The 144,179-nt window shown below is 43.8% G+C and overlaps 1 protein-coding gene and 2 long non-coding RNA genes across 3 annotated transcripts; 1 reads left to right on the top strand and 2 right to left on the bottom strand.

The window, feature by feature from the left end:
* Positions 1-49,292: 49,292 nt before the first annotated feature.
* On the bottom strand, positions 49,293-74,995 carry LOC309862759. The gene is made up of 3 exons (XR_014310697.1): positions 74,794-74,995; positions 55,179-55,294; positions 49,293-49,357 (listed from the first exon to the last, which is right to left on the bottom strand). It is a non-coding gene; the product is annotated as an uncharacterized lncRNA (long non-coding RNA).
* A 5,502-nt stretch (positions 74,996-80,497) lies between these two features.
* LOC309863401 lies at positions 80,498-102,165 on the bottom strand. The gene is made up of 2 exons (XR_014311017.1): positions 101,881-102,165; positions 80,498-80,644 (listed from the first exon to the last, which is right to left on the bottom strand). It is a non-coding gene; the product is annotated as an uncharacterized lncRNA (long non-coding RNA).
* A 130-nt stretch (positions 102,166-102,295) lies between these two features.
* On the top strand, positions 102,296-135,886 carry USP38 (ubiquitin specific peptidase 38). Its single transcript, XM_082728206.1, has 10 exons — positions 102,296-103,659; positions 105,207-105,342; positions 111,785-111,914; positions 113,514-113,615; positions 117,266-117,424; positions 120,098-120,291; positions 123,005-123,098; positions 125,808-125,914; positions 127,325-128,687; positions 134,189-135,886. The coding sequence occupies exons 1-10, from the start codon at positions 102,978-102,980 to the stop codon at positions 134,348-134,350; spliced, it is 3,129 nt and encodes a 1,042-aa protein (XP_082584332.1). The 5' UTR covers positions 102,296-102,977; the 3' UTR covers positions 134,351-135,886.
* The last annotated feature ends 8,293 nt before the right edge of the window (positions 135,887-144,179 follow it).

The raw sequence follows: 144,179 nt of genomic DNA, 5'->3' as shown, positions 1-144,179 counted from the left end.
GAGGAGGTTGTGGGGCCCTCCAATCTGTAGCCATAGCTCAGAAACATAGGTGCCCTCTCTGCTCAGCCACTGGCTGACCACTAAGTTAATAGCACAGGGATTAACTGGGGACAAACAGCAAAGAACACAGACTTGAAAAAGTTAGTTCAGAAAAGTCACTAAGCCAACAGGAGCTACCACAATTAGCAGCGATAATGAAGCCTAGGGTGGGGAAGTCTGATATTCAGGATGCTTCCTTTTTAATATTCATCATCACATCCTGGACTTGTCAGTGGGGCCAAGTGCCCTGGCTGGGGGTCAGGTAACTTCCTACAGGTTCCCCTAGCCATGCACAGCCCTGTGCTGCTTCCCAGCAGAGGGTGGTTTTAACCAAGGTCTGGAAGATGGGATGGATTTTTCTGACTCCACCTGACACCACCCCCTGCCCAGGGCTGCAAGTGAGGAAACTCCTTCAACTCCTCTTAAGGTCCCTGGCTGGGTCTGGGAATTGACAAAGACAGATGAACAGGAGAAAACTGGCCAAGTGTATTGATTTTTTTGGTGGGAACCTCACAAGAACATGCAGACCATCAGAGGCAATTGGAGCAGACAGTTCTATGTTTTAGGCAAAGAAGCAATAAATATGTGAGGAATTGAGAGACACAGGGATTTGAGCTAGGGCAGGTAATTGGTAAAAAATGTAACTAGGAAGATGAAGGTTAGTTTAGCCAGGTTTGTTCCTATAGCCTTTGTGGCCCTAAATTCCTTGACTCTGGTGATCAGCATGCCCTCCCTGCAGTCTGGGGAGAGAAAGTGCCACATGGGAGTACTCTGACCTGCTTCAGGGAAGAAGGGCTGATGGCTGGGGATCAGAGGGAACTTCCTGCTTCTGCTTTATGGAAAACTTTCAGTTTCTATATTTAATTTGCCAGGGTGCCAAATTGGCAGTAGTGTGTCCTAACCCTCACTGGCCTGGTGCTGTACTCCGTCTCCTCCTAGTATCCAGGACATTCAATGCACTTCTGTGGAGACCTCACAGCCTTGGGGCAGCCCCTTGCCCAGGGAGGCACCTGCCTCCAAGGGAGGATTGCCTATGACTTCCCACACAGGTGCCCTGTTGCTAAGGGTGGCCACCTCTCCTTGAGGATATTGGGTGAGAGTGTGCAGATCTTACCTGGAGAAACTGACTTCATTTCCTGCAAATGTCCACCCAGTAGTGGGATCATACAGGAGTTCTATTTTTAGTATTTGGGGGAAACTCCAGACTTTTCCCAGCACGGCTATGCCAACCAAGGTCAATTCTGGATGATTTTACCTATAAACCAGAGATTTTTCAAGAACCTCTCCAGCAGAGAACATAGGGGGAACATTTTTAAGGCCTTGCAAAGTATACTAACCATAGGAACAAACCAGTAACTCAGAAACTATTGAAATGAAGAACTGGTTCTCTTCCTTCCATGTCTGGCTAGTGTGCTGGTCTGTAGCTCGACCCTACCTTAGGCAACTGGAAGGTTGACCTCCCAGGTCAGCTGCCACTGAGATGGCTACTGTTTCCAGAAATTCTTTGGGGGTGTGGCAAGGTTTCCCCACCTGTGCACAGATCAAGTTGGTGAGCTCTGACTGTGGAGCCATGGGTCCTCCTGGTATAGTCCCTGACCCATCTCCCAGTAGAGCCATCCCACTAAGGGCTTAGGGAGAGCTGCCCCTAGGCAAAACCACCCAAGATTCCCACTGTCCCTACCTGACCTTCAGATGCTCCTCAGTTACTACTGTGCCCCTAGTGTCTCCCTGGAGCCCTGACCTAGCTGTTTTCTGACAGCTTGTCCAGCAGTATGCTCACTTTCTGGGAGGAGGGTTTACTGCAATCCACAGTGTGTCCTGCTGCCCCACCTGGATCGCTTTTTGAAGGCACATCATCTGGGCCATCTGAAGACCCAAGACTGTGGGTCTGTGGTCTGGTGGGATTCTGAGCAGAGCTGGTGGGTTGGGAGGGCTGCGAGGCACAGTGGCAGGTTTCCAGAAAGCTCTCTGGGGTCCCTGGCATTCTACCATTTTTGAATCAAAGCCCTGAGATCTTTAAAATGCCGGCAATGTTACAGCGTGGGCCAGAAAATCACATGTCTCTGTGCGTCCACCACCACCTCAACTATTGGCCATTTCTTGCACTTGAGCTGAGTACAAAGGATTGGGAGTAGGAGTTTGAAGGGAGGTCCTGGGCCAGACTTTGTGTTTGGGGACACAGGCCATCCAGACAAGCTTGTGCTGAGCCTCATGAGGGGGCCTGTGTGGAACCCCCAGCTGCAGACACTGATGTTTGCTGATGCCCCCTCAGTCCGCACCAGTGCACCTGCTCCTGGGGGAATGCCTGCACCCTCCTCTCTACCTGAGGGCTCTCTCCTGTACCAGCCACGCCCCTCCCCTGCCAGGCACTGCCAGCCTGCAGTCTGGGAGGGTGGACACCTGGAAGACCTCCAGTCCTGGGGACAGACCCATTGTGGGTGGGATGTGGTCTCCCAGCAGGCCTGAGCACCAGGCCCCCCTTTGCCAGAGTCCTTCTCTGGGAGCTCTCGCATCTCTGACACACTCTCCCCACATGCCTATCCTCTCCCCTGGACTTGTATGCATTTGCTCTCTGTCCCTGTGGAACCCTGTGACTTGGAGCCTGGTTTGAAGCAGAGTCAGGTGAAACGTTCCTCTGCCTTTGGGTTGTAAGTGACGCGTTTGCCCTCTGTGGTGTGTCATCCAGCCTTCTGCATTTCTCTGGTTTCTGTGTGGGCCACGGGAGGAACCAGCTGTGTCCTGTCTCTGGGGTCAGGCTGTGGTGTCCCAGCAGGAACATGGGTCTTGACCCCGAGATCGTGCCCATAATTCCTAAAGGGGCCTCTATGATTACGTCTCATCTGTAACCCATTGGGGGTTTTAATATAGAGTAGGAGAAATTCTATGTCACATAAACACAGAAAAAATTGAGTCCCCTTTGAAAATAGGTGGCCAGACACAAAGGCACATATTGTGTGATTCCACATACAGAAACATCCAGAACAGGTAAAGAACAGAGAGAGAAAGAGCTTAGGTGTTGTGAGAGGCCATGCTGGAGAAGAAATGGGCTGGGAGGGCTTTGGGTTCAGGGTCTCCTTTGGGGAAGGAGATATCCTGAGCAATGTTCTGTGATATGGTGGCACAGCGTTGGGAATGTACTTAACGCTCATGACGTGTTCAAGTGAAAACAAGCAATTTTATTTGAAAACAAATAATAAGCAATATGCAGAACATGGAAAGATAAAATAACAGTTAATATGCACCAGAGAGAAAGAATATACAGGTAGAGTTCAGCCCAGGGCCTCCCAGAGAAGCTACAGCCAGGAAGGAACCCTCACCGGGACATCTCCCCAACTATAGTCCAGCTGCTGGGTGCTCTGAGCCCAGTCCTTGCTCCTGGCCCCACACCAGCCTCTGGGGTCTCCTGCCTGTGGGACCTAGCACCAACCCAGCCCCAGACACCCACATACACCCAGCCCCAGCCTTCTCACCCTTGAGCTTGGCCTCCATGGGCTCCAGATCCTGGATAACAGTCCAGTGTGGTACCACCACAGACAGTGGCCTGGGCAGTGTCAGAGGTCTTCCCAGGCAGTCCCCAGTCCCTGCTCCTGGAGAGCCCCCTTGGGTCACTCCCTATGTCAGGGAGATGGAGCAGATGTCTGCCAGCCTCCTCCCTGTTTCATCATCCCTGGTGTTCCGCAAAGACAGCGACTGGTAGCCGGCCCAGATGCATCTCAGCCCTGCCGGGCCATCCTCACTGTCCTCCTGCCCAGTCCCCCTGTTTCTTCCAGATCAGACACAGACATGTACGTGCACAGCCCCACGCCTGGGACAGGTACCCATACATGCAGGACACAGGATAAACCCTGGGGAGAAGCTTGCAGCCCCCCACACCCCGTCCCACATACCCAGCCTTGACCTGGGATGTGAATATGACCTGCCCACTGGGCATCTGACCCCTCGTCAATCTGCTCTTGAGTGGGGTAGGTACACCTCACATGAGCCTTCTTTGCAAATACACACACACACACACACACACACACACACACACACACATATGCACACATGTATGGGAAGGAGACTTGGCTGCACATGTTGTATCAGAGCCTGTGAAGCTGGGGGCTGGCTCTGGGCTTCATGGTGTCACCTCTCTGTACTTCTGGCCAAATGGCCAGAGATGTCAGGGAGCCCTAATGTGACATCTCCAGAGAGGGAAAGTGTTTGCGGGGTGTGCTTTCCTCTACCTGCAGCCTCCAGACTTTGGGATGCAACACACAAACATGTTCTTCTTTCGAGGATCTCCAATGAAATGAGCTGGGCAGGAGGCTGTCTCTGGAATGTGGGTGCTTGGTTACCTGGGTTCCAAATTCTGTTGGGCTCTGTTGTCAGGGAAGTGAGGTCACCACATCTTGAGGACCCCTTGCCCAACTTCCTCCTAACACCAGAGCCCCCTGAGGGCCCCTTGCCCCCAGCTGCTCAATTCTCACCCTCTACCCCATGACCTGTCCCTACAGTGATACTCACACAGCCTAGCCACAGCCCCTGCGAGGCCTGGGTGCAGACGGTGTCCCCGCTGTGAGGACATAGAGATCAGTTCAGACCAGACTCCTGCTCATGCCCAGGACTATGACCCTGGACAGACCCTCTGCCCCTCAGGGTCTCCCGAGGCTCCCCATCTGCATAGTGGGGACTTCTGGCTTCTACTTCTAGGGGTACCATCAGCGGTAGGACCTCTACATATGTTCCTGCTATCAAAAGAGGCTGGGACACACACGTGGCCATGCAAGGATGAGTGGGGGGCTGGGCATAGAACACGGCTCAGCCTGGGTCTGCGCTGGGGTCCAGGCAAAGCTACCCTCCTCCTTCCTGTCTCCCAGCTCCCAGTGGGAAGTTTGCAGTGAACTGATTCCGACCTTGTCCTCTTGCAACACACACACTTCCAGGGCCTCCCATTAGGCTTAGGCCCAGGTCCAGGTCCCTTGTCTGCGTCCATGTGCTAGGCAGTCCCCACATAACTGGCATTCCTAAATCCTAGTCACACATTCCTGTGGAATTCTCCAGGGTGGATGGCCTGTGTGACTGCACTCTAAGGAATAGAATGGAGCAAAATGATGGGATGTTGCTTCCAACTTGATTAAAGAAGGTCTGTGACTTCTCCTGGTTCCCTCTCTTGTGTTCATTTTCTCTCTGTCTTCTCTGTGTGTCTCTCTGTCTCTCCCAGGAGCAGGATCTGGGGCTCTGGGGCTGATGTGAGAAACCTCAGAAGCCTGCCTTCCCCCTGTTTCCCTCTCCTGTCCTGGTGCTTGGTTCCATCCTAAGGCCTCCTCACTCTGACCAGAGCATTGACTCTGGAACCTCTTCCAAATGGGGACCCTGAGGCTGCAACAAAGAGGGTCCTGACCTTGGTCCTCAGACCAGTGGCCCAGTGCTCTGCCATGTTCTGCAAAACCAGGTCCTCAGCCCCTTAAGTCCCCAGGCTATTCTCTGCTCAGAAGGACCTCTAGGGAGTACAAAGCATTTTCCCAGGACTTGGAGCACAGTGGGTCAGGGATGAAGATCCAAGGCCAGCAGACTTTTCTATAAGCCTGTGGGACCCTAGGGATATACCCCATCTCTATGGCCCAATTGACAGGAGAGTAAACTGAGGCCTTTTGTGCTGTAGCCCCATCTGGACTTGGGGTGGTATCTCTTCCTACTTCCAGTAGCCCAGGATGGTGATGGACACCAGGCCCCAGACCCTGTCCTCTCCCAGTGCCCTGGTAACACCCCTGAGCCCCTTGGGAACTCCCTACCACCAGCCTGGTCTGTCTCCCATCCCCATGCTATGGATCTGGGTTCTTGCCAGGGGTCCTGATGCCCCTGCTCCATGGCCCAGCTGTCTCTGACCTCTTCCTTCTTTCTGCCTTGTCACCCACCTCGCTCCCAGGGTGTCCGTCCCTTCTGACCCCACGCTGGGCAGTCAGAGTGGTGTGTATATGTGTATGCAGGCACACATGCCTCTACTTGTCTGGGGATGCCCAAGGTCATGTCCCCACATGGGACTGGGTGGGTAGCTATCCTTGAGGATCTGAGGAGCTCTCACCCCCAAAGCGAACCTCATGGGAGGGCTGGAGCTGGTCTAAGACTGGAGAGCAGCTCCGCTCCTTTGACTCTGTACCCCTCATTTGTCATGGGCCAGTCCCTGCCTCTCTTGACCCCAGGTTTCCAACTGTCCCTGAGGGTTGGACATGGAAATGCTTGAACTTGGTCACTCCTCCAAGGGTAGGTGGAGTGCAGGTGCACCGGGCACACAGGCCTCGCTCCTGAGAGGGCCAGGTGTACACAGGGGACATGTACACAGCACCTGAACCATGACTCAGTCCCACGGTGGACATGCACAAGACCCATGGCTCTACACCTGACCAGTCCCCCATATTTCCTCACTACCACCGAGACCTCACTCTCTGCCTCTGTGCAGTGTGGTGATGCTGAATGATCGCTCCCATGGCAGGAGCATGTAGGGTGCTGGTGATTGACCTAGGCTGGGCACAGAGCCTGGACTTCAGAGTGCAGTTGGGGATGGTGAGTGGTGTCACCAGTGAGCGTCCCTTCTCCCAAAAGCAATCCAAATCCTTCTATGCAGTGCCAGGTATCTGGGAGACCACACTCCTGACATCAGGTCCCTGTGTGTGGCTCTTCCTCAGCTGTGGGACAAGGTGGGGACCCCAGGACATGGGGCCAGCTCCTCCCTCTGAGGGCACGAGAACAAGGAAGACTTTCCCTGGGGGTCCCCCAAGGCCACATTAGAGGGGAAGTGGCTGCCCAACAAACAGGACATTGAAATTCTGCTTCTGTTAGAACAAGAGCATTGGGGGTTGATTTTTTTACTTGCTGGGCCAACAAGACTCATGCTCTCCATGACTTCTCCTCGAATGAAGAGCTCTCAGCATCCTGGGTGTCCTGGACCTGGCCCATCCTCCCAAAGACAGGATCATTTCAGGTCATGATCCTGGGCCAGGATGGGAGACAGTCCTTCATGGATCCCAACTCTGGGGCTGAGAGGACCTTTCTCAGGCACAGCAATGCCCACTGAATGTAGGGACTTCAGAAAGAACACACACCTGGCCCAGGTCCTGGCCCAGGATGGTGGCTGCCTTCCCCAGCTCTGGAGGAAGAGGGATATCTTCTGCTTCTCTGGGTGGGGGCCCTGTGACCCATGAGCAGGCCCTGAAAGCATTCTAGTCTGCCTCTGGAAGTGCATCAGCACTGAGTGGGCCAATCATTGTCCACACATGAGCATAGACAACATGCTAAGGAAGCGCCCGAAGTGATCCTGTGCAAATGTCCTGTGGTTGGCAGGGACGGCCCCCCTTTCCCTACAGAGGAATCCTCCTGGAGTCTCTGTCCTCAGAGCTTCCTTCTTGCTGGTTTCAGGACAAAGGGAGAGACTGTGATGTGGCTTAGAATGCTCCACTGCCAAGCAGAGAGAGTCAATTATCATATGGTTTCACTTATTTGTGGAGCATAACAAATTGCATGGAGGACAAGGGGAGTAAAAGAGGAGAAGGGAGTTGGGGGAAATTGGAAGGGGAGGTGAACCATGAGAGACTATGGACTCTGAAAAACAATCTGAGGGGTTTGAAGGGGCAGGGGGTGGGAGGTGTGCCAGGTGGTGGGTATTAGGGCACAGATTGCATGGAACACTGGGTGTGGTGCAAAAACAATAAATACAGTTATGCTGAAAATAAATTAAAAAAAAAAAAAAAGAGTGCTCCACCGCAGCCTCCCTCTTTTTGCACACATCATTGTTCCCCAAGAAGCAGGGGCTGCTGCTCCCTCATGCCCCATGCAAGGCTGGTTTAAGTTACTCATTCCCTCCAAGGCCCAGCCACTCTGGCTCTGTCACAGGCACAGTGGCCATGGCTGCCTGGCTGGGCCAGGAGTCTCAGGAGAGCTCTCTTTACCCAGGGCCAGGTTTCATAGTCCTGGCCAGAGAAAGAAGTCCCATCTGTCCTCTGCTAGAGAAGGTGAATTCCTGGGCCAGGTGGCCCCTCAGGTGCCTGAGGACATGGGGGTCTCCTGAAGAAAAGGGTGATGGTCACCCCTGACTGAGAAAGTGAGCAGCAGCCATCCCAAGATGCAGGTGCACCCATCACCTAGCAGTGGTTGTACTCAGACTCACCCCAGGAAACTCTGGCATGATTTTTCATAGATGTATTTCCAGGATTGTTCAGAACAGTGGTGGTGGAGAGAGCAGGGAATGCACCAATACTAATGCCAAAGGAGATGGATGGTGGCTCAGTCAGTTAAACCACTGACTCTTGATTTTGGCTCAGGATGTGATCTCATGGTTTGGGATCGAGTCCCATGAAGGGTCTGTGTTCAGTGCATGTGGGTTCATGATTCTCTCTTCCACCTCCTGCCTTTCCCACCACTCTAGTGCCTCTCTCTCTCTCTCTCAAATAAATTAATGCAATCTTTATAAAAATGGAATATACAAAATGTACTTTTAAAAAATTGAAAATATCCTAAAATTGATTTTGCCATTTTAAACATTTTTCAGTATAAAGTCCAGTAGTGTTAAGTATATTTATAATGCTGTGAAACATATCTTGAGAATATTTCAACATGCAAATCTGAAATTCTGTTCCTATTATTATGTGTCTTTCATGTAGAAAGCATATTTATTTATTTATTTATGTTCAGTTAGCCATATATAGTACACTAGTTTTTGATGTAGTGTTCAATGATTCATTAGTTGTGTGTAACACCTACTACTCATCACAACATGTGCCCTCCTTAATGCCCATCACCCTCTGTAACCCTCAGTTTGCTTCCCAGAGACCAGAGTCTTTCATGGTTTGTCTCCCTCTCTGATTTCTTTCCATTCATTTTTCCCTCCCTTCCCCTATGGTCTTCTACACTATTCCTTAGATTCCACATATGAGTAAAACCATATGGTAATTGTCCTTTTCTGCCTGACTTATTTCATTCAGCGTAATCCCTTCCAGTTCCATCCATGTCGATGCAAATGGTAGGTGTTCATCTTTTCTGATGGCTGAGAAAATATTTCATTATATATATAAACCACAGCTTCTTTATCCATTCATGTGTTGAAGGTTACTTTGGCTCCTTTTACAGTTTGGCTATTATGGACATTGCTGCTATGAATATTGGGATGCAGGTGCCTCTTCTTTTCACTATGTCTGTATCTTTAGGATAAATACCCAGTAGTGAAATTGCTGGGTGGTAGGGTAGTTCTATTTTTAAGATTTTGAGGAACCTCTGTTTTCCGGAGTGGCTATGCAAGCTTGCTTTCCCACCAATAGTGTAGGAGGGTTCCCCTTTCTCCACAGCCTCGCCAGCATCTGTTATCTCCTGACTTGTTAATTTTGGCCATTCTAACTGGTGTAAGGTGGTCTCTCATTGTGGTTTTGATTTCTATTTCCCTGATGGCAAGTAATGTTGAACATGTTGCCATGTGTCTGTTAGCCATTTGCATGTCTTTGGAGAAATGTATGTTCATGTCTTCTGCCCATTTCTTGATTGGGTTATTTCATTTTTGGGTGTTGAGTTTGAGAAGATCTTTATAGATCTTGGATACCAGCCCTTTATATGACATGTCATTTTCAATCATCCCCCATTCCATGGGTTGCCTCTTTGTTTTGTTGACTCTTTGCTTTGATATGCAGAAGTATTTTATCCTGAAGAAGTCCCAATAGTTCATTTTTGCTTTTCTTCCCTTGCCTTTGGTGATGTGTCTAGGAAGAAGTTGCTGTGATTGGTGTCAACGAGGTGACTGCCTATGTTCTCCTCTAGGATTTTGATGGATTCCTGTCTCACACTGAGGTCTTCCATCAATTTTGAGTTTATCTTTATGTGTGATGTGAGAGATGGGTTGAGTTTCAATCTTCTGGATGTGGCTGCCCAATTTTCCCAGCACCATTAATTGGAGAGCTTGTCTTTTTTCCATTGGGTATTATTTATTCCTGCTGTGTCAAAGATGAGTTGACCATAGAGTTGAGGGTCAATTTTTGGAGTTTCTATTCTGTTCTATTGATCTATGTGTCTGTTTTTGTGTGAATACCATGCTGTCACAGCTTTGTAATATAGCTTGAAGTCAGGCATTGTGATGCCCCCAGGTTTGGTGTTCTTTTTCAACATTTCCTGGCTGTGTGGGGTCTTTTCTGGTTCCATACAAGTTTTAGGATTGTTTGTTCCAGCTCTATGAAAAATGCCGATGGTATTTTAATAGGGATGGTGTTGGAAGTGTAAATTGCTCTGGGCAGCATAGACATTTTAACCATGTTTATTATTCTGATCCATGAATTTGGAATGGTTTTCCACCTTTTTGTGTCTTACTCCATTTCTTTCATAAGCATTCTATAGTTTCTAGAGTATAGATCCTTTGCCTCTTTGATTAGGTTTATTCCAAGGCATCTTACAGTTTTTGGTGCTATTGTAAATGGAATCAATTCCCTGATTTCTCTTTCTACAGTTACACTGTTGGTGTATAGAAGAGCAACAGATTTCTGTGCATTGATTTTGTATCCTGACGCATTACTGAATTGCTGTATGAGTTCTAGTAATTTGGGAGTGGAGTCTTTTGGGTTTTCCACATAAAGTATCATTTCATCTGTGAAAAGAGAGTTTGACTTCTTTGCTAATTTGAATGCCTTTTATTTCTTTTTTGTAGTCTGATTGCTGAGGTAAGGGTTTCTAGTACTATGTTGGACAATAGTGGTGACAGTGGGCATCCTATTGTGTTCCTGATCTTAAGAAAAATGCCTCCAACTTCTCCCCATTGAGAATGGTATTTGCTGTAGGCTTTTCATAGATGGTTTTTATGAAACTGAGGAATGTCCCCTCTATCCCTACACTCCGAAGAGTTTTAATCAGGAAAGGGTGTTGTATTTTTGTCAAATGCTTTTTCTCCATTAATTGAGAGGATCCCATGGTTCTTGTCTTTTCTTTTATTAATGTGCTCTATCATGTTGATTGATTTGCGAACGTTGAACCACACTTGCATCCCAGGAATGAATTCCAGCTAGTCATGATAGATAATCCTTTTAATGTACTGTTGGATTCTATTGGCTAGGATCTTGTTGAGTATTTTTCCATCCATGTTCCTCAGGGGTATTGGTCTGTAATTCTCCTTTCTGAGAGGGTCTTTGCCTGGTTTTGGGATCAAGGTAATGCTGGCCTCATAGGAGGAGTTTGGAAGTTTTCTTTCTATTTTTTTGAAACAGCTTCAGAAGAATGGGTATTACTTCTTCTTTGAATGACAGCCTTGCTGGATAATGCACTCTTGGTTGCATGTTCTTCTCATTTAGTATCCTGAATATGTCTTGCCAGCCCTTTCTGGCTTGCCAGGTCTACGTGGACAGGTCTGACATTATTCTGGTGTTCCTCCCTCCATACATAAGAAATCTCTTCCTCAGGGGTGCTTTCTGCATTGCTTTTTTGGTTCTAAGATTTGCAAGTTTTCCATTTTTAATTTTAATAGTTTATTTATAGATTTTTAAATATTTTCTATGTACACCCTCATATTATCTGTGAATAGTCACAATTATTCCCTCGATTATTATTCTTTTTGTTTCTCTTGCCTTATAACATTTGGTAGATTCTCCAATGCAATGTTGACTAGATTAACATTGTTTGAAGATTTTAATATACTTTTATCAATATCTGATAGAAAAAGCAGATGAAACATTGGTAACAAATGTTACCTAATTGACATATATGAAACATTACATATTAAGTACAGAATACATTATTTTCAAGTGGTCCTAGGATATTTACCCAAGTAGACAAAATGTTGGGCCATGAAGAAAGTCTACACATTTTAAAGCCTGAAATTAACTAGATTATATTCTTAGTTCACAGGGGATTTAAGCCATAGTCATGATGAAAGGAAAACCAGGAAATCCCCCAATATTTGAAAATTAAATGTACCTTTGCTACATATCCTAAGGGTTAGAGAGGGAATCACGAGGGAAATTCTTAACCTTTCCTACATCAGAGCTCACAGACAATGGCACTCTACCTGTAAAGAGCAGTGTAATTAGCTAATAGGAGTTGAGCCTTAAGTCAGAGCTCTGCCTACTGCAGCCACATCTGGCAACCTTGGCCTGTGGTTCCCCCAGAACTGTCATGTCTGGTGGCCCTAAGAGGGACAACATGGGCATATGAAAAGGGAAGCTCCCCACTCCTAGTGGTGTTGGTTACCCCCACCCAAGCTGCCCTTTCTAGTGGCCCTGAGCTAATGGGGACAACATGGCCTTGTGGAAATGGGAAGCTCTCCACTCCTATGACCGTGCTATTGTATTGTCCTCACCAGTCCAATAGCATGTTTTCTGAATGAAATAGGATACAATAGCAGGTCCCAGGCCTTCCTTAAGAGTTGAAAATCATCTTGGGAGTCATCTATTAGAAATACAGATTCAACATGTGTTCTTTCTTCTGGAAAAGAAATAGAGCAAATAGAAATCATGGCTTCCTAGCACCTGCTCTAGAGAGCCATCACACTGGCTCTTTGTGGAGTTCTTCTCCCTCTTAAACTTCCAAACTATGATGTAGATATTATTAGTCACATTTTCTAGATGGCTAGACAGGAGCTCAGAGATGATTCAAGTCACAGAGGATTTGAGTGTCAGAGACCTAACTGGGATCCCCAAACTGACTCCAAATCCCTTGTTATTCCATTCATGGTACTATTTCCCTCCTATCTCTGGTCTTCTGGATCTGGAAACATCTCAAGTCTTGGGATTTTCTTGTGTGGTCAACTGGAATAAATTCAGCTGGTCTTTTTACCTCTGCCCACCATGATCATTAAGTGTGGAGGACCTCTGAGGAGGATACACAAAGATCTCTAGGAATAGAGACAGTATAATATTTTTCTGATATTAAACTTACTGAAAGAGCTATCTTTTTAAAATTGGTTGAGGCTCTGGTATGTTCAGAGTGTGCTGTAACACAAGTCTGAAATAGTATTTATAAACACTCAGCTCTGCCTCTTCTACAAAGTAAGACAATGCTTGTAAACAGCTCTAAACTTTTCCCTTACCCACGATAATTTACTTTGCAACCATCGTGATGTTTATGTGGTATGATTATGACTTACATTAGTCAAAAATCTGCTGGAAAAGAACTAAGACATTGTATCCAAGCTCTAGGGGGACTTCATGTTTAAATTAGTGTTGTGACGAGCTACTCTTTTTTATTCTGTAGTCCAAGGGAATGGTACCAGACATCTCTAAGATGTTGGGAGGTTCTAAAATTCTGACTTTAAATTATCTGTATGCTTCAGAGATTTGGGCAGAAGAAAGGGAGGAGCCCAGCTTCTGTGAACACTCTGTTACCTGTATTGACCATGGAACAGGTAATCTTCTGCAGGCATCATTTTGATTTCTTGGTAGCATTGTTAAAGGTGCTTTTGTCTCAAGTTCCTCTCTTTAGTAGCAATTAGAATGATAATGGAAATGTTTGTCTTTTACCATCCATGGGCCTGGATCCTAGGCTCCCAGGGAAACTATCCTTTAACATTTCACCAAGCTCAAAATGACTGGACAAAACCTCAGAGCATGGGCCCTATTTCTGCCCCAAGCACATGTTATACATCTGCTTGGAGAAGAAAAACATAAACAAAGCATGCCATTGCAAACATAAAGGTATGAAAAACAAAAGAACCTCTCCTGCTCCTGTAAGATTAAAGTCATATTGACTTGCACATACTGAAAACATAAGAAAAAGTCTGTAACTTTCTGGAATGTTCTTCCTCATGATAATATGTAACTCTGTATGTAAAACAATACAGAACAAGTATAGAAACCTGCCCCCAAATATGCCTCCCCCAGAGCAGTCCCTTCCTTGTGAAGATTGGGTCTCCCAGGGAGCTGTCTTGACTTGAGTTTGAATAAAACTCTCTTCCTATCTCTGTAAAATGTTTAAAAGAGTTTATTCCTTTAGTGTCAACAATAACAGTATGTTTTCTTTTCTTTTTTTCTTTTTCACTGTTTATTTTGATTTATACTTAAATTCTAATTAGTTAACATCTAGTGTAATACTCATTTCAGGGGTAGAATTTAGTGATTTTTCATTTCCCTATACCTGCCCATGCTCATTGTCCCAAGTGCCCACCCATCACCTATTTAGACCAGCCCCCACCTAGCCCCCTTCATCTGCCCATTTTTCTCTATTGTTGAGTGTCTCATGGTTTGCTTTGCTCTCTCTTCCCTGCTCACCCGTTTTCTTTCTCCGTTGCGCGTCTGTGTGAAGTCAGAAGTTATTTGTCTTTCTCTGAATGACTTATTTCATTAGCACGGCAGTCTAGCTCCATATAAATATTCATGTCTCTATCTGTCCCAACTCCTTTATCCGTTCCTCCATGGATGGACAGTTGTGCTCTTTTGATAGTTTGGCTATTGTTGATAAGCCTGCTATAAACATGGCTGTGCATACGCCCTCTTGAGTCTGTACTTTTGAATCCATTGACTAAGTACCTAGAGGTGAAATTGCTGAGGTGTAGGGTAGTTTCCTTTTTAATTGTTTGAGACATTTCCACACCGTTTTCCAGGGTGGCTGCACCAGTTTGCCTTCCCACCAATGGTGTAAGTGCGTTCCGCTCCTCCACATCCTCAACAACACCTGTTGTTTCCTGTGTTGCTAATTTTAGCCATTCTGAATGGAGGGAGGTGATATTCCCTTGTACTTTGATGTGTATTTCCCTGATGATGAGTGATATTGAACATCCTTTCATGGGTCCCTTGGCCATTTGGATGTCTTCTTTGGCAAGAGGTCTATTCATGCTATTTGGCCCATTTTTTTGAACTGGATGACTTTTTTTTTTTTTTTTTTAATGTGTCCGTTTCATAAGTTCCTTTTCTATTTTGGATCTTACCCTTTACTAGATAGGTCATTTGCACATATTGTCTCCTATCTGAAAGTTGCTTTTTAGTTTTGTTGCTTGTTTCCTTCAATATGCAGAAGCTTTTCCTGGTGATGAAGCCCAGGTTCTTTGTTTGTAATCTGTTTTTCCTTACCTCAGGAGACATACTTGTTAAGATTTTCACACAGCAAAAGTCAAAGAAGTTACCGCCTATGTAATTCTCTAAGATTTAATATTCGTGTAGTGTTGAGTGATTTATCAGTTGCATATAGCACCCAGCCCTCATTCCATCAAGCGCCCTCCTTAATGCCCATTACACAATGATTCCATCTCCCCAACCACCTCCCTTCTAGCAACCTTCTGTTGTTTCCTTGAGTTTCCTTTTTAAGTAAAAAATGAATGTTCCTTGTTCACCCCTCCAACAGCACAGAAGGGCAGTTGTTCTTGTTTTTCCTGGAGCTTCCCTGCAGAACCAAGCATATGTGTATATTTTCCAGCACAAATAAGCTCATCCTAGAAGGATGCTTGGGAGGTTTAAGAAGCACTATCCACTCCATAGGTGAGACCAGAAGGTGACACTCCTTCCGCTTAGATCATTACTTATTGGGTCTTAAAATTGCCTTGGAAATGTGGGAAATCATTGCATTTCCTTTTTTTAAAAGATTTCACTTATTATTTGACAGAGAGAGACACAGTAAGACAGGGAACACAAGAAAGGGGAGTGTGAGAGAGAGAAGCAGGCATCCTGCTGAGCAGGGAGCCAGATTCCGGGCTTGATCTGAGTACTCTGGGATCATGACCTGAGCTGAAGGCAAACACTTAACAACCGAGCTACCTTCCTAAAGCCTTAGCCTGGGAAGGTCTGAGAGCAGCTCACTTTTCCAGGAGCCAGGAACAAACAGCTCCACAGGCAGAGATGGTGCAGAGAGTGAAAGGGCAGGCATCTGAGGGTGGTCTACAGCCAGGTGGTCCCCAGAAGGGGCCAGTTGTCTAAGGGATGGGGGCCCTGCCCAAGACCCGCCCATGCTTGACCCCTGGAGCCAGGTGTTCAAACGAGGAGGCCCCATCTCTGGGAGTATGCGTAAAAGCAGGGGGGTTCATTGTAAGGGCGGGATCCCTGGTACAGGCAGTAGTAGCATCAGATGGGCTCAGGGCACCAGTGTCCTCAACTGATCAGCATGTGGGGGTGGAGCTAAGTCATCTGTGGGTGGACCCAGAGCTGCCTTAGGATGCAGAGGGGTGGCAGGTAAAGGGGCGCTGGGAGAGTTCCTGAGCAGGAGTCCTGGCTCAGTGAGTGTGGGCTGTGCGTTGGGGTGGGGGTCCTGAGAGTAGGGTCTTTGAAGAGCACATGAAGCAAGTTCATCGTGGGGATTCAGATGGGTTTTCTTTTTCCTTTGAAAGTCTCTTCTGCCCGATGTCCATCAACTGGCTATATCCCCCAGACCCCTGAACTCCAGGACGCCTGCTCACCCAAGCTTTTGTGGGAGGGGTCACAGACATTTCAGGGTTTTCAGTGTTCCCCAAGAAGAGTGCATGTAAAGAGAGCACCCAACTTCAGCAGGGTGCCTCCTGTCGCCTGGTGCAGTGCAAGTAATGGACCTTGAGCAGCACCCCAAGTTCAGCAGGGTGTCCCCTCTTCTCTACCTCCCACAGGTGTGGCACTAACAGGCTCCAGAACAGTTCTCCAGCCTTAGCATTTTGTACCCTGTCCATGGGGGTGGTGGTAATGGGCTATCAGGGTTGTGCATGAGGGTCCTCCAGGTTCCTGCCACCCCCCTGCACAGGTGTGGAACTAACAAGCCCCAGAGCCAACCCCCAGCTTCAGCATTGTGCATCATGTTCCCTGGGGATGGTGGTAATGGGCTGTCGGGATCCTGCAGGAACATCCTCCAGGTGGGGGCCTGGAAGCTGGAGGAAACCAGACCCCACTCAAGTTGCATGAGGAACAGGTGAGTTGAGGTGCTTATTTGGAAGGATAATTTCACTTTTCCAAAAAAAATAATAAAGTCATTGGTCTGCTTTAGAATGTAGATTTACTTCTTAAGTTGTAGATTACTACTTAAGAAACAAGAATGTGTTTCCAAAAAGAAGAGAAGAGAAGAGAAGAGAAGAGAAGAGAGGAGAAGAGAAGAGAGGAGAAGAGAAGAGAGGAGAAGAGAAGAAAAACAAGTATGTGTTTTCCCTTCTCCCAGGAATAGGAAGCAGGTGTGCCAGCCTTAGGTCAGACGTGCCTTCTTATCCCCACCTGACAACACTTCTCAGGTCTGGCTCCACGAGACCCAAAGTTTTTTTTTTTTTTTTTTTAAAGATTTTATTTATTTATTTGACAGAGAGAAATCACAAGTAGATGGAGAGGCAGGCAGAGAGATAGAGAGAGGGAAGCAGGCTCCCTGCTGAGCAGAGAGCCCGATACGGGACTCGATCCCAGGACCCTGAGACCATGACCCGAGCCGAAGGCAGCGGCTTAACCCACTGAGCCACCAAGGTGCCCTGAGACCCAAAGTTTTGAACAACAACAGAATTGGATCCTTCATCTACCAACGTTTATTCCCTTGGGCCTAGGGGGTGTTTGAACGGCCATCATCTGGCGTTAGGTGGCTTTTTGTGGCTGGATAGAGACTTGGATGATGTCTTGTCATTTGTCAAAGGTGATGTTTCATAACTGATTAGTGTTTTCATCAAAAGAGTTCCAATTAATGTAGAGGGAAAATTCAAAATGATTCAAAGTAGGCTTTTACCATTTAAAAGGAAAGCTTGACTTACTAGTTTGACTCAACGTATCATCTGGATTTTTTTTTTTAAAGATTTTAAAGATTTATTTGTCAGAGAGAGAGCGAGCGAAAGCAAGCACAGGCAGACAGAGTGGAAGGCAGAGTCAGAGGGAGAAGCAGGCTCCCTGTGGAGCAAGGAGCCCGATGTGGGACTCGATCCCAGGACGCTGGGATCATGACCTGAGCCGAAGGCAGCTGCTTAACCAACTGAGCCACCCAGGCGTCCCTCATCTGGATATTTTGATGTGCTGTGTTTTCTCTGTAGTTTCTCTGGTGGTAAAGTCAGGAGAGTCTTTGGGAATTCTCCTGGACAGAGGCACGCTGGTGGCATCAAGGGGCTTGATGGACTCCAGGATCCCTGGGGTGAATTCTGGAAATGCTTGCCTGACGCTGGGTGAGTCAGCTTATCCCACAGTTTGTTTCTCCTCATGAAGTTGCTGGAAGATAATATCTATGGAAAGGCTTTTTTTTTTTTTTTTTAAGATTTTATTTATTTATTTGACAGAGAGAGATCACAAGTAGGCAGAGAGGCAGGCAGAGAGAGAGAGAAGGAAGCAGGTTCCCTGCTGAGCAGAGAGCCCGATGCGGGACTCGATCCCAGGATCCTGAGATCATGACCCGAGCTGAAGGCAGCGGCTTAACCCACTGAGCCACCCAGGCGCCCCCTATGGAAAGGCTTTTTACACAGAAACTTTCAGCCTAATGAAGAGCAACTAACAATGAGGTGATTTGGGCTATATTATTCTGTAAATAATAGTTTCATAACCCCTGTCATAGACCATGCTATTTACTGCACAAGGAGTCCTCAGAAGGCTACGGTGAAAGACTCAGACCTCAGGGCACATTCATTTTCCGTTGATACATGACTTACAGTTTGCCCAGGTAGGAAGGTAAATGGAGAGAAATACAACACATTTATGAAAGCCTTGGGCCAGTGTCATTTTGAAAAGAGGGAGGAATTTGGAGCTTTGCAGCAGACAAGAGAGTTCCAGGTTTGGGTAGCGCTGACAGGGGTCCGGGAAGAGAGCAGAGTGCGTTCTGCAGGAGGGTCTGGACAGGGCTGGCTCAGGGGTGGCCTTGTGTCCCCCGTGTGACAGGTCAAGGCTGTGAGCAGGTTCCTGGCTGAGGACAGGTGAGGTCCAGGTGTAGAGATGGCAGAGCACCTTCTTCTGTGCCACCAGCCTCTGCCAACACGCACGAGCTCTTCGTCTGTCCCTGTCACTCCAGTTTAGACCGCTCCACGTTGCCAGGCTGAGACGTTGGTTTGGGCTTCTTTCTTTGACTGTGTGAAGTTTCAAAACCTCGATGATGGAAATGATGGGTCATCAGAATATCTGTTCCTCTTGGATTTCCTGCTCTCCTTTATGTCACCGCAGTGAATCATATCTGCCAGTGGAAGGGGCAATCTGTGCATTTTTATTTGCTGTTTTAATTTAAAAAATGGGAAACAAATCTCCCGAAATATTACAAGAATTCTTTGCAGGTGTTCATGTATTTCTCTTCTGTGAACCATATTCTAATATTAGAAAATATTTTAATTTTTATTTTTTTAAAATATTTTATTTATTTATTTGACAGACAGAGATCATAAGTAGTCAGAGGGGCAGGCAGAGAGAGAAGAGGAAGCAGGCTCCCCGCTGAGCAGAGAGCCTGATGCGGGGCTTGATCTCAGGACACTGGGACCATGACCCGAGCCAAAGGCAGAGGTTTTAACCTGTTGAGCCACCCAGGCACCCCAGAAAATATTTTTTAAAGTGAAACACAGCCATGGAGCTCTAACAGGACACAGTGGCCCTTGTGAGGAGGACAAATGGAGTCAGAGTGTAGGTTGTTGAGTAGCTCAGGGAGTTACTTGTTGTGTTCCCAGAGGAAATCTCCCCTCCCTGGGTGGGGAGGCTGCTCACCTGGTGGCCCATCCTGGGCTCTGAAACCTGACCCAGTGAGTCCCTTGTGACTAGAACTGGGGAATTTATGAAGAAAACAGAATGAGCCTTGGAGGGCGCCTGCATAACTTGCGCTCAGACAACTCCATGGAGCAAAGGAACCCATCACCTGTGAGGTGTGTCAGGATCCCTGAGGGTGTGGGCTTTGCTTCCTGGGAAGGGGTTGTGTCTTCATCCTTATCTGCCCCAGAGCTGTGTTGTCTGGTTATGAAGAGCCAGACCTTCATGTGACCACATCATTATTATTCTTATTATTTTGAACAGACAATGTAGACATTGACTTCCAGATCCAAATATATATATGAGGACTGAACTTGTGACACCTCTTATTAGTATGGACAGTGTAGGATGAGAAAGAACATGGAATTCATTTGGATAGAAGTGTGCTGTGCACACGCAGTGTTCTATTCTATCCTTTCCCTTACCTCTCTGAAGGGAAAATAGAGTGGAGACTGGAGTTTGGTTTCCAATTTTAAGGAATGGGAGACAAGAGATTTGGAAGAGCAGTGTTCATGCCGACATGGCACTCTGTGCCCAGTGAGTGAGGGTTTGAAGCTTGGACTTGGAAGCATTGGTGTTCAGGGAGGATGTGGTCTGAGTTTCCCGCACACAGAGTTGCTCAGCTGGTCTGTCTAAATGGACCCGTTTCTGCCTTTTGAAGGGCAGCTTGAGGTGGCTTGAAACCCTAGGGCACTGGAGGAATGATCTGGAAGGGACACCTGGGTGGGCTAGTGTAGACAAACCCAGGGAATTCCAGAGCTAACAATGAACACGCTTCTGAGGCTGGAGTTGGCTTCTTTGTGAGTAACACTGAGCTGGGGAGGAAAGCAGTCTCTAGGTCTTAGGAGTCACCGTGTCAGCTGAGTCAGATCATAGTCGGGAGATTGTGAGTGATGGCGGTTGGCCTTCCCTCTTGATGCACAGGCCAGCTTACTCCAGGGACAGGGCCCTGCTCCCCAGCCAGCCCTCCTGCTGAAGATGTGATAGGAAACTTGCTTCCTGTTGGGTTCTCAGGCCCTTGCCTCAGCAGGGGGCTTGGTGGGAAGCAGCCCACAGGCAGTATTCTGGATTCTTGCCCAGTATGCCCCTTGCTTCCTTGAGTGAGGCACCGCAGTTGTCCTCTCCTGGCATCTGTGAATTCAGCAGGCAGAACTTCTTTCAGAGCCACACCCCTGAGAATTCCTCCACTTTCCTGTGTTGTGCAGAAGAGACCAGTTTTCATTTGGAACTGAAATCTCAGGTACTGCCATTAGGTTCCAAGGCCACACGGCACACCAGTCTCCTTGAACCTATTGCTCCACATGGGATCTGATGTGCGAGGCTGAGACCAAATCAGGGTGGCCTGCTGCTGCTGCTCTGCAGTTTCCTTCCTGAAAACTGTGCAGCAAAGCTGGTTTATGATGCTGTCCAGGAAAGAGGGACAGGTGTACCATTCTGCCCCAGCACAGGAGGATGCTGGACATCATTCACAGGTAGCTGGTGCAGGAAGGAGAGATGTCTGTTTCCCAGGACCTTGGCCAGAGGGAGATTTGGACCCTGGGATGATTCTCTGTTCCGCTTTCTCAGATGAGCACATCAGGCAAGGGGAGGACATATGTGTGTTCACCTGGAATCGAGGAAGGTGTCTAGTTTCAGGTTTTATGTGCAAGTGGATTCCTCTTATGGCTCAGTTTCCTGGTGGTCTTCAGGGTGCCATAGGGGCACCCATTTTCTCGGGCATCCTGGCTATGCAAGAGCTATGGTCATCTTTTCCGCTGGGCTCTGGACTAGGAAATCGGAGGGAGGCAGTTGTGAAACCACTCGAGTAGGCCTCCATTTCCCCCTTGCCAAGATGGCCTGGTGACTGTGATAACTGCTCTGGAAATAGAAAGCAGGAGACAGGGCTGGGGTGCTGAAGGGGAGGTGGTGGTGGTGCTTGCTATTCACATAGGGGCAAGGTGGGACTTCACTAGGAAGGTGATACTTGAGTCAAGTTTGAAAGAAAGTGAGTGATATTACACCAAGAGCTTCTAAGTGGAAGGGAAAACATATGCAAAGGCCCTGGGGCAAGAGCATACCAGGCATGTCCAGGAGCAGCAACAAGACCCTGTGGCCACAGGAGACAGCTTAGGATATGACCTCAGGGAGGTGACAGTAGGGTGATAGAAAGCCACTGCAGGGCTATGACCCTATGGGACCCTTTTTCACTGGGTCATCCTGGCTACAGTGTTGAGAACAGATGACACAGGGTTGAAGATGACCAAGGGAGGTCAGTAATGAAGCTTTTCCAGGAACTCAGGCAAAAGTTGGGCTCCAGTGTGGACCAGAAAGGTGGCCTTAGAAGGAGGGGTTAGTGCTATTCTTGATACTTATTGAAGATGAAGCTCAGAGGGTTTGCTTATGGTTTCGATATTGGGAATGGGAGAAAGGAGAAACTGAGGTAACTCCCAGCTCTTGTGGGTTGTCCTGAGTGAGGTAAAGGAGGAAGTTACTGGAGGTAGGAGATAGTCCATGTTCCACCTGCTGAGGAAGGTGCCTTTCACAGTAAACCTGCTCTTGAATTCTGAACTTCTACCATCTCAGCAACTTCAAGTACAAATGTCCCACTTTTCTCAAAGTTCGTGGTAAGACACATGGCTTTTTGGAAAGACCTTCATTATTACCCAGCTCCAGTAGCAGGAAGAAACCCAAAGAGAAATTCCCTCTTATGAAAAGAGTCAAAAAGTTGGCATCGTGTTCAGCATCTGTTTTGTGGGGAACCACTACAGAGGCGGTGTGCACCCCAACCAGCTCCATCCTGGGCAGGGATCTCCACGTCCAGCTACTGGCACTTTGAATTGTGTCTGTGAGCATCTGCTGTGCTTTATCTCCAGTTATTTCGGACATCCGTGATGATGCTGTGTCCTGAGTCATAAGAAGAGCGAAGAGAAGGAATTTTAGGTGTTTGATCAAGCTTACTGATTTTTTCTGTAGAGATGAATGGTCATTCCTTTTTCTGTTTACACTATTTTTGCTGTGAAAGGTTTCCTAGGAACACTGTACTTTCAAGTAGTCAGGGAGCCTGCTCCCCATCCTGCAGGGTTAGCTTTCATTTCCATGCCGCACAGAACGTTCCATGACTTGCAGATTTTATTACTCAAACATGGCACCTTTGACTACCTTCACCCATTTCCCCACTTCCACAAATCTGACAGCCACCAATCTATTCTCAGTATTTATGTATTCAGTACTTTCTGGATTCCATGTGGAATGTCCATGAGAGCCTCTGGTGTTTGTCTTTCTATGTCTGAGTGACTTATCATAATGCTCTCAAGGTCAATGTTTCCATGTCTGGTTATTGTGAATAATGTTGTTGTGAACATGGCAGTGCATTTCTCTTTTGGAGGGAGTGTTTTTGTGTTCTCCAAATAAATACTCAATAGAGTGGTTACTGGGTCATGTGGTAGTTGTATTCTTTTTTTCCAGAACCTCCACAGCAGTTGTCATAGTGCCTGCACCCATTTCCATTCCTACCAGCAGCGCACAGGGTCCCCTTGCGTACACACCCTTGACCGCGCCTGGTGTCTGTCTCTGGGACCCTTGCTATTCCCACAGGTGTGAGGTTATAGCTGATGGCAGTTTTGACTTCTGTTTCCCTGACAACAATTAGTGCTGTTGAACAACTTTCTCTGTGTCTGTTGGGCACCTGTATGCCATCTTTGGAAAGTACCTATTTATATTCTCCACAGTTTTTATTCTGTTTTTGTTTGGATTTGAAGGAGTGTTTTGTGTATTTTGGATATTAGCCTCTTCTCACACATATGATGTGAAGATATTTTTTCTCATTGGGGAGCTTGCCTTTAAAGGGTTGGATGGTTTCTTTTGTCATGCAGAAATTTCAGTTTGATGTCCTTCCACTTGTTTATTTTTGCTTTTGTTGCCTTTGCCTTTGGTGTCTGATGTATGAAACTCTTCACCAAAACCAGTATCAAGAAACTGACTACCTGGTTCATGGATTCAGTTCTTATGTTCAAGTCATTCATCCACTCATGATTTATATGTGCAGTGTAAGAAAGTGATCCAGTCACATTACTCTGCATTTGGTGTCCAGTTTTCCTAGTACCATTCACTGAAGAGACAGTCCTTTCCCCATTTTATATTTTCTGCTGCTGTTTCATAAGTTAAGCCTAAACATGTCTGGGTTAGCTTCTGAGGTTTTTACTTTCCTTTCCTTTCATTTCCTCTTTTTTCTCTTTTCTCTTCTCTTTTCTTTCCTTCCTTCCTTCCTTCTATTCTTTTCTTGTTTCCTTCTTTCTGATCTTACTGTTTAATTGTTGGGAAAATATTTTTCCTGTCAGAATACATGCAGTGTGGACTTCATTGGCGATGTCTTCATACTCTTTGTTAGGATTTTTATCTGACATCTGTGTTTTTGTAAATGGGTAGTTGGATCTATGGCTTTCAACGGGTTGAACATTTGGGCAGAACTACGTAAGTAGTATTCTATTCTTTCGTCAGACACCAGATTGTGTCTTGTTGTCTTCTTTTGTGATATTCTCAGTTGTGATGATGGATATTTATGTTTCCTTTTCCGTGGTAGGCTTATTAAAGTGAATCTAATTTTTCTTAAAGTGTGGATTCTATATCATATTTATTTTATAATATATATTTATATAAAACAGCATGTTTTAAAAATGCATTTATTGAAAGCAAATTTTGGAACAGGACATAAATATTATTAATCCCCATTCAGAGTCAATATTACTATCAGAGCTAAGTTTAAATATAACTTTAATATACAAATGAATTAACTTTGTCAAAAGTACTACGATTATGTTTCTGAGGTTTCTATTGTGTTCCATTGACCTGTGTGTCTGTTTTTATGGCAGTACCATACTGTTTTGATGACAGCAGCTTTGTAATCTAGCTTGAAATTGGAGTGTGGTGACTTCAGGTCCTTAGTCGCTTGTTTGTTTGCTTGCTTGCTTATAAGTGAGATTTTTTATTTATTTATGTATCTTTATTTAGTGCACATTTGTATTCTAAATATTTTTCTTGCACTTCTTTTTTATTATGATAATATAATGTGTCATTTGTCTCAAGGGCACAGGTTTGTAATCCTTCCAATTTACACAACACACAGTGCTCACCACAGCACACACCCTCCCCATGCCCATCACAAGCCACCCCATTCCCCCATGACCCTCCCCTTCAGAAACCTTCAGTTTGTTTCCTGAGTTTAAGTGTCTCTTATGCTTTGTCTCCCTCTTGGTTTCATCTTGCTTCCTTTTCTCCTCTCTTCCTCTATGATCCCCTGTCTTATTTCTTAAATTCCATATATAATCCAAGGATAATTGTCATTATCCTTCCCTGATTGATTTATTTCACTTAGCATAATACCCTCTCAAAGTTCCATCCATGTCATTGCAAATGACAAGATTTCATTTTTTGATGCCTGCATCATATTCAATTCATTGTCCTATCCATTCATCTGTCAATGAACATCTGGGCTCTTTGTATACTTTGGCTCATGTGGGTCTTGCTGCTGTAGACATTGGGGTGCAGATGCTCCTTCAGATCACTCTGTTTGTATCTTTGGGGTAAATACCAGTAGCACAGTTGCAGGGTGGTAGGGTAGTTCTATTTTCAGCTTCTTGAGGAACCTCCACACTGTTATCCAGGGTGGCTTCACCAGCTTGCTTTCCCACCAACAGTATAAATGGGTTCCCCTTTCTCCACATCCTCACCAACACCTGTCATTTCCTGACTTGTTCATTTTAGCCATTCTGACTGGTGTATGGTGGCATCTCATTAACATTTTGATTTGTATTTCCCTAATGTCAAGGAATGTTGTGCACTTTTTTATGTGTCTGTTGGCCATTTGGACGTCTTCTTTGGAGAAATGTCTGTTCATGTCTTTGGCCTATGTCTTGATTGAATTATTTGTTCTGTGGGTGTGGAGTTTGGTAAGTTCTTCCTAGATTTTGGACATACTAGCTCCTTATCTTATATGTCACTTAAAAATATCTTCTCTCATTCTGTTGGTTTTCTTTTGGTTTTGTTGACTGTTTCCTTTGCTATGTAGAAACTTTCTATCTTGATGAAATCCCAACAGTTCATTTTTGCTTTTGTTTTCCTCACCTTTGGAGAAGTGTCCAACAAGAAATTGTTCTGGCTGAAGTCAGAGAGGTTGCTGCCTCTGTTCTCCTCAAGGATTTGGATGAATTCCTGTCTCACATTGAGTTCATTCACCCATTTTGAGTCTATTTGTTGTGTATGGCTTAAGGAATTGATCCAGTTTCATTATTCTCTATGTGACAGTCCCGTGTTCCCAGCACCATTTTTTGAGGAGACTTCTCCTCCCCGCGCCATTGGATATTCTTTCTTGATTTGAGGAAGATTAGTTAACCCTAGAGTTGAGAGTCCATTTCTGGTTTTTCTGTTCTGTTCTATTGATTTATGGGACTGCTTTTGTGCCAGTACCATACTGCCTTGATGATGACAGCTTAGTAATAGAGCTTGAAGTCTGCACTTGGGTTGACACCAGCTTTGGTTTATCTTTTTCAACATACCTTTGGCTATTCAGGGTATTGCCTGTTTCCATACAAATTTGGGGATTATTTATTCCAGTTCTGCAGAAAATGTGGATGGGATGTTGATAGGGATTGCATTGAATCTCTGGATTGTTCTAGATAACACAGACATTTTCACAATATTTGTTCCTCCAGTCCATGGGCATGGAATGTTTTCCCATTTTTTTGTCTTCCTCCATTTCTTTCATGACTATGGTATAGTTTTCTGAGGACAGATCCTTTACCTCTTTGGTTAGATGGATTCCTAAGTATCATATGGTTTTGGGTGCAATTATACATGGGATGAACTCCTTTTTCTGTTTCTTCTGTTGCATTGTTCCTGTAGACAAATGCAACTGATTTCTGTGCATTGATTTTATATCCTGCCACTATATGGAAATCCTGGATGAGTTCTAGCAATTTTGGGGTAAAGTCTTTTGGGTTTTCTACAGAAAGTATCCTATTGTCTGCAAAAGGTGAGAGTTTGACTTCTTCTTTGTGGGTTTGGATGCCTTTTATTTCTTTTTTGTTGTATGATGGCTGAAACTAGAGATTATATACTATGCTGAAAAATATTGATGCAAATAGGCATCCCTGTCACATTCCTGACCTGAAGGGAAAAGCTCTCAGTTTTTCCCCATTGATAGTGATACTCACTGAGGGTTTCCCACAGATGGCCTTTATGATGTGGAAGTGTATACTCTATTCTTCCACAGTGAAGAGTTTTGATCAAGGAAGGAGGCTCTAATTTGTCAAATGCTTTTTCTGCATCTACTGAGAGGATCCTATGGTTCATGTCCTTTCTTCTATTAAGGTCATGGATTCCATGGATTGATATGCAGTTGTTGAATCACCATTGCAGCCCAGGAATAAATTTGATTTGGTCTTGGTGAATCATCATTTTAATGTACTGTTGGGTCCTATTGGCTAGTATTTTGAGAATTTTTTCATCCATATTCATTAGGGATAGCTGTCCATAATTCTCCCTTTGTGTGGAGTCATTGTCTGGTTTTGGGATCAAGGTTATGGTGGCTTAATCCAAAGGATTTGGAAGTTTTACTTCCAGTTCTATTTTTCAGAAAGGTTTCAGAAGAAGAGGGCTTGGGTGCCAGGCCTCAGGTACAGAAGTCAGGGAATCCAAACTACTGTTAGGGGGTAGGGCCTAGGGATACTGTGACCTGATCTGCTACCACGGGCAAGCTTCCATGGGAATAAGATGAGGGGGTGTGTCAAAATGAGTGTTAGGCTAAGTGTTTGTGAGCAGGGCATCTGCTGCATGTGGGGATGGCCTCAGAGGGGCATTCAGGTTTCTCCTGATCTTTGGGTCATGCACAGCTCCAAATGGCTCGGTTTTCTTCTGAGGTCAGACAGAATGCTGTGGTGTGGCTCAGGGATCCTGAATATGGAGAAGTTGGGGGCCAGATCTCTAGGACAGAAGCCCGAAAACTCAACATGGGGTTAGGATTAGGGCCTAGGGGCATGGTAGGCCTGATCTCCTGGCACTGAGGTGAGCTTCTCAAGGAGATGAGTTTGGGGCAGAGGTCAGACTAACTCAGACTGTGGGTATGTATCCAAGAAGGGCCTCCAAAGGTAGGGGTACCCTCAGGGGGTCATGCAGGTATCTTCCATCTAAGGGTATTGTGCAGCTCCAAATGGCATGGTTTCCTTCTGAGGGGCAGACAGAGTCCACTGGTGTGGCTCTGATTACCCCAATCTGGAGGGCTTGGGTGCCAGGACTCTGAGAAAGGAAGTCTGAAAACCCAAGCTAGGGTTAAGGTTAGGGCCTAGGGCATGGCAGGCCAGATATGCAGATGCTGAGGTGAGATCCCTGGGGTCTGAGTTTAGGGCGGGTGTCAGGCTGTGGCTCAGGTACAAGTTTGTGTGCATGGGGGCCGTCAAATATGGGGGTGACCTCAGGGGGCCATGCAGGTTTCTCCCAATCTGGGGGTTTTGCACAGCTCCAAATAGGTTTCCTTCTGGGGTGCCGAAGGAGTCCTGTTTCATGGCTCAGTCGTCCCCAATATTGAGGTTTCAAGACAAGACCTCAGGGATAGATGCCTGAAACTCCAACCTTGGGTTAAAATTAGGGTGTAAGGGGATGGCAGGCCAGATCTGCCTGTGCTGAGGCCAGCTCCCTGGAGTGCTGAGTTCACATGGGGTTGTCAGGCTGCATAAGCTTGTGGGTTTGGGTCCAGGGGTGCCAATGGTGGTGGCAGCCTTAAGGGCCATGCAGGTTTTTCCAGCTCGGAAGGTTATGCACAATTCCAGATAGCAAGGTTTCCTTCAGGAGTTCAGGGGGATTTCTGTTTTGTGGCTCACGGGTCTCCCATATGGAGGGAAATGGCTCAGTTCCCTCCTGGGAGGCCAGGAGGAGTCCTGTGGTGTGGCTCCAAGGTCCCCAATCTGGAGGTTTTGGGTCAGGACTCTGGGGACATAACTCTGAAAATCCAAGCAAGGTTTGGGTTTGAGCCCAGGGCATGGAGGCCCAATGTGAAGATGCTGAGGCAAGCTCCCCAGGTTCTGATCTTAGGGTGGGTGTCACACTGTGTTTTGGGCTCGAGTTTGTGTCCATGGTTGCCCCAAATGTAGTGGTGACATGAGGGTGCCATGCAGGTTTCTCCCACTTTGAGGGGTTTGCTCAGCTCCAAATAGCAAGATTTCCTTCTAGAGAGGAGGAGGAGTCCAGATCTATGGCTCAGGGGTCCCCCATATGGAGGGAATCAAGACTATACCTCTGGGGACAGATGTCTGAAAACACTAATACAGTTAGATTTAGGGCCTAGGGCATGGCATGCCCAATCATGGGTGCTAAGGACAGATCCCCAGGGGACCAAGTAGATAGGAGGTTGTCAGGCTGAATGTCAAGGTGCAGGTATGTGTCCAGGGGGCGCCTATGGTGTTGACCGCCTTAATGGGTCATGCAGGTTTTTCCAGGTCTGAGCCGATAAATATCAAGGTTTTCTTCTGAGGGGTAGGAGGAGTTCAGTTTTATGCCTTTGCAGTCCCCAGTATGGAGGGATTCGAGGCCAGGCCTCTAGGGATGGATGCCAGAACACCCAGCCCAGGGATAGGATTAGGACTTAGGGGCATGGCAGCCCAGATCTGCCTGTACTGAGGCCAACTCCCTAGGGTGCTGAGTTGACCTGTGGTTGTCAGTTTCAGCCTGCGGGTTTGTGTCTAGGGGAAGCCAACTGTGGTGGCAGTCTTAAGGGCCATGCAGGTTTTTCCAGCTCTCGAGGTTTTGTGCAACTCCAAATAGCAAGGTTTCCTTTTGGGTTGCAGGAGGATTTCTTTTTGTGGCTCAGGGGTCCCCCATATGGAGGGAATCAAGACCAGTCCTCTTAGGAGGGATGCCTGAAAACCCAACCAAGGGTTAAGGTTAGGACCTAGGGGCATGGCAGGCCGGATCTTTGGCTCTGGCATGAGCTCCCAGGGTGTGGGGGGCGACTGAGTTGAAGGTAGGACTCAGGATGAGTTCCAGGCTATGGGATTGTGCCTAGGCCGGCCTTGAAAAGTTAGGGAGTCTTTGGTGGCCCCGTAGGTTTCTCCTACTCTGATGATTTTGCACAACTCCAAATGGCACAGTTTCCTTCTGGGAGATGGGAGAAGTCCTGTGGTGTGCCTCCAGGGTCCCCAAGCTGGAGTTTTTGTAGGCCAGGACTATGGGTTAGATGTCTGAAAACACAAGCTAGAGTTAGGGTTTAGGCTTAGGACATGGAGGCCCGATGTGCAGACTCAGAGGTGAGCTCCCCAGGGTCTGAATTTAGAGTGGGTGTCAGGCTGCTTCTCAGGTTTGAGTTTGTGTTCATGGGGGCCCCAAATGTGGCGGTGACCTGAGGAGGCCATGCAGGTTTCTCCTTTGAGGAGTCTGCACAGCTTCAAATAGCAAGGTTTCCTTCTGGAGGGGAGGAGGAGTCCAGTTTTGTGGCTCAGGGGTACCCAATATGGAGGGGTTCAAGACCAGGCCTCTGGGGTTGGATGCCTGAAAACCTAACCAAGGGTTAGGTTTTTGGGGCATGAGAGGCCAGATCTGCCTGTGCTGAGGCAAGCTCCCTGGGGTGTTGAGTTGACATGGGGTTGTCAGGTAGTGTCAGCCTGTGGGTTTGTGTCCAGGGGGCACCAATGGTGGTGGTGGCCTTAAGGGTCATGCAGGTTTTTCCACTTCTGGGGGTTTTATACAGTTCCAAATAGCAAAGTTTCCTTCAGGGGTACAGGGAAGATTTTTGTTCTGTGGCTCAGGGGTTCCCTATATGTAGGGAATCAAGAGCAGGTGTCTGGGACATATGCCTGAATACCCAAACAACCGTTAGGGTTAGGACCTAGGGGCATGGCAGGCCTGATCTTTTGGTTTTAGCACAAGCTACCAGGTGTGGGAGGCAGCTGAGTTGAGGGCGGGACTCAGGCTGAGTTTCAGGCTGCACGATTGTATCCAGGGTGGCCTGGAAAACTGGGGGAGGCCTCAGGGACCATGCAGGTTTATCCTACTCTGAGGGTTTTGAGAAGCTCGGTTTCCTTCTGGGGGACAGGTGGAGTCCTGTGGTGTGGGTCTGGGGTCTCTAATCTGCAGTTCTTGGAGGCCAGGACTTTGGGGACAAAAGTCTGAAAACCCAAGCTAGGGTTAGGGCTTGGGCCTAGGACATGGAGACCCGATGTACAGATGCTGAGGCGAGCTCCCTGGGGTCTGAATTTAGCTCGGATGTCAGGCTGTCTCAGGCTCGAGTTTGTGTCCATGGGGGCTCCAAATGTGGCCGTGACCTGAGGGGGCTATGCAGGTTTCTTCTGCTCTGGGGGATTTGTGAACCTCCAGATAGCAAGGTTTTCTTCTGGAGGGGAAGAGGAGTCTGGTTTTGTGGCTCAGGGGTCTCTAATATGGAGGGATTCAAAACCAGGCCTCTGTGGATGGATGTCTGAAAACCCAACCTAGTGTTAGGGTTAGGGCCTAGGGGCATGCCAGGCCCAATCTTCCAGCGCCATGGCTGGCACCACAGGGGCTGAGTAGCGGGTGGCATGGGCCTTGCCTGCGCCTGGCTCATAGAGGGCTTTCTCACAGGGTCAGGGCCTTGACCACTCGGGGCCCTGGGCTAGGCCCTGCAGCGGCCCTGCGGACCGGCGCCACCTGAAGTGATTTTGCCAGGTGTTTTCCAGTCGATTCTCATTAGCTTTCTCCCCAAATTGATAATGATTGGGGCAGAAGGCTCATGATAATTGGCTGGCATTGGACAGCAATGCAGGCTGTGCTGGCGCCCGTGGTCTAGAGTGGTTTTTCTCTAGGTGAGTTTCACGGCCATCTGGGAATACAGATCAGACCCATGCAGCTCCCAGGAGGGCCCCCGTTCAGGGGAGCATTCTGGGGGTAGAGTCGAGGGAGGCGTTCTGGCTGGGTGTCAGTCTCTGTGTTTGCCGCCCAGTGGGGCGCCAAAGGTGGGGGTGGCCTCAGGGAGAGCATGCAAGTTGATCTCGCTTTGAGGGTTTTGCGCAGCTCCGAATGGCACAGTTTCCTCCTGGGTGGCAGGCAATTTCATGGGGGTGTGGCTCAGGGTCCCCAATTTGAGGGCTTGAGGGACAGGCCCTTGGGTACAGAAGCCTGAAAATCCAACCAACGGTTTGGGCCAGGGCCTAGGGGCATGGCAGGCCCGATCTACCAGCACCAGGGCGAGCACCCCAGGAGTCTGAGTAGCAGAAGGCATTGATCTCGCCTGCACCTGACCCATACAGGGCTTTCTCAAAGGGTTCAGGATGTGACCACTCGGGACCCCAGGCCAGGCCCAGGCGGTGGCCCTGCAGACATGCGCCACAAGAAGCGAGTTTGCTGGTGTTTTTCCAGCCAATTCTCACGGGCTTTCTGGCCAAATTGATATCAATTTGGGCAGAAAGCCCGTGAGAATTGGCCAGCATTGGGCGGCGAGTCAGGCTGCACTAGCGCCCACTGTCTAGAGCATTTTCTCGATAGGCGCGTGTCATGGCCATGTGGGAACCCAGGTTGGGCCCAGGCAGCTCCCGTGAGGGACCCTACACAGGGGAGCTTTCCAAGGGCAGAGCTGAGGGAGGGGCTCTGGCTGGGCATCAGCCTCCGTGTTTGGGGCACCAATGGTGGGGGTGGCCTCATGGGGGCATGCAGGTTTCTCCTGTCCTGAGGGTTTTTCTCAGCTCTGAATGGCACAGTATCCTCGTGGGTTACAGGCGGAGTCATGGGGTGTGGCTTAGGGGTCCCCAATTTGAGGGTATGAGGGACAGACCACTGGGGACAGAAGACTGAAAACCCAATCAAGCATTAGGGTGAGGGACGAGGGCATGGCACACCCGAGCAGTTGGTGCTGTGGTGGGCACCCCAGAGTCCTGAGTAGTGGGTGGCATTGGCCTCACATGAGCCTAGCTTGTAGAGATTGTTCTTGCAAGTTTCAGGCCATGACCACTTGGGACCCCAGGCCAGGCCCAGGTGGCAGCCTTGCAGACAAGGCTGAGTTGAGAGCCTGTGACCAGCGGAGTGGCAGAATCTGGCTTTACGGACAGGGGGGCTGCTGATTATTGGGGTAGTTTTAGGGAGGCATGCAGGTTTCTCCCCCTCTCAGGGCTCGGCACAGCTCGGTTTCCTACTGTGTGGCTTTGGAGTCCTGGGGTGTGGCTCAGGGGTCCTTAATCTGGGGGGCTTGAGAGTCAAGCCCCTCAGAATGGAAGCCTGAAAACCCAAACTAGGATTAGGGTTAGGGCCTAAGTGCATTACAGGCCCGATCTGCTGGTGCTGAGGCAGACTCCCCTCAGGGCTGAGTTGAGCGCATACGTCCGGTGTCATGGCAAAATCCAGCTTTATGCAGGGGGCCTGCTGAAGGTGGGGGTGGCTTTAGGGGAGCATGCAGGTTTCTCTCCCTCTGAGTGTTCAGTGCAGCTCCAAATGGCATGGGTTCCTACTGTGTGACTGGCAGAGTCCTGGAGTGTAGCTTAGGGGTCCTTAATCTAAGGGGCTGGGTGACCAGGCCATTTGGAATGGAAGCCTAAAAACACAAACAATGGTTAGGGTTAGGATCTAGGGGCATGGCAAGCCCAATCTGCCAGAGCTGAGGTGGGGTCCCCTCAAGTCTGAGTTGAGGGCATGTGTCTGGTGGTGCAGCAGAATCTGGCTTTATGGACAGGGGTGCCATCTATGGTGGGAGTGACTTTATGGGGGCATGCAGGTTTCTTCCCCTCTGAGAGTTTGGCGTAGCACCAGATAGCATGGTTTCCAACTGTGTGGCTGGCGGAGTCCTGGAGTGTGGCCCAGGGGTCCTTATTCTGGGGGACCTGGGAGCCAGGCCTCTCAGAATGGAAGCCTGAAAACACAAACTAGGGTTAGGGCCTAGCTGCGTTACTGGCCAGATATGCAGGCACTGACACGGGCTCCCCTCAGGCCTGAGTTGAGGGCATGCATCCGGTGGTGAGGCAGAATCTGGCTTTATCGCCAGGGGGGTCCACCGTGGTGGTTTTAGGGTGGAATGCAGTTTCTACCCCCCTGAGGGTTCAGAACAGCTCCAAATGGCACAGTTTCCTACCCAATAGCTGATGGAATCCTGGAGTTGCTCAGAGGTCCTTAATCTGGGGGGCTTAGGAGCTAGGCCCCTTGGAATGGAAGCCTGAAACCCAAACCTGGGTTAGGGTTAGGGCCTAGGGGCCTGGCATGCCCAATCTGTCCATGCTGAGGTGGGCTCCCCTCAGGGTTGAGTTGAGGACCTACATCCGGTTTGTGGCAGAATCCAGCTTTATGGACAGGTTGGCTGCTGATGTGGGGGTGGTTTTTGGGGGCATGCAGGTTTCTCCCCCTCTGGGGGTTTGGCACAGCTCCAAATGGCCCAGGTTTGTGGTGCATTATGGGCAGAGTCCTGGGGTGTAGCTTAAGGGTACTTATTCCAGGGGGCTTGATGGTCAGGCCCCTCAGAATGGAAGCCTGAAAACACAAACTAGGGTTCGGGTTAGGGCCTAGGGGCATGGCATGACCAATCTGCGGGCACAGAGGCGGGCTCCCCTCCGGGCCGAGTTGAGGGCATGTGTGAGGCAGCGCGGCGGAATCCGGCTTTATGGACAGGGCAGCCCCCAATAGTTGGGGTGGCTTTAGGGGGCATGCAGGTTTCTCTCCCTCTGAGGGTTCAGCGCAGCTCCAAGTGGCACGATTTCATACTCAGCGACAAGCAGAGTGCCGGCATGAGTCTCAGGGGTCCGCAATCTGGCAGGCTTTTGAGCCGACCTTCTGGGCACGGAAGCCTGTACACCCCACCTAGTGTTAGGGTCAGGGCCTAGGGGCCTGGCTGGCCCAATCTGCCAGCACTGAAATGGGCTCCCCTCAGGGCTGAGCTGAGGGCATTCGTCCGGCACCATGGCAGAAGCAGGTTTTATGACTGGGGCGCCACTTATTAGTGGGGTAGTTTTAGGGGGCATGTAGTTTTCTCCTGCTCCGAGAGTTAGACACAGCTCTAAATGACACCGTTTCCTATCGCCTGGCTGGCAGAGTCCTGGAGTGTTGCTCAGGGGTCCTTTATCCTGGGGGTTTGGTAGCCAGGACCCTCAGAATGGAAGCCTGAAAACCCAAAGTAGAGTTCGGTTAGGGCATGGCATGACTGATGTGCCGGCACTGAGGCAAGCTCCCTGAGGGGTGAGTTGAGGGCATGTGTTGGACAGAGTGGCAGACTCCACCTTTTTGGCTAAAGGGCCACAGATTGTGGCCGCAGATTGTGGGAGTGGTTTTAGGGGAGCATATAGGTTTCTCCCCATCTGAGGGTTTGGCACAATTCCAAATGGCACAGTTTCCTACAGCGTGGCTGGAGGAGTCCTTGAGTGTTGCTCAGAGGTCCTTTATCTGAGAGGCTTGGTAGACAGGCCCCTCAGAATGAAAGCCTGAAAACACAGACTAGGGTTAGGGTTAGGGCCTGGGGCCATGGACGACCAATTTGTTGGCACTGAGGCAGGCTCCACTTAGGGGTGAGTTGAGGACATTGGCCCAGCGGCACGACAGAATCCAGCTTTATGGTCAGATGGGTCACTGTGGGAGTGGCTTTAGGGGAGCAGTCAGGTTTCTCCCCTTTGAGGGTTTGTGCAGCTCCAAACTGCAGGGTTTCTTCAAGCGTGACAGGCTTGAAGGACCCCAGGCAGGGTCCTGGGTTGTCTGTCAGCAGTCCTTAATCTGAGGGGCTTGGTGACCAGGCCTCTTGGGATAGAAACCTGAACCCAAAATAGGGTTAGGATTAGGGTTTAGGGGCTTGGCAGGCCCAATCTGCCGGTGCGGATGCGGGCTCCCTGGTGGGCTGAGTTGAGGGTGGGTGTCAGGAGGTGCATTGGAGTCTGGGTTTGGGTCTGGGAGGGTGCAGATGCTGGGTACGTTCCCTGGCAACAGAAGCCTGAAAACCCAGCTGAGGGTTAGGGCCAGGGCCTAGGGTCATGGCAGGCCCAGGCCCCATCTTCCAGTGCCAGTGTGGGCACCCCTCGGGGCAGAGTACTGGGTGTCATTGGCCTCATGTGCAACTGGCTCATAGATGGCTTTCTCAAAGGATTTGGTCCTCGACCACTCAAGACCCCGGCCAGGCCCAGGCTGTGGCCCTGCAGACATGTGCTGCAGGAAGCGACTTCGCTGGGGGTTTTCTGGCCAATTCTCAACGAACTTTCTGCCCAAATCAATATCGATTTGGGCAGAAAGTTCGTTGAGAATTGGCCAGCATTGGGCGGTGATTCAGACCACGCTGGCACCCACAGTCTAGAACCCTTTCTCGCTAGGTGTGTGTGGCAGTCATCCAGGAACAATGGCAGGGCCCATGAGGCTCCCCTGAGGACTCCCACACAGGGGAGCTTTGGGGGGGCAGAGTTAAGGGAGTGGGTACAGCTGGGCGTCAGTTCCGTGTTTGTGATCAGGTGAGATGTTGAATGTGGTGGATGGCCTCAGGGGTGGCATGCAGGTTTCTCCCCCTCTGAGGGTTTTGCACAGCTCTAAATGGCATGGTTTCCTCCTGGATGGCTGGTGGAGTCATGGGGTATGGCTCAGGGGTCCCCAATTTGAGGGCTTGAGGGATAGGCCCCTGGGGATGGAAGACTGAATACCCAACTGAGCGTGTGGGCCAGAGCCTAGGGGCATGGCAGGCCTGATCCACCAGTGCCGGGGCCGACACACCAGGGGACTGAGGGGCGAGAGGCATTGTTGTCCCATGCACCTGGCTGTTAGAGGTCATTCTCACAGGGTTCGGGCCTCGACCAATGGGGACACCAGGCTAGGGTCAGGCAGTGGCCCTGCGGAATTGCGGTGCTGGAAACGAGTTTGCCGGATTTTTTTCCAGTCAATTCTCAAGAGTTTTCTGTCGTAATTGATATCAATTTGGGAAGAAAGCTCCTGAGAATTGGCTGGTGTTGGGCAGTGATTCGGGCTGCGCTGGCATCTGTGGTCTAGAGCGCTTTCTCGCTAGGTGCCTGTCATGGCCATCTGGGAACATGGGCTGGGCCCAGGCAGCTCCCACTAGGGACCATGCACAGGAGAGCTTTCCAGGGTCAGAGTTGAGGGAGGGGTTCCAGCTGAGCATCAGCCTTCGGGTTTGCCGCCCAGTGGGGGCTGAATATAGGGGGTGGCCTTAGGTGGGCATGGAGGTTAATCCTGCTCTGAGGGAGTTGTGCAGCTCCAAAGAGAATGGGTTTACCTTGTGGTGGGCTGAGTCCTAGGATGTAGCTCAGGGGTCCTTAATCCAGGGGTCTTGGTGAGCAGGCCCCTCAGAATAGAAGCCTGAATACACAAACTAGGGTTAGGGTTAGAGCCTAGGGGTAGGACATGATCGATCTGCTGACACTGAGGCGGGCCCCCCTCAGGGCTGAGTTGAGGGCATTTGTCCAGTACCCCGGCAGAATCCGGCTTTATGGCCAGGGGGTACGCCGATGTTTCAAGTGGCTTTAGAGGAACTTGCAGATTTCTCCCCCTCTGAGGGTTTGGTGCAGCTCCAAATAGCATAGGTTCCTACCTCACGGTGGGCGGAGTACTGGGTGTCGATCACGGTTCCTTAATACATGGGGCTTGGTTGCCAGGACCCCCAGAATGGAAGCCTGAAAACTCAAAGTAGGGTTAGGGTTAGTTCCAAGGGCCATGGCAGGCCCAATCTGCCAGCACTGAGGTGGGCTACCCTCAGGGCTGAGTTGAAGGCATACATCCGGCGCCACGGAGAATGCGGCTTTATGGCCAGGGAGCTGCTGATGGGGTGGCTTTACGGGGGCATACGGGTGTCTCCCCTCTGAGGGTTTGGCGCAGCTCCATACCACAAGGTGTCCTCCTGTGTGGCAGGCAGAGTCATTGGTTGTAACTCAGGGGTCCTTAATCCAAGGGGCTTGGGGGTCAGACTTCTTGGGATGGAAGCCTAAAAACCCAAGCTAGGGTTAGGGTTAGGGGCCTCCCTAGGGCCCTAATGGGCCTCCCATTACAGGCCCAATCTGCTAGCGCTGAGGTGTGTTCCCCTCAGGGCTGAGTTGAGGGCATGCTTCCAGTGTCATAGACAAGATGGGAGTGGCTATGGGGGGGCATGCAGGTTTCTCCCCCTCTAAGGGATTGGCGCAACTACAAATGGCATGGTTTCTTACCGCATGGCTGGCGGAGTCCTGGAGTGTCACGCAGGGGTCTTAATCCTGGGGGCTTGGGAACCGGGTCCCTCAGAATCATAGCCTGAAAACCCAAACTAGGGTTATGGTTAGGGCTTAGGGGCATTACAGGCCCAATCTACCGGCACTAAAGAGAGCTCCCCTCAGGGCTGAGTTGAGGGCATATGTACAGTGACACGGCAGAATCTGGTTTTATGGCCCACTTGGCCACTGATTGTGGGGTTGGCCTTAGGGGGACACACAGTTTTCTCCCGCTCTGAGGTTTTGGCACAGCTCCAAACTGCAAGGTTTCCTCCTGAGTGGAGGGCAGAGTCCTTTATCCGGGGGGTTTGGAGGCCAGGCCTCTTGGGATGGAAGTCTGAAAACCCAAACTAGGGTTAGGGTTAGGGCCTAGGGCCATTACAGGCCTGATCTGCGAGCACTGATGCAGGCTCCCCTCAGGGATGAGTTGAGGGCATGCATCTGGCACCGCGGCAGAATTCAGCTTTGTGGCCGGGGAGTTGCTGTTGCTTGGGGTGGTTTTGGGGGACCATGCAGGTTTCTCCCCTTTTGAGGACGTGGTGCTGCTCCGAATGGCACAGTTTCCAGCGGTGTGGCTAGTGGAGTCCTGGTGTTGCTCAGTGGTCCTGTATGCAGGGGGCTTGGTAGTCAGGACCCTCAGAATGGAAGCCTGAAAACCAAAACTAGTGTTGGGGTTAGGACCTAGGGGCATTACACACCCGATCTGCAGGTGCTGACACGGGCTCTCCTTAGGGGTGAATTGTGGGTATTCATTAGGCACTGTGGCAGATCTGGCTTTATGGCCAGGTGGGCTGCCGATGGTGGGGGTGATTTTAAGGGGGCATGCACTTTTCTTCCCCTCTGAGAGTTCCATAAGCTCTAAACTACAAGGTTTCCTCCTGCATGGTGAGCGGAGTCCTGGGTGTCATTCAGGGGTCCTTAATCTAGGTGGCTGCTGTGCCAGGCCTCTTGGGATGGAATCCTGAAAACCCAAACTAGAATTAAGTTTAGGGCCTAGGGTCAGAGTCTGGGTTTGATCCAAGGGGGCGTAGATGCTGGGAGTATGTAGGTTTCTCCTGCTCTGAGCTTCCTGTGCAGCTCCAAATGGCACCATTTTGCCCTACAAGGCTGGCGAAGTGCTACCGTGAGTCTCAGGTATCCCCAATCTGGCAGACTTGGGTCTAGGCCTCTGGGTACAGAAGCTTGTACTCCTCACCTTGTGTTAGGGTTAAGGCCTAGGGGCATGGCAGACCTGATCTGCCAGCACTGAGGCAGGCTCCCCACAGGGTGAGTTGAGGGCATGTATCCCACACCACGGAGAATCCAGCTTTATGGCCAAGGTTCCTGCTGAGGGTGGGGGTGTCCTTGGGGAGCATGCAGCTTTCTTCTCTTCTGAGGGTTTTGCGCAGGTCCAATTGGCACGATTTCCTCCTGGGTGGTAGCCAGATTCCTGTGTGTCCCCAGTCTGAGGACTTAGGGCCCAGGTCTCTGGGGATGGAAGCCTGAAAAGCCAACTCACATGTAGGGTTAGGGCCTAGCGATAACAGGCCCAATCTACCAGTGCTGAGGTGTGACCCTCAGGAGTCTGAGTCGAGGATGGGGGTCAAGTGGCACGTAAGGCTCTGGGTTTTCTTGTCATGCAGGCCATTCGAGGTGAAGCTGACCTCAGGAATGCATGCAGTTTCTCCTGGTCTGAGGGTTCTGGGTGGCTCTGAACAGCATGGTTTCCCCCTGGATGGCAGGGGGAGTCCTTGGGTGTGACTCAGGGGTTCCCAATCTGGAGGGCTTGTTGGCCAGGTCTCTGGGCACAGAAGCCTAAAATAAAATGTAGGGTTTGGGTTAGGACTTAGGGGTATCCAGGCCCGATCTACTGGCGCTGAGGTGGGAACCCCGGGGGCTGAGTCAAGCATGGGAGTCAAGAAGCACACCAGGCTGTGAGTTTGTGGCCAGGGTGCTGTCAAAGTTGGGGGTATCCTCAGGGAGGCATGTAGGTTTGTTCCATTCTGAGGGTTCTACGTAGCTTCGAGTGGCACGGTTTCCTCCTGGGTGGCAGACAGACTTCTGGGTTGTGGGCCAGAGGTCCCCAATCTGGAGGTACAGTGTTAGTGTGGTTTTAGACCTGTGGAGGGGTTGTGAGCTGCATTAGGAGTCTGTGGAACACCCGGCAGTGCCGATTCACGCCACTGGAGGGAGTGGTGAGCTGTGGTGCGAGAGACCCTGGATGGCATGGTAATGCTGCTTGCCACCACTGGAGGCAGTGGCGAGCTGCAGTGGGAAACACACCAGAGGAGCAGTCCGTGCAGCCTGTGGCTCTGAGGGCAGTGGTGAGGAGCTGGGTGAGAGACCCTGAAAGGTGAGGCACTGCTTCTTGTTTTTACAGGAGGGAGTGGTGAGCTGTAGAGTCTCTGTTTCCCCAGGCACAAGAGTGGTGGTAACAACCCCTGGAGCTGGGCCCCCACTCAGCGTTGGGCCCCGTTGCCCCAGGTTTGGTGGTAATGTGCTGTCAGGATGGTTCAGGAGGGTCCTCTCGGTGGGGGTCTGGAGCCGGAGGGAAACCAAACCTGACTCATGGTGCATTTGGAACTGAGGAGTTGAGTGTTTGTTTGGAAGAGTATATTTGCTTCTCCAAAAAGGACAAGGGCATTGGTCGGTGTTAGAACGAAGTTAATTACCACTGAAGAAACAAGCATGGGTCTCTCCTTCTCCCAGGAATTGGAGCAGGTGTGAGGATTTAGGTGGGAGGAGCCTGCTGATCCCCACCTGCCAAGCCTTCTTCACTCTGGCTCCATGAGGCCTGAAGTTTGGAAATCAGGGTCTGAGTCAGTCAAGTAGCTTGTCCCAGGACGTCAGCGTTCAGAGAAAACAGCAGGCCCATTGGGCAGAATATCACATCCATGCCAGGATGGAAGGTAAAACTTCTCTTTCTCCCCAAACCTCCTGGGATTTTCTCTTGTCTCCAGTGGACCCACGAAGTCACACTGAAGCAGCTGTCAGTAGTCTAGAGTGGGTGTCAGAGTTCCTGAGTTTCTCTGCAGGAAGAACCTGGCAGGGGATTTCATTCTCTCTCTGCCAAAGGTGGGGGTGGGGGAGCCTAAGGGTGGGCATACAGGTTCATCCTGCTCTGAGTGTTTTACACAGTTCTGAGTGGCACAGTTTCCCCCCAGGTGGGAGGTGGAGTCATGCGGTATGTCTCAGGGGTTCCCAATCTGGAGGACTTGAAGGACAGGCCTCTGGGGATGGAAACCTAAAATCCAAACCCAGAGTACAGGCCAGGGCCCAGATGCATGGCAGGCCCCATCTTTCAGCGCCAGAATGGGCACCCCTGGGGCAGAGTACCATGTGTCATTAGCCTTATGTGCAACTGGCTCATAGAGGGCTTTCTCAAAGGGTTTTGTCCTCAACCACTCTGGACCCTGGGCAGTCCCAGGCTGTGGCCCTGCAGACATGTGCCGCAGGAAGTGATTTCGCTGGGGGATTTCCAGCCAGTTCTCACAAGCTTTCTGCCCAAATCGATATCATTTGGGGAAGAAAGCTCATGAGAATTGGCTGGCACCCACAGTCTAGAGCGCTTTCTCATCTGGTGCATTTCACAGCCATCCAGGTACCTGGGCCAGGCCCGATGCAGCTCCCCCAAGGGCCCCCACACAGGGAAGCTTAACCCTAGGGGGTTAAGTAGCAGAGTTAAGGGAAAGGTACAGCTGGGCATCAGCCTCCGTGTGTGTGCCCGGTGTAGCGCCAAATGTGCAGGATGACCTCTGGGGGGACACGCAGTTTAATCCCACTTTGAGGGTTTTTCGCAGCTTAGGATGGCACGGTTTCCTCCTGGATGGCAGGAGGCATGGGGTATGGCTCAGAGATTCCCAATTTGAGGGCTCGAGGGATAGGCCTCTGGGGACCAAAGACTGAAAACCCAACCGAGGGTTAGGGTCAGGGCCCAGGGTCATGGCAGACCCCATCAGCCAGTGCCCTGGCAGGCACCCCAGGGGACTGAGTAGTAGGTGGCATTGTCTTCATGTGTGCCTGGCTTGTTGGGGGCTTTCTTATAGGGTTTGGGATTCGACCACTAGGGACCCCGAACCAGGCCCAGGCGGCGGCCCTACAGACATGCACCACAAGAAAAGAGTTTGCTGGAGTATTCCGGCTAATACTCATGAGCTTTCTGCCCAAATCAATACTGATTTCACCAGAAAGCTCGTGGGAATCGCCCAGTGTTGGGCGCTGACTTGGGCTGCGCTGGCACCCGTGATCTAGAGCACTTTCTTGCTAGGTACATGTCGCAGCTATCCGGGAACACTGGCCTCACAGCTTCCCCATGGGCCCCCACATAAGAGTGCTTTCTGGGGGCAGAGGTGAGGGAGGGATTCCGGCTGGGCATCAGCCTACATGTTGCGGCCTGGTGGGGCATTAGGTGGGGTGTGGCCTCATGGGGTCATTCAGTTTAATACCGCTCTGAGGGTTTTGCACAACTCTGAGCAGCATGGTTTCTTCCTGGGTGCCAGACGGAGTCAAAGGGTGTGGCCCAGGGGTCCCCAATCTGGAGGACTTGAGGGACAGGTCCCTGGGCACAGAAGACTGAAAACACAACCGGGGGTTAGGGCAAGGGCCTAGGGGCATGGCAGGCCCGATCCACCAGCGCCGCCGGGTCGGTCACCCTAGGGGGTTAAGTAGCAGTAGACATTGGCTTTACGTGCGCCTGGCTCATAGAGGGCTTTCTGGCAGTGTACGGGCTGCGACCACTTGGGACCCCAGGCTCAGCCCAGGTGGCGTCCCTGCAGACATATGCAGCAGGATGCGACATCGCTGGGATTTTTTTCCGGCCAATTCTCACGAGCTTTCTGCCCCAAACGATATCGATTTGGGCAGAAAGCTCATGAGAATTGGCCAGCTTTGGGCGGTGATTCGAGCTGTGCTGGCATCCATAGTCTAGAGCGTTTTCACACTATGTGCATGTGGTGGCCATCTGGGAACATGGGACGGGCCCATGCAGCTCTCGGGAGGGCCCCTGTGCAGGGGAGCTTTCCTGGGGCATTGCTGAGGGAAGGGTTCTGAGTGTCAGTCTCCATGTTTGCAGCCCATTGGGGTGCCAAACGTGGGGTGGCCTCAGGGGTGGCTTTAGGGGAGCATGCAGGTTTCTCCCCCTCTGAGGGTTCAGCTCAGCTCCAAGTGGAATGGTTTCCTACTGCGTGGCTGGCAGAGTTTTAGAGTGCCACTCAGGGGTCCTTAATCCAGGTGTCGTTGAAGCCAGGTCCCTCAGGATGGAAACCTGAAACTGAAACTAGCATTATGGTTAGGGTCTAGGGGCATTACAGGCCCGATCTGCTGGTGCTGAGTTGGGCTCCCCTCAGGGCTGAGTTGAGGGCATAGGTACAGCGTCACGGCAGAATCTGGCTTTGTGGACAGGGGGCCACCCATGATGGGGGTGGTTTTAGGGGGACATCCAGGTTTCTCCTCCTCTGAGGGTTCGGCACAGCTCCAAACAGAATGGGTTCCTACTGTGTGATGGGTGGAGTTCTGGGGTGTAACTTAAGGGTCCTTAATCTGGGGGGCTTGGTGGCCAGGCCCCTCGGAATGGAAGCATGAAACAAAAACTAGGGTTAGGGTTAGGGTCTAGGGGCATGGCGCAATTGATCTGGCACCATAGAGGCGGACTCCCTTCAGGGCTGAGTTGAGGGCATGTGTCCAGCGGTGCAGTGGAATCTAGCTTCATGGACGGGGAGCTGCCATTGGTTGAGGTGGCTTTAGGGGAGCATGCAGGTTTCTCCCCCTCTGAGGGTTTGGCGCAGCTCCAAACTTCAAGGTTTCCTCCCATGTGCTGGTCAGAGTCCTGGGGTGTCACTACAGGGTCCTTAATCTAGGGGCTTAGCGGCCAGGACTCTTGGGATGGAAGCCTGAAAACCCAAACTGACATTAAGTTTAGGGCCTAGGGGTATGGCAGGCCCAATTTCACGGTGCTGAGGTGGGCTCCCCAGTGGGCTGAGTTGAGGACGGGTATTAGGCTGTGTGTCAGAGACCTGGTTTGGGTCCAGTGGGTTTGCAGATGCTGAGGGCAGCCTTGGGGAACATGCAGGTTTCTCCCCATCTGAGGGTTCTGCTCATATTCAAATGGCACAATTTCACTCTAGGTGGCCCACGAAGTGCCAGCATGAGTCTTAGGAGTCCCCAGTCTGGCAGGCTTCTTAGCCAAACTTCTTGCATGGAAGCCAGGACACCCCACCTAGTGTTAGGGTTAGGGCTTAGTAGCATGGCAAGCTTGATCTGCCGGTGCTGAGGCAGGCTCCCCTAATGGCTGAGTTGAGGGCATTTGTCCAGCACCGTGGCAGTATCCTGCTTTATGGCCAAGAGGGTCGCCGATGGTGGGAGTGGCTCTACAGGGGCATGCAAGTTTCTTCCCCTCTGAGAGCTTGGTGCAGCTCCAAGTGGCATGGTTTCCTTCTGAGTGGCTAGCAGAGTCCTGGAGTGTCACTCAGGGGTCCTTTATCTGGGGGGCTTGGTAGACAGGTCCCTTGGAATGGAAGCCTGAAAACAAAAACTAGGGTTAGGTTTAGGGCCTACGGGCATTACAAGGTCGATCTGCCAGCCCTGAGGTGGGTTTCCCTCAGGGCTGAGTTGAGGGCAGACATCAGGCGGCACGTGAAAGTCCGGGTTTGGGTCAGGAGGTGCGCAGATGCTGAGGGTGGCCTCTGGGGGTATGTGGGTTTCTCCCGCTTTGAGGTTTCTGCGCAGCTCCAAATGGCACCAATTTGCCCTTGGCGGCTGGCGGAGTGCCAGGGTGAGTCTCAGGCGGGATTGGGAGCCAGCCCTCTGGGCATGGAAGCCTGTACACCACACTTAGGGTTAGGGTTAGGGCCTAGGGGCATGGCAGGCCTGATCTGCTAGCACTGAGGTGGGCTCCCCTCAGGGCTGAGTTGAGGGCATACACACAGTGGAACAGCAGGATCCGACTTTATGGACAGGGGCTCCGCCAAGGTGGGAGTGGCTATGGGGGGCATGTGGTTTTCTGCCCCTCTGAGGGTTCTGCGCAGCTCCAGACAGCACGGGTTACTATTGCGTGGTGGGAGGAGTCCTGGGGTGTAGCTCAGGGGTTCTTAAACTGGGGGGTTTAGTGGTCAGGCCTCTCAGAATGGAAGCCCCAAACTGTGGTTCACAATAGGGCCTATGGGAATGGCACGACTGATCTGCCGGAAGTGAGGTGGGCTCCCATTGGGCCTGAGTTGAGTGCAGGTGTCTGGAGGCGTGACAGTGTCCAGCTTTTTCGTCAAGGGGGCCCCTATGGTGGGGGTAGCCTTAGGGGGACATGCAGTTTTCTCCTCTTCTGAGGGTTCAGTGCAGCTCCAAATGGCACGGTTTCCTACCTGGTGACTGGCAGAATCCTGGAGTGTCACTTAGGGGTCTTTAATCCAGGTGGCTTGGGATCAGATCCTTCGGAATTGAAGCCTGTAAACCCAAATTCGGCTTAGGGTCAGGGCCTAGGTCCATGAGAATCCTGACCTAGGGGCACTGAGATAGACTCCCCTCAGGGCTGAATTGAGGCTATGCATCTGGCGCCATGACAGAATCTGACTTTATGACGAGGGTGGCTGCCGACCATGGGTGGGCTTTAGGGGGGCATGCAGGTTTCTCCCTGTCTTAGGAATTGGCACAGCTCTAAATGGCATGGGTTCCTAACGCATGGCTGGTGGAGTCCTGGAGTGTGGCTCAGGGGTCCTTAATCCGGGGGGCTTGGTAGAAAGACCCCTAGGAATAGAAGCCTGAAAACCCAAATTAGGGTTAAAGTTAGGGCCTAGGGGCATTATAGGCCGAATCTGCAGTTGCTGAGGTGGACTCCCCTCAGGACTGAGTTATGGGCATTCATCCAGCGCCACGGCAGAATCTGGCTTTATGGCCAGGTGGGCTGCTGATGGTCAGGGTGGCTTTAGGAGGGCATGCTGGTTTCTCTGCCTCTGAGGGTTCAGCAACCTCCAAACCACAAGGGTTCCTCCAGCATAGTGGGAGGAGTCCTGAGGTGTTGTTCAGGGGTCCTTAATTCGGGGGAGTTGGGAGCCAGGCCTCTTGGGATGGAAGCCTGAAAACCCAAACTAGGGTTAGGGCTAGGGCCTAGGGGCAGGCAGGCCCAATCTGCCGATGCTGAGGTGGGCTCCTCGGTGGGCTGAGTTGAGGGTGGACATCAGGCAACACATCCGAGTCCGATTTTTGGTCCTGGGTTGACACAGATGCTGAGGGTGGCCTCATTGGGCATGCAGGTTTCTCCCACAGTTCCCAAAGGCACAGTTTCTTCTTGGGCACAGGCAGAGTCCTGCAGTATGGCTCAAGGGCCCCCAATCTGGAGGACTGGCGGGCCAGGCCTCTGGGGATGGAAGCCCGAGAACCCAACCCAGTGTTAGGGTTTGGGAGTAGGGGCATGGCAGGCTGCATCTGCCGGTGCTGAGGCGGGCTCCCTGGGATCTGAGTAGAGGGCAGTTTTATCCAGCATATGGAGGCAACTGGGACCGAGCGTGCACCCGCTCTTTAGAGTGCCTTCCTCTAAAGTTTCAGAGGCACTTCCTTCTAAAGTGCCTGCCTCTATAGTTTCACCCCTTTGGGTGAAACTATGTGGGACCTTGGGCCAAGCCCAGACGGCTCCCCTGAGGGCCCCTGCCACAGGAAGCAAGTTTGCTGGGGCTTCCCAGCCAATTTCATGAGCTTTCTCGTGGGCAGAAAGCTCATGCCCAAATTGATGTCAATTTGGGCAGAAAGCTCGTGAAATTGGCTGGCATTGGGCGGCCATTTGGGCTGTGCGCCGGCCACGTGCATAGTGCTTTCTCATTAAGTGTGTGTTAGGTCTGTGTCCCCAGCAGAGGCATGCTCACTAGGGCGGAGTTGTGTTAGGGTGTGAGCCTGAGCCTCAGGCTCCGGTTTTTTTTGGCAGAAGGGTTGTCAAAGATGAGGGTGGCCTGAGGTGGGCATGCAGGCTTCTCCCATTCTCAGTGTCCCCCACAGCTCCCAACGGCATGGTTTCCTCCTTGTGACAGGTGGAGTCCTTCTGATATGGCTCAGAGGTCCCCAATCTGGAGGGCCGGAGGGTCAGGTCTCTGGAGACAGAAGCCTGAGGAACCAACTCAAGATTAGGATTCAGGCCTGGGGCATAGCTGGCCCCACCTACTGGCACTGAGGTGGGATTGCCGGAGGCTGAGTGGAGGGCAGCGGTCAGATGGGGCATCAGGCTCCGGGTTTCGGGCCAGGGGGCCTGCCAAAGGCAGCAGTGTCCTCAGGGTGTCCTCAGGGGGCATGCAGTTTCTCCCCTTCTGAGGGTTCTGTGCACCTCCAAAGGGTGGGAGGCGGACTCATGGGGTGTGGCTCAGTGGTTCTGAATCTGGAGGAATTGGTGGGAAGGCCCCTAGGAATGGAAGCCTGACCGAACCTAGAGTTCAGGATAGGGCCTAGGGACATGTCAGGCCTGATCTGCCAGTGCTGAGACTGGCACCCCAGAGGGCTGAGTAGAGGGAGGTTTTTGGCCAACTGTGTGCCTGGCTTTTAGAGTGCTTTCTCGAAGGGTTCAGGCTGCAACCACTCATGACCTCTGGCCATGCCCGGTCTGCTCCCCTGAAGGCCCGTGAGGCCAGAAGGGAGTTCACTGGGTGTTTCTGGCTAATTCTCATGAGCTTTCTGCCCAAATCGATTTAGGCAAAAAGCTCTTAGGAATTGGCTGGCGTTGGGCAGCGATTTGGGCCATGCTCTGGCCCCGTACTGAGAGCGAGTTCTTGCTACGTGCCTGTGTGCCTGTTGTGATTGTAGTGCAAGACCGCAATCAGGGTCCTCGGGGCTCCCAGAGGCCCCCTGCAGAGGCGAGCATCCAGGGGGCAGAGTTGAGTTTGGGTGTGGGTCTGAGCCTCGAGCTCTGGCTGTCTTTGGCAGAAGGGGGCACCGAAGATGAGGATGGCCTTTCTGCCCATCAATTTGGGCAGAAAGCTCATGAGAATTGGCTGGCTTTGGGTGGCAATTCCAGGTGTGCGCCGGCCCCGTGCTGAGAGCGCTTTCTCGTTAGGTGCGTGCTGTGGCCATGTGAGAGAGCGAGCCAGTCCCTCGAAGCTCCCGGAGGACCCCACAGAAATGAGTTCCCCAGGGCAGAGTTGAGTTAGGGTGTGAGCCTGAGCCTCAGGTTCGGGCTTTTAATGGCAGAAGGGGGCGGCGAAGGTGAGGGCGGCCTGAGGTGGGCATGCAGGTGTCTCCCACTGTTTCCCGCACCTCACAACTGCTCAGTTTTTTCCTGGGCAGCAGGCGGAGTCCTGTAGTATGGCTAGGGGGTCCCCAATCTGGAGGGCTTGAGGGCCAGGTCTCTGAGGATGGAAGCCAGAGAACCCAACCCAGGGATAGGGCTTGGGCCTAGGAGCATGGCAGGCCCCAACTCCCAGTGCTGAGGCGGGCTCCCTGGGGGCTGAGAAGAGGACAGGTTTGGTTGGCATTTGGAGGCAACCGGGACCATGCACGCACCCGCCCTTTAGAGCGCTTTCCTGCAGGCTTCGGGTGACACCATGTGGGACTTGGGGCTGGGAAGAGGCAGCTCTCACAAAGTCCCCAGCCACTGGGAGGGAGTTTGCCAGGGCTCTCCGGCCAATTCTCAGGAGGTTTCCGCCCAAATTGACATCTATTTGGGTGGAAAGCTCGTGAGAATTGGCCAGTGTTGGGTGGCACTTCAGGCTGTGCTTGGGCCCCATGTTGAGAAAGCTTTCTCACAACGTGCGTGTTGTGGCCCTGTGAGACCGTAAGCCAGGCCCATGAGGCTCCCGGAGGCCCTCCACAGAGGCGGGTTCCCCTCAGGGCTGAGTTGGGGGCATGCATCCGGCAGAATGGCAGAATCCGGCTTAAAGGACAAGGGGGTTGCCAGTGGTTGGGTTGGCTTAGGGGGGCATGCAGGTGTCTCCCCCCCTAAGGGTTTGGTACAGCTCCAAATGGCATGGTTTCTACCAAGTGGCTGGCAGAATGCTGGAGTAGTAGCTCGAGGGACCTTAATCCGGGGGGCTTGGGAGCCAGCCCCTCAGAACGGAAGCCTGGAAACCCAACTTAGGCTTAGGGTTAGGGACTAGGGGCATGGCAGGATGGATATGCTGGTACTGAATCGGCCTCCCCTCATGGGTCAGTTGAGGACCTGCATCCAGCGGCCTGGTAGAATCCGGCTTCATGGCTTGGGGGACCGCCAGTGGTGGGTATGGCTTTAGGGGGGCATGCAGGTGTCTCCCACTCTGAGGTTTCTGCGCAGCTGACAATGGCAGCATTTTGCCCTAGGAGGCTGGCGGAGTGCTGGCGCGAGTCTCAGGCATCCCCAATCTGGCGGGATTTGGAGCCAGCCCTCTGAGCACGTAACTTTGTACAATCCACCTAGGGTTAAGGCCTAGGGGCATAGCAGGCCTGATCTGCTGGTGGTGAGGCAGGCTCCCCTCAGGCATGAGTTGAGGGCATACATCAGGTGGCATGGCAGAATCTGGCTTTATCCCCAGGGGGCTGCCAATGGTGGGGGTGGCTTTGAGGGCCATGCAGGTTACTCCCTCTCTGAGGTTTTGGCACACCTCCAAATGGTACAGAGTCTTACCATGTGGCTGGCAGAGTCCTGGGGTGTCGCTCAGGGGTCGTTTATCTGGGGGGCTTGGGAGCCAATACCCTTGGAATGGAAGCCTGAAAAACCAAACTATGGTTAGGGTTAGGTCCTGAAGGCATTATAGGCCCGATCTGCCGGCACTGAGGTGGGCTCCCCTCAGGGCTGAGTTGAGGGCATGCGTCCGGTGTCATGGTAGAATCCGACTTTATGGATGGGGTGCTGCCAATTGTTGGGGTGGCGTTAGAGGGGGCATGAGGTTTTTCCCCCTCTGAGGGTTCGGCGCAGCTCCAAATAGCACGGGTTCCTACTGCGTGATGGACAGAGTCCTGGAGTGTGACTCAGGGGTCCTTAATCTAGGGAGCTTGGTGAGCCAGACCCCTCAGAATGGAAGCCTGATAACCCAAACTAGGGTTAGGGTTAGGGTTAGGGCCTAGGGGCATTGCAGACCCAATCTGCTGGCACTGACGTGGGCTTCCCTCATGGCTGAGTTGAGGCCATGCATCCAGCACTGCGGTAGAATCTGTCTTTATAGCTAGGTGGGCCACTGATTGTGGGGGTAGCCTTAGGGAACATGCAGGTCTCTCCTCTCTTCTGAGGCTTTGGCGCAGCTCCAAACCACAAGATTTCCTCCCGCATGGCAGGTGGAGTCCTAGGGTGTCCCTCAGTGGTCCTTAATCTGGGGGGCTAGGGGACCATGGCTCTTGAGATGGAAGCCTGAAAAACCTAACTAGGATTAGTGTTATGGTCTAGGGGCATGGCAGGCCCAATCCACCAGCATTGGGGCAGGCACCCCAGAGGGGTGAGAAGCAGGAGGCATTGGTGTTGTGTGTGCCTGCCTCATGGAGCCCTTTCTCCGAGGGTTCAGGCCGCAGCCATTCGGGACCCATTGCCAGTCCCAAGTGGCAGATCTGCTGGTCCACCCTGCTGGAAGTGAGTTCACCAGGGGTTTTCCAGCCAATGCACATGAGATTTCTGAGCCCAAATCCATACTGATTTAGCAGAAAGCTCATGAGAATTGGCCGGCATTGGGCTGCGATTTGGGCTGCACTGGTGCCCGCGGTCTAGAGTGCTTCTCACTAGGGGTGTGTTGTGGCTTGGCCCTAACCCCCAGTAGGGTTTCAGGCTTCTGTCCCCAGGGATCTGTTCCTGGAGTCCTCTACATTGCGGACCCGTGAGCCACACCCCAGGACTCCACCTGCCACCCAGGGAAACCGTGCCATTTGGAGCTGCACAAAACCCTCAGTGCAGAAACCTGCATGCACACCCTGAGGCCACCATCACCTTCCATGCCCAACCGGGCTGCAAACACAGAGGCTGATGCTCAGCCGGACCCCCTCTCTCAACTCTGCCCCCAGAAAGATCCCCTGCACAGGGGCCCTCACTGGAGCCACCTGGGCCCGGCCTGTGTTCCCTGATAGCCGTGACATGCACCTAGCCAAAAAGCACTCTAGACTGCAGGCGCCAGCGCAGCCCGAATTGCCACCCAATGCCAGGCAATTCTCATGAGCTTTCTGCTGAAATTGATATCGATTTGAACAGAAAGTTTGTGAGAATTGGCCAAAAAACACCGGGCAGACTCACTTCCGCCGGAGCAGGCTGGCAGTTCCACTGCCTGGGCCTGGCCCATGGTCCCGAGTGGTTGCGGCCTGAACCCTGCAAAAAAGTCTTTAATGAGCCAGGCACACGTGAGGCCAATACCCCCCACTACTCAGCATCCTGGGGTGCCCACCCCAGTGCTGGTGGATTGGGCCTGCTATGCCCTAGGCCCTCGCCCTAACATTCAGTTGGGTTTTTAGCCTTCCATTTCCAGAGGCCTGTCTCCTGAGCCCTGCAGATTGGAGATCCTGGAGCCATACCCCAGGAGTCCACCAGCCACCCAGGATTAAACCATGCCATTTGGAGCTGCACAGAACCCTCAGACTGAGACAAACCCACATGCCTCCCTGAGGCCTTTGCCAGCTCTGGCGGCCACCCCTGGCCACAAAACCCAGAGCCTGACCTGCTGCCTCACCCATGTCCTCAACTCAGCCTCCTGGGGATCCTGCATCAGCGCCAACATATCAGGCCTGCCATGCACCTAGACTAACACTAACCTAATGTTGGCTCTACAGACTTCCGTTCCCCAGAAACCAGGCCCCCAAGCCCTCCAGATTGAAGACCCTTGAGCCACATCCCAGGATTATGCCTGCCACTCAGGAGGGAACAATGCCATTCAGAGCACACAAAACCCTCAGAGCGGGAGAAACCTCCATGCCCCCCACCCCCCAAGGCCATGACCCCTTTCAGTGACCCATTGTGCTGCAAACAAGGAGTCTAATGCTAAGCCAGACCCCCTTCCTCAACTCCACCCCTGGAAAGCTGCTCTGCATGGGTGCCCTTAAGAGATCTGTGTGGGCCCGGCCTGTGTTCCCGGATGGCCGCGACACGCATCTAGCAATAAAGCGCTCTAGACCGCAGGTGACAGGGCAGCCTGAATCGCCGCCCAATGCTAGCCAATTATCACAAGGTTTCTGCCCAAACTGATATTGGTTTGGGCAGAAAGCTCATACAAATTGGTGGGCAAACACCTGGAGAACTCACCACTGGTGGCGCGGGCCCGCAGGTCTGCTGCCTGGACCTTGCCCAAGATCCCAAGTGGTCGCCTCCTGAACCCTGGGAGAAAGCCCTCTATGAACCAGGCACACATGAGGTCAATGCCTTCCACTACCCAGCCCCCTGGGGTGCCTGCCCCGGCACTGGCAGATCAGGTCTGACACGCCCCTACGCCCTATGCCCTAACCCTAGGTGGGTTGTACCGGCTTCCGTGCCCAGAGGGCTGGCCCCCAAGCCCTCCAGACTGGGGACACCTGAGACTCACACCAGCATTCTGCTAGCCTCCAAAGGTGAAATGCTGCCATTTGGAGCTGCGTAGAAACCTCAGAGAAACCAGCATGCCCCACCCCCTGAGATCACCCCCCAGGTTCTGTGGACCCCCCCGGACACAAACCAGGAATCCGACGTGCCGCTTGATGCCCGCCCTCAACTCAACCCACCAGGAAGCCCGCCTTAGTACCAGCAGATTGGGCCTGCCATGCCCCTAGGCCCTAACCCTAACCCTAATTTGGGTTTTGAGGCTTCCATTCCAAGAGGCTTGTCCCACAAGCACCCAGGATTAAGGACACCTGAGGGACATCTCAGAACTCCGCCTGCCATGTGGGGGGAAACTTTGTCATTTGGAGCTGAGCCAAACCCTCAGAGGGGGAGAAACCTGCATGTCTCCCTAAATCCACCCCGCACATTGGCACCCCCTCGGCCATAAAGCCAGATTCTGTCACACTGCCAGACACATGCCCTCAATTCATCCCTGAGGGGAACTTGCCTAAGCGCTGGCAGATAGTGCCTGTCATGCCCCTAGGCCCTACCACTAACCCTAGTTTGGGTTTTCGGGCTTCCATTCCAAGTGGCCTAGCCCCCAAGCCCTCCAGATTAAGGGTCCCTGAATGATGCCCTAGAACTCAGCCTGCCACATGGAAGGAAACCATGCCATTTGGAACTGTGCTAAACCCTCAGAAGGGGAGAAGCTTGCATGCCCCCTAAAAGCCACCCCCACCATCAGTAACCCCCCAGCCATAAAGCCGAATTCTGTCGGGCCTGCCCAATTCATGCCCTCAACTCAGCCCTGAGGGAGCATGCCTCAGTACCGACATCTCGAGCCTGCAACACCCCTAGGCCCTAACCATAACCCTAGGTAGTGTGTGCAGGCTTCTGTGCCCGGAGGCCTGGACTCAAATCCGCTAGATTGGGGATGTCTGAGACTCATGCCGGCACTCCACTGGCTGTCTAGGGCAAAATGGTGCCATTTGGAGCTGCATAGAAACCTCTGAGCGGGACAAACCTTCATGCTCCCCGAGGACACCCCCAGCTTCTATGGCCCCCCTAGACACAAACCAGGAATTCAAAATGCCGCCTGACACCCACCCCCAACTCAGCCCACCTGGGATCCTGCCTCAGCACTGGCAGATTGGGCCTGTCATGCCCCTAGGCCCTACCACTAATCCTACTTTGGATTTTGAGGCTTCCATCCCAAGAGGCCTGTCCCCCAAGCGCCCAGGATTAAGGACCCCTGAATGATACCCCAGAACTCCACCCACCACCTGGCAGGGGGGAACCATGCCCTTTGGAGCTGCGCCGTGCCCTCAGAGGGGGAGAAACCTGCATGCCACCCTAAAGCCACCCTCCACATCGACACCACCGGCCATAAAACTGGATTCTGTCACACCGCCAGAGGCATGCACTCAATTCATCCCTGAGGGGAACCAGCCTCAGTGCTGGCAGATCCTGCCTGTCATGCCCCTAGGCCCTAACCCTAACCCTAACTATAGTTTCTCTTTTCAGGCTTCCATCACAAGAGGCCTGGCCCCAAACTCCCCAGATTAAGGACCCCTGAGTGGCACCCCAGGAATCCATCCACCATGCGGGGTGAAACCGTGCCATTTGAGTCCTCAGATCCCTCAGAAAGGGAGAAACCTGCATGCTCCCCTAGAGCCACCCCCACCATTGGCAGCACCTCACCCATAAAGCTGGTTTCTACTGTGTCACTGGAAGCATTCCCTCAAATCAGCCCTGAGCAGAGCCTACCTTAGCACTGGCAGATTTGGTGTGCCATACCCCTAGGCCCTAACCCTACCCTAGATTGGGTTTTCAGGCTTCCATTCTGGGGGGTCTGACCCCAAGGCCCCTGGATTAAGGACTCCTGAGCGATACCCAAGGACTCTGCCTGCCACACAGGAGGAAACCATGCCATTTGGAGCTGCGCAGAACCCTCAGAGAGGGAGAAACCTGCATGCCACCCTGAGGCCCCACTGGACACAAACTCAGAGTCTGACATGCTACCTGAATCCTGTACTCATGTCAGCCCACAAGGAAGCCCGCTTCAGCACCGGCAGATCGAGCCTGCCATACCCCAATGCCTTAACCCTAACTCTACTTTCTCTTTCCAGCCTTCCATCCCAAGAGACCTGACCCCCAACTCCCCAGACTGAGGACTGTGAGAGACACACCAGGAATCTGTCCACCATGTGGGAGGAAACCATGCCATTTGGAGCTCTGTAGATCCCTCAGAGAAGAAGAAACCTGCATGCCCCCTCGCCACAAACCCCAATTCTATTGCACCACTGGATGCCTTCCCTCAGCCCCGAGGGGAGCCCTGCTTCAGTGCCGGCAGATGGGGCCTGCCATGCCCCAAGGCCATAACCCTAAGTTGCATTTTCAGGCTTCCTTCCCCAGGGGCCTATCCACCAAGACCTCTAGATTGGGAACCCTGGAGCCACATCATTGGAGTCCGCCTGCCACCCAGAAACCAGTCCCTTCGGAGACGCCCAGAACCCTCAGAGCCAGAGAAATCTACATGCCTCCCTGAGGACTCCTCCACATTCTCCAGCACCCCAGCTATAAACCTGGGGCCTGATGTGCTGCCTGAACCCCGTCCTCAAGTCAGGCCCTCAGGGAACCCACCTCAGCACCAACAGTCTGGGCCTGCCATGCCCCAATCTCAGCTCTCCTCAGGAACTCTGTCAGCTCGAAGCACGCTTGGAAATCCTCTGTCTGCCACAAAGCTCTGGGATCCCACCTCTTTCTTCGTGATTGACACTGGCCCAAGGCATTCATGAGAAAGAGAGAGGCTCCCTCCTGAATACTTAACACCTCCTTTCCTCTTCTGCGGTATTTCTCTCCACTTACATTTGTACCTGGGCAAACTGTAAGGAACATATCAACGGAACGTGTACATGCTCTGAGATATGAATCTTTCATGACAGCTTTCTGAGGGCTCCTTAGGCAATCACAAACTAGTGTATCCTACCACAGTGTGTGAAAATGATCATCTACAGAACAGGAGAATGAAAATCACTCCATTTTTACCTCATTCGTCATGAACTAGAACATGGTCTTCTTTCCTTCAGTTGACTTCGATTCCAATTCGTTTCCATGCAGTGTTAATTCCTTTGTTTCCGGGGTAGGTTTTCGTGATTCTTCACCTGCATAGAATACCCAGAACTCATCACAACAAGTGCCCTGCCTAACAGCCATCACCCATTGAACGCTTCCCCCACACCCCTCCCCTCTACCAACCCCCAGTTTGTGCCCTAAGGTTGCGTCTGTTTCCTCACTGACCTCTCTTTCTCCTCTATGTTCATCTGTTTTCTTTCTGAATTTCCACAGCAGCCAAGTCATAAGCTATTGGTCTTTTCTTACTGATTTTGCTTAACTAAATCTGCTCTAGACCCATCCACATCCTTGCAGATGGTTATTAGAGTTCATTCTTTTTGAAGCTGGCTCCTATTCCATTAAGAAGATGTGGGAGATTATATAAATATATAATCACTCATCAGTGAATGGACATTGGGACTCCCTCCATAGTTTCTCTATGGTTGATAATGCTGCTTGCACCCCATTGAATGTGCATTTTTGTGCCCTTTGGGGAAATACCTAAGAGGTAAATGGCTGGATTCTAGGGTTGTTCAGTTTTTAGTTTTTGGAGGAACCACCATACTCTTTTCCAGAGTGGCTGCCCACATGCCCACCGACAGTGCTGGAGGGTTCTGCTTTAAGCAGAACATTGCCTGCCAGCAATTTCCTAAGGAGGAAATGGAAAACCTGTGGGATAACCTGACTCAAACCCAGAGTCAGGCAGGCAGTTCCAGAAATTCACCCCAGGGTTCCTGACACCAAGTCCCTTGAAGCCACCAGAATGCCTCTATCCAGGGGAATTCCCAAAGACCGTCCTTCTGACTTCCTCACCCACAAAACTGCAGAGAAAATATGGCATGACCAACTATATAGATGGTCCACTGAGTGAAACTAGAAAGTCAGGCTTCCCTTTTAACATCCAAGGCTCCTTAGAATCATTTTGAATTTTCCCTCTGCTCTCGTTGGAACTCCTTGTATGAAAACATGAATCCATTAGGATACATCACCTTTGACAAAGGAGAAGACATCATCCAAGTCTCTATCTGACCACAGACAGCCACCTAACTCTAGGTGCTGGCCATCCCACCACAGCCTAGGCCCAGTGGAATAAACACTGTTAGTTGAAGGAACACATTCTATGCTTGAAACACACACCAAGGAAAGAGAAGTTTTACCTCCATCCTGGCATGGATGTGACCTTGCGCCCAATGGGCCTGCTGTTTTCTCTGAGCACTAACGTCCTGGGACAAGCAGCATGACTGACTCAGACCCTGATTTCCAAACCTCAGGCCTCATGGAGCCAGGGTGAAGAAGGCTTGGCAGGTGGGGATCAGCAGGCTCCTCCCACCCAAATCCTCACACCTGCTGCAATTCCTGGGAGAAGGAGAGACACATGCTTGTTTCTTCAGTGGTAATTCACTTCGTTCTAATGCCAACCAATGCCCTTGTCCTTTTTGAAGAAGCAAATATACTCTTCCAAACAAACACTCAACTCCTCGGTTCCAAATGCAAAAAGACTTGGGTTTGGTTTCCCTCCAGCCCCAGGCCCCCACCGGGAAGACCCTCCCGAACCATCCTGACAGCACATTACCACCAAACCTGGGGAAATGGGGCGAGATACTGAGTAGTGGCCCAGCTCCAGGGATTGTTACCACCACTCTTGAGCCTGGAGAAACACACTCTACAGCTCACTGCTCCCTCCTGTAAAAACAAGCTGCAGTGCCTCACCTTTCAGGGTCTCTCACGAGCACCTCACCCCTGCCCTCAGAGCCAGCAGGCTGCGCTGACTCCTCTTCTGGTGTGTTTCCCACTGGAAAACACCATGCCATTCTGGATGTCTCACACCACAGCTCACCACTCCCTCCAGTGGCTTGAACCGGTAAGGCATGGCCCTCCAAAGACTCCTAAAGCAGCTCACAGCGCCTCCACAGGTCTAAAGCCACACTGGCACTGTCCCTCCAGATTGGGAACCTCTGAGCCACACCCCAGGACTCTGCCTGCCATCCGGGGGAAACCATGCCATTCAGAGTTGCATGAAACCATCAGAGCAGGAGAAACCGTCAAGTCTCCCCTGAGGCCATCCCACCTCCGGGCCCCCATGCGGGGCTGACGCTCCATTGGATCCCCTCCCTCAACTCTGCCCCCAGAAAGCTCCCCCGCATGGGGCCATAGCAGAGGAGCCGCATGGGCCTGGTGTGTGTTCCTGGATGGTCGCAACACATACTTAGAGAGAAAGCACTCTAGAATGCATGCGCCAGCATGACCCAAATCGCTGCTCAACGCCGGTCAATTCTCACGAGCTTTCTTCCCAAATCTATATCATTTGGAAAACCCCCACCAAACTCATTTCCCGTGACACGAGTCCTGGGGCCTCAGCCTGGGCATAGCCCGAGGTCCTGAATGGTCACGGCCCAAACTCTGCGAGAAAGCCCTCTATGAGACAGGTGCATCTAAAGCCAATGCCTCCTGCTACTCAGGCCCCTGGGGTGACCGCCCCGGTGCTGGCGGATCAGGCCTGCCTTACCCCTAGGCCCTGGCTCTAAGCCTCGGTTATATTTTCTGGCTTCCATCCCCAGGAGTCTGTCCCTGGAGCCCTCCAGATTGGGGGCCCCTGAGCCCCCCAGGACTCCACCTGCCACCCAGGAGGAAACCTTGCCATTCAGAGTTGGGCAAAACTCTCTGAGTCAGAGAAACCTGCATGTCCCCCTTGAGGCCACCCCCACCTTCAGTGCCCCAACTGGCCGCAAACAAAGAGGCTGATGCTCAGCTGGACCCCCTCCCTCATCTCTGCCCTCGGAAAGCTCCCCTGCATGGGGACACTCTCGGAATCCATGTGGACCCTGTCCATGTTCCCGGATGGCCTTGTCACGCACCTAGCAAGAAAGCGATCTAGACCATGGACAACAGCATGGCCTGAATTGGTGTCCAACGCCAGCCAATTCTCACCAGCTTTCTACTCAAATTGATATTGATTTTTACAGAAAGCTGGTAAGAATTGGCCAGAAAACCCCCAGTGAACTTGATTCTGGTGACGCCAGCCCGCAGGGCCACCACCTCAGCCTGGCCCTCAGTCCCAGGTGTTCACGGCCCGAACCCTGTGAGAAAGCCTTTCTGAGCCAGGCGCCCATGAGGAGAATAACTCCCACTACTCAGCTCCCTGGCTTGGCCGCCCCGGCACTGAGGGATCAGGTTTACCATGCCAGTAGGCCCTAGCCCTCACCCTCAGTTGGGTTTTAAGTCTTCCATCCCTATGGGCCTGTCCTGGAGCCCTCCAGATTGGCGACCCCTGACATACACCCCAAGACTCCTCCTGCCACATGGTAGGAAACCATGCCAGTTGGAGCTTCGTTGAACTGTCAGAGAGGGAAAAACCTACATTCCCCCCTAAAGGCACTCACACCATCGGCGGCCCCCTGGCCATAAAGCTGGAGTCTGCCGCGTCACTGAACACATGCTCACAACTCAGCCCTAAGGGGAGCCCACCTCAGTGCCAGCAGATCGGGCGTGCTATGCCCCTAGGACCTAACCCTAAGCCTAGTTTGGGTTTTCAGGCTTCCATTCCAAAAGGCCTGACCCCCAAGCCCCCGGATCAAGGACCCCCGAGCTATACTCCAGGACACTGTCTGCCACATGGGAGGAAACTGTGCTGTTTAGAGCTGTGCTGAACCCTCAGAGGGGGAGAAATATGCATACCCCCTAAAGCCACCCCCAACATCGGCATCCCCCTTGACCATAAAGCCAGATTCCACTGTGGCGCTGGATGTACGCCCTCAACTCGGCCCTGAGCGGAGCCTGCCTCAGCATGGACAGATCAGGCCTGACATGCCCCTAGGCCCTAACCTTACCCCTAGTTTGGGTTTTCAGGCTTCCACCCCAAGAGGCCTGGTCCACAAGACCCTTGGATTAAGGACCTCTGAGTGACACCCCAGGACTCCACCCACCCCACGGAAGGAAACCATGGCATTTGGAGCTGCACCAAACCCACAGAGGGGGAGAAACCTGCATGCCCCCCTAAAGCCACCTCCACCAACGGCGGCCCACCGGCAGTAAAGTCTGATTCTGCGGAGCCAACAGAAGAGTGCCCTCAAGTCAGCCCTGAGGACAGCCCACCTCAGATCTCCCACAGCAGTGGCAGATCAGGTCTGCAATGCCCCTAGGCCCTAACCCTAACCCTACTTTGGGTTTTTAGACTTCCATTCCGAGGGTCCTGGCTCCCAAGTCCTCCAGATTAAGGACCCGTGAGTGACACTCCAGGACTCCACCAGCCACACTGTAGGAAACCATGCCATTTGGAGCTGCACAAAAACCTCAGAGTGGGTGAAATCTGCATGCCCCCCCCAAGGCCATCCTCTGCAACTGCGCCACCCCAGACACAAATCCAGACTCCAAAATGCCCCCTGATGCCTTCCCTCAGCTCAACCCACCAGGGATCCCACTTCAGCACCAGCAAATTGGGCCTGCCATACCCCTAGTCCCTAACACTAAACTTAACCCTAGATTGGGTTTTTAGGCTTCCATCCCAAGAGACCTGGCCCTAAACCCCTGGATTAAGGACCTCTGAGTGACACCTCAGGACTCTGCCCACCATGTGGGAGGAAACTGGCATTTTGCACTGTGCAGAACCCTCAGAGGGAGAGAAGCCAGTATATGTGTGCCTGACTCCTCGAGGGCTTTCTCACAGGGATCGAGCCATGACAACTCAGGACCCTGGGCCTGCAGTGCCACCAGCAGAAATGAGTTCGCTTGGGGTTTTCCCGTCAGTTCTCATGAGCCCAAATTGAAATCGATTTGGGCAGAAGTCTTGTAAGAATTGCCCAGTGTTGGGTGGCCATTTGGGCGCGCTGGCAGCCGTGGTCTAGAGTGCTTTCTTGCTAGGTGTGCGTTACGGCCATCTGGGAACATAGGCCGGGGCCCACGCGGCTCCCTCGAGGGCCTCCTCACAGGAGAGCTTTCCAGGGACAGAGTTGAGGGTGGAGGTCTGGCTGAGCATCAGCCTCCATGTTTACAGGCTGGTGGGGCGCCGAATGTGGAGGTGGCCTTGAGGGGGGCATGCAGGTTTCTTCTACTCTGAGGGTTCTGCGCAGCTCCGAATGGCATGGTTTCCTCCTGGGTGGCCGGAGTAGTCCAGGGGTAAGGCTCAGGTGTCCCCAATCTGGAGGGCTTGGGGGCCAGGTCTCTGGGGACAGAAGCCTGAAGAGCCAACCTAAGGTTAGGGTTAGGGCCTAACGACATTGCAGTCCCAATCTGCTAGCACTGAGGCAGGATCCCCAGGTATCTTAAGTTGATGACTGGGTTATGGGGTTCTTCAGGCTCTGGGTTGTTGGCCAGGAGGCTGCCATATTTGGGGGTGGCCTCAGGGAGGCATGCAGTTTTCTCCTGTTCTGAGGGTTCTGTTCAGCTCCAAAGGGCACGGTGTCCTACTGGGTGGCAGTTGGAGTTCTGCCTTGTGGCTCAGGAGTCCCCAGTTGGGAAGGCTTAGTGGCCAGTCCTCTGGGGATGGAAGCCTGAAAATCCAACCTAAGGTTATGATTATGGCCTATGGGTATGGGTGCCACCATCTGCTGGCACTGAGGCCGGCTACCTGGGGCCTGAGTTGAGAGCAGTGGTCAGGCTGTCCATAAGTCCCTGGGTTTGTGGTAGGGGGGCCACCAAATGAGTGTCCTCAGGGGTGCATTCAGGTTTCTCCCACTCTGAGGGATCTGCACAGCTCCAAACAATGTGGTATCCTCTGGGCTGAAAGTTGGAGTTCTGGTTTTGGCTCTGCCATCACCAATCAGGAGGGCTTGGGGCCAGGCCTCTCTGGACCGAAGCCTGAAAACCCAGGCCTAGGGTTAGGGTTAGGGTCTAGGGTCAAGGGAGGCCCCCCATCAGCCAGCGCTGATGTAGGATCCCAGCCACCCAGGAGGACACTGTGCTGTAAGGAGCTGTGCAGAAACCTCTGAGAGGGAGAATCCTGCATGCACCCCTGAGGTCACCCGCACACTTGGCAGCCACCCTGACCACATACCCATGGTCTTATGCACAGCCTCACCACTGCCCTCAACTCAGCCCACAGGGCTGGCAAAATCCTGTGTGTGACTCAGTGGTCCCCTTGGGTTCTGGCCTTGGGGCAGAGGCCTGAAAGCCCCACCTATGTTTAGGTAGGTACATGGCAGGCCTGATCTGCCAGCGATGAGGCATGCTCCCCTGGGCCTGAGTTGGGGGTGGCATTCAGGCAGTGTATAAGCCCCTGGTTTTGTGGCTGGGGTCGCCGAATGTTATTATGGCTTCAAGGGGCAATGCAGATTTCTCCCACTCTGAGGGTTCTGAGAAGCTCCAAATGGCACTGTGTTACCCTGGATGGCTGATAGCGTCCTGGAGTTTGTCTCAGTCATCCCCAGTTGAGAGGGCTTAGGGCCCAGGCCTCTGGAGACAGAAGCATGAAAACCCAACCTAGGATTCGGGTTAGTCCTAGGAGCATGGCAGGCCCGATCCTCCTGCCCTGAGGTGGACTCCCTGGAGGGCTGAGTTGAGTGCAGGGGTCAGGTGGTGCATAAGCCCCTGGGTTTGTGTCTGGGGGGTCATGAAATGTTGGTATGGCCTCAGGGGCGCATGCTGGTTTGTCCCGCTCTGAGGGTTCTGTGCAGCTCCAAAGGGCACTGTGTCCTCCTGAGTGGCAGGCAGAGTCCTGGCCTGTAGCTCAGTGACCTTTGATCAGGAGGGCTTCAGGGCCAGGCCTCTCTGGACCGAAGCCTGAAAACCCATGCTAGGGTTAGGGTTAGGGCCTAGGGGCACAACTGACCCAATCTACCTGGGGGCTGAGGTGGGCTCCATGGTGGGTTGAGTTGAGGGTGCTTGTCAGGCGGTGTGTCAGCCTCTGTTTTAGTGGCCAGGAGTCCACCAAATGTGGCTTCAGGGATGCATGCAGGTTTCCCCTGCTCTGAGGTTTCTGCAGAGCTCCAAGCAGCTCGGTTTTCTTCTGGGTGGCAAGCGAACTCTTGGGATGTGGCTCCAGGGTCCCTAGACTGGAGGGCTTGGGGACCAGGCGTCCACTGGGGACAGAAGCCTGAAAACCCAACCTAGGGTTAGGTTAAGAGCCAAGGGGCATTGCAGGTTCAATCTGCTGGGGCTGATGCTGGCTCCCCAGGGAACTGAGTTGAGGACAAGGGTCAGGAAGCAGGTGAGCCCCTGGGTTTGTGGCCAAGTTTTCTATGGCCTCAGGGCGGTATGCAGATTTCTCCCACTCCAAGGTTTCTGCGCAGCTCCAAACAGCCTGGTGTTCTCCTGGGTGGCTGGCAGACTCCCGGTGTGTGGCTCATGGGTCCCCAATCGGGGGGGCTTGGGAGCCAGTCCTCTGAGGATTAAAGCCTGAAAACCCAAACTAGGGTTAGTTTAGGGCCTTGGAGCATGGGAGGCCCCATTAGCCCGGGGGCCTGAATTGAAGGCAGCTTTCACGCTGTGCATAAGCCCTTGGGTTTGTGGCCAAGGAGGCCACCAAAAGTGGGGTTGGACTCAGGGGGGGCATTCAGGTTTCTCCCACTTTGAGGGTTCTGTGCAGCTCAAAACACCATGGTGTCCTCCTGGGTGGCAATCGGAGTCTAGAAATGTGGCTCAAGTATCCAATCGGGAGGGTGTGGGGTCCAGGCCTCTGGGGATGGAAGCCTGAAAACCCACCCTAGGATTAGTGTTAGGGTCTACAGGAATGGGAGGCATCATCAGCCAGCACTGAGGCAGGATTCCTGGGGGGCTGAGTTGAAGGCAGCAGTCAGGCTGTGTGGCTGGGGTGGGAAGGCTGAAGGTGGGTGTGGCCATAAGGGAGCATGCAGGTTTCTCCAGCTCTGAGAATTCTGCTCAGCTCCAAAGGGCATGGTGTCCTACTGCATAGTAGTCATAGTCCTGGCATGTGGCTCAGGAGTCCCCAGTTGGGAGGGCTGGGGGCCAGACCTCTGAGATGGAAGCCTAAAAACTCAACCTAGATTAAGGTTAGGGCCTAGGGGCATGGCAGGCCTGACCTGCCAGCACTGACTCATGCTCCCCGGGGGGACTGAGTGGAGGGCAGTGGTCAGGCAATGCGTAAGCTCCTGGGTTTGTGGCTGGGCGGTGCCGCAGAAGGTGGGGATGGCCTCAGGGGTACACGCAGGCTTTTCCCCACTCTGAGGGTTCTGCGCAACTCCAAATAGCATGGTGTCCTGGGTGGTCGGCAGAGTCCTGGTGTGTGCCTCAGTGGTCCCCAATACAGAGGGCTTGGGGGCTAGGCCTCTTAACAGAAGTATGAAAACACAACTTTGGGTTATAGTTAGCAGGCAGAGTCCTGGTGTGTATCAGAGAGGACCCCAATCTGGAATCTTCAGGACCAGGACTCTGGGGATGAAAGCCTGAAAACCCAACCTAGGGTTTGAGTTAGGACCTATGGGCATGGTAGGCTCGATGCCAGTGCAAATGCATGCTCCACTGGAGGCTGAGTTGAGGGCATGGGACAGGGGTCCATCACACTCCGAGTTTGCAGCCACATGGCCCTCTAAAGGTGGTTGTGGCCTCAGGGGGCATGTTGGTTTCTCCCACTCTGAGGTTCTGCACAACTCCAAACAGCATGATTTCCTCCTGGGTGGCAGGCGGAGTCCTGATGTTTGTGTCTCAGAAGTCCCCAACTGGGAGGGCTTTGGGACCAGGCCTCTGGGGGATAGAAGCCCAATAACCCAACCTAGAGTTAGGGTTAGGGCCTAGGGACATTGCAGGCCAGATCTGCTGGTGTTGAGGTGGGCTTCCGGGGGCCTGAGTTGAGGGTGGGGGTCAGGTGGGTCATCAGTCTCTGGGTTTGTGGCCAGAAGTGGGGGGTGCTGAAACTGGGGGTGGCCTCAGGGAGGCATGCAGCTTTCTCCTGCTTTGAGGGTTCTGGGCATCTCCAAATGGCATGGTTTCCTCCTGGGTGTCAGGTAGAATCCTCTGGTGCTTCTCAGGGTTCCCTAATCTAGAGAACTTCCGGGCCAGGCTTATGCGGATGGAAGCCTAAACCCAACCTAGGGTTAGGGTTAGCGCCTTGGGGCATGACAGGCCCAATCTGCTGGCCCTGAGGCAGTCTCCCTGATTGACTGAGTTGAGGGCATGGGTCAGGCAGCATGTCAGACTCAAACGTTTTTGGCCAGGAGGGCCTCGGAATTTGAGGCTGGTATTAGGGAGTTACGCAGGATTTTCCTGCTTTCAGGGCTCAGCGCAGCTCCAGATGGTCTGGTTTTATCTTCAGTGGTAGGCAGAGTCCTGGTGTGTGTCTCAGGATTCCCCAATCTGGAGGGTTTGGGGGCCACTCTCTAGGGTGGAAGCCTGATATCGTACCTAACCTGGGGTTAGGGTTAGGGCCTCAGGGCATGGCAGGCCCAATCTGCATACGCTGAGGTGGGCTCCCCAGGGAGCTGAGTTGAAGGCTGTGGTCTGTTGGCTTGTCGGACTCCGGGTCTTTTGCTGGGGAGCTGCTGAATTTTGGTGAGGTCTCATGGGGGCATGTAGGTTTCTCCCGCCCTATGGGTTCTGCACAGCTCCAAATGGCTGGCAGGCGGACGCATGAGGTGTGGCTGAGAGGTCCTCAATCCAGAGGGTTTGGTGGCCAGGATTCTGGGGACAGAAGCCTGAAAACCAAACCTAGGATTATGTTTAGGGCCTAGAGGCATGGCAGGTCCAATCTGCCAGCACTGAGGTCGGCTTCCCAGGGGCCTGAGAAGTGGGAGGTGTTGGCCATGCTTGTGTCTGGCGTTTAGAGTGCTTTCTCGAAGTGTTTGGACAGAAACCATTTGGGAGCACAAGCCAGGCCAAGGCAGCTCCCCTCAAGGCCTAAGGCATCAGAAGACAGTTCGCTGGGGTCTTCCAGCCAATGCTCATGAGCTCTCTGCCCAAATTGATACTGATTTGGGCAGAAAGCTCGTGAGCATTAACTAGTGTTGTGGGGTGATTCAGCCCACGCTTGAGCTCAGTGTTTGGAGCTCTTTATCTGTAGGCATGAGTTGCGACTATCTGGGAACACAGGCTGGGCCCACGCAGCTTCCCTGAAAGCTCCCTCTGAGGTGAGCATTCTGGGGCAGAGTTGAGGGAGGGGGAGAGGCTGAGCATCAGGCTCCGGGTTTGTGAGCCGGGGGGGGGGGGGGCTGGGGAGGGATGCTGAAAGTGTTTGGCATTGGTTGGCCTTGCAGATTGCTCCCATTCTGAGGGTTTTGCATGATTTCCTCTTGGGTGGCTGACAGACTCCTGTAGTGTGGCTCAGGGGTCCCCAATATGGAGGGCTTAGGGGTCAGGTCTCAGGGTTTGGAAGCCTGAAAAACTGAACACAGAGTTAGGGTTAATGCCTAGTGGCGTGGCAGGTCTGCTGCCATTGAGGCAGGATCCCTAGAGGACTGAAGAGGGCTGGAGTCAGACAGGGCATCAGGCTCCAGGTCTGTGGCTGGGGAGGGCGCCCATGGAAGGGGGTGGCCTCAGGGGTACATGCAGGTTTTTCCCACTCAGGTTTCTGCGCAGCTCCAAACAGCATGGATTCCTCTGAGTGGCAGGCAGCCTCATGGGGTGTGGCTCAGGGGTCCCCAATCAGGAGGGCTTGGGGGCCAGGCCTCTGGTTACAGAAGCCTGAAAACCCAACCTAGGGTTAGGGTTAGTGTCTAGGGTCATGGAAGGCTGGATCTGCCAGGGCTGAGGTGGGCTCCCCAGGGAGCTGAGTAGAGGGCAGGGGTTGCCAGCGCTCTGCGGTAGTTCAGGCTTGAGAGATCTGAGTTGAAAGTTCCTGAGAACTCAGACAATTCCCATGTGAATTCTACCCAAATTGATAGATTTGGATAGAATTCTCTTGAAAACTGGGTAAAAACCTTGTGAGAAATCATTTCAAATATTGTGAGAATTCAGAGACATCACATGACCTCAGTACAAATCCTGAGAGATTTAGACCAAATCTCATGAGAACTTATTCTAAAGCTCTAGAGTTCTTAGTCCAAATCTTCTGAGTTCTAGAGTAATTCTCACAAGAATTCTATCCAAATCTCTGGATTTGGGTAGAATTGTAATGATAATTGTGTAGAAACCTCATGAGAATTTATTTCAAATATTGTGAGAACTCAGAGATATCACATGACTTCATCTAAATCCTGATGTATCTAGTCCGTGTATCATGAGAACCTATCCCACAGCTCAAGAGATCGCAGTCTAAATTGATTTGAGCAGAAAGCTTGGGAGAATTGGCCAGAAACATCCAGCAATCTCGCTTCTGATGGTGTAGGCAGTCAGGGGTGCTGTCTGGGCACGGCCCGTGGTCCCACATGGTTGCAAACCTCACAAAAAAGCTCTCAAACCTCACATGCACATGTGGCCAGAATAGCCACAGAATGCCAGCCAATTCTCACGAGCTTTCTGACCGAATCAATATTGATTCAGGCAGAAAGCTCGTGAGAATTGGCTAGAAATATCTGGCAAAATTGCTTCTGGCAGCAAGGGCCCTCAGTTGAGATGCCTTGGTCCAGCCCATGCTCCCGCAGGGTCGTGGCCTGTACCTTGCAAGAATGCGCTCTAAACATCACATACCCATGTGCCCCAAATCGCTGCAGAATGCCAGCAACCTTAGCCATCTACTCTGTCCCCTGGGGAGCCCATAACAGTGCTGGCAGCTTGGGCCTGCCATGCCCCTAGTACCTAACCCTAACCCTCGGTTGGTGTTCAGGCTTCTGTCCCCAGAGGCCTGGTCCCCCAACCCTCCAGATTGAGGACCAATGAGCCACACCCCAGGAGTCCGTCTGCCACCCAGGAGGAATCCCTGCCATTTGGACCTGTGCAGAACCCTCAGAGCAGGAGAAACCTGCATGCTCCCCTTGAGACCACCCCCTACAATCAGCAGCCCCCCGGCCACAAGCCTGGAGACTGACATGCCATCTGATGCCCAGCCTCAATTCAACCCCTAGCTAGCCAACCTCAGCGCCAGCAGATCGGGCCTGCCATATCCCAGTCCCTAAACATAACCCTAGGGTGGGTTTCTAGGCTTCCATTCCCAGAGGCCTGGCCCCCAACACCTCCATATTGGAGACCCCTGAGCCACACCCCAGGACTCCACCTGCCACCCAGGAGGAAACCGTGCCATTCGGAGCTGCGCAAAACCCTCAGAGCGGGAGAAACCTGCTTGCTCCCTGAGGCCACCCCATATTCGGTGCCCCCCCAAAAAACCCAGTGCCTGACACACCGCATGACCCCTATCTTCAACTCAGCCCCCCAGGGAGTCCCCTCAGTGCTGGCAGATAAGGCCAGACATGCCCCCAGGCTTTGACCCTAATCCTAGGTTGGTTTTTCAGGCTTTTAACTTGGCCTACAAGCTCTCAGGTTGGGGACCCCTGTGCCACACCCCAGGACTCCGCCTGCCACCCAGGAGGAAACCTTCCATTTGCAGATGTGCAAAACCCTCAGAGTGAGAGAAACCTGCATGCTTCCCTGAGACCACCCCCACATTCAGCGCCCCTCTGGGCTACAAACCCAGAGCCTGACACACCACCTGAACCCACCCTCTGCTCAGCCCTCTGGGTAGCCTGCCTGAGCAATGACAGGTTGGGCCTTCCCTGCCCCCAGGCCCTAACCCTAGGTTGGGTTTTCAGGCTTTTATTCCTAGAGGTCTGGACCCCAAGCCCTCCAGATTAGGGACCTTGGAGCCACATCCCAGGATTCCACATGCTCCTCAGGAAGAAACCATGCCATTTGGAGCTGTGCAGAACCCTCAAAATGGGAGACGCCTTCATGCCCCTCTGAGGCCACCCCCACCTTCAGCACCGCCCTCCCCCAGTCCACAAATCTGGAACCTGATGCTCAGCCTGACCCCTGCCCTCAACTTGGGCAGATTGGGCCTGCCTTGCCCCTCTGCCATAAAGCTAATCCTAGGTTGGGTTTTCAGGCTTCTGTCCCCAGAAGCCTGGCACCCAAGGCCTTCAGATTGAGGATCCCTGAGCCACACCACAGGACTCTGCCTGCCTCCAAGAAGGAAACCATGCCATTTGGAACTCCACAAGGGATTCAGACCTGGAGACATCTGCAGGACCACCTGGGGCCTCACCCACTTCCTGAAGCCCCCTGGACATAATCCCTGAGCCTGAAACTCAGCCTGACCCACGTCCTCAACTCAGCCCCTGTGGTGCTCCTTTCAGCACTTGCAAAATGGGCCTGCCATGCTAGCAGGCCTTAACGCTAACCGTATGTTTGGTTTTCTGGCTTCAGATCCCTGAATCGTGACCCCCAAGCCCTTCAGACTGGGGACACCTGAACCATTCCTCAAGACTACACCTTCTTCCCAGAAATAAACCATCCCATTTGGAATTCTTCAAAGGATTCAGAGCAGGAGACATCTGCATGTCCACTGTGGCCACCCCCACCTTCAGTGGCCCCATGGAAACCTGGATCCTGATGCTCAGTCTAACCCACACCATTGACTCTGCACTCTCAGGAGCTCACCTCAGTGGCAGTGGATCAGGTACCAATGTTCCTAGGCCCTACCCTATAACCCTAGTTTGGGCTTCCTGGCTTCTGTGCCCAAGGCCTGGCACCCAAAAAATAGACCTGGAAGGGAAACTTTCAAACCCTTTGAATGAGACCAGTGTAACCTTGATCTCCAAAACAGATGAAGACCCCATCCAGAAGGAGAATTACAGACCATTATCCTTAATGAATATGGTTGCAAAAATTCTCGCCAACATTCTAGCCAATAGGACCCAACAGTCCATTAAAACGATGATACACCACAATCAAATCAACTTTATTCCTGGACTGCAAGAGTGGTTCGATAACCACAAATCAATCCATTGAATATGCTACCTTAATAGAAGAAAGTACAATAACCATAGGATTGTCTCAATAGATGCAGAAAAAGCATCTGATAAATGAAAGCATCCTTTCTAGATCAAAATTCTTCACTATGGAGGGATAGAGGGTATATACCTCCACATTATAAAGGCCATCCAGGAGAAACTGACAGAGACTATCATTCCCAATGGGGAAATCTAAGAGTTTTTCCCTTCAGGTCAGGAACATGACAGGGATGTCCATTCTCATCACTATTGTTCAACCTAGTACTAGAATTCCTAGCCTCAGCCATTACACAACAACTACAAAAAGGCATCTGAATCAGCAAAGAAGTCAAACTCTCACTCTTTGCAGACACTAGAATACTTTCTGTGGAAAATCCAGAAGACCACCCCAAAATTGCTAGAACTCATCCAGGAATTCCGTAAAGTGGCAGGATAAAAAAAAATCAATGCCTAGAAACCAGTTGCATTTGTCTACAGCAAAATGTGACAGGTGAAAGAGAAATTATGGAGTCCATCCCATGTATAATGGCACCCAAAACTATCTAACCATCTAACCAAAGAGGCAAGGGCTCTGTCCTCAGAAAACTATATAGCAGTCATGAAAGAAATGGAGGAAGACACGAGGAAATGGAAAAACGTTCCATGCTCATGGGTTAAAAGAACAAATATTGTGAAAATGTCTATGTTACCTAGAACAATCCACAGATTCAATGCAATACCTATCAAAATGCTATCCACATTTTTCATATAACTGGAATAAATAATCCCCAAATTTGTATGGAAGCAGAAAAGAGCCCAAATAGCCAAACGGAAGTTGAAAAAGAAAACCAAAGCTTGTAGCAACCCAATTGCAGACTTCAAGCCCTATGACAAAGCTGTAGTCATCAAGACAGTATGGTACTTCCATAAAGACAGATCCATAGATCAATCAAACAGAATAGAAAAACCAGAAAGTGATCCTCAATTCTAGTGTCAACGAATTTTCCTTGAAACAGGAAAGAATATCAGATGGGTAACAAAAGTCTCTCTAACCAATGGTGCTGGGAACATGGGACAGCCAAATGCAGAAGAATAAAACTGGACCATTTCCTTATACCATACACAAAAAATAGACTCCAGATGGTTGAAAGACCTCAGTGGGAAATAGGAATTCATCCAAATCCTTGAGGAGAACAGAGGAAGCAACTTCTCTGACTCAGCCAGAGCAACTTTTTGCTAGGGATGTCTCCAAAAGTGAGGGAAACAAAGGCAAAAATGAGGTATTGTGATTTCATCAAGATGGAAAGCTTTTGCACAGCAAAGGAAACAGTCAACAAAACCAAAAGATGATGAACAGAATGAGAAAAGATATTTTCAAATGACATATCAGATAAAGGGCTAGTATCCAAAATCTAGAAAGAACTTACCAAACTCAAGACCCAAGGAACAAATAATCCAATCAAGAGATAGACCAAAGACATGAACAGACATTTCTCCAAAGAAGACATCTAAATGGCCAACAGACACATAAAAAAGTGCTCAACATCCCTCGACATTAGGAAACTACAAATCAAAACCATAATGAGATACCACCTTACACCAGTCAGAACGGCTAAAACAAACAAGTCAGGAAATGACAGGTGTTGGTGAGGATGTGGAGAAAAAGGAACCCTTTTATACTGTTGGTGGGAAAGCAAGCTGGTGAAGCCACCCTGGAAAACAGTGTGGAGGTTCCTCAAGAAGCTGAAAATAGAGCTATCCTACAACGCTGCCATTGCACTACTAGGTAATTAACCCAAAGATACAAATGGAGTTATCTGAAGGGGTACCTGCACCCCAATGTCTATAGCAGCAATGTCCATAAGAGCTAAAGTATTCAAAGAGTCCAGATGTCCATCGACAGATGAATGGATAGGACAATGAATTGAATATGACACAGCCATCAAAAAATGAAATCTTGACATTTACAATGACATGGATAGGATGGGAGGGTATTATGTTAAGCAAAATAAGTCATTCAGAGAAGGTAATTATCACTGTCCTTCTATGACTTATTTCATGGATGATATATGGAATTTAAGAAACAAGACAGAGGATCATAGTGGAAGAGAGAAGAAAAAGAAGCAAGATGAAACCAGAGAGAGAGACAAAGCATAAGAGACACTTAAACCCAGGAAACAAACAGGGTTTCTAAAGGGAATGGGGATTGGGGAATTGGTGTGGCTGGGTGAGGGGCATGGGGAAGGTATGTGTTGTGGTGAGCACTGTGTGTTGTGTAAAGCGGAAGGATCACAAACCTGTACCCCTGAAAGAAATAACATATTATATGATCATAATAAAAAAAGAAGTGAAAGAAAAAAATTTAGAATGCAAATATAAACTAAATAAACATAAATAAATAAATAATCTCACTGATAAGCAAGCAAGCAAACAAGCAACTAAGCAATGTATAATCACCATACTCCAATTTCAAGCTAGATTACAAAGCTGCTGTCATCAAAACACCATGGTACTGCCATAAAAACAGACACACAGGTCAATGGAACACAATGGAAAGCTCAGAAACTGATAATCATCGTACTCTTGGCAAAGTTTATTCATTCCTCCATTAAAGAAAGGTATACTTAAACTTAGCTCTGATAGAATTATTAACTCTGAGTGGGAATTAATAATATTAATGTCCTGTTCCAACTGTTGCTTCCAATAAATGCATTTCTTTAAACATGCTGTTTTGGATAAGTATATATTATAAAATAAGGATGATTTAGAATCCAAAACTTTAAGAAAAATTAAATTCACTTTAATAAATCTACCATGGAAAAGGAAATATAGATACCCATCATCACAACTGAGAACATCACAAAAGAAGACAATCAGACACAATCTGATGTGTCTGATGGAAGAATAGAATACTACTTACATAGTTCTGCCCAAATGTTCAACCTGTTGAAAGCTATAGATCCAGCTACTCATTTACAAAAACATGGTTGTTAGAGAAAAGTCCTAACAAAGAGTATGAAGACATCATCAATGAAGTCCACACTGCATGTATTCTGACAGGAAAAATATTTTCCCAACAAATAAATGGTAAGAGAAAGAAAGAAGAAAGGAAGGGAGAAAGATGGAAGGAAGGAAGGAAGGAGAGAGAGAGAGAGAGAGAGAGAGAGAGAGAGAGAAAGGGGGAAAAAAGAAAAAAGGGGGAAAAATAAAAGAAAAGAAAGGAGAAACCTCAGAAACTACTCCACACATGTATGGTCTTAACTTATGACACAGCAGCAGAAAATATACAATGGGGAAAGGACTGACTCTTCAGTGAACAATACTGGAAAAACTGAACACTAAATGCTGAAGAATGTGATTGGATCACTTTCTCACATGGCACATATACATTATGAATGGATGAATGACTTGAATATAAGAACTGGATCCATAAGCCTCCAAGAAGAAAACACAGGTAGTAAGTTTCTTGATACTGGTTTTGGTGAAGAGTCTTTTACATCAGACACCAAAAGCAAAGGCAACAAAAGCAAAAATAAACAAGTGGAAGAACATCAAACTGAAATTTCTGCATGAGAAAAGAAACCATCCAACCCTTAAAACCCAACCTCCCCAATGAGAAAAAATATCTTCATATCATATGTGTGAGAAAAGGCTAATATCCAAAATACACAAAACACTCCTTCAAATCCAAACAAAAACTGAATAAAAACTGGGGGAAATATGTAAATAGATACTTTCCAAAGATGACATACAGGGGGCCCACAGACACAGAAAAAGTTGTTCAGCATTATTAATTATCATCAAGGAAACAAGTCAAAACTGCCATTGGTTATCACCTAACCATGGTTGGAACAGCAATCATCCCAGAGACAGGCACCAGGTGTGGTCAAGGGTGTGTAGACAGGGGACCCTGTACACTGTTGGTGGGAATGAAAATTGGTACAGCCACTGTGACAAACGTTATGGAGGTTCCAGAAAAAAATGAATACAGCTACCATATGACCCAGTAAGTACTCTACTGAGTATTTCTTTGGAGAACACAAAAACATTCCCTCCAAAAGAGATGTAGTCCCATGTTCACAGCAGCATTATTCACAATAATCAGATATGGAAACATAGACCTTGGGAGCCTTACACTAAGTAACTCAGATACAGAAACACAAATACCAGGGGCTCTCATGGACATCCCACATGGAAAAAAAAATACTGAATTCATAGATAATGAGAACAGATTGGGGGTTGCCAGATTCAGGGATGGTAGGGGGAAACGTGAAGATAGTCAAAGGTGCCATGTTTAAGTGATAAAGTCTGTGCAAGTAATGGAATTTTCTGTGCAGCATGGAGATGAAAGCTAACCCTTCGGGAGAGGGTACAGGCTCCCCCACTACTTGAAAGTACAGTATTCCTAGAAACCTTTCACAGCAGAAATGAAAAGGAATGACCATTTCTTTCTACAGAAAAATGAGTGAGCATGCTCAGGCACCAAAAGTTCCTTCTCTATGGCTCTTCTTGGGCCTCAGGACACAACACCCTAATGGATCCAAAATAAATAGAGACAAAGCACAGCAGATGCTCACAGACACAATTCAAAGTGCTGGTGGCTGAACACAGAGAGCAGTGCCCAGGAAGAAGCTGGCTGAGGTGCACACCACCTCTGTAGTAGTTCCCCACAAAACAGATGCTGAATGCAATGCCCACTTTTTAACTTTTATCATAAGAAGGAAATCCTCTCCAGGTTTCTTCCTGTACTAGATCCAGGTAATAACACAAATATTTCCAAAAAGCCAAGTGTCTTGAAATGAACTTTGAGAAAAGTGGGGAAGACTTGTACTTGAAAGTTGCTGAGGGGGTAGAAGTTCAGAGTTCTCCCAGACACAAACAAGAGCAGGTCCACTGTGAAAGGCACCTTCCTCAGCAGGTGGAAGAAACCTCTTTCACATCACTCAGGACAACCTACAAGATCTAGGAGTTACCTCAATTCCTCCTACCTCAATTCCCAAATCAAACCCATCTGCAAATCCTGTGAGCTCTGACTTCACTACGTACCCAGAATAGCACTAACCCTTCCTTCCAAGGCCACCTTTCTGGTCCACACTGGAGCCCATCTCTTGCCTGAGTTCCCAGAAAAGCTTCATCACTGACCTCCCTTGCCTACCCTCAACCTTGTGTCATCTGTTCTCAACACTGTAGCCAGGATGGCCCAGTGAAAAAGGGTTCCATGGGGTCATGGCCCTCCAATTGCTTTTTGTCACCCTGCTGTCACTTCCCTGAGGTCATATCCTAAGCTATCTCCTGTGGACACAGGGCCTTCTTGCTGCTCCTGGACATACCTGCCTGCCCCAGGGCCTTCACATGTGCTTTCCCTTCCACTTAGAAGCTCTTGGTGTAATATCACTCACTTTCTTTTGAACTTGACTCAAGTATCACCTTCCTAGTGAAGTCCCACCTTGCCCCTATGTGACTAGCAAGCACCACCACCACCTCCCCTTCAGCACCCCAGCCCTGTCTTCTGTTTTCTGTTTCCATAGCAGTTATCACAGTCACAAAGGCATCTTGGCAAGGGGGAAATGGAGGCTTATTCAGGTGCTTTTACCACTGACTCCCTCCGATTTCCTAGTCCAGAGCCCAGGGGAAAAGGTGACCAGAGCTCTTGCACAGTCAGGATGCCTGAGGCAATGGTCCCACCTATGGCACCCTGAAGACCATCAGGAAACTGAGCCATAAGAGGAATTCACTTACACATGAGACCTGAAACCAGACACCTTCCTTGATTCCAGGTGAGCACACACATTTCCTCCCCTTACCTAATGTGCTCATTTGAGAAAGCTGAGCAGAGAAGCATCCCAGGATCCAAATGTCCCTCTGGCCAAGGTCCTGGGAAACAGACGTCTCTCCTACATGCAGCAGCCACCTGTGATTGACACCCAGTATTCTCCTATGGTGGGGCAGAATGGTGCACCTGTCCCCCTTTCTTGGGATGTCATCACAAACCAGGCTTTGCGGCACACTCTTCAGGAAGGAACCTGCAGCAGCAGCAGCTGCAGGCCGCCCAAGTTAGGTCTCAGTATCACATCAGGCCCCATGTGGAACTGGAGCTTCAAGGAGACTAGTGTGCCATATAGCCTTGGAACCAAATGGCAGGAGCTGAGATTTCAGTTCCAAATGAAAACTGGCCTCTTCCTCACAGCACAGAAAAGTGGAGGCTTTCTCAGGGGTGTGGCTCTGGAAGAAGTGTGTCTGCTGGCTGAATTCACAGACACCAGGCAGAGGACACCTGCAGTGCTTCGTCTGAGGAAACAAGAGCACACTGGTTAAGAATCCAGAATGCTGCCCGTGGGCTGCTTCCCACCAAGCCCCCTGCTGAGACGAGGACTTGAGAACCAAACAGGAAACAAGTTTCATATCACATCTGCAGCAGGAGGGCTGGCTAGGGAGCAGAGCCCTGTCCCTGGACAAGCTGGCCTGTGCATCAAGAATGAAGGACCACCACCATGGCCTCACAATCTCCTTGCTCTCTGATCTGACTGCCCTGCCAGGCTCATACCGACTGACATGGTTGACTCCTAAGACTCCAGACACTGCTTTCCACCCCAGCTCACTGCTACTCACAGAGAAGCCAACTCCAGCCTCAGAAATGTATTCATTATTAGCTCTGGAATTCCCTGGGTTTGTCTACACTGGCCAACAAAGGTGTCCCATCGAGATCATTCCACAAGTGCAGTAGGGTTCCAAGCCACTTTCAAGCTGCCCTTCAAAAGGCAGGAACTGGTTCGATTAGACAGACCAGCTGAGTGACTCTGTGTGCAGGAAGCTTGGACAACATCCTCCCTGAATACCAATGCTTCCAAGTCCAAGCTTCAAACCTTCACTGGGCATGGAGCACCACATCAGCATGAATACTGCTCTTTCAAATCTCTTGCCTCCCATTCCTTAAAATCAGAAACTCCAGTCGCCGTTCAATTTTCCCCTCAGAGATCCTCTGCCATGTTCTCCCTGCAGGAAAACCAAAGAACTCTTGCACCCACTCTCTAGATTGCTGACAGCTGCTTCAGTTTGACTTTGTGGCTTCACTGGAGATAAGAGAAAATGACGTTTGGGGTTAAAGAGAAGTTTTACCTCCTGTCCTGACATGGATGTGACATTGTGCCCAATGTACACACTGCTCTCTGAATACTGTTTTTCCACTGCCTCCAGTGGTGGCAGGCAGCATTGCCATGCCTTCCAGTGACTCTTACACTGCAGCTCACCACTATCTCCAGTGACGTGAACCTGCACTGCCGGGCCTTCCAGCATCTCTCAATGCACTTCACAACTGCCTCCACTGGTCTCAAGCCAAACTGGCATGTCTTCCAACGTCCCTCAGACTGCAACTCAGCACTGTCTCCAGTGGAGCACTGCCTCGCCTTCCCACACCTTGCACTGTGTCTGTTCACTGTATCCATTGTCGGCAAGCTCCAGCAGCACGTGTTCCAGCATCCTGCCTACAGCAATTCAGCATTGCTTCCCTTGGTGGCAAGCTGAACTGCCTCAACTTTCAGCATCTGTTGCACTGGAGCTCAGCACTGCCTCCAGTGGTGGAAAGATGAATGAGGAGAGAGCTGCTTGATGGCAATGGCAGTGCAGATGTCTGTCACTGGAGGCAGTGCTGAGCTTCATTAGGAAAGCTTCTAAGAGATAGGCCGGTGCAGATTGCAGGCACTGGAGGCAGTGATGAGCCACACTGGGAGACCCTGGAAGAAATGGGAATGTCGGTTTCTGCCTGAGTCGGCTGTAGTGAGAGGGATGCCAAAAGGATTTGCAGTGCTGATGACTGCCACTGAAGGCAGTGGTGAGCTACACCATGAGAGGAGCAAGAAGACTTGACATTGCAGCTTACGTCCACTGGAGGAAGTGGTGAGTTCCATTGTGAGAGGCCGGAAAATGCTGCAATGCCCTTCCACACTACTGGACGCAATGGAGAGTTGCAGTGTGAAACGCTGGAGGGAGGGGCAGCATCGGTTCCCGTCACTGAAGGCAGAGATCAGTTGCAGGGTCAGACACCAGAGGCTTGCAGTGATTCTTACAGACACTAGAGGTAGTGTTGGGATGCAGTGTGGGTCCAGTGATAATGAGGCTATGCAGCTTGACGCCACTGTAGTCAGTGGTGTGTTGCAGTTTGTGACTCTGGATGGAGTGGCAGTGTCAGCTCCCACCATGGGAGGTATGAGATCTCAGTCCAAATCTCATGACAACTCAAGCCCTACTCCATAGATTTTTACCCAAATATTGTGAGAACTTATTCCAAATATGAGATGAGAACTTATTCCAAAGCTCGGGAGATGTTGTTTGAAATCTTGTTCCAAATCAATAGATTTGGGTAGAATTCTCTTTAGAATTGGGTAGAAATCTCGTGAGAACCCTTTTCAAATATCCTGAGAACTCAAATATCCTGAGAACATCAGTGATCTCAGTCCAAATCCTGGAAGACCTAATCCAAAACTGGTGAGAACGTATTCTAAAGCTTGAGAAATCTCAGTCCAAATCTCCTGGGAACTCAGAGAATTCTCACGAGAATTCCAATCTATGGATTTCGGTAGAATTCTTACGAAAATTGAGGAGACACCTGGTGACAAGTCTTTTCATATATCATGAGAACTCAGAGACATCACATGACTTTAGTCCAACTCCTGGGAGATCTAGTCCACAGGTTGTGAGAACCTATTCCAAAGTTCGAGAGATCTCTGTCCAAATCAATTTGGGCAGAAAGCTCCTGAGAATTGGCCATAAACCCCCAGTGAACTCACTTCTGGTGGCAGGGCCCTTCAGGGAGCTGTGTGGGCCTGGCCCATGGTTTTGAGCACTAGCGGCAGGAGCCTCGCCAGAACATGCCCCCAAACCCACGTACATGTGGCCCAAATCTCCACACAACACACAATGCCAATATCTGGAGCTTTCTGACCACCAATCCATAGGATTGTTGCAAGGACTAAATGAATTAATAATGTTATTTTGAAAATTAGTGAATATGTAAAATTTAGTTATTATTAACCTTTAAGTTAAAATGGTACCATCTTTTATATATATATTTATTTATATTATTTATATTTATATATATTTATATTTTGTAATATATAATATATAATATACTATTATAATATTATATTATATATAATATTAATATTATTATATTATATAATATATATCATATCATATATTGTATATTATATATAATAATTATAATATATAATATTAAATATATTATATATTTATTTCATATTATATTACATTTATATATTTATTAAATATATTATATATTTTTATATTATGTGGGAATAGCTTATATATATGCACACACACATACAGCATTATATATATATATATATATATATACACATATATATACGGCATTTATATAAACACATACCTATAAGTAATATATATATGCGTACACACACACACACACACACACATATATATATATACATGGCATTTATATAAGCACATACCTATAAGCAACCCCCACATAATCAGATCTTTCAGGTATCTGGTGATTAAGTCCCAATGAGTGGTGTCCCAAGTGCATTCTTTTTCCCTTTTGATCTGTAGCAAATTGTCATTTTTTCCCCATTCATTCTACACATATCTATTGAGTCCTAACTATGTGCCACACACTATTTTGGAAGCTGAGAGTATAACAGTGAATAAAAACAGATATTTCCCCTTGTGTTGCTTTTGTACAGTGGGGGCAAATACCACCATTCCTATACCATAAAGCAAATAGAAAACATAAACTATGAAAAATGGAACAAAGAGAGGTACATGGTGCTATAAAAAAGTCAATTTGTCAAAAATCAATTTGCAGAAAGTCAATTTTCCAAATGACTGATTCACTGAATTCCCTAACAGACAATTCACCAAAAGCAAGTTTGCCAAAAGCCAATTTCTAAAAAATCAATTTGATGAAAAGTAGTCTGCCAAATCATTATTTCACCAAATAACCAACTCACTGAATTATTGATTTTTTTATTGAAACTTCATTTCACTGAAGTTTCAATGCAGTCCTTTTATGACAGCTCTTCAGTCCCAAATTTGACAGTTTCTCTGGGCTGATTATCAATTTCATGTTTTCATATTTCAGATGCCAAGCCCTTCTCTTGTAATATAAGCAAGACTTCTCTTTAAATGCAGCTTACTGTCTTCAGACTTGAGCTTCTGCCTGTCTCTACCTCTTCCAGAAAGACAGCTGCAGAGAACTATCTGATGATATCTGATGATGAACTGGTCATCTGCAAATTAGCATTTGCCAAATTTGTTCTTAGAACATTGGTCCTTCATGGAACTGGCTCTCAGTTAACTGTTTCTCAGTGAAATTACCTGGAGTTCATGTCTTGAGAGGCTATCACTGGGGAATCTGATCGGTGAAGGAAAGCTTCATTGAGCAAAAATAACTGATGTCAGAAGGATAACTCAAAAAAACAACCAAACAGGGTGCCTGGATGGCTCAGTCCATTAAGCGTCTGCCTTCAGCTCAAGTCATGATCCCAGGGTCCTGGGATGAAGTCCAGCATCAGGCTCCCTGCTCTGCAGGGCGTCTGCTTCTCCCCCTGACCCTCCTCCCAATCATTCTCTCAATTTCTCCCTCCCTCTCTCTCAAATAAATAAATATTTTAAAATTAACATGTAATGTATTATTAGCTTCAGGGGTACAGGTCTGTGAATCATCAGTCTTACACAGTTCACAGCACTCACCATAGCACATACCCTCCCCAATGTCCATAACCCAGCCACCCTATCCCTCCCCCCAATCACCCCTCAGCAATCCTCAGTTTGTTTTCTGAGATTAAGAGTCTCTAATGGTTTGTCTCTGTCCCCAGCTCCATCTTGTTCCATTTTTTCCCTCCCTAGTCCCAAAAGGCCCCCCGCTCTGCCTCTCAAATTCCTCATATTATAGAGATCGTATGATAATTGTCTTTCTCTGATTGACTTATTTCACTTAGCATAATACCGACTAGTTCCATCCATATCATTGCAAATGGCAAGATTTCGGGCTATTGATGGCATAGTAATTCCACCAAATAAATAAATAAATAAAATCTCAAAAAACAAACAAGCAAAAGGGACAGGAAACAAAGGGAACAGCAAGCCCAAAAACTAAGTGGAGGGTGAAAACACCAGAATTACAAAAATTTGCAAAATGGCCAGAGTGGCTGGAATACGGAAAACAAGGGGAAGCAGAGTGTGATAAGAGACTAGCAATATAGCTGGGAGCCAGATCATGTTGTGCCTCAGAGACTATAGGAAAGACTTGTTATTATGTTAACAATGATGATCTTTCATGTATTTTAAGTGGAGAATGACATAAGGTTTTCATTCTGAAAGATCATTTTGCAAGTGGTGTAGAGACCATATTTTAAGAGTGTGATAGCATAGGCTGTTTTCTCACCTGGAGAGTTTTCTCACTCTTGCTCAGTCGTACTTAGATTAGGGGGAATAGAAAAAGTGGAGTAAAGTAAATCACTTACAGGGTTGTTTTTGTTTGTTTTGTTTTGTTTTGTTTTTTACAATGGAGAAACAACAGAATTCATTATGGAATATTGGATATGGGGATGAAGAAGAGAAAATTCTATGGATAACTCCAAGATTTCTGGTTTGCAGAAGCAGATGATGTTGCCATTCCTGAAAAAGAAAAAAAAAACGAGACTCTGTTTGTATAATATTCTCATTCAATGTATATTTTATGAATCTATAAGAATATCTTCTTTCAAATCTTAAGTTATTAAGAAATGAAATAAAAAAAGAAAAAAATTAAATGTGAATTTGATTGAGGATTTTTATGTAATTTAGTGCTTCCTGTATGTAGATACTCAATAAATCACAATCTTTATGTTCCAGGCTCCTTCGTTTACTAGCTGGTTGACTTTATGCTACTAACTTAAATTCATTGTCCCTCATTTCTTCAACCTTAAAATGGGAATAATACTAGTGCTTGCCTGGGAAGAAACTAGCTAACAATATTCCTGCAATCTATTCTCTCCCTTTACTACAGGGAGGCCTCCCCCCTCCCCACAAAAAAAGAAGTTGACCAAGTTAAATCTCCTCATGAACATGCTAATGACAAAACTGGTAAACGCATTAATTATGCCAAGTCATCATTTTACCAGATAATGCTAATGAGAGATCCTTGTTATGGTCTGAATGGTGTCCAGGTTAAAGCCTAATCTCTAATATTTGAAGACAAGGCCTATAAAAAGACAATAAAGTTTAAATCAGGTCGTAAGGGGGGCCTAATCCAATAGGCCTGTCCTTATAAGAACAGGAGGAGACACTAGAGGCCTCTGTATCTCTTCGTATCACAGAAGGAAAGACCTTGTGATGACACAGTAAGAAGGCTACTGCCCAGGAGCCAGTAAGAGAGACCTCATTAGAAACAAACCCTGATGGCACTTTGATCTTGGACCTTTAGCCTCTGAGAAAATAAATTTCTGTTGTTTAAGCTGCGCAGGTCGTGCTATTTTGTTATGGCAGTTCTAGCAGATTAAGACAGTCCTTATCTATGGAAAGCCTTTGGCAGAATGTACCTGATCTGTTTTGATTCCTTATAGTAGCTGAATCTAGAATCTAGGGATTTAGGAGTCAGGTACCAATAACTATGTAAGTGTAAAGTGGAAATGTGTTATTATTGAAAAAGTTACCTTTTGTGTAAAAAATGCAGCAACTTGCGTTACTTATTTAGAGACTTCATATACTCATCTGTGCCAGAGTGAATCCTGGTACAACAAGAAAGGACATGGAGATCTGTGGTGGTGGTCCCAGGCCTCTCCCTACTAAGCCTGTGCTTCAAGATTACTTGTAATAAAGATTAGTAAACTTGATGCAGAATAAGATCTCTAATTCTTTTTTTTTCCTTTTTTAAAAAAATATATTTATTTGACAGAGAGTGGGATCACAAGTAGGCAGAGAGGCAGGCAGAGAGAGGGGGAAAGCAGGCTTCCCGCTGGGCAGGGAGCCTGATGTGGGGTTCCATCCCAGGACCCTGAGATCACGACCGGAGCTGAAGGCAGAGGCTTAACCCACTGAGCCACCCAGGTGCCCTAAGATCTCTAATTCTTGATTGATTTGATAATGCAATCCTTTTTGTTAAGATCACTAAGAGAACTGTGGTGAGGATTAAATGAGTCAATGCTTGTGAAAATGCAGTACCAAGTTCATAGAAAATACTCTTCAAGTACTGTTATTATTAGTCTACTATTCTAATCCTAAGGAATATTAAAAAGCTATCTTTAATAGAGTGAATAACATGTGACAACCACTTGAACTAAGTAAGTACCTTCTATGGATTATCTCATTTATTATATAAAAAGCCCTAAATTCTCTATTACCATCATATGAGAGGCCTGAAACCTCAAGACTAATTCATTTTCCTAAGGTCAGATAGCTAGTAAATTATAACACTAGGTTTTAAACTCAGACACTCGAACTCTTCAGTTGAGCTGTTTTTCCTTATTTCAAATCACACTGTCTTGCTATACTATCAAGTCTCTGAAACCACTTTGGAATGTCTATCTAGGTGCTATTTTTAGTATGATGAAAGTATATATATTAACTAGCACCAAAATGGCCTTAAAATGTTAATGCAGTTTCTAAATAAATGTGACTTCCATCTAGGGAGTTACTAACATCGGGAGAAATTTTTAAAAATAATAGAGAAAACTATTATTTTTCTCAATTTCTCAAACTGTAATGAGCCTTTGCTATGGCACTGAGCATAGCCTTCTCCCTATCCCCATGTTACCCCCAAAGATACATGGTCCGATCAATTCTGAAACAATAAAACTGGAGTTTAAGGAAAATTAACAAAAGGTTTAGTTAGAAGATGTGCATGGAAACTTCCAAAGGAAGATTAGGAAGACTGGGAAGAAAATAAATCTAGATTGGACCACCACAGAGAAGAATGCTTATTCAGAAGAAATGATACAGATGTAGTGAAAAGAAGGGTCATATGTACCCCAATGTTCATAGCAACAATGGCCACAATCGCCAAACTGTGGAAAGAACCAAGATGCCCTTCAATAGATGAATGGATAAAGAAGATATGGTCCATATGTATAATAGAATATTATGTCTCCACCAGAAAGGATGAATACCCAACTTTTGTATCAGCATGGACGGGACTGGAGGAGATTATGCTGAGTGAAATAAGTCAAGCAGAACAGTCAATTACCATATGGTCTCACTTACTTGTGGAGCATAAGGAACAACACGGAGGACATTGGGAGGAGAGGAGAAGTGAGTTGGGGGAAATCAGAGGGGGAAATGAACCATGAGAGACTGTGGACTCTGAGAAACAAACTGAGGGTTTTGGAGGGGAGGAGAGTGGGGGGTTGGGTGACCCTGGTGGTGAGTATTAAGGAGGGTACGTATTGCATGGAGCACTGGGTGTGGTGCATAAACAATGAATCTTGGAACACTGAAAAAATAAAATAAAGTTTAAATTTAAAAAAGAAGCAGCAATGGAAATTGACATCAGTATTCCATTTGTGAAGAATGTGTACTTAATTTTATATACGTATGCATAAGTCAACTGCACATGAAAACATATATTTATTGTTTTTAAAAACCCTAATGTAAAGCATTTCTTTCCCTAAGCATTGTTAGAAAAAAATACCATAACTAAAAGGACCTGGAAAGGTGCTCCATGGGTAATTGGCCATGGGTAATTGGCATCCTGCACATTCTTACATAATGTGCCAAGATTGCAAAGCCCTAACCACCCCTTTCTTTGGCCATTCCTCAAGGTTGTATTTACAGTGAGCAATCTTGAGAGATAGGTTAATGCCCTCATCCCAAAGAGCAGGCTTCTTTATTGCTTGCTATAAAAGCAGGGGATTCCCATATTTGGTGTTTTTTTCTTGTAACACAACCAAGTAATGTATAGGCCCCCAACTAAGCCCTCTGCGTCACTCGCATGTGAATGAGGGCCAAGGGGAACTGATGCAAATATACAGATGCTCAAGCATTGATGAAAAAATACCAGCCTAACTTACTAGCTTGCAGGCGTGGTAAAATCAAATCACAGAACCAACAAACCCTGCTCCACTCTGTAATAAAGATTCCAGAGCCCAGAATAGACAAATGAGATAAACAGCATGTTTCATAATGAGATTTTTAATGGATTTTATTTTTTAGAGCAGTTTTACATTTACAGAAAAGTTCCCCCAGAAAGTTTTAAATTTTTATAGGCCTCCAACCCCAGTTTTATTATTAACAACTTGTGTTCATGTGGTACATTTCTTACAACTGACAAATATTAATACTTTATCTAACTAAAGCCCATAGTCTACATTAGGGTTTATTCTCTGTTATACATTCTACCAGCTTTACAAATGCATAATGTTATGTACCCTTCATTATAATATTACATAGAGTAGTTTCATTGCCATAAAAATCCCTGTGCTCGAGACACCTGGATGGCTCAGTTGAATAATCATCTTCTTTGGCTCAGGTCATGATCCCACATTGCTGGGATGGAGTTCCCCATAGGGTTCCTTGCTCAGTGGGGAGCAGCTTCTGCCTCTATCTGCCCCTCCCCCTGCTTGTGCTCTCTTTCTCTCTGAGAAGTAAATAAATAAAATCTTTTTCTTTTTAATCCCTATGCTCTACTTTTTCATCTCTTCCTTCTCCCTAACCTCCAGCAGATATTGATCATTTTACTCTCTGCTTAGTTTTGTCCTTTCCGGAATGTCATATAGTTGAGATCATAAAATATGTAGCTTTTTCACACTGGCTTCTATTACTTAGCAACATGCATTTAAGGTTCCTCTATGTCTTTTCATGGCTTGATAGTTCATTTCTTTTTAACTTCATCCACTTACGGTAAGAGAAAATATTTACATAACATCTATCTTTTCTAAATTACTGAGACTCAATAGGTCACCTAACATATGGCCTATCCTGGAAAATGTCCCATGTCCACTTGAGAAGAATACGTATACTGTTGTTAAGTAGAGTGTTCTGTATATGTATGTTATGTATATGTATGTTAGTGCATTGCATTGTCTTCTTTTTCCTTACTTACCTTCTGTTTGTTCTATCAATTATTGAGAGTATATTGAATTCTTTCAAATGTTATTGTAGAATTATCTATTTCTGCCTTATTTTTTCCAGTTTTATTGAGCTATAATTGACATATTGGGTTAGTGTAAGATGTATAAAATAATGATTTAATGCATGTGTTTATTGGAAAATGATTACCACAATGTTTAGGTTGTTTGTTTTATTTTTAGAGAGAGAGCATGAGCACATAGGGGAGGGACAGAAGGGGAAGGATAATCTTAAGCAGGCTCCACACCCAGCATGAAGCCCAAATGGGGGTTCGATCTCATGACCCTGACATCATGACCTCAGTTGAAATCAAGAGTTGGACACACAACTGACTAAGCCACCCAGGTGACCCTTATTTGTCTATTCTTATATTTAACTGAACTGCTCTATCCATTTTCTCAATCTCTATTTTCTGATTATCAGTTATATATAAAATTACTAATAAAATATTTACTAATAATTAATTAATTCTGTCATTTTCTCCAGCTTTATTAAGATATAATTGACATATAACATTGTATAAGTTTAATGTATACAATGTGATAGTTTGATACATGTATATACTGTGAATTATTTGGCACAATAGTATTAGTCAACACATCCTTCACCTCACATAATTAACATTTTGTTGTTATAGTGACAACATTAAAGCTCTACTCTTTTTTTACCTGCATAATATAATGTTTCCTTTTTAAAGTTTTTATTTAAATTTTGTTAACATACACTGTAATATTAATCTCAGGCATAGAATTTAGTGATTCATCATATACATACAGCACGCAGTGCACATCACAAGTGCCCTCCTTAACACCCATTTTATTGACTTTCTCCACATCTTCCTTTAGTTTGTTGAGCGAGCATCTTTAAGACAGTCTTTTAAAATAAGTTCATTGTGTAGTATGGGGCACCTGGGTTGCTTAGTCAGTTGAGGGTCCAAATTTTGATCTCATCTCAGGTCTTGATCTCAGAGTTGTGAGTTCAAGCCCTGTGTTGGGCTCCACAGTGTGAGCATACTTTAAAAACAAAAACAAACAAACAAACAAACAAACAAAAGAAACATTGTGTAGTAGATCTGCCATTAGATATTTTCAAGGCCAGTTTCTGTTGATTTTTTTTTTCCTTGAGTGAGCCATACTTTATTTTTTCTTTGTATGCCTGGTGGATTTTTTTGTTGAAAAGTAGATATTTCTATCTAATAATGTGACAACTGGAAATCAGATTCTCCTCTTCCCTGAGGACTTAACTATTTTTTGTTATTGTTTTTATTTTGTTTGTAGTTGTGATGGTTCTTGTTGCTGTTCTAGTCTATCTCTGTGCCAAGAAAATCAGTTGCAGGTGTACAATTAAGATCATCCAGATTCTTTCTGAGACCTTCTCTGAGCCTATATAGCCACATTCTACTTTTTCCTTATGTGAAGTTGTTTTCTAATGTCCTAATCTTTAGTGTCTGGCTCCCAAAAGTGAGGGAAAGAAAAAAATTAAGTGGAGAGGAAAGTCCTCTGGAAGTCACTTCAGCCTTGGGGATGGAGGATTGTTACAGTGGGAGGAGGAAAAACAACAGCTGCATCTCTGTGATCAGACCTTGAGATTTGGAGGATAGGGTCTCTTTTACCCAGTTTGGTTCCTGCAAGCTATGTGGAAACTGCTCCAGGAACATGTCCACAACTGCCTGCCACGGTGGCTGGTAATAGGGAGTTGGTAGTTACTACTGAAATTGACCAAAATTAACTGCAGTTTGCCATCTAAGATATCCCCTGCAATCTGCAAGACTTCAATAGATCCGAGTTGTGAAAAAGTTGCAGCAGACAGATTCTGCCAGTGTAACTGTTATCTCAATGAGAAGACAGCTCCTGGTGCTTCCTACTCTACCAGCTTCTGAGACTCCTTCATAATGTATTTTTAACATTAATAATTTTATTAATTTTTCCCACAAAAAAGTACTTCCAACAATAATATAAATTACATTAAAAATCTAACATTCATGGATTTCTTTTGAACTTTATTACTATGTATCTTTTGTGAATTTATTTCTCTAATTCTTGAATGTACAAAATTAGGTATGAATGTAATTTTGTTATCCAGTTCTATATAAGATGCTATTCTAATATATAAACAGGTGGCCCTTGGTAATAATGTTTTGATTGTGTTAGTGATGTATTTCAATCATACCAGTTCTATTAAATAATCTTATGAGACATATATTTTGCCGTGTGATGAAAAGGCAGTTGTTTGGCTATTTCACTATGATACGATGGTATTTAAATGATACAAGCAATATGAGGTGTTTTTAAAGTAGTTTTCAAAAGGTTATATCACTCTTCTTTCTAGGGTAAGGTTGGCCTTGATTAAGTTCCTGGGACAGCAAAGTATCTTAGTAGTTGTATAACTACAAAGTAGTCACTGAAATAATGACTGTTTTTCAGGGTAGAAAGTCATAGACTCAGAGAGATACAAAAGTACCCAAGAGGGGGTTCTTCCTGCAAAAATAATATCTCTTTTTTCCTGGTAAATGATATCGATCTTTGTCTAATAGATCACTCTTGAGTAAAATATAAACAGAGGAAAATAATTTTGTTATTAAATTACTAAAATGAGGATATATTTATAATCACATAAATAATTAATAGAAATCTTCTTCAATAATTTAGAAGTGCATATGCCAAAGTGAATTACATAGTTAAGGCGAGTTTCACTGGTAATTCTCACTGAAGCTCACTAAAGCATAACTCCTGAGCTATAAGTATATGTTCTTTTCCACACAGTTTAGACAGTGTAAAGCATATGTTAATTTATAAAGTTTTGTTAAAATACCATGAGCTCCTAAAGGGTAAATATATAAGATGATAACAAGATTTAAGAAAGGAACATGTACTTAGAAAGTGAGGAGAATGGAAAGAGACTGATAATACAAGGATAAAATTGATGAAGTATCACTAAAAGGTGAGAAGAGATAGAAGTCACAAGCATCAGAATTAACAAAAAGAGGACGTTTTCTTTTCTGAGATTAGAAGGAAGATGGGAAGTGTTTAAAAATTCAAAAACTTTTTTCCAATGAAGAGAGAAATTAATAGAATTGATGTGATATTCCTCAATCTTTCTAATAAAGAAAGAAGGATATTATCAAAGAGAAGCAGGGGGAGGGTCCTTGGGTACTGGGGGAATATGAAATATTTAGAGATGAATGTAAAACTTGTTTAACAGCAATGAGTATACCTATTTCTTTCTTTTTTTTTTTTTTTAAAGATTTTTTTTTTTAATTTATTTGTCAGAGAGAGAGCGAGCGAGAGTGAGCACAGGCAGATAGAGTGGAAGGCAGAGTCAGAGGGAGAAGCAGGCTCCCCGCGGAGCAAGGAGCCCGATGCAGGACTCGATCCCAGGACGCTGGGATCATGACCTGAGCCGAAGGCAGCTGCTTAACCAACTGAGCCACCCAGGCGTCCCAAGTATACCTATTTCATGAGTGGATAACATGAACTAGAAATATAATTAATTAGTGCATTTTCCTGACTTAATATTTCAGCAAACAGTGAGTAAGAGAATTGAATTATAGGACTGACCCAGCATTTGAATCCAATTAATAAAAATTTCAATAAACTAGATAATACCTACAGCCTGTGACTACTGATTAGTTGAAATTTCTTTCCTTTCTATAAGTAAGATCTGTTATTAACCATAATAATCCACAGGGAGTTAAAGCTATTGACTGTGGTATACATCACTGGTAAGAATCAAAAAACTCTGTGGAGTAGAACAAATTAATCATTTGTATAATTGTATATGTTGTAAGCTAAATTGAGCAAGTTGGTTAATTTATTGTTGTGATTCATCACTTCCAGATGATCTGACCAGAACCAAAATATGGAACTATGAGACAGAAAGTGTCCTGTTAGATAAATACAGTTGCAATGACTTTACTCCAGAAGTGACATTAAAAGGGGACAGGCTTTCTTTGGCTTTGGAAGACTATGCTTATAGATTACAAAGTTCTTACTACAAGCTTAGAAAAAAGTGCCTCCCCATCCTTTTATCTCAAACAAACAACCAAAACAAATAAACAAGAAAACTCTAGCCTGCCCACCAATCCAACTTCTTTCTTTTCATGGGTTCCTTTGTAATACAGAAACTCTGTAATTAGCACTTGCACGTACATTATGGACTCATGAATAATAAATTCATTTAACAATTCATTAGCTGTTTTCCTCAATGATTTTCTAAACAATTTCTTCTCCAAAACTTACCACAACCCCCCACCACCCCCAGTTTTCTGAGCTTTCTAAACCAATCCAAGATATAGACATGGATATTTGAGAAAATATGTATGTTTCATTAACCTCACATCCTAGTGAGCTTCCTCATAAAAACAAATGACAACCCAAAGCACAACCTTTACGTTTCAGATAGAAGGGAAAACAGAAGCAAGGAATGACAGGAGGAAGGAAAGAATGGGAAAGAAAGGAGGGAAGGAGGGAGGAGAGGAGAGGAAATTGGAAGGGTGGGGAGAGGAGAGGAGGAAGACCTGGTCTGAGTGTCGAAGAATATGGTTCAGTAAAATTCTACATTGCTGTTTTTTCCTCAGCCAAACCACCAACTAATAAAAGAGGAAAAATAAATATTAGTTGTGTGCTATCATGTGTCAAACTCTTTATGTACACTGGATTATTTAATCCATAGAACATTCCTGGGAGTAAGGACTAGAGTGCATTTTTGCAGATGAGGAAACTGACTAAGGTCCAAGCATGTAACCTAAGGCTGCACCATAAGAGTAGGGTCAATCCATTTCGGTCTGTTTTGAAAAACATTTGAAAAAATATTTTTTCTTCACTAATCTATAATTGAAAGTGAAAAAAATATGTAACATTTTAAAAAACAGAAAGATAACTTGCCCTTTTTTGTTCCCACATTCTCTGGTTCTTTGTTTGCCACCACTTAGAGTTAGAAGGGATACTTCAAATAAACCCTCTGGATTGTTCTTCACATGAAAGTGCTTTATAGCTAAATCTGCCTCAAGTACCACCTTCCTAAAATACAAATATTTTTTTCTACATTGGAACCTGTAACAGATTATCACATCTTGTTTTATCTAAGAAATCTAAGCTAGCTGGTGAAAGATCTTTGAGAAAAAGTATGTACAAGGCCTCAGAAATAAGGCATTAAAACATTATCAAAATATTTAGGCATTAAAACATTATTAAAAATATTTAACAACCTACAGACTGGCAATGTCCACATTATCTTAAGAAAACCTACACACACACACACACACACATATATGTGTATATGTACATATATATGTGTATATATATACACACACATGTGTTATAGAAGTTACAGCAAAAGAAGCTAAGATGTAGAATTCCTAAAGAGACATAAGATCACTGAAGAACTTATTTCCTGTCAAATCTCTCTTTAAAAATATTTATTTTTGCCAAATGAGCATATCACCAGAAACATCTTAACTAAAACCAAGATTAATTATTTATAATATTATTGAATGCTGAGTCCTGGGAGATATTGTGCTGGGTTAGAAACAGGAATGAAGATAAATATGATCCCTGTTCTTATGGAACTTAGCTCCCCGTGTAGAAAAAAAGATATTCAAGAATTATAGAAAAAATAATTATAATCGTGATGAGTGCTAGAGAAAGATACAGAATGCTCTGAGAATATTTTATAGTACATTAAAGATCTTATCTAAATATTAGAGAAGTTTGTTGCAACCAGAAGTCATTATTTCTGTAACACATTAAAAAAATGAATAGGCTAATTTCTCAGAAAATTCTTTAGAAAGAAAATTCAACCTAAGCCAAGCACCTGGCTATGTACTTGCATATTTTATTTAATTTACTTTTATAACAAAACCACAAGGTACCTCTTGACAGACCCTGGTTTTATTCTCCAATTTGGTGTGCCAAGTGCGTCTTGCACAGTAACTGTCATGACAGAAACTTTAAAAATTACCAAAACAGTACATGAAAAATTTCAGTACTATTTTCTGTCTAAATCTTCAAAACTTGTACACAAGCATTGCACAATTATCCATTCCAGCCCTCTCCTTGTCTTAGCAAACATGAATTTTCAGATTATGCAAAGACCCCAATCACAAAATAAATAAAACTACTACCATTGCACAGCCCCCTGCTTCCTTGCTCTCCACTTCATTCTTATTTACACCAACCTGTAGTTACATGTCCTTCTCTGAGCAAGGCAATACCTCAGTTGCCCCAACCAGCAAATTGCTCCTCTCTCAACATTTAACAGTAGCAATGGTAGTTCTGAGTTCCTGATAAAAATAAGTGAAGAGGAGAGACCCAGGTCTAGTCTAAGGGAAAATAACTGTGTTAACCAAAACAAGAATATTCTCACCCACTGTTTTTACTTGTATTATTTGTGGATGATTCTAGGCAGCAGAGGGAGAGCTGTAATAGTTTTTTATGTACCTATAAACATTTCTGCCCATTTTTTAGGGCCATATTTGGAGTTCCCCTACTGCTTATTCTGAATTCATGTTCAGCTAATTCTGACTGCTTTAATCTTTGGTGACTTTTAAAAATTAAATTTCAAGTTTAAAATTTTGTTTGAATGTAACAATAGGTAAAATGTCTGCAAATCAACAAGATTCTACTATTACACAAACTCTTCTCAGGTAAGAGGGAAAAAATTATTGCTTAGCTTTTGAGAAAAATCCCCTTATGATAATGAAAGTCTTTGATATAGCAGCAATAATTGCCTATGACATAAATTGAAGGCAATGTATATTAAGCCTTGATTATCTTCAAGGCCTTCAGATTCCTTCATAACCTCACATACCACCCTATACCCTTCAGAGGAAGACATTTTGCCAACAGGTATTTCACTCATGAGTAATCTGAGCCCAAGTTTGTCCTTGAATAGGCACTAAAGGGGACATTTGTTCATTACAGCTTCAATTCTGAACTTAAAGCTTTTATCAAAGACTTTCATCAAGATTAATTTCACAATGCCTTTTTATGCATGTTGATTTCAGTTGTCACAAAAATAGCCTGAGTAAACTTATCTTCAAGACTCTAATTCCCATAAGGCTCTGAATTTCCCCTTTTTTGGCCCCATTCCTTATCCCTGTCCAAAACCAGAAATAATACCTGGGCCTTTTGAGACTCAGTCATCAGCAGAATGGCCTTCTTGGAACATTCTCTTCACTTCTTGCTTTCAAACCTGATCAAGCCCTCAGCCCTTTTCTCTGCAGCTCAAAGTCCTAACTCTACTACTAGAAGGCCTGGAAGTAGAGATGACATTCTCATTTTTTGTTGCTCCTGCCATACCATTCTTCTTTCCTCCTCCATAAACATGTTCCATTTAAATTTCATGACATCAAACTACAGCATTAATTCTCATTTCCTTGCTGCAGTGCTGGAACAATCTTATCTTCCTCCACCCTGCTCCTTGAAGATTTTAGTTCCTAACTCCCCAATACAGTCTCAGACCCTATTCCTGTCATAAATTTCAGTTGACTTCTATGCCCACATAGATGATCCATCCACCCAATGCATTGTCATTCAGTGCCTTGACCTTCTTTCTTCCAATTTAATCCTCCACCTTGCTCCAGTTATTTACTCACATGACCATACCTCCATCTTTGTCATCCCCAATAACTACAGCTTCTCAATCATCTCAATTTGAGGCATCCCACTTTCTGACCACCATCTCCTATCTTTCTAGCTTAACTACCTATATTTGAAGAATTCCAACAAGTCTCTGACCCTATAGAAATCTACAGTTCATTGATTCTATCCACCTTAAATTGCATGGTCAGTGATAATCACTTCCTTGATATACCACATATATCTTTAACTCTCCTTCCCTTCTCTTATCTCTTTGTATTTGGCTAAACCACAACCGTGTTTATGTCCAGTTCTCTGCCTACTCCATATTTGCACCTGTGCATGTAAACATGGCTGGAGGAAACAAATAAATAAATTGACTTGTGCAACCAAAAAAGAGGCAGAACCCTTGGTGGGCCTCTGGATTTGGAAGGTAGCATATTCTTCATTTGGGAGGGTTTTTTAAAAAATTAATTAATTAATTAATTTTAATTTGTGTGTGTGTGTTCCAAAATTGTTTATGCACCACACTCAATGCTCCATGCATTATGTGCCCTCCTTAATACCCACCATCAGGCTCACCCAACCCCCCACCACCTTCCCCTTTAAAACCCTCAGTTCGTTTCTCAGAGTCCACAGTCTCTCGTGGTTTGTCTCATTTGGGCATTTTAATCTACCCCATTTACTGAGGGACATTAAAAGCTTCTAGTTTTGACTGGGGTCTAGAACAGAAGGCTTTGTAAAAGGTCCAGGTGGCTGTACAAGCAGCTCTGCTACTTGCGTCATATAATCCACCACATCCAGTGAGACTGAAAGGTCAGTGGTAGATAGAGATGCTATTTGGAGCCTTTTGCAAGTCCCTAGAAGTGAACAACACAAGCCCCTAGGATTTTAAAGCAAAACTCCGCCATCTTCTGCAGATAGTTACTCTGAAAAACAGCTCCTGGCCTGCAACTGAGACTTCATAGAAACTAAATGTACAACTATGAGCCACCAGGATACCGTGTGACCTGAGTTTCTAATCGTGAACTGGGTGTTACCTGACCCACCAAGGCACAAATGTGGCACGCATAGCAGTACTCCATTATCAAGTGAAAGTGGTATGTATGTGATTAGGCTCAAGCAGGCCCTGAAGGCAAAAGTTACATGTAAAAGTGGCCCAAATGCTCATGGTCCTCACTCCTGCCACGCTACCTTCTCTCTCCCAGCCTGCACCTACGGCCTCATGGAGAGCTCCCTCCACTCAGTTGACAGAGGAAGATTCTGGCCTGGTGTAGAGATGATTTTGGACAATACGCAGACACCACCCAAAAGTGGACAGCTGGAGCACTACATTCCCTTTTTCTGGGACATCCCTGAAGGGCAGTGGTAAAGGGAAACCCTCCCAGTGCACAGAACTTTGCGCAATGCACCTGATTATTCACTTTGCTTGGAAGGAGAAATGGCCAGACATGATTACATACTGATTCACTGACTGTGGCCAATCACTTTCGCCCCAACCACCCCTGGCATTGTCCAGTGGACTCATGAACAAATGACTATGGTGACAAGGATGCAGGTTATCATGGGCTTAGCACATAGATTCACACTTACCAAGACTGACCTAGCTATGGCCACTGTTGAGTGTCCAATCTGTCAATTGAAAAAACAACATTAATCCCGATATGGCACAATTCCCTGAGGTGGTAGCCGGTTACCAGGTGGCGGACTGATTACTCTGGACTGCTTCCATCATGGAAGGGGCAGTATTTTGTTCTTACAGACATTGTCTCTGGATATGGGATTTCCTTCTCTGCATACAATGCTTCTGCCCAAACTATCATCCATGAACTTACAGAGTACCTTACCCACATCCATTGTATTCTACATAGCATTACGTCTGATCAAGGAATTCACTTCGCAGCAAACAAAGTGTAGCAATGGACCCATACTCACGGAATTCACTGGTCTTCTCGTGTTCCCCGCCCCCTTCCTGAAGCAGCTGGCTTGACAGAACAGTGTAAAAGCCTTCTGAAGATTTTAGAGACTCAATTACAGTGCCAACTAGGTGACAACTTGCAGGGCTAAAGCAAAGTTCTCCAGAAGTCTGTGTATTCTCTGAATCAACATCTGATATATGATGCTGTTTCTCTTACAGCCAGGATTCACAGATCCAGAAACCCAGAGGTAGAAGTAGGAGTGACACCACTCACTATTACTCCTGGTGACCTGCTAGCAAAATTTTTGTTCCCTTTTACTGAGACATTATGCTCTGCTAGTTTAGAAGTCTTGGATCCAAAGGGAGGAATGCTTCCACCAGGAAATACAACAATGATTCCAATAAACTAAGAGTTGAGAATGTCACTAGACTACACTGGACAACTCAAACCAATGATTCAATAGGCAAGGAGAAGAGTTGTTGTGCTTGATTGAACCTGACCATCAAGGGAAAATCAGGCTGCTAGTCCACACTAGACATGAGGAATGTACTCTGTCCAGAATATGAGAGATACTTTAAGGCATCTCTTACTATACTCCCTAAGTGATTAAAGTCAGTCTGTAAGAATCCAATCAAAATAGGACTACTAATGGACCAGACTCTTCAGGAATAAAGGTTTGAATCACTCTACTGGGCAAAGAACCATAACCAGCTAAAGTGCTTGCTGAAGGCAATAGTGAGAAATAGGTGAGAAAAAGATTCTTACAAATACCAGCTATAACTACATGACCAGTTACAGAAATGAGGACCATAATTATCCTAAGTATTTTTTCCTGACTTTTGTTATATGTTTGTGTGTGTAATATGCATGTTATGCATGATATGCATAACAGAAGTATTTGCTTAATGTATATGATATACGCATATCATATATATGTTATGATATGCATAACAGAAGTATTTGCTTAGTGTATATATATATGTGTGTGTGTGTATATATATATATATATATATATATATATGCAGCAAACATTTTGTCTTTCCTCTTATTTCCTTAAGTAACTTATTTCCTTAAGTAACATGGAACATATAGTGTGCAAGTATTATTAATTTTATATCATTTGGTATTTAAGTTATAGGATATAAAGAAGAGAAAGTATCATTCAAAAATTTTACCTCCTCTTATAGGGAAGCAAGAAAACAGTATTTTAGGATATTTGGTAAAATTACAATCTTGTTATTACTTCATTTGGAGATTAAATATGGTTAAGGAGAAGTGTGTGAGTGCCAAACTGACAACTGTATAATTTTGTGTCACCTTGACTGAGCCACAGAATGCCCAGATATTTGGTCAAATAGTTTTCTCTGGTGTGTGTGTAAAGACATTTCTGAATGAGATTAACATATGATTCACTAGACTGTGTAAAGCAAGTTGCTCTATCCAATGTGGATGAGCCTTATCCAATCCAATAAAGGCATGAATAGAAGAAAAAGGCAGAATAAGAGAAAATTCATTTTCTCTGCCTGTCTTCAGACAGACGAACTACAGCATTGACTCTTCTGGAACTCTAGCTTATCAACTTTAGATCCCAATACTTCTGTTTCCATAACTTTGTGAGCTAATTCCTTATAATAAATCTCATACAGTTCTGTTTCTATTCAATCTGTTTCTCTGGAGAGCCATGCTAATACACTAAACTATTTCATCACCACAAAAATCATTTTCATGTTATCTCTTTACAGTCATACCCACCCTTCCTCTTCTCCAACCCCACCATCCCTAACTTCTGACAAACATTAATCCATTCTTCATCCCTATTTTTTTCATTTTGAGAATGTTACATAAATGGAATCTCATTACATAACCTATGAGATTGTCTTTTTTCACTTAACGTAATGTCCTTGAGACCCATCCAAGTGGTGTGTCTATCAAGACACACCTATTTTGTTCCTATTTTGATTAGTGCTCCATGGTATGGATGTAACACAAGTTGATTAGTCATTCACCTACTGACAAACATTATGGTTGTTTCTAGTTACTGCTTATTACAAATAAAGCTGCTATGAATATTTGTATGTTTTTGTACAAACATAGTTCTCATTTCTCTGGAATAAAAACCCAGTGTGATGACTCAGTCTATGGTAGTTGGGTATTTAATTTCTAAGAAACTGCCAAATAATTTCCCAGAGTAGCTGAATGATTTTGCATTCTACCAACATGTACAAGAGATCCAGTTTCTCTGCATTCTTGCCAGCATTAGCATAGACACCATTTTTTACTTGAGCTGTTCTAAGAGGTGTGTAATGATACCTCGTGGTTTTAATTTGTATGTCCCTAATGACTACTGATATTGAACATCTTTTCCTGTGCTTATTTGCCATCTATGTATACTCTTCAGTGCAATGTCTTCATGTTTTTTGCTTTTTATGGATTGCTTAATTTTTTTACTGCCCATTTTCTAAAAACTCTTTAACCATTTTTATGTGTACAGTTCAATATTCAGTACATGTTGTGAAATCATCACCACTATCCTATTCTAAACACTTTTATCCTCCAAAACAGGAATTCTGTACCCAGTAAGCAGTAACTCCCAAGTTCCTCTTTCCTCTAACCTCTGGTAACTTCTATTCAACTGTCTCTGAATTGGACTTTTCTAGGTACCTCCCCTAAATGAAATCATGTAATTTTTGTTCTTTTATGTCTGACTTATTTAACTTAGCATAATGTTTTCAAACTTGATCCATGTTGTAGTATTTCACTCCTTTTTATGGCTGGCTATTGTATAGATATAACTTATTTTGTTTATCCACTCATTTATTAATGAATATTTACATCCTTTTTTTAAAGCTTTTAAATTTTGTTGAAGTCCAATTTATTGCAAATATTTTCTCCCATTTCATGTTTAGTCTTTTCACTCGCTTGATAGTATCATCAGATACACAAAAGCCTTTTATTGTTGAACTCCCTAAGTTCTTTATTCTAGATATAAGTCTTTGTCAGATATCTGGTTTACAAATACTTTCTCCCAGTCTATAACTTGTTTGTTCATTCTTTTAACAGGGGAAGTTTCACTGGGGAAGGTTTTTAATTTTGATGACGTCCAATTTATTGATTGCTTTTAGTATTACATCAAAGTACTCTCACCAAGCCCTAGGTCCCAAATATTTTTTCCTATGTCTTCTAAAAGTGTTATGATTTGATGTTTTACATTTAAATCTATGATCCATTTTGAATTAATTTTTGTATAAGGTGTGAAGTTTAGATATCCAATTTCTCCAGCACCATTTGTTGAAAAAGCTACCCTTTCTCCACTGAATGGCTTTTGCATCTTTGCCAAAACTCAGTTGTCTGTCTATTTCTGGGTAGTCTAACCTGTTATATTGATCTGTGTGTTTATCCCTCTACCAGTACCACATTTTGTTCATTACTGTAATTTATAGTAAGTATTAGATTTGGGTTAAGTGATTCTTCCCACTTAATTCTTCTTTGAAAATTATTGTTACAATTTCAGTTTGCCTTTCCATATAAGTTTTTGAATACTCTTGTATCTCAAAAAAAAATATTGCTGGGATTAAAATAGGAATTATGTTAAACCTATACATTGGCTGGGGAACAATTAGCATCTTTACTATGAGTTTCCGAATCCATGAACACAATACGCATCTCTATATATTTATATTTTCCTTTATTTCTTTAATAAGTGTTTTGTCGCTTTCAGTGTAAGTCCTGCTCATGTTTTACAAAACTTACACCTAAATTGTTTTGTTGTGACTGTAAATAGTATTACATTTTTTATTTTGGTTTCCATGTGTTCATTGCTAGTATATAAAAGTATAATTGATTTTTGTCTATTATCTTGTATTCTGAGAACTTGCTGAACTCACTTTAAGTTGTTTTGCTAATTTCTTGGAATTTTTAAAATAATTCCTTCATTTTGTTAAAAATAGTAAGTTCATTTGTTCAATAAATTATTAGATTGTTTACTTTGTGCCAGATACCGTTCTAACTACTAGATATGGAGGTTACTGAGAAAATTAAAGTTTCTTGACCTCATGGAGCTTAGATTTTAGAGGAAAGAAAAGGACTGCAATCAATTAAATAACAATTAAGTTAATTTCACTTAAGTGGTTGATGGTTAAGTACTATAAAGAAATAAACAGAGTAACAGAGTGGTAGATAATCTAGAACTGACCCTATGAGGAGATGACTTCTGAGCAGATTTAAATTATAGTAACCAGAGAAGAAAATTTCAGTAAGTAAAAATGCCCAAAGACCTGAAAGAGGATGACCTGAGGAAGAAACCATAAGAAGGACCGTGTGGCTCACATTGTAAGGAGGAGAGTAGTAGGAAAAGACTCAAGAGTTACTTCATGTAAAGTCTTGCAGTTAATAGTAGGCACTTGAATCGCTTGAATTTTATTCTAAATAAGATAGGAAGCACTGACAGTTTTAAAAGTTGTTAGGGAATTGCTTTTCGGCCTTTTGGCTAAGATCAAGTATAAAAGTTGTTAGGTTAAGTTTGGTGTGTGTTATTGAAATCATAAAAAATATTACCCCACCATACCAGTGATCGGTATATTTCTTTCCATCTTTTTAATTTAAAAAATGTACATTAACATAAAATGCATAAAGTGATTATTAGTAATTATTCACAAGATGATTTATTAATCACAGTTCTTTCTAATCTACACAATGAGTTTGCTTTTGATTCTATAGAGAAATATAAATAATCTCATAACTTCATAGTAGTGGTGTTGCAGTTGGCCAACTCTAACCACTGCCTTTGAAAATGTCTTTCCTCTTTGCCTATCACAAATATATAAACGCACACACACTTCTCAACTAATAGCTATTTATTTAACCTCTGGTGCTTTCATGACCTTGTCTGTAAAATGTGTCCACTGATGTCTACTTCCAAAGTCTATTTTGAAAACTAAGAATAAAGTATACTATATTGAGTCCCAGGAAAACAGAGGGTGATTAATAAATGATATTTCCCTATCCTCAGCTTTTTCTTGTTCACCCCCATCACAGCTCCTACTTTCAGATTTAAGATATTTCTAAAACCATTTCATTCATAACTGGAGTCTTAGAGTAAAATTTTATACAAAATTTTAAAGCCTGTGGCAATAGCACCTATTAATTCAATGATTAGGGGCAGAACACACTTGAGCAAAACCTTTCCACAGACTTTTGAAAATATTTTTAAGATGCTGAACAAGAACATGGTACTGTATATAACTTTTAGTTGTGGGATAAAACCAATTATGTAAAATCACATTCAAATGAAATCTTAAAACGATAGAACAGGATATTGTGTACATTTTTTTTTTTAACCAATGGCAATATAGGAAAACATGCTTTGACTATTTGAGCATAAAAACCTACTAAATATTTTATTTCATGCATCTATCACTCAAGAAATACTTTAAAACCTCTGAGTCATGGGGGCACCTGGGTGGCTCAGTGGGTTAAGCCGCTGTCTTCAACTCAGGTCATGATCTCAGGGTCCTGGGATTGAGTCCCACGTCCGGCTCTCTGCTTAGCAGGGAGCCTGCTTCCTCCTCTCTCTCTCTCTCTGCCTGCCTCTCTGCCTACTTGTGATCTCTCTCTGTCAAATAAATAAATAAAATTCTTAAAAAAAAAAAAACACACACACTGAGTCATGGGTGCTTTTGGAAGTCTGATAGTATGAAACTATGTTATCTGTGTTATGCAGACTGAGAACAACTTGCACTTTGCTGGCCCAGACATCTTATTTTACAACATTCAATTTCTCAAGAGAGAATATTAACAAAAAGAAAGAAATGTTATTAATGATCTGTTAAGTTTTTAACTAACCAGTATTTTTTTTTCTCCTATTTTGGAGTAATTACTTCACTCCTTTTACTCAGCAATCTTCAATCATCTTCAGTTGGCTCCCTAGCAAATCCTTAACTAAGGCTAATTCCAAATCTCTGCTACTCCTCAAATTCACAGGCCTACCGTTCATTCCTCTTAATGTTTCACTTTTTATATTATTTTTGTCTTCCAATACGGCACCATTCCCAGTAAAGTACAACTTTCCTCTATAGTTTTACCCTCTATCTATTTGAAAAGGAAAAGTTCCAAAGTTATTCCTGTGCTCTAGCATGGTTGTCTTTTAGACTCATCAACTGCCTTATTTCTCTTTTATCTTCAGTTTCTTTCTACAAATTCCATCCAAAAGTTTACTCTACTTGGTTCCTTTCTCATCTAAACTGCTATTCCTATGATTATCACAACTGGCATGTTAAATAGGTTGGCGTAATCATTTTGTAAATTGGTAAAAGAAAAACATACAGCTTTATTCATTTTTCTATTGAAAAATATTTCTATCTTATTTCTATTCTATCTTAAATCATTTAAGTTTTGTCATTATTGGAGGCCATTTATGCCAAATTTCACAACTATATTAGCTAAAGGTGAATGGGGCTATAATTACACTATTTTTCTTTCCAATTTAAAGGCCTCTGATTAAAGGCTATATTCTTATTGCAAATCTTTGGACTTTAACTTGAAAAAGTACAAGCATAACTGCAGCTGTTTATTGTAAACCATCTTCAATGTCAGCATGCTCACATAAAGGCAGACCTCAGGGATAATGTAGGTTCAGTTCCAGACCACTGTAGTATGAAGTAAGTATCACAAGAGTCAAATGAATTCTGGGGTTTCCCAGGGCATCTAAAAGCTACGTTTACACAATACTGTTGTCTATTAAATGTGCAATGGCTTTATGTCTAAAAAACTACATACCTTAATTTAAAAATACTGTATTGCTAAAAGATGCTAACCATCATCTGAGCTTCCAGTGAATCATAATCACTGCTCACAGATTACCTTCACAAGTAATTATTAAAAAGTCTGAAATACTGCAAAAACCAAAATGTGACAAAGCCACAAAATTAGCAAATACAGTTCAAAAAACCGCCGCCAACAGACTGGCTTGACACAAGGTCACCACAAGCCTCCAGTTCATAAGCCAATATCCGCAAACCACTATTTACTCTAGCACGTGAAGTCCAACAAAATGAGGTATTAAACACTGTTTAATTTTCACCTGGTTTTCTATTGTCGAAGTACTCTCCCAGATGGACATAGGCAAATATGTACCTTTCATTCTTTTCTCACCTTCCACCTTTTCCTTACTCTTCCATTGTTTGGACACCTTTTAGTTTTTCAAGATGACCCAAAAGCTCACTAAAAAGATACTTCGAGGCTTGACAAAAATCCCTACCCATACCCATACTGCCAGTACAGTTCTTACTTTCATAGCCACAGCACTGAAGGCACTCACATTTAGGAGCCTTAGTTCATTTCTCGATGAAGGAGCCAAGACCTAAACCATTTCTCCTCAATCACAGTTTTGAGTTTCTCTTCCTTACTTACTCCCCAAATGTTTTTCTCTCGTTTCCAAAACGTTTTCACAAAATTTTACACAAAAATAGCACTTCCTCAGGCTTTCACGAATAACCTGACCGGCACAGAACCTACAGAGTTCGGAAGGTGGGAATACTAAAATCGTGGTCACTTCCTCAGCGTCCGCTCCCGGCCGCACCTGCCAGAAAACCGCCTGTGACTCGACACACGCTACCCAATGACGCGAGCGTCGCCGTGCGACTCCCCTGGAGGCGGCCGCACCTGCGCAGCTGCGAAGGAGCGGGGCGGGGCAAGGCGAGGAGGGGCGGGGAGGCGGCGGGGGCGTAACCTGGAGGGTGGCGGCGAGTTGGGGAGGATTTGAAGGGGGAGAGGAGGACAGAGAGGTGGGGGCGGGGGGGAGGGGCCGGAGGGCCCGAGGGCTGTAGGGCCGGAGGGCGGGCCTTTCCGGAAGGAAAGGTCTTTCACTTCCTGTTTGCGGGAACTTCTGGATCCGGGTCAAGGAGAGTTCGCCTCCTCATCTTCTCCGGGGCTGACCCGGCACTTTCAGTGACAGCGGCTTCTGACTCAACCGAAGGCTGGTTTCATCTTACGACCTGCTTAGCACCGACATCCACACCTGCCTCGGGACGCTAAGTCGCGCTTCCTCCACCTATTGGGGGGACAGCCACGGGCCTTAAGTGACCGCCGCCGCCGGGGGTCCTCGCCAACCGCTCCGCGCTGATGCTGAGAGGGAGCGTGGGCCCGGGGCGGCGGCGGAGTGCGAGCCTCTGGCTCCCTAGGCCCGCCGCGGGCGCTGCCGGTTCTTACGCTCCCCAGACTTGCCACCTCCCGCCCGGGCTTGGATGGGCCCTTCTGTCCGATAAATGTGGCTGCTGAGACTGCGGTGGCGGTGGTCGGTCCCGCTGCTGCTGCGGCGCTCCAAGTTCACCTGTGCCGCGGGACTCTCCTGCCCCACGTCGGGACTGTCTTCCCCCGCTCCTAATCCCCCGGCCCCGGCCTTGCAGTTTGGCGACAATGGACAAGATCCTGGAGGGCCTGGTGAGTTCTTCGCACCCACTGCCCCTAAAGCGGGTGATTGTGCGGAAGGTGGTGGAATCGGCGGAGCATTGGCTAGACGAGGCGCAGTGTGAAGCCATGTTTGACCTGACCACCCGGCTCATTCTGGAGGGCCAAGACCCCTTCCAGCGGCAGGTGGGGCACCAAGTGCTGGAGGCCTATGCGCGATACCACCGGCCAGAATTCGAGTCCTTCTTCAACAAGACGTTCGTGCTGGGCCTCCTTCAGCAGGGCTACCACTCGCTGGACAGGAAGGACGTAGCCATTCTGGACTACATTCACAACGGCCTGAAGCTGATCATGAGCTGCCCATCGGTGCTGGACCTCTTCAGCCTGCTGCAAGTAGAGGTGTTACGTATGGTGTGTGAGAGGCCGGAGCCGCAGCTGTGTGCCCGATTGAGCGACCTCCTGACCGACTTCGTGCAGTGCATCCCCAAGGGAAAACTGTCCGTCACCTTCTGTCAACAGCTTGTTCGAACGATAGGCCATTTCCAGTGCGTGTCCACCCAGGAGAAGGAGCTGCGGGAATATGTCTCTCAGGTGACAAAAGTGAGTAACTTACTGCAGAACATCTGGAAGGCCGAGCCCTCCACACTTCTGCCTTCCCTGCAGGAAGTTTTTGCAAGCATTTCTTCCACAGGTAAGTGTCATTATATTCCAGAAAAATCTCTCTTGGAAATTCAGCATGTCTCTTAGACACACACCATGTTTGCTTCTCTGCCCTGAAAACATTCTTAATGGAGAACAAATCTTAATACCCTCATCCAAAGTTTTATTCTCATCCACTTCCGTACTTAGGGTGTCCCTTTGTACCTTTGGGGGCGGGGGGGGGGGGGGAGCACTGTTCCTATTTTAAATGTTGAAAACATTGAGGTCTAAGACCTTTGGCACTGAGTAAGTTGCTTAATTACCTAGCCTCTGCTGAAGTTATGGAATGCTTTGAGGATGACAGCGACTAAATAAAGCTTCTATTCATTAGTGACTAATGATAGCATAATAATGTTTACCATGTTATTATTGTACTGTGACTCTGTCATCTTTCGTTACTAGTTTTTCTCCTGTTTTTTAATTTTCCCACTTTTTTATTCATGGGCTGTGTGGTTTGTTTTATTACTGGATTATCACAGTTTAACTATGTAGTTTTTGCATATTGACTTTTTTTTTTCTCTACAGTAGTTTATGAGAGAGGGTATAGGTAGAAGGAGGGAAAGACTATGAGAACTTAGATGTTTTTGTGCTCAGTGTATATAGCCCATGAACTACATCCTTAGAAAGTGGGAAGGAGTCAAGTGATAATTGGCAAGAAAATGCTTTCTCACCAGGAATTTTACCTTGTATTTACATTCCTTTTTTGGACTTGGAGCTTTCAGCTCTGTAAGTTGTGAGACAATAGACCCAAAACTGTGTTCCTTTCCTCTCTACTTGGTACAGCCATTCTCCTTGGCTATTTGAAGTTGAACTTGTAGAGTTTTAACAAGCTCCGTGTATTCTGATGAATTAAATATGTTTAGGAAAGAATAATCAACTAAATATTTGCAGTATCTGAGTTGTCTTATTTTTTCATTGTAATTTTTCTTTTATTACCTGTGTTGCTAGAACTGTTAGATTTCCCCAGAACTTGTTCAACAGTAGCAGTAAAGGAACTTGTCTTGAATTTGCTTAATCATTATATAATTTAAACAAAGTCCCCTCAAAATTCACCTTAATTTTTACTTCTTTAAGAGATTTCTTTTAAGTCTTCCTTAGAACAATGGCTACTGTAATTAATAGTTACAAGTTACTTTGGAAGATTTAAAGTGGGAATTTAAATGATACCTTGAATTTCTTTTTTGACTGACTTACAAATGAATATTTTAACACAACTTAATATGACTTAATATTAACTAATACAGGAGAATAAAGTAATTTATGAGCTGAATATGGTGATAGTGAACAGTAGCTTTTATATTGCAGTATTTCTGGCTATAATGAACAATCATTGCTGCTCACGTTTCATCCCTCATTTCTGTAGTTTAACGTTCCTTGGATGTTAGCCTGTCCATGAGGTAGAGCATAACAGCTTGTCCTGAGTAACACCTTTGCTGCGAATACATTTTTTTTTTTTTTGTAAATTGTTGTTTCTCTCTAAATACTTCACTTAAACCTTCTTGCCATATCCCTTTTTCTTTTTTTTAATTAAAAAAATAGATACATCGTTTGAACCTTCTGTAGCATTGGCAAGCCTTGTGCAGCATATTCCTCTTCAGATGATTACAGTTCTCATCAGGAGCCTAACTACGGATCCAAATGTAAAAGATGCAAGTATGACCCAAGCTCTTTGCAGGTACTTCTTCATGACACTGTAGGTGGTGTTGTAGATTTGGGAGGAGGAAATACTTTATTGTATTTTGTGGGTAATGAAAAACTTAGATGTTTAAACTGAAATCGTAGAATGAAATACATATTCTCCAAATTAATTGGAATGAATTATTTACCTTACTATCTAGGTTTGACAGGTCTCCCTAATTCAAAGTCCATTTTCAGTTCAGCTTTTTTAATTCCAAAAATATACACATGAGTAGACTTACTGTACAGTAAGGAATTGGTTGGATTATCAGTATATTTTACTAATTTACTTACTCATTGTGGTTTCCTGCAACCTGTTTTCCCTGGGTTTTTTTTTTTTTTTTTTTAAGCTAAGTACATACTTCTACTTTCTCTTTCAATCAGAATCTCTGGATAATACACTCTACCTTAGTCTGTTTAAAAATGTGTTTTTTCTTCCTTATTCTTAAATAGATGATTGGGTAAAATGCAGAATTCTAATTTGATAGTCATTTTCTCAGCATTTTGAAAATAATACTGCATTATCTTCTGGCATTTATTATTGCTGATATGGAGTCTGCTGTCAATCCAGTTGTCATTCCTTTGTGAGTAGTTAGGCTTTTCTGGTAATGTTTATGTCTCTTGATGTTTTTCAGTTTATTCTTATATTTCTAGGTGTAAACTTAATATATTTATCCTCAGCATTTTCATGCTTTTATTAATTCATTTGTTCATTTATTCAAACCGTATTTATAGACACTTAACTTACCATGAGTGCTAGGCAGTGTTTCAAAACCTCTTTGAACAAATGGATAAAAAAAATCTGTCTTCGTGGATTTATTTTCTAGATGAAGAAGAAGACAGTAAATTAGTAACATATCTCTTTGATTGCAAGATGTATTCTAATTTCAGAGATGTTAAAATGTGGAAATATAAAGCCACTTGGTATTCTAGTCTAATTGGCATGACTTTTCCTGCCTTAATGGTACATAAACTAATTATACATCCTAAAATTAATTTTGTTTTAGATTTTTTAAAATATGATAATTAAAATTATAATTTAGTATTTGAATAGTGATAATTGTTTTTGGAAAAAAAGTAGATAGGAAGGACATAAAGTATGAGAGATTGGTTTGCAATTTTAAATTAGGTGGGTTAGGAAGGCCTCAATGAGAACATGAAGATGAAGTAAAGACACAAAAGAGGGAGCAAAGCCTGTGGAGATCGAAGGGGAAGAACGTCAATATTGTCTTAAAACTCAACTGATTTTTTTCTTCAGAGTACCCATTTATAGGGCTTATTCTAGCTATTGAGTTTCTTTATTTCAGTGACTCTATTTTTCTTTAAAACCTCAACCTCTGCTCTTTTTTAAAAAAAATTTATTTATTTGACACAGAGACGCAGCGAGAGAGGGAACACAGGGGGAGTGGGAGAGGGAGAAGCAGGCTTCTGGCTGAGCAGGTAGCCCAAAGTGGGTCTCCATCCAAGGACTCCCAGATCATGACATAAGCTGAAGGGAGATGCTTAACAACTGAGCCTCCCAGGTGCCCCTTAGTGATTATTTTTCTTTTTTTTTCTTTTTTTTTTAAGATTTTATTTATTTTTCAGAGACAGAGGGAGAGAGCGCGAGCGAGCACAGGCAGACAGAGAGGCAGGCAGAGGCAGAAGGGGAGAAGCAGGCTCCCTGCCGAGCAAGGAGCCCGATGTGGGACTCGATCCCAGGAGATCGAGTCCAGATCATGACCTGAGCCGAAGGCAGCTGCTTAACCAACTGAGCCACCCAGGTGTCCCAGTGATTATTTTTCTAATCGAGCTTTTCTCCTCTACCTATTTTTGTTTCACATCTGCCTGAGTTTTTTTGTAATTTTTTTCTACAGTGTACACATTTGTGCGTGTGTATGTGGCACATCTAAATAAAATATAAGGATTTGGAACAAAATGGTTTCTGTGTACCTGTTACAAAATTGTAGTCATGACATAGAAACTTAAGTATTTATGTTGGATATTCAGAAAGCTACATGTATACAAATCTCACTATCTGTAACACAAACTTGGGGACATGAATTTTTTTTCCACTTTTTCCCCCTTTTTGTCTAGTGTTTGAAAAGACCCTTCTCTTCCAACTTTCCTTCTTTTTTCCTTGCGCTCTTAAATTTAACTAAATCAATTTAGCTGTACCTATTACTCTCAGTTTCTTGTTGCTCATTCTCTCAAACTTCCATAGACCTATATAAATATTATTCCTGCTGTATGGCCTTTATCTCTACTACATTTAATTTATGGTGATCTCCTTGCCATATTTAGTGGTCTGTATTGTTCTTTTCATCATCTTGATATCTTTGTATTCATAGTCCTTAAAATTATAGAAATCCTGTGACACCATGCTGTTAGGATTTTCTTCATATTGTTCTTATTTTTCCTTTTTCCCTTTATTTTTATCACTTTATCAATTCTCTTCTATATGTCTTCTATATGTCCAAGTCTTTATGTAAAGTTCTCATTGTTTACTTTTAATTTTAAGAAACACTCTTACCAAGGCGGCTGGTGGCTTAGTCATTTGAGCCTCTGACTCTTGATTTTGCTAAGGTTTTGATCTGAGGTTTGTGTGTTCAAGCCCCATATTAGGCTCCATGCTAGTCATGGAGCCTATTAAAAAAAAAAGAAAGAAAGAAAGAAAGAAAGAAAGAAAAAGAAAAGAAAGAGTTCTATCTCATCCATCTCTCCATAATGAAATTCTGTATGTCCTATTTAGCAGTAACACTCCATTATAAGTATGACCTCAACAGCACTAAAATTTCTTTCTCTTTGAGATGAAGATATCATAAATTATGTGGTCCTTAAATAAAATAGGAAGAGTCAGAGAATTACATATTTCATAGCTGAAAGTGAAATTAAAAATCCATTGGTCTTTCACCTTCATTGCCTAGGTAATAATATCTAACATTTTTCATTACATGCCGTAAGTTATTGCAACAGAGGCTTCTAATTGGTCTTTTTGCCAACAGTGACTTACACTTCTCTCTCTTCTCTAAGTCATCCTGATCTATTCAGTTCTCCCTTCTGATTAACAAACTGCAGTGACTTCCAAACAGTACTAAATCAAGTGCAAATTCCATTTCTTGGCAGTTGGCACTTTTCATCTTAATTTTTCAACCTTTTCAAAATAGCCATGGTATCTAACTTCTGAACTTTTCTTGTTTTTAAAAATATATTTGGTAGTTAATTTTTGCCTGTTTGTTTCTGTGGGAAGCTATGATCCACTTTTTAAAAGTATTGCATTTTTAATTTATCCTGTATGATCCTGTTTAACCCATAGTCTATCTGAAGTAGTTATTCTTATAGTAAGATGTAACTCAACAGGATAGCAGTGTTTATTTTTATCATTCTACTACCTTCTCCTTCCTCATAGTCTGTATTTCCCCACACGTAGCACTTACTATGCTTGAACTGTTATTTTCTGTAATCCAAAGAAATGCAAATACCATACCAGAAACAGATAAGTAACATTAAAGTATGAGATTAGCCAGATGTAAGTGAAATAATAAGGAATGGGGTACATAAGTACCTTCTAAAAGAGAATGCTGATCCTCAACTCCAGTTTTCTTGTTGCCATAGGAAATTTGAATTCAGTATGGCTGATCTGATTTTTCAAAAGCCTGTAATCCAGTTTTTTATGTGAAATTTCCCAACTTTTAAAACAGTGGAACAAGGTAAACAAGGTAACTGAGGCTGGCTCTAGCCATGAAGGTGCCATCTAAAAGTGAAAATTGGTTTTATTCTCAACAAATTAAGAATAAATCTATTTTTTGTCTTTTGTAATATTGCCAGTTTTAATGTTAAGATTTTCCTTAAAATTCATGTAGAAACCAATATATGTTGGACAAAATTAGTGTAGTTAATCATAAAAATAATTCATCCTACAATACCAGTGCCTGAAAGGATTTGGGCATATGCAAGTCCAATCAAATTGAAGCAGAACTGGAATATAATTAATGTGTAGCTCAAAGCATTGCATTTATACACCAGCGGAGCTTAGTTCAAACACCAGTACTGCTGTTTATTAATTATATAACTGTTGACAAAATTCCTAATTTTTCTTACCAATTTGAAAGCAGAAATTGTAATTATTTTGTTTTCAGCACTTAACAGAGTAACTGTTATGGAATAAGCACAATATTTGTTGAGTGAATGGCTTCTTACTCATTTACTTTTGACTGGAAGTTTCTTTAGTATGCTGGAGGACATTGTGGACATATGGGATAAGGTAAAGAGTAAAGGCTTTTGAGATGAGAAGCTAGAAATGGGAAGAAGAGGAAAAAGCTGATTGGGTGATTAGGTATAATGCAGAACCATGGCCAAATGGAATTTTCTACTCTACTCTTAGACCTGAGCTAAAGGGAGTTCTGGCCCAGCGCCCCCTGTTCTGGAGAGCCCAGTTTCTTTCTACTCTGATGGTACCATTCCCCACAGAGGACAGAGTCCACAAAGCCAAGGAGATGTGCTCACATATACTTCTCTGAATCACATTTTTGTATGTGTGTATATTTGTACTAAAAAAATATGAACTGTGTCCAGCATGATTTTTTTAAACAAGAACAGTTTTTAGAAGTTATTGGCACTTTTTTTCTTCTTTAATTGGACAATATCTCAGATCTCTCCATGTTAGATCCCCACAGATAGATTCATATAGATCCATCTCATTCTTTAAAATTAGGGGCGCCTGAGTGGCTCAATGGGTTAAGTCTCTGCCTTCAGCTCAGGTCAGGGTCTCAGGGTCCTGGGATCAAGCCCCCCATCAGGCTCTCTTCTCAGTGGGGAGCCTGCTTCCTTCCCTCTCCGCCTACCTCTCTGCCTACTTGTGATCTCTCTCTGTGTGTCAAATAAATAAATAAATGAAATCTTTAAAAAAAAAAATACTAAGTTTAAAAAAAAAGGAATAAAATTCTACATAATGTTCCATAGTATATTTAGCCATTTCCCTCATTGATGGACGTTTAGATTATTTGCATTTTTCCATATCCTAAATACAGTGCAACAGTGAACTTACTCTTTATACATCAATACAAGTGTCTCTCTACTCCCTATATGTAGAGTGGCTACAAATTTCTATGAAAATCAACTTAACAACAGTTAGAATATGTAGAACAGCTAACTGTCAGAGACTCTTTTAACGATTTGTAATTATCATTGTTTAAAGAAGATGGCCAGAAAAACAAGAAAGGAAATAAAATATGGATTTAAAATAGGAAACATAAGGAACATATAGATAACTAACAAGCATTTGGACTTTGGGCTACTCTTAACATCTGATGGAACATTTTAATCTCAAGAGCAAAAACTTTAAAAAAGAAGATAACACTCCAGTGTTAATATTGATGGTTATAACATTAGCTGTTATGAAAATAACCATATCAATTTTGAAGTCAGTTTTTTTAAGATATTAGTTGCTCTTTTTGGTCATGTGCTTTTGTACTTGGTATTTATGTTTGACATTTTATTTAGTTGTTTATTTATTGCCATATTTGTTGATATTTGGTAGAAGAGAGGCATTCACAATGAGTATTTCCAGTGTCATATATTAACTCATGTAGTCTTCAAATCAGCCCTGTAAAATAAACATGTTTATCTATAATCCATAGATAAGGAAATTGAGACATAGATATTAGGGCCCCTCCAACTAATAAATAATGGTAAGTTAAGATTTTGAAACCAGATCACTCTGATTTTAAAACCCTTTTTTTTTTCCTACTACTATTTTCTTATTATGTAATCCCCAAAACTGGATTATTGGATCAAAACAGTTGTACTGCTCTTTAATGTGATCGATATTTAACATTAAGGACAGTCTCCATCACACCCCATATTATTTTGTCTTTATTTCCATTTAACTGGGTTGATATTCAAGAAGAACACTGATTAATTCAGTATGAGGCCATTTAGTGTATTTACAGATTCAGTGCCCTTTTATCTATGTAAAGCTTCCTTCTTTGTCTTGGTATAGTAGGATAATGAAAGGGATAAAAAGACCTATTTCTCAATTCAAAATAGTCATTTTTAACAGTGCATTTCATTTTTAGACTGCAATCACCAGAAAGGAAAAATTTTGTTTCCGTATATCTTAGTCAATAGCTACATTTGAGCTCTTCTTCTTAGGGTGAATTTGCCTAATAAATTCTAACTAGCACTGTGTAGAGTCAACTTAAAACTGCATTTATGTGAAATGACACTTTATCAGAATTTCTTTTTATTGAAATATGTAAGAAACTTTTTTACAAGTTCGAAAACTCCTTCTGTACAAGCACCTTTATACTTATTTCTGCATCTAGAACAGTGCTTTTCACAAGCCAGCTCAGTAAATATTGAGTCACAAGGGAGAGATTGTCTACTGTAACTTTATTATTCCCAACTAAAAGATGTTGAAAACATTTTCAAGACTGATAGTTTTCTTTTTCAATTTTCAGAATGATTGACTGGCTATCCTGGCCATTGGCTCAGCATGTGGATACATGGGTGATTGCACTCCTAAAAGGACTGGCAGCTGTCCAGAAGTTTACTATTTTGATAGATGTTACTTTACTGAAAATAGAACTGGTAAGTGGGAGTATATAAATCTCTTTGAATGAATGGTCTCAATCTTTTAATCTTTGGGTAGTCCCCTATAAGGCATCTAATGTTGAATATGTTCTTGGTTTTGGTTGGTTTTAAATCATAATTTTGAAATAGAAATTAAGAATGGTATTTTAGTATAGATAATTAAAAGAATTTTGCTGTTTTCAAGTATCTAATATGAAAACATTCCTCCCATTATCTCTTAAATCTGGCTAATCAAGCTTTTACCACCCTTATCCTACCAAAACCATCTTTGACACCAGTGCTTGCCAGTATTGCTAAACTCAGGAGTTGTTTCTTAGGCCTCCTCTCATTTGACCTATCAGCAGCGTTTGACACAGTTGATCGCTCCCTCTTGAAACACTTGCCTCACTTTGTCCTAGTTCTCTTGGCTTTTGTCCTAGTTTATTACTGGCACCTCAGTCTCCCATAATGGATCTTTCTAACTTTAGAGTGCTTTAGAGTTTAATTTTTCAGCCATTTTCTACTCAGTCCATTCTCACAGCATATGGGTCCCATCACTTTAAAATAATGTTTCTAAGTTAATGACTGCCAGGTATATATTTCTTGTTCATTATAGTCCCATGAACTCCAGAGTCATGTATCCAAGTGTCTATACTTGAATATCAAATCCAGCTTATCCACGATCTAATTTCTGATTTTTCCCTCCCAGACCTGGTCTTCCCTATCTTAAATAGTGACTCCATCCTTCTACTTGCTCAGGACAAAACCTGAAAGCTATCCTTCTTGCTTTTCATTCTCTCTCAGCCCTTAACCTACAAATCCTATTGACTCCACCTTTAAAATGTCCAGAATCCTACCACTTTTAACCAGCTATATCACTACCACCTTGGTCCAAAGCTCCCATCATCCCTTGCTGTACAGATTGCAGTAGTCTCCCTGCTCCTCCCCTTTGGCCCCGACAGGTGTCATACAAGACCTACATGATCTAGTCCATTGCTCCTTCTCTCCTCAAGTCTTCCCCTATTATTGCCTCAGTCTCTGTACTTTGCTTACACTACCCTTTTTGCTCTATCTCTAGTACCAGGCTGAAGACATCAGGGCCTTTGCAGTACTTGGCCTTTGCTTTGCTTATTATGATCTTCTCTCAGGTGTCTGCAGGCTTACTTTCATTTCCTTCAGCTTTTTTATATATACAGATATCACCTTTTAAATGACACATTTTTTGAATAATAAAATAGCAGGTCCCTTTGCTACTCAGCAGTCCCTATCTTCATACCCTATTTTCAGTATTTATCTCCATGTTACTTTTTATTGTCTACCTGCCCTAGAGACAGTAAGCCCTATCAAATTGGGGATTTTTTTTAATCCACTGTAAGTAAAGCTTGACAGATTTGTATTTGATCAAGGGGTTTTAAGAGTTTTTTAGACCACTATATTCTCTTGATCTCTGTTATGTTGTTATTTCCTAACTTTCTCTCCCAAAGTGACATGTTATGATGGAACTTTCCAGGAAGGGAGATAGTCACATAAATATTTTTGGTCCAAGGAAAAGAGCCACTGATTGGGTTAATGATTTCCCTACAAACTCCTAAGGTGGATGTCTTCTCTTTTTTGAAGGTTTTTAATCGACTTTGGTTTCCTCTTGTGAGACCTGGTGCTCTTGCAGTTCTTTCTCACATGCTGCTCAGTTTTCAGCATTCTCCAGAGGCGTTCCATCTGGTAAGTTAGGACACAAGCTTTCTGCACTGAAGAACTTTGTGTTAAAATTTTAGTTTAATATGGAGTCACATATGTATATAGTGAAAAAGATTATAAGTTAGTCCTGAATCTATTTTCTTGTAGCTTTATGATTTCTTAGAAAATTGAGGTTGTGGGTTTTCCCTCCAAAAAGTATATTTTCAAAATGTTTTGAGTCTCACGAAAACTGCTGCACTTGGAACCACTACCAGCAGTTAAATATTATTGCTCTACATGAGAGATGTTACATGTCAGCATCACTGATGGTTGTCTCTTGCACATAGGAACAATGTAGAAGAAAAATGCTTTAGAATTTCAGAAATGTGAAAAGATTAGATGTTGTTTTATAGCCCCAGAATTGAGATGTCATTCTCTCCCAACCCATAACCTGTAAATCCAGTTAACTCCACCTTTAAAATATATCCAGAACCCTACCACTTTTAATATGCTATATCACTGGTTTTGATTTGATTTGATTTCAGTTCTTTGATTATCAGTCATTACAGGTGGAAATGACAAAATGTTATTTTGAGACTCTGTCCATTTATCTGTCTAGTGCATCGCAGGAAAGCAGTGCTTTATATGGTTATTTGCTTCTTTTAGGGTCTGGTCCCCAGTTTTACAGGATTAGAATCTTATTACTAGTACACCCACAATATAAATATCTTAGGAATGCTGACCCAATACAAGCAAATTCAAGGGAGACTGCTGAAGAAGTGATGAATTCCAGTTGTTGATTATTAGCTAGAAACAAAACTAGCCCCAAAGAACCATGTACATACTTAGGCTGCTTAGTGCCTCACTGCCACTGAAGGAAAATCTGCAGGCTTTATAGAAAGTAATCCTTATCAACAAGTAATTCTGTCATTCATTGTCACTTCGAAAGGGTTTTTCTGAGAATTTCTACAATTAATTTCATAATTGATGCATCAACCAATAACCCGATATTGGTTTGTTACATAAACAAAACTCAGAACTCAAGCTAAGATAGCATGTGTACTAGCTAAGTCTAACAAGGTAAAGAACATCAATTATTTGTGTCTGTCTTCAGGCATAATCATGTGTAGGCCAGTTGAGAAAAGGTTTATTTTCAGATTCTCTTGAGAAGGAGATTCTTTAATAAAACTTACTCATCCATTCTAATGTTTACTGCTCCTCTCACTGACGACATTTCTTAATCTGATTTGTCACTTATGCCATACTCTAAACCTATTTTTGGGCTCCCAGTTTTTTTAAAAGATGGAAGATATCTCCATATGTTGTATTACTTCTTTTTCTGAAAAACATAGTTGAAATAAAAATGGTTGACTTTGAAATATTTGGCTTATTGAACTATTGATATGAAATTATTTACTTAAGGTTTAGTTAGATCTAAAATTGAAAATTGTCATCTGGCTTAGTAAATTCTAAAAACTAAGATCTAATTATTGCTTATATACTGTATGTAGCCTGACTGGCTACTCAACTAAAATGAACTTGGGCATCTAATGGTCATGTAGTAGTTAAATCAGTATTACTCTAACTCAGTAAAGGATGCAGGCTTAGAAGTTCTTAAATGTGAGCAATAACTGGGAATCACCAACATCATTATTCATAGCATTTTAGAGCAAACTAAGATTGATGTTATAATATATATTATTATAGACCAAATTGCTTTTCATATGCTTTTTATAAGTGGAAAGAAATTTATTTTAAACCAAAGAAAAATATCAAAGTTTCTAATAAGTCATACACATTTTCTCAAATGGTAACTTAAGTTTAGTGAGTATTACAGTAATGTCCACAAATATTTAGATTTACTCACTCAAAAAAAAGCAACTTTCAAGCAGTTAGAATGTAATAGCCTACTTGGACATGTATCTATGTACCTGTGAAGAACTTAGTCTCATTTCTATGTCAGTGATAATTTTGACCATACAGGATATAATAGTAGACAACTATATTACCTGATTGCAAAGACCAAATCTACACTAGGAAGGTTTTTGGAAGATTTAGAGTTGTAAATTAAATAATCATTTTTTTAAAATTATTTCCTCTTCTCTTCCACTTCTCTCTCTCTTTTCACCTGTGAGGAAGCATAATAATTTTGGATTTCTGCTATTTTAGCAAGAGACTATCTGATAGATATAGCTATATGAAGCAAAATTATAATTCAGCTTTGTTTAGAAATGAGATGAGAGCAATACAGTGAGCTCATTAGAAACTGATGGTTTCATGGTGATGGAGGTAAGATCAAAGAAGGATGTGCAAAAGTTAAAAAGCGATTTTGAGACCTCAGGCATAGAATCAGAGCAAAATGAGAGTAGCACTGTTAATTTAAGAATATGATTGTTCCTGGGGTGCCTGGGTGGCTCAGTGGGTTAAAGCCTTTGCCTTCGGCTCAGGTGGTCCTGGGATCGCGCCCTGGATCGGGCTCTCTGCTTAGCAGGGACCCTGCTTCCTCCTCTCTCTCTGCCTGCTTCTATACCTCCTTGTGATCTCTGTCTGTCAAATAAATAAATAAAATCTCTAAAAAAAAAAAAAAAAAAGAAGAATATGATTGTTTGTTCCTTTTAGGAGGAAGGAAAGGGAGTTGATTATGATGCTACTATAATTGTTGTTATTGCCGTTTAGTGATAAGACAATAGAGCCGTAACTTCACCTTTATCACAAGTTAACAACCAAAAAAGTGTTCTACAAATAGAACGTAATATTATTAGAGACCTTTTACATGTGAAGTATAAACATGTATTATTAGATTATGATTAATAATTAATTGGAACAAAGATATCTGCACTCATGGAAAGAGGCATTTCTGCAAAACCGAGTTCATGTTGTTAATAACCTCTTGAATATGTGATGACCCTGTATTGACTTTAATTTTGTAATGAAAGCATACTGTTGTGCTTATTATCAATACTAAGTTTTCTGCATGTTTTTGAACAATGAGCATTTTAGATTTCCATTTTAATTCTAGTTTCTTAAAAGTAATAGAAATTTTTGATTCCATTTATTCTTTAGAACCATCTCCTCTTTTTGGAGGTGGGGAAATGGAGTTGTTAAAAAGAATAACAATGCTAACATAAGACATCTTCTCGGTATCTTCTCCATACTTACCTAAAAGAAGAGCTGAGCTCTAATTTCAGTTAAGTTCGTTACTTTCTTGAAGTAGACTTTAATGTGCAATGTACTGTGTTTAATTCTTTGAAGTGAAAAGTCTGAACTTCACACTAGATGGAGCTCTTAAGCTAATTCTAGGTTTACATTTTTTAAAAAGTTTGTTCCTATTGAACAATCTGGTAAATAAAATAGTCCTAACATTTTTCAGCCTAGCATTTTTAAGAATGGCAGAAGTGACTACGACTTCTATTTTGTACCTTAGTTTGTGTTTTAGGTGGAGTATAAGAATAAGGAGAGAGGTCTTATATGGAATTAAAAATTACATGTGACTTTGAAATTTTGATTTACCTTGATACTCTAGAAATTTTAAATTCATAACTTTTTTAGAAAAAGACTGTGACTGAACATACAGAAAAGTACTTGCTGATCATGTAACATTTGCATTCCATTTGTAGGCTAGAGAATTTGTTGTCCATTTGTATATTAGAATGTTTGTCTTTTTATATTGGAATATGTGTCTTTTTTCTCTTCAGATTGTTCCTCACGTAGTTAGTTTGGTTCACTCCTTCAAAAGTGATGGTCTGCCTTCCAGTACAGCCTTCTTAGTGCAGTTAACAGAACTGATACACTGTATGATGTATCATTATTCTGGATTTCCAGATCTCTACGAACCTATTCTGGAAGCAATAAAGGTATGATGGTAGTTGCACCAGTATTTGTTCAGCTGCAAACCATGATGTGATAGATGAATGTAGTGAAACATTTTATATAACTAGATACTCAATTTACTATTCTATGGTAATGTGCTTTTTATTTGAAAAATGTAATTAGAATGGGGGTTCATTAATATTTAGGGAGTAATCTCTTTCTTACTTGCTATAACTAATCTAAATTAATAACCATATTTCTTCAGTTCTACAATAGCATCAGTTGTAAGGCATATCTTTAAATTTATAACAGCTGTTGGGGAAATTTGTTTAAAATTAAATGCTACATTAAGTGAATCCGTACAATATCTAATATCAGAATTGTTAAAATATTTTTTTAAAGATTTTATTTATTTGTGAGAGAGAGAAAGCATGAGCAGGGGGACAGGCAGAAAGAGAGGGAGAGGCAAACTCCCTGCTGAGCAGGAAGCCCAACATGGGGATTGATCCCAGGACTCCTGGATCATGACCTGAGACAAAGGCAGACACTTAACTAATGGAGTGAGCCACCCAAGCTCCTGTAGTAGTGTTAAAATATTTAAGAAAATCTTAGAATCAAGAAAAGACAGTTTAACAAAATATTTGACTTTGTTTCTTTACTTACTTTTATTCCATTTTTGTTGTGAACTATTCATGTATATCCATATTTTATAGAATCTTTACTTGAGTTCTTTGTGAACTCACCCTGTTTTTCAACTTTGTGTAACTAGTAGACCTAAAAAGCACTGATTCTATTTGTCTTAAAGAATCGGTCACACATAGACATACTTCACTCTTAAATTGACTACATAATCAGGGTATTGCAAAAGAATTGGAAAATGTGCCTCAGGCAGACCTAATGAGAAGTTATTAGAAATCAGTTCTATTAATAATGTTCCTTTTTACGCTGAAATACAAGATAAGCCTCATTATCTTTATTACCTCTTCTATATCTGAAATGAATGCATCTTTTTACTATATAGCTCTAGCTAAATCAAACTGATTTTGGTTGAATGTAAAACAAGACTGTTGAACAAGGTGTTCCACTAGGTATCCCACTAGTGTTACATTTGACATTTCAAAAGTAAATATTTTGGGGCTCCCAGGTGGCTCAGTGGGTTAAGCCTGGGCCTTCGGCTCCGGTCATGATCTCAGGGTCCTGGGATCGAGGCCCGCACCAGGCTCTCTGATCAGCAGGGAGCCTGCTTCCTCTTCCCCCTCTGCCTGTCTCTCTGCCTACTTGTGATCTCTGTCAAATAAATAAATAAAATCTTAAAAAAAAAAAAAAGTAAATGTTTTTATGTACCGTAGCATTTTATCATGGATTTAATAATAATGTTAATCTCTTTCTACAGTGTCGCTCTGTGTCCATAGATGAAACCTCTTGCTGTTAATTGCCATTTTTCAGTGCTTTATGTGTTGAGAATTCTGATAACTGAAATAGGCTCAGAAGAAGCAAGGTTCTCACTCTCAATCCAAGGGCAACACTGTTCTATTAGCTGTCAACAACAAGAGAATTAAAGAGATTAAAATTCTGGGCGCCTGGGTGGCTCAGTGGGTTAAGCCGCTGCCTTCGGCTCAGGTCATGATCTCAGGGTCCTGGGATCGAGTCCCGCATCAGGCTCCCTGCTCAGCAGGGAGCCTGCTTCCTCCTCTCTCTCTGCCTGCCTCTCTGCCTACTTGTGATCTCTCTCTGTCAAATAAATAAATAAAATCTTTAAAAAAAAAAAAAGAGATTAAAATTCCTTCAGAAAATGTTTTCTGAAGTCTAAGAACCAGATGATAATATCAGTCCAAAAATAGGCTTAATGATGTTACCAACTTCCATTATTCTGCATTGCTCCATTCATACTTGAAATTACTTAGATTTAAAATTGTATCGTGGGGCACCTGGCTGGCTCAGTCTGTTAAGCATTTGTTTTCTGCTCAGGTCATGATCCCAAAGTCCTGAGATGGAGCCCCGCATTGGAGTCCCTGCTCATTGCTTCTCCCTCTGCCGTTCCCCCTGTTCATGCCTTCTCTTTCTCTCAAATAAAAAAAAAAAAATCTTTTGAATAAATAAATAAATAATTATCTCAATTATCATAGAGCAAATAAAAGAATCTATATCTTATAATAATTATATTGTTAAACATGAGATTGAGTTTAATTTTTTGAAGTCAGAAGTCATTGTGCTTAGGTGCTTTCATTTTTCATATCCTGATTACTTTGAGCTTTTATTTCTAAGGGTTAATATTGAGTAAATAGTAGTAGTGAATGAAGAGATATTTTTTACTTTCACTAGAAAATTTGAAAGCAAATTGTCTAGGCTATTCAGTTGTATGCTAATTTAAGTCCTCATTCTGATGTCTTTGAGTAGCACTGCAGTATATTCTCTGGTCTCAGAGTTCTATTCTGAAACATTTTGCTGGCACATTGGAACATAAATAGTTCCAATGTGACTTGAATCCCTGGTTCTTGAATATTTCTTCACTTGATAAACTCTACTGTTAGGACGTAGTTATTTATTTTAAGAGACAATTATTTTTGCCAAGTATTTTGTCAAGTATTAGGGGTGATTTCAAAACTAGTGGAGGAAAAGAAAAGTTAAATGTCAGTGGAAGAATCTTCTTTATGATGTTAATTTAATAACAAAAATAGTTTCTATTTTTAAGCATTTCTCTTCTTGATGTTCTACAGGATTTTCCTAAGCCCAGTGAAGAGAAGATCAAATTGATTCTCAGTCAAAGTGCCTGGACTTCTCAATCCAATTCTTTGGCCTCTTGCTTGTCTAGACTTTCTGGAAAATCTGAAACTGGGAAAACTGGTCTTATTAATCTAGGAAATACATGTTATATGAACAGTGTTATACAAGCATTGTTTATGGCTACAGAGTAAGTTTAAATTTGAACCTTTTTTGTTAACTGTAGAAATTGATGCATACTGATGAAATGTAAGATGATGGGATTGTCTTGACATTATTTCTTATAAATGGCAGAAATATTAATATTTGTATATAATTGCCTTATTTAGAAATGTAATTGCTGTCAGTGCTCAGGAGCTATTAAAATGTTAACTTATATTAATTCTGCTCTATATTTATATTGTGTATTGCATTGAGACTCTTTTGATTATTCTGGCTGGATATTTCTTAGTATAACAGAAGCATTAAGTGGGCTTATTCCAAAGAGTTTAAGTGTCCTCAAGTACTAATTTATTATTATCCTATAAGACAGTGTATTTTTTTAGCCTATATATCTTTTAAGGGAGTTATGTTTAGTTTTTTCTGCTTATAGCTATTTTGCTGTTTATCAGATTGATAACTTCTCTGTTACTGGGAAAGAAGCATAATCTCTGTTTCCCTCCACAAGTTGCAGATACTGAACAAATATGTAAACATTTATGTTCCTTTGTTCTCTTACAGATTTGCTTTCAAATTAATTTTCTTTTTTTGTAGCCAAGCAAATACGAAATCAGAGGCTGTTAGCTACTTGAGTGCTGTGTGTAAAAGTACAAAATAATGATAAACCTTTCCTAAAGACAAAAATATGGTTGGATATTTCTCTTCATTGCCAGTAGAGTGTTTATGGAACTTGACCAATGGTCTTTACAAATTGAGTTCCATGCCTTTGTAAGTTTTTATGCACCCTAGAGGAATCATAAACTAAAAGATGAATTCTTAGGTTTAGTTTATTTTCTGGCCCCAGAATCTGCTATAACACTAGTGATTTTTTGTTTGGCTCAGTGTTTTATTTTTTTTATTTGTTTGTATTTGAGATTATTAAATTTTTTTTAAATGTGTACACTCAGACACAAGCATAAAACTAAATTCAAATCTGTATCTCACCACCAGATGTCATCTAGTCCAGCCAGATGATGGTGAAAGCAGAAACCCAAAGCAAGTGTAACTGGCAACAGCAATTCATAAAGCCATCTTATTGAATAAGCCAATTATACTATCTAAAAATAGGCATATAACATATTTTATTTCTTGGTAATATGTGAATTCTTTGTGGTTTAAAAAGATAATTTTAGAAGTATGTAAAATAAAAATCAGGTATAAAAATTTTTTTATCAGACATCCCCATTCATAAAAGTAATTGGTTAACAGTTTTGTGTGCATTGTTTCAGATAATTTTTTTACAGTTAACAAGATTTTATTTAGAACAAGAACAAATGCATTGTTTTTAAAAAAATATTTATAATCTTATTTATATGGTTTTTTCCTAGAACTTTTATTTTTTAATGATTCATGTTGGCAGTATCCCCATGATAGGGTAATGACAGAACTGTCATTCTGAATAAATAGATGTACTATATTTTAGGTAACCATACTCCTGTTGATGAACATTAGATTGTTTTGCTCATAATTAACATCTCTCTGCCCATATGCAGATGTAGAGGATTTGCTTTGAATAGGTATGCCAGTTGCTCTCCAGAAAGACTGTAGCATTTGAACTTACATATTAATATATAATTATACCTGTGACCCCATTCCTTTAGTGGTACTTGATATAGTTAGTCTTTGAGATTTTTTTCTAATTGGGGCAAAAGTGTCTTTTTGCTTTAATTTGTAATATTACCATTACAGAGTTTTCTGTCTATATTTTGCTTTGTTCATTTGTGTTTGTTTTCTGAATAACCCGTTCTTTCTTTTGTGCACCTTTCTATTGGGTCTTTTTCTTTTTCATACTGATTTATATATACTCTGGATGATAATCCTTTATCACATGCTCCCTTCTAGTCAGTGTGATTCAGATTTATAGAGTGTTTCATTTGTAATTTTTTTTAAAGATTTTATTTATTTATTTGACAGAGAGATCACAAGTAGGCAGAGAGGCAGGCTGAGAGAGAGAGGGAAGCAGGCTCCCTGCTGATCAGAGAGCCCAATGCGGGATTTGATCTCAGGACCCTGAGAATATGACCTGAACCGAAGGCAGAGGCTTAACCCACTAAGCCACCCAGGCATCCCAGTGAAATCTGCTATTTCTCATTTATAGTGTCTGAATCGTAGGAAGGCTTCCCGCTCGACATTTCCCCCATCTTTTTTCTTTTAAATACTTCAATAGTTTTCTTATTTTACATTAGCTCATTACTCCTGTGTGACATTTGTAATAATTTAAAATTTTATTTAATTCCATTTTTTTCTAAATGGATATCGAATTGTTCCTATTCTTTTGTTTGAATAATTTATCCTTTTCCCATCCCGTACTTGTACCACAGTCTATAAAGCACTCTAAAGTTATAGTATGTTTTGTTGACAATATATTTTATTTCATGCAGGTGTATGAAAGAATTTAAAAGTTGCTTATTTAGTTACTAATTAATAGCTTAATCCATTTCTGTTTGCTAATCCAGAAAATAGTAATAATATGTGACAGCACGTAGGCCATTGTCTGGTCCCATAGTAACTGTTTTATTGTCATTCTTCCCTTCCTTCTTCACAACATTGTAAGTAGTAACTCTGCTAGGTAAAGGGCCATCAGATGAGTGATGTTTTACTTTGAAGGTAATAAGTTCTTGAACTAAATTCCTTTTAGCTTTTAAAAAATGTGTGTGTATATACATGTACATGTATACAAGAATCACTGTTTTATTCTCTGTCAGTTTCAGGAGACAAGTATTATCTTTAAATCTAAATGGGTGCAATTCATTAATGAAAAAGTTACAGCATCTCTTTGCCTTTTTGGCTCATACACAGGTGAGTGTAAGTGTGTATAGTATGTATATGTTAACTTCATTGATAATATTCTTTAAACTTCACATTATACCAACCTTGATGAATCTTGTTTAAATAATATGTATTTGACGCAGCATAACAAATCCACTTAGATGTACTAGACATCCTGCCTAAAATCGGGATATGCTTTGAGTTTTTATTTCTTCCTCCTGTTTCCCATTCTTGTAGATGAATATTATGCTGACCCATTCTTCTAATATAGATAAACTCCGATTTCTTCTCTAATAAATAAATATCTTCATGAAAACATCTTTTTAAATGCATCTCTAATAGTTTATAATACTAAATTGATAGATTTTTCATAATAATTAATAAAATAATTTTGTGGCACATTGGCTTTTATCTCCTATTTCTAATGTATGTACCTTCTCATTCTTATTATGACCAAAATTTTAAGCTCTAGAGCCTAATGGGTAAACAACTTTATCCATTAAGTTCTAAGGCTTAAGATTTAAGATGATCTTTTATGTCCACAAATTAATCCAAGGAAATGAATTTATGCTACTGGCAAGAAAGTCACATATAGTAAACATTCATTTGAAAGACATTTATTGATGGACATTGGGGGAGGATATGTGCTGTGATGAACACTGTGAATTGTTAAGACTGATGAATCACAGACCTGTACCTCTGAAACAAATAATACTTTATATGTTAATTAATTACTTAAATAAATAAAGACATTTATTGAGAGACAATATGGAGTCTGGTAAGCATTCAAAGGGGAAGGCAATCCTTACACTCAAGGAACTCTTAAGTTTTGAGTACTACATATGAACAATATATATATCATTTATAAATAATGTATACTATTTTTTTCTGGTTTTACTCTGATTGTCTTACTTTTACTCTGTCTTACTTCTGTAAAAGGAGTAGGTGGGAGAATCAGAAGAGAAGATAGCTTTACTGGGATTGAGTTGATAAGAATGACTTGTTTCCTATATATAAGCTGTGAAATAGCTCAAGTATAACTTCTTTTTTTTTTTTTAAAGATTTTATTTATTTATTTGACAGAGCGAGATCATAAGTAGGCAGAGAGGCAGGCAGAAAGAGAGAGAGAGGAGGAAGCAGGCTCCCTGCCAAGCAGAGAGCCCAATGCGGGACTTGATCCCAGGACCCTGAGATCATGACCTGAGCCGAAGGCAGAGGCTTAACCCACTGAGCCACCCAGGCGCCCTAGTATAACTTCTTAAATGGAAAAAATTAACATATGAATGATGGCCTATAAGTAGTAGTATACTCAAAGAAATAATTTTATTGTTCTCTTTCTGAAGAAAATCTGTTCACAAATTAAATTTAACGTCTCAGGACCAAGGGAGATGAAATCTCTTCCCTCCAATTGCCAAACATTATTTTCCTAGTAAATTGATTTCTGTACTTGCTTTATCACTAGTCTGTATTTACCATATATTATATAAAATGTATATATATCTATGTGTGTATAGGTAGCTATAAATACATTATATATACTATATTACCTTTCTGAATCAGAGCTGTTAGAAAAAAAAACTATAGGAGGGTTCCATGCTCCCAAGGAAAAGAAGACAGGAATTCACCAGAGAACCTAATAAAAGTTCTGTCATAGTTGAGACCTTGTCTGATAGCAAGCCAGCAAGGATTTTTTTGGATTGATAGATTTCACTATATAATTGAAAAGCCTTTTTTTCTTACAACTGAGGAAGCTAACATTTATTAAGCATTTAAATTTGCCTAGCTTCTATCCTAAGTAGTTTACATGTATTATTTCTCAATCCTCAGAAACAATCTATGAAGTAATAAGATAGTATCCCCATTTTACAGATGAAAAAACTGGGTTTATATTACCTGCTTTTCAGCGTCATGCAGACAAGTGGCAAATTGGGGTATGATATGAACCAAATGACTCTAGAACTCATGCTTAACTAGTATGTTGAAGTTCCTTCCTTCAGAATGCTACCAACACCCCATTTTGATAAAAAATTTTTTCAACTGAGGACTCTGTTACATTCCACAAATATTCAAAATGTCAGAATTCTAAGTTTTCAGGTTTAAATCACATCTTTTCAGATGCCTTTTCAGTTACTTTTTGTTGTTGCAAAATCTAGGATTTGAGCCAAGATTGCTTCAAAGTCAATGAGCATCCACTTCACTAAACCTCCACCACACCAAAAAAGATCAGCAAGGACCCTAAACAGTATACTTACATTCTGTGCATTTATGAAATGTGTACCTAGTCAAGGAAATTTTCACCTAAAGTAGATATGTGTGGCCCTATATGGTACTCCCCTTATTATTTTATCCAAAATATGTATTCATTAGCATGTCTTTTTCAGATTTGGTTTTACAAAAAATTTGGATGCAAGCATGTGACTGTAAGAGAGATAATGCCAGTAGCATTATATTAAGTGTTTGAGAGACCTGGGTTCCCTCTGGTACTATTTTAACTGTAAAACCTTGGGCAAGTCACATGTTTCTTTAGATATTAATTCTTATCTGCAGAATGAGAAGTTATGACTGAAGATTACCTAAATTTATTTCTAATTTTATCTGTCCCCATTTCTGGGTCTTTGTAGTAGTGTTAAGTGCAATATAATTTTAATTGATCTTTATTAAACATTGTATATTAAGATTTTAGTTATTTGATTCATGGTATGAGAATCACTTCCTTGTATTTTCTCTACTGATATCAAGAGAGAAGCATATGCACCTCGGGTATTCTTTGAGGCTTCTAGACCTCCATGGTTTACCCCCAGATCACAACAAGACTGTTCTGAATACCTCAGGTTTCTGCTAGACAGGTAAAAAGTATTTGAAAGTTATGATTTGAATTGTTTTCTTTCATAACATTATTTCTGTGGCATATTGTTTTTGCCTTTAAAAACATATTTCAAATGTTAATCTTTAAAATACCTTGCATTTACTGTATATATTTAAGTGTTCTTTTGTTTTTAATTTGGCTTCTTTTTTTGATTTTCTTACTTTGGACCAGCTGTTCTTAGAGTGTGGTACAAAGACTCCCTGCGGGTTCCAAAAACATTCTCAGGGGTCTTCCCTTTTCTAACTATATATCTGTGTATATGTAATTGAGCCAGATTTTCTTCATATATTTCATCCAGAGCAACATATCACAATGGATTAAATGCAGAGCAGCTATGAGGATCCAGCTGTCTTCTATTAAGCCAGATACTTGAAATATTTGCAAAATGTAAAACAGTGCCATTCTTCTCACTAAATCTTGTGGGTTTAGAAAATACAACTTTTTCATAATGAATATTAACACATAATGGGTTTATTATTTTCAAATGTATTATTTTATTACTTTTATTCTCAGTTTTTGAATACAGTAAATATTGATGGGCATAACGACATGAATGGAAGCTGTTGGGTTCCTCAATTTTCCTCAGTTCCTTTTAAGAGTATAAAGGGATCTGGAGACCAAAAATTTAATAGTTGCTCCTTTAGATCAGTATATAATTAGATGAGTTTGGTGTATTTTGTTGTATCCTTACCACTTAGTTAATAAAACCTCTGTCTTCTTCTCCAGATCATTGCCTTCCTTCTATTACATAAATGACTAGTAAAGTTAGTTGAACTTAACATGTGCTGATTAGCTGATTGCTAAGGACATGTTGAGCGGTTTCTTTGTACCAGGCTTTCTATGAGATGTCAGGCAGACAAAGACATAGAAGATAATTAGTGGACATATATCATTTACTATCATGTAATAAGTGCTATAAAATAGCAGTATGAAGAAAGAATGAGACTATAAGGTAGTGATAGCCCCTAACTACTAATCTATATTCTTAAATTGTTCAATATTCCTCTGGATTAAAAGAGGAAAAACTTGATTTTTTAAGTTATTATATTTGATTAAAAAATAATTTGGCTATTTATATAAGCCACCAATTTTTTTTAAAGATTTTATTTATTTATTTATTTATTTATTTATTTATTTATTTGACAGACAGAGATCACAAGAAGGTAGAGAGGCAGGTGGGGGGTGGGAGGAGGTGGGGAAGCAGGCTCCACACCAAGCAAAGAGCCCGATGCTGGGCTCAATCCCAGGACCCTGAGACCATGACCTGAGCTGAGGCAGAGGCTTAACTCACTGAGCTACCCAGGCGCCCCTAAGCCACCAATATTTTTAAATAGCAATGATATTGAAACATAAGTGAAGCAGCAATATAATGATATATACTCTCCTGCAGGCTACATGAAGAAGAAAAAATCTTGAAAGTTCAGTCCTCACACAAGCCATCTGAAAGTCTGGGGTGCAATGAAACTTCTTTACAGGAAGTAGCCAGTAAGGCAGCTGTACTAGCAGAGAGCCCTTGCACAAGTGATGGTGAGAAGACTTTAATAGAAAAAATGTTTGGAGGAAAACTACGAACTCATATATGTTGTTTGAACTGCAGGAGTACCTCACAAAAAGTGGAAGCCTTTACCGATCTTTCACTGGCCTTTTGTCCTTCCTCTTCTGTCGAAAACTTGTCTTTTCAAGATCCAGCATCATCAGCCAGTACACAAGACGGTGGCCTAATGCAAGCCAGTGTACCTGGTCCTTCAGAAGAACCAGGAGTTTATAATCCAGCAACAGCTGCCTTTGTTTGTGACTCAGCTATGAATGAAAGAATGTTAGGCAGTCCTTCTGATGAGTTTTGCTGTACTGAAAACACTTGTGTCCCCAGTGAATCTAGCACAATTCTTGTTAATAAAGATGTACCTCAGAAACCAGGAGGTGGAAGCACACCTTCAGTAACTGACTTACTAAATTATTTTTTGGCTCCAGAGATTCTTACTGGCGACAACCAGTATTATTGTGAAAACTGTGCCTCTTTGCAGAATGCTGAGAAAACTATGCAAATCACGGAGGAGCCTGAGTACCTTATTCTTACCCTCCTGAGATTTTCATATGATCAAAAGTATCATGTGAGAAGAAAGATTTTAGACAACGTGTCACTGCCACTGGTTTTGGAGTTGCCAGTTAAAAGAACTACTTCTTTCTCTTCATTGTCAGAAAGTTGGTCTATAGATGTTGACTTCACTGATGTTAGTGAGAACCTAGCTAAAAAATTAAAGCCTTCTGGAACTGAAGAAACTTGCTGCTCCAGATTGGTGCCATATCTATTAAGTTCTGTTGTTGTTCACTCTGGTATATCCTCTGAAAGTGGGCATTACTATTCTTATGCTAGAAACATCACAGGTACAGAGTCCTCATACCAGATGTGCCATCAGTCTGAGACTCTGGCATTAGCATCCTCCCAAAGTCATTTCCTAGAGAGAAATAGTCCCAGTGCAGTTATTGAACAGGATTTAGAGAATAAGGAAATGTCAAAAGAATGGTTTTTATTTAATGACAGCAGAGTGACATTTACTTCATTTCAGTCAGTCCAGAAAATTACGAGTAGGTTTCCAAAGGACACAGCTTATGTGCTTTTGTATAAAAAACAGAATAGCACTAATGGTTTAAGTGGTAACAGTTCAACCAGTGGACTCTGGGTAAATGGAGACCCACCTCTACAGAAAGAACTTATGGATGCTATAACAAAAGACAATAAACTATATTTACAGGTAAGTTGGATATAGAAACTTAATTTGTGGAAAATATTTAAACAATTGGTTTAACGGTGGTTAAATGAGTATCCTAATTTTGAAATCCAACTTCTGCATTTTCAAGGAATTTACAGTGGCAGTTCTGAAATTTGGGTCTGGGTTTATATAGAAATCAGCCTATATACTGTATATATATATATACTATATATATTTCTATATATATAGAAAGCCATTACTTTCTAATGCTATGAATTAGCTATGAAAAGTTGGAGTTAGATGCAGTTTAAAAGACCTCACTTGTTTTTAATTACAAAAAATGTGCTCATTATACAGTCATTCAGTACAGAAATACAGGAAGCTTAGTAAAATGGAAGTATCTTCCCTCTCCTCTTTAATCCCACCTACCAGAGGAAACAGCTGCTGAATCTGGTGTTTATTTCATTCTACACTATTTGACAGGTATTTTAAGGGCACTTATTAACATTCAGGTGGATAAGATAAAGCACACTGAAAAGATTATTAGTTTGGCAATGTCCTGGAGTAACAGAAAAATTTTATATTTTACAGAAAAAAAAATAGAAATACTATTAAGCCTGATTCACCACCAAAAATTCTGACTTTCAGTCAGAAGACTTATGATTAAGTTAACAGGATGTATTCAATCATATCCTTCTTGCTAGATATTCCATAAGCACTGATATTAATTGTCATGATTCTTGGAGATTAAAAGGAGGAGTAAGGGCAGGAGGGTTAGGTTGAAATAGAAATTTTCTGTGATATAAGATACAGAAAATAAGACCCAGTATAATCTTGACTTGTGGAAGTATGCAGATTATATTTCAATGATGGGTAAAATAGTATCTTTATCCAAGGATAGAGACATAGATTTTAAAAAAATGAGGAACCTACTACTCTCTTTCTGTGATTGGATTGCCAAAAGCTCTTGTAACCATAACTATTTCATTATAGCCTACCTCCAAATGATTTTCTCTGTCTTAACTATTTCCCCCATTATAGTATTTACAATATCTGGGTGTGATAAGCCATTCTTTTCATTATTGTTTTAAGGCCCATTGTCACTATAAAGGAAAGCATTATGTACTTTGTTAATTCAGTTTTTCAGTGTCTGCAGTTTTTCTAAATTCCATCTGAAGTCTCAGATTGGCAAGTTAATGTAATTTAAAAGATATTGCCAAATTTTATTTTTTTATTTTTCTGTTTCCTTTTTGCTTTATTTTTTTTTCAACTGATTTATTTTATTTTATTTTTCAGTGTTCAAGATTCATTGTTTATGCACCACACCCAGTGCTCCATGCAATAAGTGCCCTCCTTAATACCTAGCACCAGGTTTACCCAACCTCCAACCCCCTCCCCTCCAAAACCCTCAGTTTGTTTCTCAGAGTCCACAGTCTCTCATGGTTTGTCTCCCCCTCCAATTTCCCCCAACTCACTTCTCTCCTCCCAATGTCTTCCGTGTTATTCCTTATGCTCCATGAGTAAGTGAAACCATATAATTGACTCTCTCTGCTTGACTTACTTCATTCAGCATAATCACCTCCAGTCCCATCATGGGATACAAAAGTTGGGTATTCATCCTTTCTGATGGAGGCATAATACTCCATTGTATATATGGACCATATCTTCTTTATCCATTCATCCATTGAAGTGCATCTTAGTTCTTTCCAGTTTGGCAACTCTGGCCATTGTTGCTGTGAACATTGGGGTACAGATGGCCCTTCTTTTCACTACATCAGTATCTTTGGGGTAAATACCCAGGAGTGCAATTGCAAGGTCATAGGGTAGCTCTATTTTTCATTTCTTAAGGAATCTCCACACTGGTTTCCAAAGTGGCCGCACCAGTTTGCATTCCCACCAACAGTGTAAGAGGGTTCCCCTTTCTCTACATCCTCTCCAGCACTTGTTGTTTACTGTCTTGTTGATTTTGGCCATTCTAGCTGGTGTAAGGTGGTATCTCAATGTGGTTTTGATTTTAATCTCCCTGATGGCTAATGATGATGAACATTTTTTCATGTGTCTGTTAGCCATTTGTATGTCTTCTTTGGAGAAGTGTCCGTTCATGTCTTCTGCCCATTTTTTGACATTATTATCTGTTTTGTATGTATTGAGTTTGAGGAGTTCTTTATAGATCTTGGATATCAGCCCTTTGTAGGTAGTGTCATTTGTGAATATCTTCTATTCCGTGGGTTGCCTCTTTGTTTTGTTGACTCTTTCTTTGCTGTGCAGAAGCTTTTGATCTTGAAGTCCCAAAAGTTCATTTTTGCTTTTGTTTCCTTTGCCTTTGGAGACATGTCTTAAAAGAAGTTGCTGTGGCCAATGTCAAAGAGGCTACTGCCTGTGTTCTCCTCTATCTCTGCCTCATTTTGAGGTCTTTTATCCATTTTGAGTTTATCTTTGTATATGGTATAAGAGAATGGTCGAATTTCATTCTTCTATACATAGCTGTCCAATTTTCCCAGCACCATTTATTGAAGAGACTGTCTTTTTTCCACTGGATATTTTTTCCTGCTTTGTCAAAGATTAGTTGACCATAGAGTTGTGGGTCCGTATCTGGGCTCTCTACTCTGTTCTTCTGGTCTATGTGTCTGCTTACATTAAGATGTTTATGAACCTGCATTAAGACAGGCTCCTAAAACTTATTATCAAACTACCTTTTTAAAGCAAATTATGATAATAAATACTCAACTCTTAAAAATTTAAATACATTTATACTTTGTATTATTTACTTTTAAATTCAATAATGTAATTGATTTATGATGAAATTTGAATTGTGATGGTTCTCATACTATTTAACTGAATCATTGTGGTATTTTAAGTTAGTATTAAGAGACTTGTACTTTTTTTAATACAGGGCATATATTTTTTCTTATTTTTCATTTTTTTATATTTTTGAGGCATAGTTCAAAATTTTTGCTCATTTCATAGTAATAATGCTTTACAACTTTGGTTTTAAGGTATAGCTTTATACCTATTTATAAAACAACTGCAAAAACTTAACTGAGTCTTAGTAGAATGCAGAGTGAATATTTTGAGTTCCTTTGCTCTTGAGTAGTACTCCAAATGAATTTACCATCATAGTACATATCAGGGTAGCTACTTTCTTTTTTAATTCTTCATAATTACATTGGAAATTCATCTTGTATAATTTGGGGGGTTCCATTTTTAAATTTTACTAAAATCACATCTAGATTGACATGTGTTGGAGAAAACTCTTGCTCTTTCTGGTGCTGATGAGACTAGTGATTTTGAAAAGTGGGCAAAAAATCCTATGTGACCAAACCATTTTCTGCTTTGTATCATACCTGACACATAGGATAGCAGTATCATAACTGTGTATCATAGCCTGACACTTAGCAGTGCAGATGGTGGATCTCAAAGTAAATTTTGGGAAGGTTTTATTCTTCTTTTATTTCTTTCCCTTAGATCCAACTTGCATAAAGAATGTCTCTATTATTTTAGTGTCTACACTCCAAAAATTATGCTTTTAGTTAGGATCCAGCGAGAAAAATGTTGTGTGAGTAGCACCAGCACCACACTGTGAAGTGATATCACCACCTATCTCCACGTGTCCTGCATCAACTACAGACAGACCTTCTGTCCTTTATTTTTGGTTTCTTTCCTTTGTTTCTTTGAAGGAGGTGGTAGTTTAGTGTCTTAATATTTTTCTTTATCATACATACAAAAGAGTATACATAATATATCTGTGTAGTTTGAAGAAAAATAAAAGATGGATTAGTTTAATGTTAACATATTTACTTAAATGAGAGATCTAAATATTCTGAAAGTTATTTGTCCCAAAGCAACAATAACTCCAGGCCTATAGTCCATTACTGAACTAAGAATTAATTTTAATACTTGATATAAAATTGGAATATAAAATATACACTCTGAGAATCATAATTTTTAGCATTCTACACAGTGCTCTCACTGTGCTAAAAGAAGTAAAATGAGAAGCAGTTTTCCCTGCTTCAGTCCATTAAGCTTCTGAAAACAGGATATCATACATTTTTCTCTGTCAGCCATATATTTTTATAAGTATATAAAAAGCAAAAAAGGAATATTCCTTCCTTAGGAAGCTGTTTTGAAATACAGTGTAGCTCTCATGCATCTCAGAAGCAATGGGGTTAAATTTGTATTGTGTGTGTCCTTTAACACTGCTTCTGGGGGGGAATTACTTTGTAACAAAATCTGGCCTATCTTTTGGGAACAGAACTTCTTGAACTCTACCTTGCATATTCAGTTTTATTTATTTCATTAGGGAACATGATCTATATCTGAAACCAGATCTTAGAGTCATTTTCATTGCTTGTTTGGATAGTTTAACAAGTTATAGAGCTAGCGCAATGAGGATTTTGTTTCTTATTTTTGTGTCTGTTTCTTATATACATACCTATAGCTTTTATTTTCTATCAGTAATATTGAAAATTTTAGTTTCTATTTTGATTTTTTCTTTAATTCTACAGACTAAATAATAGATTATGTCTTAAGAAAACATTATACAAAGGAACCAGTACAGTAATTTTAAAAATTTTTGAGAAGTATCTTACAAATTAAGTTTTAAAAACCTTTCTAAATCCTTCCTGTGACTGGTTAATGAGGCCATTCTGTTACAAGAATTTCTTATCTAAGGTCACATAAATATAAATTATACATACAAATAAATATATAATATATAAACATATATAAATTATAAATAATTATATATAATTATAGCATATATATAATTTATAAATATAAATTATAAATATATAAATTCTATATTTATATTTGTAAATCCTAAAAATATTTATAAATAAATTCTATAAATAAATAAAGTGTTCTAATCTGAGATCATTAATATTTATTGAACACCTAATATGTGTCTGGCACATAGACCAGTACAACTGGTTCCTCATAAAAGTTCTGATAATCTGGTAGGGAAAATGTTATAAGTAATACTGTAAGGTTCCATTTTCCTTAGCAATGTTAGTGAAATTCTACCTTTATTTACTGAGAAATATTCTAAGGAAAGGGTAGCTAACATTCAGCCTTCTTTCATTATTTATACCTTTTACTGTATCACCCACATACAAAATAGCCCCACTTGATAAAGAGTAGATAATCCATTGTTGTAACTTTTAAATATCTACATTCTGTATATTAGCAAGGAAATCTATTTTTATGTGTATTGGTGAGTATTTACAAGAACTATAGAATTCCTGTAGAGGAATTTTAGGATGTGGGGCTTCAGTTTTCTCTTCTGCAGACTGAAGTATTGAAACAGAACAAGCCATAGGGTTTGTCATTCTGTAGAGTTACACCAGGATTTTGTTCTCTGTCTTACTTGTTCCATCTGTGATTATGTACTTTATTTAGTAATATTTGGTAAGGATTAGTATAGTCAATACTTTTTAAATTACTGAGATTGATGGATGCTTATTAAGAATTAAGTCAGTTTTAAAATATTTATACATCCATTGTATTTAAGATCTTAACGTTATAAAAATTCTTTTTAATTTTAGGAACAAGAGTTGAATGCTCGAGCCCGGGCCCTACAAGCTGCATCTGCCTCCTGTTCATTTCGGCCCAATGGATTTGATGACAATGACCCACCAGGAAGCTGTGGACCAACTGGTGGAGGGGGTGGAGGAGGATTTAATACAGTTGGCAGACTCGTATTTTGATCCTGAGAGAATCCAAAATGCACTGGTCACAAAAATCTAATACTATGACTGTTAACAAATATCATACCTATCTTTTATTTTTCTTTTCATTAGACCCTTATACTTTAAGAAAACACACTCAGTGCTTGTTTTGATTTTTCTTGACAATACCTTTATTAACAAGTGCATCATGGGAAAAAAAATCTACCTCTTAAAATTCCATTTTGCTTTCATGGTTAGACATGCTTGACCAAAAATTTTCAGAGGAAAATATGTACCCGGTCCCTAATTAAGCTGCATTAAATTTAGCAAAGGCATTTAAATGGTCTCATTCTCAGCTGTACTTAACAAAAAAATATGATTCATTTAGCATCTTTTATAAAAGAATTGATGCTACAAATAATGAAAATATTGTTTAAAAAGAAAGAAAAAATCCATTGTTTCATGCATAATACCCCATTATTAAATTCAAATCTTTTAAAATGCTAAAGATAATACAGTCTCTAATGAAGGCAATAACATAAAATTTATCAAGCTATAGTACTTTAAAGGTTTTTGTTTAGTGCTGTCTTCAGCATCACTGTATCTGCATTTCAAGTATAAATGTTTTAAAAAAGGATTATTTATACATATATGCTGAACTGATTTTAAGAAAGGTGCATGATCCTGTAGGAACAACATTTTTACCTAAAAGTTGCTAACTTTGTAGTATTTCTAATTGTTTAAGGATTTTTAAATTCTATTTCAGGGAGTATATCTTCTGTGTGTTTTGAAGAAGGTGAGTTCTGTATGTGCCTTGCAGTACTGTAATTAAAAAATAGGAATCTTTGGCTGCGGAAAAGTTTTTAAAAATGAAATGTTAGAAAGTAATTTTTTGTGCTAACATTAAAATTATAACTTTTTGAAAGATATTAGATATTCCTGAAGTAAAATCTGACGGTTCTAAATCAATAAGTATGATAGATTATTTTTAAATCATAGAAAAATTCAGAGGGAATGAATCTAGGCAAGTAAAAAATCTTTTGATTTTGTTACTTAATCCTCTGATTATTAAACATCAATTGCATATTCTTAGAGTTGGACATTTGGGATTTTTCTTTCATTTGAATCTTGTGCTTTGCACAGTTGTTTCTATTTCATAGTTTCATATAAAATGTTGAAATGTAAGACCCTACCATCCTGCATTTTCTTTTACCAGAGAGTGAAAAACAAGTCAGTTCTCCTGGGTCTTGATTATATGTATTCTATAGTTATCCCAGTTTTCCCTTTCCCTAAAACTTTTAACTTATCCATGGTTGTACATTGTTCTAAAATCTATCTCATATTTATTTTGAAAACACTTAAAGGAAAGGGTGTTCTTTGGTGATTTGGAGTTTATCTTTTTCCTAACCTTTTAATTCTGTTAAAAACAGAATTCCTCATCTTCATTCCACTGTATCCCACTCCTAACTTGTTTCCAGTCACCAGGAAAATTAGGAAAACTGATTGGATTAGAACTGGAAATTCTTTGCAGAATTGATTGAGATTTGTCTTTTCTATAAATGAATGAAACACAAATTTTTATCATGCTGTCTTTTCCTGTGCGCTTCCTCTTGTCTTAATAGTGTATTCCGGAGATACTCTATGTGTTCAGTTACCCACTGGCTAATTAATGATTTATTATCAGATTATATTAGTGTTAGCATTTACTGAAATTGGTGAAGTTATTTAATTCTTGGTACATTCATATTGGGCTCAGCTGCCCCTGGGAACTTTCTTAAAGACCGACCTACATGTGGTTTTATCTATGAATACCAAATCATTCAAGGATTTTGTCTGTCAAGGTGATACATACTGAGTTTTCAAAATGATAAAAAGATGGAATAATACTGGGACTATTCAGATGATAATTTCATACCAGTAGCAAAAACTTGAAATTAAGGATTTCCTTTTCAGATTAAAACTGTAATAACATTAATCATTTGCTGAATTTAAAGTATTTATATCTATGTAAATGAACTTGAAACTTGAAACCAGAATAACCAGAGGCTCCATTTCTTACATTCCTAACCCTTGTGCTTTCCTCTGCCTCTTGCAAATTTTATAAGGTCTGACTCGGCCAGAATATTACTGCTGTTTTAGTTCATTCCAAGGTAATCAGTTCAAATGAAGCTGCTCAGTGCTGCTTAAAAGAGCACATTACACCACACCGCCAACAAAAATGAAAAACCGGAAATCTAAGTCTGTTCCTTTCAAAGATCTTTATTGACACATTGAGAAAAATAGATTTTTTTCTTCAGAGAGATAGGCAAAGAAGAAAATGTGTGTAATGTGGTCAGTCATGCAAGCCCTTGTAATCCATTCACTAAGCAGGTGCCTATGCAGCTCTGCCTCATGACATTTACATAGCTCAAGTTGGAGAACGGAATCTAATTCATTCTTTGTTCAAGCTTCTTCCCACCACCTCTCTTCCCGCTGAATAATCAGAGATAGATCAGCATTGGGCTTGAGATCCCTAACTTTGGTCTCCATACCTTAAGACTCCAGAAGAATCCTTTGGATGTAAAAATAAAGATTCCTCATAATGTGTAGAGGTATTGGGGATCCTTATAACAGGTTCAAAAAAGCCTAATATTAGCTGAAATCTAGAAAGAACAAAAAATATTCCAAAACTAAAGTTTTAAGCTGAAATCTGTAGTATTTCTTCTCAGTTAGTTCTGTTCCTTTTATGGTCATGTTATTTACAAAAACAGTTGTCTTTTCATATACTACCCCTTTAAAAACTTCTGCTACCTTCTTAGAAGAAGGGGTTGAATGCTTCTTATGTGTGCACCACAGTTGAAGAAAAACAAAATTGTCATAGTCTGTGCAGTACACAGATGTTAATGGAAATCACCATTTTAATGTTGTATTCTTTGTTCCAGTTCTTAATTCTCAGTATATCTTTTTCCTGTGATTGTGCACTTCACATAATATACACTATACAAGGAGAGATTTTTAAGTGACTGTTCAGAGAAAATACCATACCTTTATGTATAGTATCTTCTCTTGTATGAATGCTATGCTTTCTAAATCCTTTCATCCTTGGCTTTTTTCTAATGAGTTTAGATTTCTAAAACTATTGTGAAGTAAAGAAGGATAAATCATTCACATTTTATAAAAGCATACATAAAAGAAGCGTTAACTGACTTTTATTAATCTGAGAGCTTAAAGTGCAACAGCTAGCAAATTTAAATTAAAAATTATCTCAAGCTTAAAAAAATAAATCTAAAATATATGTTGCTCCATATATACAATCTTAAGCACTTACCAAACTATTACGTACCATTATAGTATTAGCCTTTTTTGATATTACTAAGTTAATTTTCTAACAGAGTTCTTCATAGGAGTGAGTGAATCTCAGAATGAATGGAGGATTTAAAATAAACAGGGCTTTAAAAAAAAATCTTGTAAAGAAACTGCAGCTTCCCTTTATAAAAAGAAATCGCAATAGAACTAATTTTTAAAGAAATGAAATAAAGATTTTTATAAAATCAACAACCTGAGTTTTACAGATTCAAAGGGACTTGTTATGTAAAACTTTTAGCCCCAATGTTATATAACCAGTGTGGATTTGGCATTAAAAATAGAATCTAAGAAGTCAGCCAAGGGGCGCCTGGGTGGCTCAGTGGGTTAAGCCGCTGCCTTCGGCTCAGGTCATGGTCTCAGGGTCCTGGGATCGAGTCCCGCATCGGGCTCTCTGCTCAGCAGGGAGCCTGCTTCCCTCTCTCTCTCTCTGCCTGCCTCTCCGACTACTTGTGATTTCTCTCTGTCAAATAAATAAATAAAATCTTAAAAAAAAAAAAAAAAGAAGAAGAAGTCAGCCAAGTGTGTTGCCAGCGCTCATCAGTGTCAGTTATGGCCTGCAGTTGTTTTTCTCTTGATCTCATGTTTTCACATTTTGCTTTGTGTGCTAGACACACACACACATACACATAAACACGTACACATACACCTTGATTTCAGAGAGATGGAAAAGCCTTCCCTAGCTAGATCAGCAGTATTCAACTTTGCGTTCATGTTAAAATCACTAAGAGAGTTTATAAAAAATAATAGCATACCCAGGCCTCACCCCAGACCAATTAAATTATGTGGGAACTGGGCATCAATATTTTTTGAAGTTCCTCATGTGATTTTGATGTGCAGCATTGGTTGAGAACTTCTGGACTAGAAAAGGAGTTTTTTCCTAGGGCTTTTATCCAAGAGAACTAGCATATTGACTGTCTACCATGTGCAGGAGACTGGTTGATATTTATATGTATTTTTTGCTCATAACTTTGCTTTCCCTAACCCCATTACAGATCAATAAGTAAATTCTTATTAAGGAACTTGCTCGAAATCATGCAGCTAAAAAATAAAAAATTGAGATTTCTTAAAATCAAAATTGAATTTTAACCTAAGTCTTAAGAACTCCAGAGCCAATATTCTAGTGGAAAGATAGTAACAAGAATAAATGTGAACTAAAAACTACGCAAATTACATATTAATAAAGGCTTGGCAATAAATTTTTGAAACAAAATTTCTATAATGTTTCACTTCTTGTGCCCTTACATATGATTCCAAAAATAAATAGAGATCTGCTTTGTTAAAACCTGTTGGTAATTATCTAAATGGTTAAAACATGATTCTTAGCAAACAAATTTGCTAGACCAGTTTAATTCTGCTTACCTGCCTAATTTCTTCCATTTTTCCCCTTCTGTCCTCCCTCAGTCCTACCAGATCTTCCATAGTTCTTATTCAAACATTGTGTTCTTGCCATCTCTAGGCTTTTGCACATACAAGTCTCAGTAGAGCATACCATTCTCCTTAATCTACTTTCCCCTCTCTGCATTCTGTTCACTAATTCCTGCTCACCTTTTACTATGCTCAAGTGTTCTCATACTATACTCCCAAGCTGATTAGTCTCCCATTTTATCCTGGATTGCATCTTACTGCTTCTGCTTGAAAAGGCCATGGCTTAGTAGTGGAATGAAATTAGTCCTAAAGTAAAGGCTGATTATGTACACACAATAAAGATTAAAAGCTGGCCTTAAAACAATCAAACTCATCTGTGAGTAATTTAATTGTAGTACAAACTCCAGCGCTTTTTAAAGGTGTACAATAAGCCTAGCATTTAAGAAGATAAAATTCTAGTGCTTGCTTTGGCAGCACATAGACTAAGAAGATAAAATTCTAGCATCTTTTAAAAACTTACCAGACATTCAAAGGAAAAAATATATATATATTTGGGGTAGGGGGATGGAGAGAATACAAACAGATTCAGAAATTATGAAAGGGAATTGACAAACTAGGAGTTTAAAAGAATGTAAAGAAAAACATGAACACAATGGAGAAAGGAGTGGAAAATTGAAGAGGTTCAACCCTAGCAGAATAACATGAAATCTCATGATGACATCATAATCAAGTTACTTAAAAACCAGGACAAAGAAATTCTTTAAAGCAGCCAAAGAAAAAGAACACATTACCCACAAAAAGTCAGCAAACTATATACGACCCTCAAGCCAAATCTATCCTGCCTCCAGGTTTTTCACAAAGTTTTATAGGAACACCACCACAGCTACTTGTTTACCTATTGTCTGTGGCTATTTTCACACTACAAAGGCAGAGTTGAGTAGTTGTGACAGCCTATATGGCCCACAAAGCCAAAAATATTTACTAGAACACTTTATTAAAAAAAAAAAAAAGTGACCCCCGATAACAAAAAAACAGTCTTAAAATAGGCAAGCTAAAAGACAATGGAATGACTTCGATCTAAAAAGTGCAGAAAGAAAAAAAAATTGTGAACCTGTGAATAATCACTGCATCCGTGAAAAAGTCATTCAAAATGAAGATGAAATAGATATTTATAGACAAAAGCAAGAATTTTTCCTTGAAGATTTGCACTACCTGATACGTTAAAAAAAAATTATTTGGGCTGACGGAAAATGATACCAGATGGAAACTTGGATCTACATAAATGAATGAAGAATACTGGGAATAGATTTGGCACCACTGACTCTATAGAATATCCATGAATGGAGGAACGGCTTTGGAAAAGCTCAAGACTCACACTGTGCTCGTGAGCAGCAATTTAGATATCCTGCTGATCCACCATGCATCTAGCACATACCATAAAGACAAGAGACTACCTTCCAGGAAAAGAAGTATAAACACAGATTAAACTAGGATTTAGCAAACTATACCCTGTGAGAGCCAGCCACTTATTTACATAGAAAATCCAAAATGATATACGAATGCTATATATAACATATAAACTTTTAGAATTAAGAAGTTTAACAAGTTCTCTGAATACAAAGCCAATATATAAAATTTAAGTGTATATCTATACATCAGGACAAGTATTAGAATATAAAATTCAATAATACCATATATAGTAATATTTTAAAAATCCATCTTTTAGAATCTAATAATAGATGTATAAGACCTCCACACAGAATACTACAAAACATTTAGGAGACCCAAATAGGAGCACCTGGGTGGCTCAGTGGGTTAAAGCCTCTGCCTTCTGCTTGGGTCATGAGCTCAGGGTCATGGGATGGAGCCCCACATTGGGCTCTCTGCTCAGCGGGGAGTCTGCTTACCCCCTCTCTCTGCCTGCCTCTCTGCCTACTTGTGATCTCTCTGTCAAATAAATAAATAAAAATCTTAAAAAAAAAAAAGGCCCAAATAAATCATGGCTTAGAAGGCTCGATATTATAAATATCTAATTTTTCTTAAACTGACATATAGAATCAAGATATTCCCAATCTTGGGAGTATATTTTTCATTTTTTATTAATTGAGAAGCTGATTCTAAGATAGAAATGGAAAATTTATCAAAACTAGCCAGATTCTTGAAAATGAAAAACAAGTTAGGATGACTTTCTTTATAAGATAACAAGGCTTATTACAAAGCTAAAATAAACACAGTGAGCTAATTATTCTGTTCAGAAGAATCCAGAAATGGACCCAAAAGTATATGCACATATGATTTATGACAAAAGTGAGATGACCATACATCCTAGTTTGCCTAAGAAAGGCTGTTCCCAGGTCACAGAACTTTCAGAGCTAAAATTAGGAAAGTTCCAGGCAAATTGGGATGAGTTGATCACCCTAAGCAAAAGTGGCACTTTAGAGCTATAAGAAAAAGATGGTCTTTACAATAAATTATAGTGGGGCAATTGGATAATCATGTAAAATTAAACAGCCCTCACCTCACACTATATACAAAATACACTTAAGGTGGATTATAAATCTAAACTAGTAGATGAGATAACACTTCTAAAAGATTACTTAGAATATCTTCAAAACCTAGGAATATGGAAAGATTTCTTAAATAGAACCCAAAACACTTTTGTCAATGAAGGAAAACAATGATAAAATGGGTAACATAAAATGAAAAACACATTCATCAAATACACCAATAATAATGAAAAAGAAAACCATAGAATGGAAGATATTTGCAACTCATAAGTGAATATATAAATAATTCCTGCAAATAAATAAAAAAGTTCATAGAAAAAAATTTAAAAAAATAAAAATTCATAGAAAAATGAGAAAGTGATGAGCAGACACTTCAAAGACAACAAATTTCTATTTTCTAATACAAAAAGATGCTGAACTTTATTAATCATCTAGAAATTAAATAAAACGCAATGATAATCCTGTTTAAATCCTCACAGAATAAATGTAAAAAAGGTTGACAAATCAAACATTGATGAAGATGTAGGATGTAAGCTTTCATATACCATTTATAGGAATGAACTGATAAAAACTACTTCGGAAAACTGTTGGGCAGTATCTTCCAAACCTGGATATAAGCATACTCTGTCAGCCAGTAACTCACTTTTAGGAAAAGATCATACAGAAATATGTGCACAAAACCAAATTTTAAATGTTCTAAGCAGTCTTTTTCATAATAGCCCAAAACTTGAAATAATCAAAGGGTCTATGAAGAGTAGAAGAGGTAAATAAATTGTGGCAAATTCATATATTAAATTCCTAGACAACAGTGAAAATGAGTGAAATCCAGATAACTATCATAATATGGGTGAATTCTACAAGCATGATATTGAGGAAAACAAACGACACAAAGTAATGCATAATCTTACAATTCCATTTATATAAAACAAGTCATTTGTGTATGCAGGAAGTAAGGATATTACCTTTGGAGAGAAGGAAAAGACCAGGAAAGGGGAACTTCTGCAGTGTGATTAACTAATGTTAATTAATGTCCTATTTTTTTAACTGGTTGTTCATTTATCAGTCATGTTCATTTTATGATATATCAAACTGTATACTTATAAGTGTGTACTTTTATATATTTCTCATATACCTTGTGAAAAGTTTGAATTTTAATTATAACAGGAAGTTTTTTTAAGACTGCCCTAGCAGAGTTTAAGACTAGAGGCCAAAAGGTAGTTAAGAAGCTACTGCAAGAGCCCCAGTGGTGAATGATGGGTTCAGACTAAGAGAGTTGCAGAATATTGGAGAGGATGAAGATGAAATTTTTTTTCACATATCTAAACTATTTTTAAATTTAAATTAAAATGTCAGTTTCTCAGGAGCATTAGCCACATTTTAAGTGGTCATTGGCGCCATATGGCCATGGTTACCATCGTGGACATGATTTAGTGGTGATAAACTACATTTTGTAATTTTATGCTTCATTCCCAACCTGGATACCCATTATTTGAGTACCCTTTTAAAAAAATTAAATATCTATCTATTCTCTAATTATGAAATAAATGAAAATACTTAAGAAAATAACTCCAGGTAACCATCTTCCTGGACTTTTCAGACTCAGTCCTTCTTAGAGAATGAACCATATATGACTTCTAAAAGAGGAACTTATGACAATATTAATGACTTGCCAATTATTAAGCCTACAGAGCAACAGACTTATTTTAATGCTGCTTCTGTTTACCGCTTAGTAACCAACCTTTCTGCCCATGGCTATAAGAAAGGAAATAGCTCATAATGCTTGCTTGCCTATTAGAACATCCTGTCTTCTTTTTTATTTTATTTCTATTTCTTACGCTTGGGGTTATATTCTGTCTTCCACTTGCTAGCACTGATCCTAATTTCTTTAAGCCGACAAAAACCAATGTGGTATGTGCTCTTGATATCAAAATTACAACATTCCAGTAGAGAGCACTGCTGCCATTCAAATTTTCTAGGGTGATCTATATACACTTGGCCAAGTCCAAGGCACATGTTTATAAATACTATTCATGCTGTATTTTTGACAGCTTATGTTTCCAGAGAACTTCATCATTTTCAGGTGTGAAAGCAAGCTTGACCTTCATTTCGTTCCATCTGAAACCATTTGTTTTCAAACACTGTTCACAGTTAATGAGGAAAATATTGAAATTTAGGTTCAAAACATGGAAACGTAATTTGCTATGGTAATTGATGGTATACCTCTGTATGTCTCTGCTGAATAATTTCTTGCATGGGATAATGCTCACCCTCTTGGTTTTCAGTAATAGCAGAAGCAACAACTGATCAAATTAGCCAATGATCAGAGACAAGTTTATTTCTTTCCTCATTCATGGCTAACTAAGATGAGCACAAAACTAAAAGTAAAACAATTAATAATGATAATAATGCAAAACTTGCCTCTCATTCTCCATTGGCCTCCCTTAAATCCTGCCAAAATAGTAATAAAGAAGATATTCCTGTCTAAACCAAGAATCTTGCTTTGGGAAGTAACTGCCCAGAATATCCTATTTTGTCTTCAGCAAGGACACTGGCTGCCAGAATAAACATCAGCAATTATCTGAAACAGTTCAGAATACTCTCTATCCCTTCTTGGAATATCATGGTTAGACACTTGTAAGTATATGAAATAT

Source organism: Mustela nivalis (genome assembly GCF_964662115.1).
Source record: "Mustela nivalis genome assembly, chromosome: 4".
NCBI lineage: Eukaryota > Metazoa > Chordata > Mammalia > Carnivora > Mustelidae > Mustela > Mustela nivalis.
This window is presented reverse-complemented; position numbering and strand designations above follow the sequence as displayed.

Bases quoted from the DNA above. Each gene is read 5' to 3' on its own strand.
- USP38 (XM_082728206.1), top strand. From the start codon at position 102,978: ATGGACAAGATCCTGGAGGGCCTGGTGAGTTCTTCGCACCCACTGCCC. The intron at 117,425-120,097 runs GTATGATGGTAG...GATGTTCTACAG, and splicing joins CTATTCTGGAAGCAATAAAG to GATTTTCCTAAGCCCAGTGA. The intron at 123,099-125,807 runs GTGAGTGTAAGT...ACTGATATCAAG, and splicing joins CCTTTTTGGCTCATACACAG to AGAGAAGCATATGCACCTCG.